The 144,179-nt window shown below is 42.7% G+C and overlaps 1 protein-coding gene across 1 annotated transcript; it reads left to right on the top strand.

Annotated features, from left to right (window-relative positions):
• Window positions 1-34,624: 34,624 nt before the first annotated feature.
• cacna1ia (calcium voltage-gated channel subunit alpha1 Ia) lies at window positions 34,625-138,704 on the top strand. The gene is made up of 36 exons (XM_041957499.1): window positions 34,625-34,872; window positions 69,695-69,806; window positions 75,180-75,313; window positions 80,581-80,678; window positions 84,488-84,647; window positions 89,911-90,259; window positions 90,911-91,003; window positions 94,256-94,580; window positions 94,902-95,290; window positions 98,970-99,121; window positions 99,785-99,970; window positions 101,501-101,618; window positions 101,730-101,885; window positions 102,244-102,334; window positions 103,345-103,499; window positions 103,943-104,683; window positions 105,327-105,427; window positions 106,388-106,511; window positions 106,718-106,786; window positions 108,056-108,234; window positions 108,704-108,830; window positions 109,223-109,348; window positions 110,004-110,093; window positions 110,277-110,469; window positions 111,160-111,311; window positions 113,079-113,188; window positions 115,771-115,904; window positions 116,364-116,434; window positions 120,908-120,986; window positions 121,855-121,976; window positions 123,219-123,674; window positions 127,597-127,746; window positions 132,501-132,638; window positions 135,716-135,932; window positions 137,412-137,647; window positions 137,973-138,704. Exons 1-36 carry the CDS (start codon window positions 34,625-34,627, stop codon window positions 138,702-138,704), a joined length of 7,113 nt encoding a protein of 2,370 aa, XP_041813433.1.
• Window positions 138,705-144,179: the final 5,475 nt, after the last annotated feature.

Genomic DNA, 144,179 nt, shown 5'->3' with positions numbered 1-144,179 from the left:
TCCCATATGCACATTAAATCTCACGGTAATCATTTCTCCTGGTCATGACAGCCATTGAAAGATCCCCTCCTGAATATGAGTCAACGTGATTCTTCAGCAGTCTGACTTAGAAAAAAGTCATCGTTCCGCAGCCCAGTACAGAAACAGAAATACTAAAAAGGCTATGTTAGATACCCAGTGAAACCGTGACTGCTGAAGCTTTATATTAACATCAGACAAACTTTGGAATATATTTCTGCACAGAACCAGGACTGGGGATTTTGTCTCCCTTCTTTTGCATGTTAAGAAGGAATCTTTTCAATCTTTTGCTCTGTATGAGCATGAGGAGTCGTCTCAATGTACACAGGCAGACCGGTGTCAGTCTCAGGTTGTCAAACCAATCCACGGCAATATTAGACACTTGAAGCAAACCAGGTGGTGTAGTATAAAGAGCAACAAAGTCCACGTATGGAGGAGGCGGTATGGAGTTCTCACCCAAGAGACCACTGTCCATATCCTGTTTGAAACCAAAGATCAGCGTCAACTTATTTAAGAAGAAGTAGAAGTAGAAGTTGCACTAGAGAATTAGTTATGGTAGCTAAAACTTAGTAAAATGCACCTGTTTCACAACGCTAACCGAGTGTTAGAAAGGCTTTCTGGCAAAATGGTTCTCATACATACACTAAAGGGTACCTTGTGTGTATGTATGAGACGCCGGATGGGTGTGACATGATGTTGGTATTTGATGACCCTTGGTATCACAAAAAGTTGACGGACTGTAAAATTTTTCCTGATGCAAATTTGCATGTTCGTACTCAGCCAATCAGAGTGCTTCTATTCAGTCCTCTTGGGCCTGCCCATATAAAGAGCGCACAGATGCCCTTTTCCTTATCCAACAACATAAGCAAAGCTTGGTTTCATCAGGAGAAATATTTACTATATGTGCTATATCACCGCGTTCATGCTCTCTATTTGATAACTGCCTCACTCCAGCTTTCAGAACAGGTGGAGAGAGCATGACTGATAGTGGCTCCTGTCATATCTGGTGAAGAAAAAGTGAGCGTCGCTGTTCAATATGAAGATTTTGGAATCTTAGAATCTGTTTAAAATAACAGTATGTGACATATATTCATCTACATGAGCCAAATGCGAGGGACAATCAGCAGGCAAAGCAGTGATGAGATAAAAACGTTGTGTGTCTGTGTCTGCACGCATATTCGTGGCCGTGTTTCCTGTTACACCTGGAGCCAGAAGAAAACAATGTGTACATGTCAGCATCTGTTCTCCGCTCCGTATCGCTTGTTTACGTGTAGCCGGACCTCCATTTTTGTGTGAGCGCGTGCATGCAGTGTGCCACACGCATCTCATGCATCACATTCAATCCAGGTGCTTTCATTCAGTGTGCTCAGGTGCAACAATGGTTACAAACCCACATACACACACATCTGCAGCTAATCTCTGTTGACAAGCAGCGGTCCCCCCATCATACAACATCCCAATTATAGATGATTGTATGCCACACAGCGTGTGAGGGTGTGGATCTATGGTAACCAGGAGTGTGTGTATTTAGAATGATGTTTTTGTCATGTCGGGGATTATTGTGCCGTCCTCTGAATTCTCATGACAGGTGATTGTTGCAGGTTAAGCTGCAGTTGACTCTGTAAGTAGCATGTTCCGTCGGATCAGCAAGTGAAGGTTTAAGTTATTCAGATGAATTCAGAATTGAGATTTCCCCATGTCATCTTATATTACTGTGCAAGCAAATCTCAGAATATTTAATGCTTGAGGAAAACATAGCAGTGTGCCATAATTGTCAGCAGCTGTACTAGCTTAACACAAAGACTGGAAACAGGGAAAGAGCTTACATACAACCCCTCAATGAACCTGCAAGATGTCGGTTTTATGCTTTGTTTGTTGTCCGGATTAAACAAACTAGATAGAACATGTTAATTAGTGAGAATAAAAGAGCTGATATGTGGCCTTTGCTACCTTTGGGCAGGCCCAACTAAGCTAGGCTAACTGGGAGTAGCTCCATATTTACCATACGAGCATAAAACTGGTATCAATCTCCTCATCTAAACTCTTGGAAAGAACAGCCAATAAGCTTATATTCCAAAATATCTTGAAGTTTTGTAAGACTTTGATATATTGTGACAGACATAATGGAATTTCCTGCCCAGAAATGACTTGAATATCACGTTGAGTTTAACGTGCAGAATTTCGTTGAGCTGTACTTCACAATTCTTTCCAACAAAGGAGTTTACAGAGTCCAGGTCCCTTCAAAAACTTGGATTTAAGGGGAAAGGAGTGTCTATCGGAGATAGTGTGCTGTCCTCTCATTGGTGGATATGGACCACAATGTTCCCAGAAGGAACCTCAGTGTGTTCTGTTGTCCCAAAAACATCCAGCCTCAAACCTGCTCTCCACATTACTGACACAAAAATTCACACTTAACCCCACTCCTCCTTTTTATTTGCATCTAAGCTCCCTTTTATCTTAATATTCGTGCTTTAAATCTCCAACATGTAAATCTCACCATCCTGGCATATAACAAACTGTCAAGTATTTAAAATGCCCATAAATTAATTAAATATAAAGTAGATGATGATATGTGATTTGTCCTGGCATAAGATTACATACATATGCTCTTGTTGTCTACAGCACCTTATCCCTTATATTTCTCTACAGAGTCCTGTCTCTTTTATCACTAAACTGTCTCACTCTCTGTCTCACACACACACAGATGCACACACACATGCACACCCACTGTAGCCGTTCGTTCTTGCTCTCTCTGACACACACAGACACACATGTGGTCCCTTGGTGGCGTGCCTCTTCCACAGCTGTTTTGTCACCTGTCAGGCCCGACACCAGTAAGGAAGGCCATCTCAGGCCCGCTCGACCGTCACTAAGTCATTTTGACGGACACCGCATCCCGCCGTTCAGCCCTGCTCTGCTCGCTGCTCAGTGATGTGAACAAACGGCGCGCCCCCCTCCACCCCCCCGCCACAAAGAATTGTGACCTTTTCGAGTCAGAGTGGCACCTTCTTAGCATTATTGTCTAATGATGTTCTGCATGGTTGGTTGCATGAGTAATGATTCATTTAGCACTTGTGAGGGATACGTAGAGTAATGTTGTAGTAGAATATTTTGGCTTTTAAATTCTTATTATCCAGCAGTTGATAATAACTTATCAACTTATAATATCAAAAATAATTTTGAAATGACTCGCCTGTTACTTGAAAAGAAATTATTCATACAAAATGATTGACAGCAAAAACAGTCGTAAATTACTGTCATTTTTGCAGGTCAGTGAATGACTTGCTTCTTGCTCACTAAGGCAGTAGCTCTTAAAACCTGGATCCTTTAAAGCTGCAAGTTAGGATTCTTTCTGAAAGTAGAATATGCAACACTATAGAGTCCTCGCACATAACCGACATTTTGTTGTTCAATTATCAAGCAACGTCTGGGTTCCATCTGTAAATTGCAAATCCAGGTTTAGCTCTTATAACCAACAACAAAAGCGGATGGGGTTGGGGCTCCCAGCACTGCTTTTGCTCACTGCGATGCCTCAAACCAATTAAATCAGTGGAATCAACCTATGTTGTAAGAGAGAAAGAAAACAGCCACCAGGACTGACGCCAAGCAGTTTTGTAGAGCGTGTTAAAACTGCAGCGGTTTCGAGTAAGCAGTTTGGAGACCCAGGGACACATTTGACTGCAGTCAGGGAGACATTTGACTGGATGATACTCGTTATCTCTGGAAAACAGCTCTCTGTTTCTACCTCCCTACATTGCAGGCTCAAGAATCGAATACAGCAACAGATCCAAGAGGCGGAAACCTGGCGAAGCTATGAGATGGCATCTTGGTTTCAGAGGTGTTTAAAAGTATTAAAGAAGTTGTGCAATTGTCAGCAGTATTACGGCGGAGTGAAGATATTTCACAGGTTTTTTTTTTTTATCTAAAACCAAAAATATGTTATTCTGCCAAAAAAAAAAAAAAAAAGCAGACAAGCCCATTTCGTATCCTAACCAAGCCATATAAATTCTAACTGTAGAAAGAAATGTTTTGATGTAAACTTAAACCACACACCGACAAATCCGTGGCTGTCTGCAGGCCGGCAGTTCTACTTCTTTACCACTCACAGCACAAATCTTACGATGGTGCATGGTTTCAGATCAGATACTGATCAATCAGTGATTTAATTGATGAATACCAAAATTTGCAGTGAAATTAGCATTGGACATGAGAATTAGATTTGATTATACACACACACATACACATGTCCTCCGTTCTTGCTATTTCTCTAGCGTTATCTCTGTGTGTGGCCATGCACTACTCATGTCGTGGGTACATAAATCTGTTGAGACTGTTTACACACATTGTGGGGACTCGTCTTACTTGTGGGGACTCAATGCAAGACCCCATTAAATTTTAGGGTAAAGACATGCCGTGTTAAGGTTAGGGTCAGGGCTAGGGTAAGGGTTAGGCAAGTAGTGGTTACGGTTATGGTTTGGGTAAGTCTCCAGGAAATGAATGTAAGTCTATGTAATGTCCCCAAAAGGGATGGAGACCCAACGTGTGTGTTTGTGTGTGTGTGTGTGTGTGTGTGTGCAGATGAGAAAGACATCTAAGAGAAGGGGAGTATAAAGTAAACTTGCTTTTGGCTGGAAGCCTGTTACACTCGCTCACTCCACAGTGCTCCCCTCCTCTTCGCTCTCACTCCTCGGCAGCCGTTTGACTCACTCCTCTCTGCTCTCCTGTCATCTGTCTACTTCATCATTTTATCTGGACAGTCACATATTAGAAGAGGTGAGAGCCACATTTTGCTTTCCTCCTTTACATGATCACTGGGAACGCCCTCAAGGTCATCCCCCTTTGCCTTTGTGATTAGAAACAGTAGTACGATCATACTGGACGTTTTCATCAGCAGCATCCTCATCATCACCACAAACACGTTTTCATCCTCTCAGCCGCCGCTGTCATCAGATTCAGCGGCAGCATTGCTGCCATCATCATCGCTGTGATTATCATTACCATCATTATGAAATAAATCTAATCATAACCATCTCATCGCCTGCGCTTACCTCTCTGGATACGAGGCAGACGCAAAAGCTCAGCAATGCAAAATCATGATTCTCATTTGTCTCTCTGCTTGTTTGTCAACATCAAACCAGCCTTAGGGACTTCAATGTGCTTTTATTGGCCCGTCAGAACACAGTATAACCAACCCTTGTTCATGTTTTATATCATATATCATGTGGGCATTTTCTCTCCTTCTCCTTTGCAAACCCCTCTCCTTTCCAAATTGTGGCCACTTTCTGCATCATGGTGGCAGAGGACACACGCACACACACACACAAAAATGAGAGCTGCAGGGCTGTAAATGTCAGCCCTCACTCTGTCTATTTGTTGATCAATTTGATTGATTGTGGACTCTGTGTGTGTGTGTTGGGGGGGACGTGCTTTGTGTCCATATGTGTGAATTACAGCTGCCACAAATTGTCAAAGAAACCCAGGTGCGCAGACATATACCTGTTCAACAGTAGTGACTAATTTTAGTGTTTCAGAGTCATGCCCATCTATCCGTCACTTCATCCACTAGGTGCTCGTGTTGTATATTGGCTGTATTCAAGTTTCATTTTCCATTTTTCATTGCTTCACTCCTCTGAGTGTATCAATGTGGGTGCCCCCAGCCACCAATCACAGCGCAAGTATTTGGTGATTAACAGCTCACATAAACAGTTTGTCGGGAGGTAACGTCATCCTCCTCGTGACATTTGAATCCTGCTCCTTCTTCCCAAGTGTCACTGGCATGTTACAATACATTAGCCGAGGATCATAACGACATGAAGCAGGAGTCATGGATCATGAGTAATTGCTGCGGTCATACTGCATGACATAGAACATCAGCTGGAGGACATTGATGGAGTTTGGAAGGGAGAAGCCTGGAGGGCCGGGCGTGCATGTGTGTGCGCTGACGTTTTGAGGCCATAGAAAAAAGGACGTGACATTGGATTAGATATGTGACAGTGCAGACTAAAGACATGCTGAATCACTGGAGAAAGTTAAGTGATAAAATGTCCTCAGAGATGTTTTTTTTCTTCAGAGAGAAGGAGTAGCCTGCGTCTGGGGGATTGCTAATACTTCGCTCAGGGCTTCAGCAATTTTATCCCATCTAGAAAGAGAGAACACCTCATCATACCTGGCATCACCAACAGTTTTTTCAGCTGACTTTCACAAAGTTACACTAAGTTATAATGAGTTATAAATGAGATACCTCCACTGGTAACCTCCCCTTGAACCTCTTTTTCTTATTTTATTTTCAATGTAACTGCTGCTGTCTATGGAAAAAACTTCACATTTGTATGAAGTTGTTCTTGCATAATATACTCAATCAAATGATTCACTATCTGAATACTTTGCTGAATGATGTTTTTGAAAGGAGAGAAAATTTCTCCTCACCTTCGCCCTTGTACGGATGACCTTTGGAGTTTTCACCTCCGGCAGTGCTATGGAGCTGTTTATTTACGATCAGGTTCCCGTCTCTGGTCTCATGCAGGTGCACGAGGACACAACCCTGCCAATGGTTTCATACTGTTCCACTGATGTACAGGAGGCGTTAATGTGCAGAGAAACGCAGCAATACACCGACAAAGGCAGATATGGTCCCCAGACAATATCAAACAATTGCTCAATCTATATAAAAGGGATCTTTTCAGAATGTGGAGTAGGTTGTCGCACCAGGAAGTCCGCACGCGGCTGCAATGATGTATGTTCTTATTCAGTAGAGTGTTAAATGTCTTAAGAGTGCTGTGCTGGGCTGAAAATGCATCTCTGCGTGTTTCGTGGGTATGTGCTTCCATTTAATTTACAACACATTTCAATTGCCAATTGTTTGTAGAGAAAGAGCCTTTGAAACAGTGTTTTTTCATCCAGCCTCAGGTAAAGGCACAATATGACATCACACAGCTTGTGTGTGTGTGTGTGTGTGTGTGTGTGTGTGTGTGTGTGTGTGTGTGTGTGTGCGTGCGTGCTTTGTTTTTGGCTCTCCTCCCTCCTCCTATCACTCAGTCTCTCGCTCTCTACCCGTCTGATCTCTCTCCCTCTCTAATGCCCGCTGTGTATTCTAAGGACCGGAGCGTGGGCTGACAGACATATGGAGCTATAGCGGTTGTTGATGGTGATGACGCCGCAGTTCCTTTGAGCACCACCCCATCATCCTGATTCATAACCCCTGGCCACTCATAACACAACCACTCGAGCCTTAATAGCGAATTCCCAAACATACACACAGGCATAAAATGAAATATACAGGTATACAGGCAGACGCCATCATACACATGTTATACACCAGGGTTCTGGCTAAATGTAATGCAAATTTTAATCAAATTTACAGAAAACCAGCAAATGAAAATTAATGCTGTTGATTTGAACACATTGAGATAAACAGCTGGCGCCACTAATTCTCCAGTCAGGTGCCATTAAAGCAGTGCAGAAGACGAGGGTACAATGAGAGAAGAGCTCCAGTAAAACCTAAAGCGGTGGTAAATATGACAGGAATGCGGTTTGGTGTCTGTTTGTTTTATGCATTAATTTGAGGAAGTTGTGGTCTCCTCATCGCTCCAAGCACATGCGATGTTTTCGTCTGCCTTATTTTTTTTTGTCTGTTCAGCAAAGCACAGGCTTCAGTGGACGTTTAAGTTTTACACTTTCTATCAATACACAAACTTTCCCACCTCAGCCAAGTGTAAAAAACTTATTGACGCTGTACAAGTTTTTTGAATTTTCTGTGTTTTTTGGCACAAATGACAGAATTAGCTCCATCACACACTAAACACATGATGAAGCTAATTGCAACACTTCAATATACAATCACATTGATTCAGGAATGTTGAAAATACACAAGCATGCATCATCTCTTTCACACACGCACATGCACATGCACACACCCTCCTTCAACACACACACACACACACACACACTCAGTCCATGCAAGATGTGCTGACACACTGAAGGCACTCTGTCCTTTTTCCCCCCAAGGATTCTGGTAATTAGATTCCTACAGGCCAAGTCTCTCAATTTCACTGCATTTAATTGGAAAAACACACACACACACACACACACACACACACACACACACACACGCACGGCAGGCTCCACAGGTCCATGCTTGTTGATCACAAGCCGGGACTGTGCCGCTCTAATAATTAATTTCTATGCTGGCCCCCCTCACACGCCTCATTTACCAATCAATCCCTTCTTTGTTTTATGAATTCTATTAATTCTGCTCTGCCAGGACGAGAAGGAGGGAAAGACGGAAGGCGCGAGTAGGGATGCATTCCCGTCGCATGGCAGAGTTGAGCTGCATTTTAAGCGTTCGTGGATGGGTGGGCCGCGTGGAGGCGAGCGTGTCGAAAATGTCTGCATGTAAGTGCACACCCTGAGGTATGAGGGCAGACACGTAGGGGGAATAAAAGACGAGTACATCAAAATCCATATGCTGTTCTCTGAAAAGCATGACGCTGATTGACACTGACATATCAGCCCTGGGCTTTCTTCAGGGTTAAAAGCTCTGGTTCACCTGAATCCAGAGAGGCGTTTTGGTGAAATTACAGTAGTTGATGTGTTGAATACATGGAGTGTGATAGAGGCTGGAGTGAGCGGTCATGGCAGCAGTGGACTTCACCCATGATCCTGGTCTAAACTCAGCTCCTGCAGCGTTTTAAAACGCTGTTTCATATTTTTGACTTCAGTGTTCCTCTGCTGCCGGTGACTCAAAGTTGAAGGTTGCAGCCAGGCAGTAACTGAAGAAATAGTTTGACATTTTGGAAATTTGGAGGATTAATAACCCTTGTGTCTGTACTGTAAGTATGAAGCAGCTGGTTAGCTTATAGTGGCTTAGCACAAAGACTGGAAACAGGGCAAAACTGTCTCTATCCAAAAGTAACAAAAATCTGCTTACCAGCACCTAACTAACATGTTATATCTTGTTTGTTTTACCCATATAAATACTGGGGTGGATGATGACAATAAACCATTTAACAGGGGTCATATGTCAGCCCATTCCTTATCTGAGACCAGTTGACAGGCAACCCTCAAAGAGGGTTACAGGTCCCAGCCAAGAAATGGTCACAAGAAACCACAAGTTTGTAACATTTTTTGACCGATGAAACAAACAGAATGTAACAAGATAATTGGTGAGGTTCTGAAGTGCTGGTGGGTGGATTTTGTTACCTTTACACAGAGCCGGGCTAGCTGTTTCCTACTGTTTGCTGTCTCTATGCTATGCTAAGCTAGCTGGCTCCCACTTTATATTTACTGTACAGACTTCAGCGTGCTATCAACCTTCTCATTTAACTCCTGGCAAGAAAGTGAATCAGCTCATTTCCGAAAATGACGGAACTATTGCTTTAAGTTCAGGATTTTCGACGGATTTTGATTTTCCGGGGCTTTCTCTTTTCTGTCATGATATGAGTTAAGTAAAGATGAATGTTTAAAAGCGTTGGCTCACTTTGGAACTGCCAACCACAGCATCAATAGTCCTAGGTATGACTGTTTAAAGCAAGTCTGTGGATTATCCTGAGCAGCTGCGACTTTGAATATCTCAAAGTCATCTGTGTGGCGAGATACCATTCAGTGTAAGTGAGAAAATACATGTGGGTTTTTTTTTTTAACTTGGGTGGAGTGATCCTTTAAGGTTATGTGTGATATCTTGAAGAAGGAGAGAGAGAGAGAGAGAGCAAACTACCGCCGACACCTTGCTTGGCGGCAGCATCTGTAGAGGGTACACTCCACTGGGACTATGACCAAAGACCATCTGTCACTCTCCTGCATGCACACACACACACACACACACACACTGACAGAAGAAAGGGCAGGACCACCTACAAAAATACAGAGGATAAATAGATAGGTAGGTAGGTAGGTAGGCAGGTCTACTGACAGTACAATGAGAGACTAGTTGCTCATTAAGTGCCACAGGTTCCAATGCAGTGCTCTAGAGACAGCCTCATGTAATATTTCTAAATTATTCTTATTATTAAGAACTGGAGCAAGCAATTAAGGAAGACAGTTTAATCTGTTGTGGATGCAGACACAAGCAGTTAAGTAGACCATGAAAGCTCTCTATTTTTGACGACACCTCTCATCCCTGGAGAGGTGGCTAGCATCCTGGGGCACTCTCAGTGCTGCCTACACACACACACATACTCACACACACATACTCACACATGTAGTTGTGCACCCAGCGGCGACAGGCTATACGGTTGTTTGACGACATACAAACACACTAGGGATATGTTTATGTGAAGGTGCTTTAAGAACACATAGGCATTGCGAGTGCAACGTATTTGTCCCTCTCCATCCCCCACAGGCCACTGAAATTCTGCTATTTACCAAACATGTCATTTTGTGTTTAGCAATGAGCCACCTGAACTTTGTGGATAATGGAGGATGGCATTTTATTTATTTTTTCAAAGCAGGACTCTTGAGTTGGCAGGAGCGAAAGGCAATCAAGATGTTGTTTTTATTAATTTAAAGGTCTCAAAACAAAAGAGCTTTTGCTGGAGTTAGAACAGAATAAGGACTGCAAATGTAACACAAACACACGGGAAATACCTCGCTCGCACTGAAATACACACAGGGACACACGCGCTTTCTTACATAAGCCACACACCCTTACAGCCATGATTCTGTGCCAGGCAACGGTGGCTGACATGTGTCAAATGTTTCCTAATGACCCAGTATTTTAGGTTTTGAAACAAACACATCAGTGGCAGTCAAGTCAACTTAATCTGTCTCATTTACCTAGTGAGGTAAACATAAGTAACGTCACCTCATGCTCACATTCAGGGGGTCTCAGGCAGCAGTGAGGCTTGACTGGAGACAAATGTGTGCGTGTGCGTGTGTGTGGGTACATATGTTGATGAAGAGGGTTTAATGTGTTTCGACAGGAGCCGTATTCTGAAAAAGCCAAAGGTCATTCTCTAGTGCAGTGAGACGTCACATCAAACTTCTGGTTTTATCTACAAACCTCTGATATGTAACTGAATGCCAACAGGCACAGTCCTCTAAAAACCTAAAGCAAGTCCTGTTACTTATTCAGTCGACATCTTCTTTAGCCTTACGCTCAACCTGCAAGTGTGTGTGTCTGTGTGTGTGTGTGTGTGTGTGTGTGCATCTGGAGACCTTCTGAGTAATGAGATGGAGCAGAGAAACATTAGTATTTTTAGTCCCGTTAGCTTCACAGAGAAAAGGGTGTTCTGTGAATGGTAAGTTCTTTCCCGCTCCGCCTTTTAGTCTGCGCCGCTTATTAAGGAGAACTGCGGAGGAGGGGGGAGGAATGACAGGAAGAGAGGGGGGAAACTTCAGAAGGGGAGGAAAAAGACGAGAGGCGAGGAAGAGAGCTAGGATCCTGAAACACACACACACACAGGCTGAGAAAAGGGCGAACAAGGGGAGTGAAAATGAGTCAAACCTGAAGTGTACTGTTGCTGGAAGTTTTTCTGTAGGGAGTGATTTATAATTCCGCGCAGGCCTCACCTGATCGATGCAGCACTGCTGCAAAACCAGATGGTGGTGCTGTGCTTTCAGTTGAATACAATATCTATTGTCTATCTTATGTAATTCACCTTAGGCCAACGATGAGGCTACATTTGCGGTGTTCCCTCCAGTCTTTTCTCTCTCATCCTACAGTACGACTTCATTTCAACCCTCCCGTGACCGCCTGGTGTACAGTTTGGCCTTGTCTCATTCATCAACCAGCCATTGCAGTCATTGTCCGTGTAGTTTAGCTAGCAGGCACCAACAACTACCACCTCCAGCTGCATCTTCCACCAGATGAATTAAAGCCGCTATGTGTAGAATTTCAAAGTTTTCAACTTTGGTGTCCCAGGTTGTAATGCCCATTCAATACTTTTTTTGGCCACTTGAGGGCAGCAGAAACAAGTCGTAAACACAACGCTGACTATTATCCCCTTTTAAGCTGATACGACTGTAAAGCTTAATGGAGTTCAGAGGGAACTGCAGAATCAGCTGAAAAAATTGGGGTATTGCCATCACAAGCAAATTTGACATTAGACATAGCTGATTTATTGCAAGAGAAATGTTGATTATAGCAGCTTTAATATTAATAAATTTTTCAAAACTCTTGAAATTATTTTGCAGCTATTTTATTGGTGGCTGCTCTAGTAAATCATAGTTTAGTTTAAAAAAAAAAGAGCGAGATTTATATGTTCACTTCCTAAAGAACTCAGGGGCATCTGCATTTTAACCACAATGAGTGAGTCAGGCAGTTCGTATTTGACATGCTGGCATTCAAACTGCTCAGAAAAATCTGCCAGAAAAAAAGTGGCTCAAGAAAGAGTTTCTATTTTTGAGAGGGTGATGCTGCATCAACAACAGGCTAACAGGTAAAGTGAGGAGAGGAAAATAACTGGGTAAAAAGAGGCCTGAGAGAGTGAAGGAGACAGCAGAAAAGTGTGGTACAGGGTGCTGCAGCGGAGAGGTGCAGCAGGAGGTGACTCCAACTTTAACTAAATACTAGTGAGAAAGAGAAGCATAGAGACAGAGGAAGGTGATATCAGCTGAATCATTATACCCACCTCTCTTCTGAATTAGATGGCTGGCGTCATTAATGTCATCACTTTGCTGCTTATTGAAAAGTAAACCTACCAGGACGCAAAAAGCTATCACACTGAGACAAAGGCGAGAGGAGAAGAGATGAGGAAGATTGTGAAGCAGAGGGAGAGATCAGAAATGACAGACAGAGTGAGAGGTTGAGATGCAGACGGGGGAGAGAATGAGGGCTGTATTGAAATGAGGGGAGACCTTTGAAGATCAGCAGGTGAATCATTCCTTTGATAATCGCGTCGGCCTTTCATTGTAGGACTCGGCAATGGTGTTTGTGTGTGTGATTGTGTGTGCGTTTGTGCACTGTGTGCTCGCGAGTGTCCTTCACCCTGTGCAGTCTGGGATGCATTAAAACCATGTGTTGCCATGATATGAACACAAACCAAAGACTTTTAGAAATAACTGATCATACAATAACGGCCCGTCCTCACCAGAAAAACGGCCGTACAGTCAGGCAGGTTATTATGACCAATATTTACATTTATTCTTGGGTGGCGACCTCTGGTGACTGTAGTAATTATAACGGGGGCGAATGAGGAAGACGTGCAGACCAAGGTCCAATACACCCATCACTGTTAGTCTCCAACATTCATATAAGTCATTTCGGAGTCATTGCAATCAACGTTTTGATGTATAACAAGTAAAATGCTTGCAGACAAGACCTCTATATATTTTCGTGACCAGTACTTCTGCAAATTAAGTGTTTTCATGCAATAGCGACATGACATTTCAACCATCTGTCAGATGTCAGTGTTTACTGTGTTGTGTACACATTCGTAGTCCAGTCATACGTCTTTCTTTGCATGGACTGCTGCCACCATGATGTTTCATATGTCAAAGAGCAGCATGACATATAGGAGCTTAATGTGCGCCTTTAGGAAACTTCAAAGCGTATTTCAGCCCTGCTCTTTGTGGATGATTTGACACAGTCACACTGGATTATGTGTAAGGGTGTGTGCATTTTGAGAATTTCTTTGACATGTTTTTATATAAATCCTGTCCTGCGTGTGTTTGCATGGGGTCCGCGTGAATGGTCCAACACCTACAGTAATCAATCAGCCGAGCAGGCCATGCACCCATCACTGGCAGCTTGGTTGACAGGAGTCGATAGCCTGGGGTTACAAATGTAGGCTCCCGGCCGCCAGCATATCGACACGTCAAAACTCTGCAGAAACTTTTGCATGCGTAGATTTTAAAATATGGAGTATTTTCATTTCCATACATATATTTTTACATATTTTTATTTTTTTTCCTCTTGGGAGGTCAGCAGATTAAGAGAATTCATAACCAAAGCCTCACAACAGCTGTGCATTTCTTCTGTATCAGGCAGTCCATACTGTAGTGGTCACTGACACGCAGGACAATGAGGTCACATTTGCAGCATGCGTACTTAGTCCACTTAGCTACCATGGGCTCTTTGACAAATAGGTTCCATGATGAATTTGGTCTTCTGGGAGATTTCAATATTATGTAAAATTAAACTGCATACATTTAATTTGACATTTATGTAATTGTCATTGCTCAACAGTTTTCTGTGCCAAGTCTGGGGTAATTGAATTTTGGATTCTGTTTTGCCTACAGCGATCCATGGATTACTTACAGGGCATTCAGAGCACACGCCCACGTGCCCTAGACTAGTACAGCCCCTCAGTGCTTGGTGAGACAATATGGCGATTAATAATACATGACATACAGTATGTATGTATGATCATTTTGGTTGCCATGCTAGCATCCCGAGGACTACTTTTACTGCTTTCTTTGCTTCATCACTTTGAGGCAGCTCCATGTTCTCAATATTGATATTTCTATTGATCTTTTCCATCCAGACGCACATATCTGCAAAGTGTTGAAGCTGCCTTCAGTCATTTTTACTGTTGGCATAATTTATAACTCGTTTGGCTGAAGGAACTACTTCATGTTGTCCAAGGCTGAACGGGTTGAAAGACAGAGAACGTGCTGTGATGTGTAACCCCTCCCCTGCCTGTTTGTGTTTGTCTTTCAAAACTGTTATGAATTAAATTCACTGGTAAGTTCAACACCTTGCAAGAAAAAGTATTGTGCAGCTTGAATGCCGTTGTTGGAGTCTCAACTACATGTTAGGGATACTCTAAATGTGTAGTTCATACTACTAATTCTATGCTAGGTTGTTGTTTTATACTTAAATAGTAAAGTCTTATATAATACACCCCATAATACTAGCTTCAACATGTGTGCGTGTGTGTGTTCATGTGTGTGTGTTCAAGCGTTCATTCAGTCCTAATCGTCAGGAATGTCAAGTGCTGTCTTATCGGTTTATTAAATAATCAGATCTAATCAGCAGATCTATGTGTGTTGGATAGTGTTTGTGTACCTGTGTGAATGTGTGCCCTGAATCTCGACTAGCTTCCGTCTTCAAGCTGAAGTGCAGCTAATCACTTCACTGCTTCCCAGTGGACAGGCCTAATGCATTTAACCACTCCTCAGGGAGCTGATGCCTGACAGCGTAGAACGGCCTCTCTGCCTGCTGTCACAGTATCTCTGCCTTTCTCTCTTCCTTTTCTTTCTTTCTTTCTTTCAATTATTCTCCCAACAGTCTTTTAAAACTTTTCTTCTGTCTGTTTCTTGATTTCTATAAACTCTCCGTTCTGGTTGACTGTCTTCCTTTATTTGTTCCTGTCACCCGCTCTTCTTCTCTCTGTTCTCTGTTTCAGCAGCAAATCTGATAACTTTACCTAAAAAGTTATTAAAGTGAAAAAACAAAGCTTGAACATGTAAAATAATAAAAAAAAACAGTCCAGAAAAGTGAAATAATTGATGCATAATTTTTTTAAAATTATCTACCAATAATTTGCATATGCATTTTTTTCACATATTTGTTTATTGTAAGATACTCAAGAGTCTTAAGCTCACAGGAGTCCTTAAATGAATTGCTTTTGATTTAATACATCAAAGAAAATCCCACTTTGATTCAAACAAATACCACAGTTTTTATCTACTTTAACCAACAACAGTGTCTGTCTTAATTCCTTTCATTCTCAGCCCTTCCTCTGTTCCTTCTGTTTGTTGGAGCAAAACATATATTTTCATTACCACTACACTTTATGTTTCACGATGGTCTGCTCCTCTGTGTTTTGCACAGCGCTGTCGTTTGGCCAATTGGACAGCGATGAGCTGGAATAATTGTGTAGGCCCAAAATGTTCAGCTCGTCCGCACTGCAGAAACACTTTCTGACTTTGAGTCCTTCTATTTGAATATCTACAGCAGCCTTTCTGCTGCTGAGGTTATGCAATGCGCGCGCGCACACACACACACACACACACACACACACACACACATAAGGATGATTCATCTAAATGAACACCTAAGCATGAAACAGTGTCACTTACATCGAGGCTTGTGGCTTAGTAAAAGTTAGATGGTATTATAAGTATTCAGAGGGAATAACTTCCTGGATTTTTGCTGTGCAGTTTCACGTGTTAGGCGTTGCTTTGTGAATTAACAATAGGCCGGTACTGGATGACTAACAACTTAGGAATGCAACATACTGCACCATTACTTTTGTCCCCATGCTCTTTTATTAATGGCTCGATCTTAAAACAATGCTAAGCACACGAAATACACAAACTCTCTATCTCACTGCATCATCTGCAGTGTGAAAACATGTGATTCACTTGAGCAAAAATCAAAGTGTAAATATTAAGATGAAATTTTACTGCAGGGATAACCAAGCCCTCTTTTATATCCCCATTCACTTTATGGATACGTCAATGCCTGTTTTCACTGGACTCCATCAGAGACAGAGCAGTTAGCCAGGATTCATACGTTCTGAGCCTCTGTGCAAGAGTCAGTGACATAAACCTTACTGAACAGGCATCTCTCAGTAACTGTGTTTCAGGCCTCAAGCATCACTTCCTAGTCCTTGAAGCTGTGTGCCATCCGTCCTTCTCCGGAGCTTTCCCAATCCCCTGTCTCTTATATCTAGAGTATTCTTTCACTCCATGATGTGGCACGCTGCCTTTGATCCTCCTCCCTCGTGAGACGCTGGGATCCCTCATCTCCATCTCTGCTCAGCTTCTCCCTGTTTCTCTCACTCTCTCCTCCACCTCACTTTGACCTTCACTCTCCTCCTGGAAGGCTACAGCTTCCTGCTACCTACCCCTGCAAGACGCTGAAAGGGAAAACAACACTGTGGATTTACGAGGATTAGCATTTTAGCTGATTTATCTGCTTTAGGTAATTGGCAAGGCAATTTAACTTTTGTCTGCGGGAAGCGATGGAGATGTTTTGTTCCACATTATCAAAGCTGTGTGGCGAGATAGAGCCATCCTGGACACAAGGCTAATTATATTCAGGTATAAACAAATACCTGCATGGGCAGCTTGTTGTTGACGCAACATTCCTTCTAAGACCCTCATTCAAGCAGTTTCAATACAGCCTTCCTAAACTAAAGCTATCTGCTAGGTAGCTTTTCAGCCCACTATGCTATCTGACATGCTGCTTGTGTTTGTGGACATTTTGAAGTTCGGTTAGTCATTGGGTCAGTTTTGTGTTCTTGTACAGCTCTCTTGCAGAGCTGGATGATTAGAGTTCATCATCATGACAGCTTTAATTTGAGGTCTGCAGAACGAGTTTCTGGCTTTTTGATTTCCCCGTTACCTGTCTTAGATAAAAACTGAGTGCAGCTCATAAAAAACCACTTTGGTTTGTGAGTCATAGGAGAAATCATTTCTAACACGACATCACTCAGACAGTGTAAAGATTAAGACCTTATGAATCAATGATTGTTGAAGGTGTTCATCGTGATTAATTGGGCAATATTCTAGCAATGACCGCGATTGTCCATTTTCAAGAGAGGAACTGAGGCTGACACCTTCTAAGAGCTGATTCCAGGAAATTCTATAGGTTCTTAATTGAAAGACAACATTTGGCAGAGAAAGATGAAGAAGAGCTTTAATGAGACAAGATGCAGAGAGAGGGAAGAAGTCAAATGAAGTGAGAAGTAGAGACTGCTAAGAGCTTAGAGACAGGGACACAAAAACATAAGAGACATGTACAGTAATCATTTGATAGATGGAGAGAGAGAGATCAAATGTAAATAATTTACTGCATGTAAATAAGAGTAATGTAGGGTGGGCGTCTGTTGGCAGACGGGAGCATTAAAGTCAATTTGTCGCCGACAGGACCACCCTGCTCTTCCATGCCACCTGCGTGACACATTAGCACCCGTAGACCCCACCACCAAGGGCAGATATCCACCTCACGTCAACTCAAATTAAAAACCAGCCAAGCAAAGCCAGAATCTTTTCCCACTGGCAAAGGAAGCATTTAGGTAGAAGATCGATTTCAGAATTTTGCCAAATGTACTAAATGGGTTAGGTTTTTTGAGCTTGAGTCCTCTTGAGTAATCATACTGTGCTAATTAATGTCCTTCAGAAAGCTGACTTTTCAAAGTAAAGTATTTCTTGGTCATGAAGTGGGTCAAGCCATAAAATAAATAGAATACAATTGTATACAATTGGCTTGCCCTCTGTCACTGTCAGGAGGCTTACAGTTGGATTAATTGGTGCAGGGTTATTGTTGTTGATTTGATAATAAAAGAATTCTTTAGCATCCCCTGGAATAACTGTTTTGAGAGCGACAGAGAAGGCAAAACAGTGGAGTGAGGGAGACAATTAAAGCTGCTATCCCCTCGGCAGAACTCTACTACACTACACTTACCTACCCATGTTCAAATATTTGTTTTCCTACTCTAGAGGATCATAATACAGATTTAATGAAGTAAATTTCAAAGTATGCAGGATCCTCCTGTTAAAGAGTTAAACCTGTTGGAGCCCTTTGTGAATTATGATAAGTCTCATTTGTAGGGTTTTACAAAAGGATGGCATTAAGCATCACGGCCGATGACTCCCATTATTCCATGTGGGGAAAAAGATGCACAAAAGTTACATGCTGGATTGTTGCCAAAACTAGAACAGTTGTTTTACTGGGCTGTGTGTTTTCACCTTCCACGCATTACATGGCAACAAAACTGTAGCAGCAGTAGTGTACAGACAAACTAGGAGAGGGAGGAATAACAGTAATAGAGTGCAGTGGCAAAGCAGGCACTAAAAAGCAAAAAAACAGGTTTCTATGTTTTTAATTAATGAAATCAATAAATGATGCACATTTTACTGCAATGCAGGCAACCAAGTTCCTAAATGCATGCTGTGGTGGTCATTAAGCCCCAGAAGCAAGTAGGAATAGAAGGTGCTTGGAGAGATAGACAGCAAATGTGATTGATGCAATTAAAAAATAACACATTACACTTATTTAAATCAATGCACTGCTCAAGCAGATTTAGTTTAAGTTAGTTTAATTAGTTTAGTTCCAGTGTAGACCCACTGTGACATCATCTATTGGTTTGTGAATTGCTGTTTTGAAGCCTTGAGTTTGACATTATGACCATCACCACCCTCTCTTTTTGGAGCCAGTATTGACCATATTTGGACATATTTGGCCTCTTGATTGGATCCGACTGAGAACCGAGGACAAGTGGCTTGTCAAACACAAGGTAGCAACATCCTACAGCATACCCTGCTTTATCATCTATTTTACTCTAAATGGGACCATTATTTACAGAATGAATATTATGCTGCATTGAAGAAGACTTGAAGCTTGTGATTGAGACCATAAACTCGTTAGGAAATCAATCAAAGGAGAAGTAGGGTCATTTTCTCATAACCTTCTATACAATCAGACCTGTTTGCAACCACAGCTGGTCATTAGAGAGAATGCAGGTATTTCTACATCTGTTTCAACTTTCAGACACGGATGCTTCATCTGCTATTTACGCAGTCAGTGGTTTGTGTGTGTGAGTGTGCATGTATAGACGTGCGTGGAAGGCGCTGAAGTGGTCTGTTGATGTGCTCAAGTATCATCATGTGCATGTTTGTACACACTGACCATGTGCGAGTGTGCCACAGCCATTTCCCTCTGCTCGCTCGCCTGCTACAGCAGCTGACGACACGCAGAGCAGCTAAAGCCATTATTTTAGCCAAAGCGAGAGAACAAAATAGCAACAGAAGCATGGAGAGAGGGGAGAAGCAGTGGCTAAAAACCAAAAGTTTCATTCTTCCTGTTACATTGTCAGCTGCTCTGTCTCTCTCTCTCCCCACCTCTTTTCCTTCTCCCTCTCTCTACCACGCCATCCCTCCTCCCTCTGGAGAGCATTCAGGTTAAAGGCCACCTAGTTGTTTCTGTAGCATCCCATTATTCCTTTTTGACTCTTGTGTGTTGGTTGGGCCTTCAAGGCTTTGTTTACTTGGTATTTATGTGCTGTTGCTTTACCTCGATGTGCACACCAACAGCATCACACACGGAAGTCCTTGGACTGTTGTCGTCTTAAAGAAAGTGAAGGTTGAAGCCTTTGGTTCGTTAGCTGGTGTGTTTGTTTGACCAATGCCAGGAGGAATTCTTCACGCATTTACATGCCTTAATCCATCTCTCTGCATGTGTGCAACATACGCGTATGCAATGTCAGTGCGAGAGGGGCGTAAAAAATATACACCTGACATGAAATAGGATGCTTTTGTGTGTCTCACAGTTTCATGATTTGCGGGGCCATTTTGGGAAATTAACCCCTCAAAACGTGACGTGTTGTCTGGCTGCACATGTTTTGCATTCCGTCAGCTCAGGTTTAAGGGGACGTCTTTTCCTCGCAGAAAATATACCATAGCAGGAGCAAAAATGTGAAGTCACACACACACGCAGCACACACGCAGACAAAACACATGCTGGGACCGTCTTATCTCTCCCTTGCTTGTCTCTGGAGAGGAGGCCACCACTTGACACTTCATGGCCATTTTATGCTCCGCTCAGTTTGGCTCCCTTCTCGAATCTTCCTCTTCTCTCTCTTTCTCTCACTGTCTCTGGAGGGTTTCCACTCACAATGCAAAAACAACGGGGCAAACAAGAAGTTTACCGCATTTTAATGAAAGCTTGTCCCTCTCTTGTCCATTTTTCTTTCTCCATTTGATCCCCCATCTTTGTTTCATTTTCATCCATTTCACAGTTTTTGTCTCTTTTTGATCCCTTCTTTATATTCATGGTTCTCCTGTAGCCATTCTGCTTTTCCTCTGCTCTTCATATCTCCTCTCCTCTCCTCTCCTCTCCTGTCCTCTCCTGCCCACTCTTCACCTTCACCATCCTCCCTGTCTCCTCCAGCTTCCTCCTTTCATCCATTCCCCCTCTTACGCCTCTCCCTTGACATGTGAGTATGCACTCAAGTAGCGTCACAATCCTTTATCTTTACGAGTGGCCTTCCCTTTGTGTGTGTGTGAGTGTGTGTGTGTGAGAGTTTGTATATGTGTGTGCGTGGACGGTGGTGGCGTTGCAGGCGGGCCGCAAATGCTCCAAGAGCCATATTCAAATCTCATTTCACACTGCTGAGGGTGAAAAGACCTGACACAGCACTCTGTGAGAAAAGGAGGAGAGGAGGAGAAAGAGCGGGCGAGGATGGGAGGAGTAGTGAAGGGAGGGATGTGAGAGATGGGAAGGAAATGATGGTAAAGACAGCACTGAAAGTGGAGGAGGAGAGCGAGGGACACGACGTGGGAGAGGAAGAGAGTAATGGCTGTTGGCATTAAGCTACCTACAGTATGGCAAAAGGAGCAGAGAAGGGAGAGCGAGGCAGGAAGCAAAGAATGAATAGCACACAGCCAGCTCTAAAAAGGGAAGAAGGGGCGAGGGAGCATAATATCATCAGAGCAGGGAAGGAAGGCAAGTTTTGACGGCGTCCTCATTGTCAGCAGACGTTGTATTTTTCTTGCAATCGCTTTCCTATTTCCAAAATTACACCTCTCTACCCTACTCCCTCCGCTTTTCTCCAGGTGAATCTCTCTCCCCCCTCCTTCTCCTCCACTTTCCACAACCCACCTCCCTTCCCTCTTGCACAATGTGCATGTTTATGCAAATGAGGTAATTAGGAAGCCGCTTGGCTTCCTCCGAGCTCGAAGGTTTTCGGAAGAGGTGTGAAGAGAGAAAAGAGAGGCGAAGTGGATGGATAAGGATTTTTGGTGTTTGTTTGAAAGCGCGCCCGTGAGTGTGTATGTGTGTGCGTCAGCATTGCACATCCATATATTATCACATATTCCCTTTAAAGTACTCTATTTTTCTTCACGTGTGTGCGAGTGCAGTTTTACATGCTTCCATATATTTCTATCACCGGTACTCCTTCCCTTTTTTGCATGAGACGCAGCCTTTAAATGTCCTAAAACAATTCAGCACCCTCTGTTTTTCTCTTTTCCCTTTTCCTGCCTTGTCTGTCTGTTTTCTTCCTCATCCTCCTCCTCCTCCTCCTCCTCTTCCTCCTCCTCTCTCACATCTCCGCTCATCTCCTACCTTCTTTCTGTCTCCCTTGCTTACAGCTTTTCCTCTCGCTGTGTTGTCTTTCTCTGTTTCTGTCTCTTCTGTGCTGCTCGCCCTAGTTGCCTCTCCCCCACATATTTCGCCTGGCCCTCCAACTTATTCTCTTCTTCTTTCATCCGCATTTTTTCCTGCAATATTCGATCATGGCTCCCCTTCTTTTCTGACCTCTCACAACCCTCTCTTGTCTTTCTATTTCTCTTTCTATTTGCCTGATACAATCTTGCCCCCCCTCTCCATCTGTTGTCTTTACCCTTCCTTTTCCATCTCTTGCTTACAGTGTAATGTGTTGTGTGATGTCTATGATAGCCTGAGCATCAAAAGTTAGCCTTTGTGCTTTTCTCTCTGTCTGCTCTTCTTGCTTTTATCGCAGCTGTCTCCATCTCTTGCTTCAGATTTGGCTGGATTTGCTCTGTGTGGAGTGCACACACAAACACTTGAATGCAAGCATAAACACACTGTAATTTCCAGCGGTAGAGCAGGAAACGTGCATAATGAGGCCTCACATGCATACGCATGGACATGCACTCACATACATGAGCTGTCAAGGCGGCTCTCATTTCTCTGCTTTCCTCCTCAGGCTTGATATCAAGTCTTTGTCTGCTCTCTCTCTCTTCTCACGGCGCTCTCTCTTTGTCTCATGCTCTCTCTCTCTCTCTCTCTCTCTCTCTCACACACACACACACATACCGACACAAAGTTCTACACAAACACACGCCTGCACACACGCACGTCACCTCACGCCATTTCTCCCCGAGTTTTCAAACTTTGGATGGCAGTTTCCTGTCAGGGCATGAAAGCAACGGGAAAGAGATTTCTAAAAGGAGAGGAAGAGACGGCGGAGAGACAGGGGGAGAAGAGATAAGGAGTGCTGACAGATGTTCAACTCAACGCTTTTTCGCCCCACAGAGGAGAAAAAGAGGAATGGATCTGTCGCTACTTCTCCTCCTCCTCCATCACTTCCTCTTCCCTCTACTCTCTGTTCCTCTCCTCCCCTTCTTGTTTTCACTTGTAAAGCCCATGATAAACAGAATTGACTTCATTCCTTTGATCTTAAGGCCATGACGCTTTTGGGCAAATTTAAATAGAATCCAACAAAACGGAGGAGAATAGAACAGAAAAGGTTTGCAGCCCCTCGCAGACGGGGATTCAAACAGCTACATCGTTGACAAGTACGTCTAAATTCAACCTAATGTGAGGGAGGCTGAAGGCTTCACACTTCACAGCTCTGTCTCCTAGACATTACCTTCATATATAACTAATTTGAAACAGCAAGTACGTTCTGAGGGAAACATAAGGCCGACTGAATTCTATTAACATAATGGGGAAATGTTGTTAATTAGCAAATATGTTGATACTGAACGCATCAGTAAAATCTTCACTCATAACATATTTCATTTTTCTTCCATCAAAATAAGCAAGCTTGCAATGCACTACAGCACTATACAACTATTTTATGGTTATGTGTGGCACTGGCAGCGATTGGTTATGGTTAGGGAGATATCAGGAATTGATGTAGGAAAAGTCTGCAGGAGCTTATTTAACCAAAATCACAATCTGCGCTTAATGTTAAACAAAGTGATTTTGTTGCCCGAACCCCACCACAGTCTGGACACGAATCTGGATTCTGGTCCTGCACTTTCTCTAAGCCTCAATCCCAAAAAAGTTGAGACAATGTGTAAAACAGAAATAAAAAGAGAATCCAGTCATTTGACAATTTGAAAACAGGTGTTTGTGGAGCATTCCACAGCTTTCCCAGTCGTTTGTTGCTCCTGTCCCAACTTGTCTGCACTGTTTTCCATAAGAAGGATCAGCAAATCGCCACATTGTGTTTCTGTTTTATACAACATCCCATCTTTTTCGGAACTGTGGTTGTACGGCGACGCCAGTGCAGTCCATGAATGTAGTGTTTGAACATTGTCTCTGCGCATAATCTAGGCAGTGATTTCATTTGTTACCACAACATAATTATGAAAACAATCTAGTAATATACAAACGTAATTTCGAGGAGACAGGGTTGCACTTAAACTAAATCACAAAGCCTCCTGAATGCAGTCACACAGCCTCTCTTGTGTTTTAAATTAGGAAGATAATAGTGCTTCTAGCCAATTAAGGAACACCTGTGACAATGATAGCACCCACTGTCCTCATTACTGTTACTTACTAGCTACCTAGTCTGAGTGTGTGCACGTGCATGTGTGTGTGTGTGTGTGTGTGTCTGTGAAGTACAGGAGAGGCGATGAACAGCACAAAATCTGATGGAAGGCAGGATCTCTCGCTCGTCTCTCTCTCTCACACACACACACACACACACACAAACGGCACACACATTATATGAACACCTGCAGCTGTACAGCAGTCTGCCTCTAATGTGAATTGATGGTTCTCAGTCCCTCTGCCACTGTCAGTGTCTTCAGCAAAGAGCAGACAACTGCTTGATCTGGTTTGGAGCTGAAATCACACACTCACCAAAGCTGACAGGCTGCAGTGGATGCACTCGTGCGTCAGCCTGTAAGATTGACCGTTTGTTTTATTTGGCACGCCTACAAGTATGAGCTCCCTCTGCCTCCCAGACGGGCAGTCTGAGAGAAATGTATGTCATTTATCAGGGTGAAAGAATGACAGCTAGAGCTCTAATAGTAAATCATTGGCAGCATTATTGGACCTCCCCTTCCTCGCCAATATGGATTTGTGTCGGGAAGCTGCGGGAGCCTGTTATAAATCAGTCAATAACACACAGGAGTGTGTGCGCAGAAATTTCCGCAAAGCATGGGCCCACAAACCCCCTCCCCGCATCCACTTACACTGATACATGTACACAGGCACACCAACACATCACAGATGATCATAAATGTGCTGATAACCAGACTCTGACAGGAGCTGAGTTTTTCTCGTGTGGATCACCAGCGGTGTCACTTCTGCTTCCTGTCCTCTGTACTCCACTTAGTATGAATCATGCTACAGACAGGAAGAGAGAAAAAAAAAACACATATCATTGCAAGCCTTGTTTTTAGGTCGATAACAATGTTTTGAAATGTGGACCTGAGCCACCAAATTAGTGATCATAATTAGAGTGGGGTTGTGGATCGTGTAGAATCCAAACCAGGAAGCAAATAAATAAATTAATTAATTAAGAGCTTATGTGTCCTTTGGCAGCTTATTTTGTGAACATGGAATGAATTGGGAAAAAAAAAAACAGATGAATCTCAACACACTGCTCTGTTATTGATACAGTCGGTAGCCAACAATAGCAGAGCTAGCATGAGGGGAGAGAGAGGAGCGAGCCAACGGAGAGCAACATCCAATATGGGCCGCTGCAGCCGACAAGGAGAGAAACTACGAGGTGAAATCATTGAAATAACCACTTTGAAAAGTCAAAATGCCCACTGAGGTTCATGAGTGTACTTTTTCTCCAAATTGAACAAAAGCTAAAGCTTCACTGAAATAGATTACAAGACAAAAGCTAATTGAAATACGTTGGGAAAAAGCTAAAAGTTGATTATTATAATGGGCGCATCAAAAGTGAGATCAGCAGCATTGTTGTATAGCTTGTCCCAAGTCTTTTCTTAATAGAGATATGTTTGCGGTCTCTAGTCAACGTCTAGCCTCTGTCCTCTGCACAGTGAGCCGTGATCCAATTTGTGTCCCCCGGTCTCCACTCGCTTCTCTTCAGCTCATTTCCCAGTCTGCCACCCAATGAATCCATATCGAACCCCAGCATGACCTGAACTCTAAACACTGTTAGCACGACGGTAATGCTAAAAGTTTTACAATGCAAAGCATTGTATTAGCATTAGCAAGAGCATGTCACGGTGTTGATAAGGGTTTACACAACAGTTCAGTCATGCTGACTGAAACACTCAAAGATGTGCTCGACATCCATCCAAACTGTACATGCTCGAGGATAGTGTCGGCCGCTTGGCAAAAGTTAATGCTGTTAAAACAGATTAGGCTGATGGGGCCACTGTTTTAGTGTAATTGACTGGCAGCCACTCTCTAAAGATGATTTCTGACACGGAGCTCAGTATCATGTTCATCGTGGAAAGAGAGAGACAGAGTGGCTGAGAAAGAGGCAGAGCAGGAGGCGAACTGCAGGGACAAATGGAGAGAAAATGAGAGCGAGGGAAAGGGGGCAGGAGAGGCGATAAGAAGATGCGATAAAGTAGAGGGAGAGGATGGGCAGGACTCGAGACAGATTTAGAAACTTTAAATGGAAATTGGGAATTTAAAATTCCAAAAGGAAAGACGAAAGATTAAAGAACAATCAAATCTTTTATCCAATCTTTAGACCAAAAAGTTGTGAAGAGCAAAAACTCTACCTTGTGACAAAGAGCTGTCATTTCCACACAAAACTTTTAAAACAGTCAATTTACTTTTGACTGAAGGGACGTTTACGCACAGTTGACACATGGAAGCATGAGGGCATGGTGCAGTGCATTCTCACGGTATAAGGGGATGAAGACTTCAACTCTTTCTCTTGCTAAATGTTTGACTTTTGCATTGGCTTCTGTGCCAGGAGCAGCTGAAAAAGCTTTTATGCGGAGTGGAGTCATTTGGTGATGTTGGTTATGAGCTCAAAACGGCTGATAGCTGCATTGAGTTTGGTGTTGATTCTCGGTGCTAACAGCACAGAGGCTCAACACCCAACCATGACTCATTTGATTCAGTTCTTGTATAAAAGTATGACTTAAAGCATCGTATTTCAAGAGCTTCATGGTGACAATAGAGGTTTATTATATTTCATATAGTCATAGATTATAATAACTTTTGTTGAAATCAAAAATGTGACAAGCAATGATTTCAGCGTGGACTGATGATGTGTTATTTTCACAGAGCATATGTCTGTTAGGGGTAAATCTGCCCACTCGGCTGGTCCGTGATCCATAACAAATGTGTGGGCCAATCTGGCCATTCTGCCGAGTCAGGATAATACTGCTGGAAGCAGGAGATGGGACTGACACCCATATGTCACCTACCAAATGAAATACCATTAAGTGTCTTCTGGCTGTGGCTGCAGGTTAACAACCCATCTCACTGCAGTGGTTGTGGATATTTTCACCCATCTCAGGATAGAAATTTAAACTACCAAGCACAGAACACTGAATTTGACAAATGAAAAACATGCCACCTTTTGAACACAAGTGAAATCCGTTATGAAAAGCAAGTTTCAAAGGACTTTACAGAGACAGATCAATAAAGAAGAAACAGATCATCAAGTTTGCTGCAAATTTGACCTAATTTTTTTGGAGCATAAGGTTTGGCAGAGGAGAGGCACAGATCACTTGGTTTATAGTGAGTGACTTTTCCAGACGTTTCCCTCATTTTTCTTCCACCAAGGGCCAGTGAAGAGCAGCATGATTTCTAAGAGGATTCTGGCGGGCTCAGTTTCGCTCATTTGAGTCTGTAGATTTCAAACAAAACACAGCAGAACTCCAAAATTAAAAAAAAAATAAATTAATTAAAAACATACTTTCATCTTTAGTTTGTCTCCATTTCAGTTATATTTTAATAATCAGTGTCTCATTTGTTGCACAAATTCTCTAGCAAATAGATTGTGAGCTCTGATGTCTGTGATGTGGATGCTGCTCGTCACGCTCCGACTGTAGCCGAAATCGGACAGACCACAAAGCTTTTACATGACTGAGGCCCGTGCATGCTGCCCTGTGACAGCCTGTCACAGATAGAGTTGATGCGGCATGTTCCCCGCCTCGTTTACTTTCTCGGGAGAAATATTCTAGGTGCCCTGCGCCAGCAGCGAAGGCTGAGCCAGACAGTTCAGCTGATTTAGTTTTGCTTTTTTTTCCCCCTTCCTCTTTAGACCTCTTAAGGGTTATTCTAAGTAAAGCATGCGGGTCATTATCATGAAGTGCTGTGAAGCCAAGCTGGTGTACAAGAAGAAGTGACACAACTGAACTGAAAAGACAACAATGATGCAGAATAAATAATGAACAATGAACTTCAACTGCAAGGCGGCGATTATTTTTGAGCTGCCACGTAAAGTTTATCAAAACCCATTTAAAACGTGCAATAAAAGCGTTCCATCACGCTCCAAAGTCCATTCATGCTGACGTATTTAAATATTACAGTGGCACTAAACTAGACATATTAAGGTTTATTTGGCAAGGTAAAGTTGCAGATTGGGAATTGTGTTCTTCTCCGTCGTGCGAGAGTCCCATTTATCACATTTTAGAAAGCGATTTTATAGCGCTGTCAGAAAGCCAGCCATCTTATTCAGAGTTGGCTGCCCTGTCAGTGGCTGGTTTATAAACACATTACGCTCTCTCGTTGAATGTATTGATAGTCTCAGTAACAAAGTAATGTGTTGTTTTGATCACTCAGCATTAGGTGTCAAAACCGGTTTGTCTCAGGTCACTGGATGAAGCATTGCCTGACACAGCTGACGCGACAGGGAGTGTGTGTCGCAAGGGTGTGTGTGTGTGTGTGTGTCGTGTTTGTGCATGGGGTGTGTAGCCTGAGTTGTGTTCTCAAGGGATCCTTGCCCTGATGTGATTCTAATAGCATTAGCCACTGTCTGGATGGTGCAGTGGTGCATTATGTTTCTTCTGACACACACGCACGCACACAGACATACACACACCCACACCTGGGACAGTACCAACCATCAGGGATCTGCCCCGTGTTTTTCTCATATGCCCGATGTTCCTGCTCATTTCTCATCCCAATCACACACGGCCGTGCGCGCACACGTGTGACTGTTCTCCAGTGATAATATTGTGTTTCCGTCACTGTGTTTTGACACAGCGAGGGAAGGAATTTAAGAAACGTTAGGAGCGGGTGCTGCGTTAAGTTGGTGTGACAGTCACATCCCTGGCTGTCTGTGAGTGCTGTGCTGGGCTCAGCATTGTCCTAAATCACCTGACACACAGAGGCACACACACACACATACACACACATGCACATTCGTACAGTACACATCATGCACACTTCCAACTGAGCTGCATTTTTGCAGAAGAAAAAGAGAGAAAACTCATCTCCTTCTGCAACTTTCCACATCAATCTATCTAACTTCTATAACTTGTAATGCAACATTACAGGGAGGTGTGTTTCAATAACTTCTTTTTTGCTGGAGAAACTGAGCATTATGTACTGCAATATGTCAAATACAGTAAGCATATCACTTCTTTCCCAGAAGTCCAGATTTTTCTAGCTGTAAATTTCTAAAGCTGATCCCAATTAGGGCATTTAAACATGTAGTGAAGGGTTTGGTGTCAAATCAAATCAGAGCTTGTAATTGCTTCCTTAGCTACATCCCCTTTCTTCTGTCTGTCTTCTTAGGCATATGATCCTGTGAGTTAGTCTCTATGTTTTGCTTTTGTGCTTTTAATGGTTGCATGTATGTTGCTTGAAACATTGCGGTGCTGCTATCTTGAGCAGGGCTCCCTTGAAGAAAAGATTTTGAGAACTCAACAGGACTCACCTGGATAACTAAAGGTTTAACTATCAAAATAAAAAGCTGCACAACTGGCCTTAGTCATGCACAGAACACAACGGGATGTGAATTTTTACTTGTTTATTGGTTACCTTGTTATATGAAATTATGCAATTATTGTGCCTTTAGTGTCTCAAAAATACAAACAACAGGCTTATTCTCCAAAGTAGCCAATGAAACTGGCAAAAACAGGAGAATTATCCTGACAACAGGATAATGTGTGTCAGTTAATAAAGCAGACATCGTGTTATTAGGTCATACAACATACCACACAGCCTTTTAGCCTTCTCTGCCTTCACAGCAGATATTTTGAAAAGCCATAGCAGGATAGCAGTAGGTGTCCTATAGATGAGATGTATGCACACGCAGTGGATACAGCAAAAAACAAAGCAGAATCAACATGACATTTTGTGCCTTGAACTGCACAAAAATAACAGAAAATGTCCAGTGTGTGAGGTGTGTAACCTCCCTTTATGCTCAACATTCCAGTTTTAAGGTAAAGACCGCTCACATTTGTGCAGAGTGTTTACGGCAGATAAATAAGTTATGCAATCATTTGTAAGACTCTGTGATCAATACTTTGGTGATCAGTTTGAATCAGTTTGACGTGTGTGTAAAGTTTCAGTGTGTGACCTGGTTCCAGCCGATGGAAGAGCCAGACCGATCTGGTAGCTGTGGCTGGAAAATGCATTGCACCGTTCCATTTAAAAACGTACAGGGGAAAAGACTCTTTTCATGATCCTGAGTGTGATAAATAATACTTATTAAATCCTGCCTATTGTCTAGCGTATATTTCGAGGAAGCAGCAGGATTTTCATACCTGCCTGTATTACAAATATAATATCCAGAATGATGGAGGTTCTGTGCTTTTCATTTTTGCAGCAGGCAAAAAGCAGAAATTTCATAAATGCTAACGTTATCTTATTTATGCTAATGTTGAGGCCTTCTGTGTTTTTGCTGCAGTCTAATAGCTGCTGTTTCTTTCAGGGTTCTGTGTCACTAGCGAGGAAGAACAAACATACGGATCAAAGTGTGGCATATGGTCAAAAACAAAAACACAAAAAGAAATTTAGCAAATAAAGAGTGCCACATTCACATTTACCTATTTACACTAATTTTACTGGTTTCCAACAAGCTGCTTTTTTTCCAAAGACTGATGAAGTCCATATCATGACATTGAGGCAGTGAGTTTTTTGCCTGCCTGCTGATCGTGCATCCTCACTTGTAAACACGAAGCCCGTATAGGAAGCCATTACAGCGTGTCAGTGAGCCAGCATGCACGGTAAAAGGAGCTAAATGGAATTCAGCCATTGTTCATTTTGTTATTCACACCTGTGCTTTAGCTGCTGCGACGTGTCATATTTCCTCTGTGGAAAAAGTACCAAGTACCAATATGTTCACATTATTCCACCTGCTCAGCCAGTGACATTTAAATACAGCTAGGTGAAAGAATGGCACAGATGCACTACAGTGGAACATGTAGTCATGCACAAAGAGTTTAGCTTTACGGGACCACGCACACAAAACATTCCTCTTTGTGTGGAACACTTGTAATGTACTTTACATTACATTATTATGGAGGATATACCGAACATGCATGGCTCGCAGGCATTCATGACTGATTTTAGAACACTGGAGGCTCACATCATTTCTGGTCTTAAGCCTCCAATTCCTTATGTTGAGCCTTCACTTTTGAGCTCTTTCAGTGACTCACTGAGAATTTTAGTCATTACTTGTGTCCCTTGGGTATTATACATCAGATTTTTGATCTCAGTGTAAACACCCAGCGAAGACTGAAGATGCAGCTTTTCGCAGCTTTTTTATATTCAAATTGGCAGTGTGAAATGACTGAGATGAAGAATGTGTTGCCAAAACCCCTCATGGATCCACAGTATGTTTTCGCTGTTGTTTTCCATCCAGCCTCTTCCTGTGTCTGTCTGAGACTGTCGCAGTGAGTGTGTGTGGGAGGGGGAAAGCAAGTTTTTCCATGGCTCATCACAGCCTTCAGCTCATAGTGCAGCTAAATGGGTGACTGTATATCCGCTACCCCAATTAAGGGTGTTAATGTGTGAGAGTGTGTAAGTTGAGAAAGTGAGAATTTTGTGTGTGTGTGTATCAGCGCTAACACAGCGGCGAGGGCCTCGTCCGCACTCTCTCTCTCTCTCTCTCTCTCTTTGTCAGTTTCTCTGTGTCACACACATGCATCCGTCAATCGTCATCATTATACGTGATAAACACGTTGAGAGGAAGCTTTCCCATCATGCAGGAATACTGTGAAAGGAGAGTCGGAGTAAAGGAGCAACGAATATAACGGTGCACAAAAGTTAGATGAAATAATTTTAACACTCAAACAAATTTGCGAGTAATGCCATTTTTTCTCTTCCTTTACCACAGATGTGTACGTATACACACACACACACACAAATAACACACTCCGTCCAACCACTGCTGCAAAGCTGTCTCCTGCTTAATTGTAGTCGCCGGTAATAGCTGCAGGGTCTCTCTAAGAAGCTTTGTCATGGGAAATAAAACACAGCAGAGTAAGAATAAACTTCCTGCCTCCACAGGAAGCAACTGTTGCCATGGTAAAGCTAATTTAAAAAGCCTCTTTCGGAGGGGCAAAACAATAGGCTGGTTTGAGAGACAGTATGCATTTGAACTGGGATCATAAATGGGTACATGGGCATATTAACGGATGATAATTAGGCAGAGAGAGAGAGCATCAACAGATCGGTTTTGTCGCTGAGCGTGATTTTCCCCTCTCTAATGTTTTTGATGTCTCCACCTGCTTTTAACAACTTGTCAGGGGATTATCTCTGGAGCTGTGAGAGATACCGACTGCCAAGTCACCACTGTCCTATTTTCTTAGCTTGTAATGAATAGCCTTTAATATCATTATCTTATAAAAACAAAGTCTGCTCTCCCACTGCCAATTAATCCCACTGTAGGATTTAGTGTAAACAAACGCATTTACTTATGCACACACACAAAGGAATCCACACCTACGCACGCATGTTTGTACTTATCTGTTTGTGTTCGCAGCACAGACAGCCATATGCAAATATCATATTAGTGATACTAAATATGAGCGTCCACACACATGATCATGCAGCTTAAAATAATCATGCAGCTGTCTCGAACATCGTCCTAATCTTACTTCTGTGCATTAGTGAAGCAAGCAAGTGCTGCCATACAATAATATCTTATCCGTGACTGTGCGTGTGTGTGCGTGTGTGTGTGAGTGTGTGCAGAATTGTGCATACCATATGTCCAGCTATGCACATGTCCTGCCTTTGCTTGGCTCCTTGCCTCTTGCTGGCTGCCTCTTTTGGCTGCCAGTTAAGAGCAAGAGGACGACCAACAGTCCAATATGTTATGATGCATTCACTTAGGCTCCGACTGCTAATGGTTGACTTGTTAGCTGGCCACCGGTTGGATGCACGTGAAGGCCGGCTGAGCCAAAAGAACAAAGTTTCTGTCATTCTGTCTTTCTTTGCTCCTTTTTTTCTTCTTAAATGATTTATCCGTTTGCCTCCATCTTTAATGTGGACTTCCTTGCCAATAATTACTTGTGCCAATATTTGGCTTTTTTATTTATTTATTTTTTTTTACATGAGCTGGTGCATTGGTCAAATTAAATGTAATGTGTTCTCTGTTCACTGTCTGTCCATAAATTATCCATGATAAGAGTTTCCATTGTTTGGTAATTACCATTGATCTCTCTTGTCATAATGTCCAGTAAACAAAAATGTCCAGTATGCTGTGAAAATATTCGGGCTCAACAGGCTGTTTTCCCCTGCTGATTCTTTAATTCTTGCCCCTCTCCCGATATGTTCACATCAGACTCTATGAATTAAGGGCTTATTTCGATTTGGTGATTCAGTGGAAAAATGAACCAGGAAGGTTTTCATGATTTTTAGTTTGTTTCTGTGGAGTTTTCAACAAACAGTTTTCTGATGATAAAAGTACTGTTTCTGTAAATGGAGTCTTGGGGCTTTGGTGAGAGCAGCGCACTCTTTATCAAAAAGGTCTGTCTCTGTAGGGATCCTTTCCATAATGCTGTCCGGCAAAAAACAAGCACTTTTAGTGGATGTACATCGACGATGTGCAAACGTCTGGAGGGATTACACTGCAGCCCATTTTGTGGAGGCGCTTTCACTCGACACTGGACCAATTTCAAAAATTGTTGTCCCCATTAGTCGCTTAGACACAAAAACATGGGAAAATAGGGTCCATGAACACAGAAAATATTTGACAGAATTTCTCCCATTTGTCCCTAACATTGAAATCTTCCAGGACACGTGGGCAGGCAGTAGTTGTTTTTTTTTTTTTTTTTATTAACCTGGATGCATAAAAACACACTAAACCTTTTGAGAGATGTTTTTTAGTCAATAGAAATAATAATCGAGACAATAATACTATAGAATCCCTAAAACTGAATGCCTGGCTGAAAATGAAAAGTTTGACTGAGACCTTCCTGAGTCACGCTCAGAAGCTTCGAATATTCGCTGTTGATTACTACTGAAGTTCATGACAGCCGTATTGTGCACGTGTGTCCGTGCATGTGTGTACGTGGCTGCATTCTCAGATAAAAGTGACTCCATTCATGAGCTAAGTGGTTGGAGATGGAAAGCCATTTCCTCTCCCACAACACTGTGATGGGGCTAAATGAATCGTCAATGAATGTGCAATGACTGTTGACATTGATTTACTCTCCGCTGTAGTACCCCTCTGTGTTTGTTTGATTGTAAGAGGTGATTGTTATCAGTAAGCAGTGCTTTCTGTTATGCACACAAGTGAGTTTACGATAAGAGCATTCGCTTTCGTGGGGCAAAGAGACAGCAAGAGACTAATGGGCCTTCGGGGTTGGAAAACAACACGCTTTAAATATCTGTGAGTTGTGAGGTGATGTTTTGACATAGAGGTGATTTTATGGAATATGGGAGCGGCTGCACAGCCAAAAGCCCGCTTGTCCAATCAAACTTTCATGAAACAAACACATTAAATTAATATTTATTTGCTGCAGTGCAAATACTGCATGTTAATGAAATCAAAGCAAGCGTTCTTTAATCTAAAGTCTCTGTAATGACTTGTAATGCGTCAAACAATGTGATAATCACTTCATTCCCCCTAATCCCAGTGTCAACTCACATTGTCTTTCAGACTGCGGCTGGGTCGCCATGACGAGCGAGGAGTGTCCTGTGCCGCTGGGGAGCATTTCCTCAGCAGGGCCAGGGCAGAGTGAGGAGTACGGTTCGGCGCACGCTGATGACATCATCGAGGAAGTGGGTCCAGGTGATGATGACAGTATCGGCAGTGACCTGAGCACCCTCGTGGTGCCCTTCCCGGAGCTGGCGCCTGTGGTCTTCTTCTGCCTTAAGCAGACCACCTGTCCTCGCAACTGGTGCATCCGTATGGTCTCCAGCCCATATCCTTTCACTCACGGGCGGAAGTGGCCCCCTTAACCTTTAAGATAACCTTTACTTTATCACTTAACCTTCATCTTTCTTTCACCCGAACTGTCAGTCATCATCATCATCTCCAAGTGCATGTTCAGTTTTAAAGATGAAGCTGTCCTCAGGAAATGCACTTTGTATGGCATCTGTTTAACATCTGCTCTCGCCATTTTAACCTAATCTGTTCATTGGCACACCTTTCATGCAGCGTTCGGTCCCTCGCGCTCCTCCACCCTTTCATCTCCTCATCTCCCTCCTCCTTTCTGTATCCAGTCCCTCTTTTTTTCCAGGCTTTTTTTCTGCTTCTGCGTCACCCACGTTTCCAGTCACAGTTTCTCTTTTTTTTTGTGACATTTTCTGTCTTTTGTCTGTTTTGGGGTCCTTTGATGCATTTTCATCCATCTTGACTCTGACCATCCTCCCATCCACCCTCACTCCTTTATCTTGTGGATTTGTTGCCCCAGTACAGCAGACATCCCAGAATCTCCTCAAAGTAAGTGTGTTTGACATCCTTATACAACTACAACTGCAGTAATCAGCATTGCACTGCTTGGACAATGGAATGTGTACGTTGTGTGTGGGCTTGTTTGTGCTTGCGTGTGTGTGTGTGTGTGTGTGTGTGTGTGTGTGTGTGTGTGTGTGTGTGCATGTCTGTGTGTGGTTTTACTTTGCGGCCAAAACAAGCAGCTGTCTGTTTGCTGACTACACTGACAGTGACAGTGGGACTAAGGATGATCCTTTCACATTAGGGACAGACAGGACCACAGTGGGCTGGCTGCCGCAGTGCTGCAGGAGTGAGTTTGTGTGTGTGTGTGTGTGTGTGCGTGTGTGTGTATCACAAGTGCAATATGACTATGGTCCTTTTTACTCCCACTAGTCGGAGTGCTTGGCTCTGAGGATTGCGATGGCAGTACAATGTTTGCCTGGTCAGTCGATCAGTTCCGACCTCTCTGACGTCTTACAGTAACGGCGTACTGTGTAAGGCAGGCATGTCCAAACTATTCCATAAAGGGCCGTGTGGCTGCAGGTTTTCGTTCCAACCAAGGAGGAGCTCACCAGGCTGGAATCAATTAATCAGCTGATCTCAGTGTTTAGCTGATAACAAAGGGATCCCTTGATGTTGATTGGTTGGCCTGGTGCGCTCCTCCTTGGTTGGAACGAAAACCTGCAGCCACACGGCCCTTTATGGAATAGTTTGGACATGCCTGGTGTAAGGAAAAGCAGAGCCTTTAGGAGCAACTAGACTCTTGAGATTTTTGGCAATTTCCACTCACTCATTGTGCATTTCTGAATGTTTTTTCTTTCTTTAGATATTTTCAAACAGTGTGGAGCAAATACTGTATCAATTGCGTGCAAGGCTAGGCCAAAGTTGCCCAAGTAACAGCCTGTTTGCTTCTTTTTGTCTCCTGAAGTTGTGAAAATGATGAGCGATGACTGGAAACTAGTGGGATGCCCTGCTCAGCTTGTCTTGTTTTCATCAGGTCGTGCCATATTGCCTCGTACTATGCTGTCACATGAACTGGTCCTAGCTAGCCCCTTACCAATCCAGTAAAAATGAGCCTACCCATACCCAAAGTAAACTGATAGCTGTTCTTGAACCTTTTGGAGTACATGCATGTATTTGGTCTCTTTTGAAAGGCAACACTCTTATCCCCAGCAAGCACTTACTCACTGTAAGTGCTACTGGCATTGTGTAATGGAAGTTTGAACATACTGAAGTAGAAGGATTTTTTTTCCCACCTGACCATATCTGGGACTCATTAGCTGGAAAACACAATGGGACCACAGCATGAAGCCTTACTGAAGTCCAAGTTCAATAAAAACTGATAACAATACCACAGAAACTGAATACTTCCATGTTTTCTCTAATGGTTTACTTAGCTGCTCTCCCAAAAAATATCTGTCTATCTAAATATCTACACTTATATTCATGAAATCAAACTTTTGGCCATCTAATTCATATTTAAGATATTTATACCTATATTTTGGCTACACATGTTTTTGTTGAGGCTATTCACTATTTATCACTTCAAATTCTGTGTAATATCGTTATTGTATGAGCTGTAAATAATCGACTGAAGTGGCAAATCGATGAGAATTTCATTGGCTATTTGAAACGTCAGTCATCTGCAAAATCAGCTGTGATGGGTTGATCTTTACGTGAAAAAAGAGAAGGGAGCCCCTTCTGTTCATGTCAGACTGTAACTGGCAACTCTGGTTGCTAGGCGCCATGTGGCAGATCATGATTGGTCAAGTGAGGTGTTATTTGAAACCTGAGACTATTGTCTGCTGTTGCCGTTTACTGTGCCTCCTGTTGTGATTGTATCTTGAAGTGATTTGCATCAATCAACTAATCGCAGAAGTCTTTGGCTTTCTACCACTCCTTAAACTGCAATGAGTGCCTATGTAGAAAGATTTAGGAATGTTTTTATGAGATGCTAAATGTATGCATTCACATACATTGCATTTTCACTTGGCCTGCATTACACTTTTTTAATGTTCACTCTTCGCTTTGGTTTAGTTCAATTTGTTCTTACCTTTTAATGTCTGTCCTAGGTGAGAGTTATGAACTGGTCAAGGTTTTCAGCACCAGATACCAGACCTAGACAGATCCCAGTGAAACATGAAAAGAAACGAGGGGGAATGAATGAAGAAGGTCAGATATAGGCTGTGTGAAATGAATCGATTTTGAGCAGAAATATAGACACAAAGACAAATTATTTTCGACAGAAAACTAGTGAAGTATTGTGGCAAAAGCCCCTGAAATGCCATGTAAGTTATGAGTTTGACTTATATTGGAGTGAGGAGAGACTGTATTATCAATGGGTGGCCAGAAAATCTGGAAGACAGAGGTTGAGTGTAGACAGTCTGACAGACAAAACTGGACAGCAAGACTTTCTGTTTGCCTTTCAGACTCCATCTTTGATGTTTGGAGGAAAAGAGGTTTCAGAAGGATTATACACTGCTTTCTAATGGCTCAGCTCCGCTACTATCAGTTGGCCCCCAGGCCACAGGGTACAAACATGGCGCCGCATACACACACACACACACACACAGCACAAATACACTCCAAATCTTATTTCACATCGCCTGAGATTCCATTGCAGCTCACTGGATGCTGGACACCCGTGGTGGCAGAAAGTGTCACACAGAGAGACACACCTGTGTGTGTGTGTGAGAGAGAGAGAGTGAAGGTGTAAGAACAAAATAAGTGAGTGTGAGAAAGGTGAAAAAGATTTTGTGTGTGTGTGTGTGTGTGTGTGTGTGTGCCCTTGTGTGTGTGGGATGGCAGTATATTCACAGGCTCTGTGCCTTTACTTGTGGACGACCAGGAGGATGTGTGTTTGCGTCTACTGTGTATGTGAGAGACTTAAACCGGAGCAGGAGTTTGGTGTCTGATGTTTGGTGCACAGGAACAAGCATTTGTACCCGTTTGTGAGTGTGTGTATTGATCGCACTGAAGTAGACAGTGCTGTATATATAGATATGTTGGATAGCTAATGTACTGTCCAAGTATGAGCACAGTACATTTTTGGAAACTCTGATGATGAAACAGCACGCTAGCATGCCGCAGCGCTGTGATGACGAGTTAAGCCTCATTTAACTTTGCCATTAAATCGTGTTTTGCTTGTGCTCAGCGCAGTGTATCTGAAGTGAATTTTGTCAAGGTGTGTGTGTGTGTGTGTGTGTGTGTGTAGGGGGCAGAAAGTGGTTGTTTCACCATCTCTTTGCAGATCAATAATCCTGTTCACCACACAGAAGCATGTGAGAGGCATTCAGTGACACGCACACACACACACACACACACACAACGATGCGCTCCCACGCTTGCCTGCAGCAGAGCACCTGGAGCACCTCTCTATATTGCACCCCACACGCTTCTTCTCCCTCTCCCTATTGTTCTTGCTCTGCAGAGTGCACACTCACACTCTATATGTTCCATACAACGTTCCTTCTCTCTCATTGTTTTCAAACCCATTTTAATAATCTCGCCTCATTCTTGTTTTTCAAGTATGTTGATACTGATCTCTGATATGAGGTCATATTTCATTTCACGACTATCCTCTTACAACTAAGTTTAGTTAATTGCCTTTGTTTATCTGTGTCGCTCCTCTCTCCTTCTGCTCATTTTCTTCCTCCGAGTCACTGATTTGCCTCCTCCTCTCCCACCCTTACACACATTTCGCTTTGCCTCCCTGCTCACTTTTTGTTACAGTCAGATATCGTGTTGACACAGAGATACACATGTACCTAACTATGGCAGTATGTGTGCCCTACAGTCATGCCAGACACTTCTGAAGTGTTAAGTCTGCCCTGCAGGTTCATTTTCCTGTTTCCTAACTGTATATTTATTTGGGCATTTTCTCTCACTTTAAATGGAAGGTCTGCTCTCTGCTCTGCTTTATAGTGACTTACAGAGATGCTGTCGCAGCTGTTATTGCACCCCTGTCAAGACTGATAGTGGATCAGATGTGCGCCACAGTACAGTCCCACTCACCTTTGATGGATCCATTATAGGGCACTGAAGGAACTATATGCACACACTGACAGACTGACAGCCATACATAAGTACAATTACTTGAGGAATTTTCTGCTACTTTAAACTTCTGCTGTGCTACATTTCAGAGAACAGTTTTACAGGTCATGGCTCTCACCTGGTTGAATGGAAAAACTATAATTCTGCGTGCACAGATTGCAGCATTGTGTGTGGTGAAGGTTATCTTTCATTAATGCTTTATCCTGCAGATCAAGATGAGAACATGTCAGGTAACTCATACTCCATTATGCATCAGATCAGAGCGCGATTAACCACATTCAGAGAAACCTGACCTGTCAGCAGTTACTTGTACTAAAAGCAGTTTTTCAATTACTTATCAAGTGTCACGTGCAGAATTGCTTGAAAGTACAATATCGTCTGTGAAGTTCAATGTGATGTCCATTTCGGCCTGCAGCTTCGGAGTATTTTAGTTTTATCATACCATATATGCATATGAAAGATCAATAATCTGTCCTTTTGAAATTATTTCCATTGTACTGTATTGCTGTCTGTTGAACATTGTGTTTTGTTTAGGACTTCCTCTGCTGTTGTGCTTTCTCTACACTGCTTGCACACAGACTCCTAAATTGTAGTTATAATTGGAAAGTGCACACGTGTATAGAGGCATCTTTAAGCTGCATTTTCAAAGTGGAAATGCAGGGTAATTACTTGCTGTATACAGCATTTCCGAGAGGAAATGTGCTGGCATGTGTATATGAGTTGTTTAGACGAAGAGCATTGACTGATGTATGGCTCTGGGCGCCATCCTTTGTCTTTCCCCATCTAAACATCATTACAGTTGCATGCATTCGCTACATTTTCTGACTCCTTCTTCTTCATTTCTTTTTTCTCTCCCTGAAATGAGCTTTTGTCCTGCCACTCTCACATGTTTCGCACCTCTCTCCTCAACCCCTCCGCCTTTGTCAATTATGTGCTCTTGGTTTCTCCTTTTTTTTTTTGTTTTTGACTTTTCCCCCCTCTCCTTTTTCCACTGAAGAGCTTGATGCCAGTATCTATCCTTCTCTTCGCATTATCTCACCCTCTCCCCTTGTCCTCTGATTGGCTCCGTTGGTGTTCAAGCAGAGTGACCGGCCTCTGTGGCCCATGATCCTCTCTGGCCCTGACAGCTTGTTATCTCCATGGTGACGGATGGCTGAGGCGTTGCCGTGCCTTGCACTTAACTACTGCTGAGGATAGAGCACACACCTGGGACACATCACCTACTCTCTCTCACCTTCTCACTCTCTCTGTCTACGTTTTTTTTCTTATTTATTTTTTCAACTTTTGCTTTCCGTCCTCCTGTTTTCTGTGGTTTTGGATGGAAAAGTTGCTGTGGGGCTACATGGTAGATTGATGTCTTCTTCTTTCGTGATGACACTTGCTGTGAGGTGTGCCACTTGATGGATATGTGTGTGTGTGTGTACATGTTGAATGCTAGTTCCACTTGTTTTTTTGACAGACGTTTAATTAAAGAACATCAAAAGTCTGCCTTTAATTCACAGCGACACTGTCTTTCTCTCATCCTATGCTTGTTCTCCTGTCTGTTTTCTGTTTCTTCTGTTTTTGCTTTCTATTTTGTTTTCGCTCACAAATTAAATCATTCCCTCTATGCATCAGCTCCCCCTTCTTGCAGATGTTGCCTCTCTTCAAATTTACATCTATGCCTTCATCTTTTGCCATTATGTGAGTGCTACACTTATTTTAATGAGACTCTGCAAGTATGAACTGTTGTCCTTTTACCCTGTGGAAAGTCTCCTTTTAAAAAGAGGGGCAAACATTAATGAGACAAACCTGTTGAGGATAAATGAGACTTATTAGAATGCCAAGGCTTATGCCTCCAAAATGAATTGCTAAATCAAATTTTAAATTTAATGCTAGTACCAATACTCATTCCAATGATGCCCACCCTCACGCACTCACGCCTTCTTTCCTCCCTCATTTGGTCCTTCCCCTCCTCCCTCTCTCTTCTCCCTCAGGTCTAGTCCAGACTCCATTAGTGCTGTGAGAGAGGAAGAAGAGATGAGAGGGGAACAGTGGAGAAGAGATGAAGGGCTCAAAGTGACTCTAATGACTACTGTAGTACCAAGCCTCAGTGCATAGACACTCTGTGTGACCTCTTTCACATGCATTACTCTTTCATAGTAGTTAGATTGCACTGAACATGTGCTTTTTATACTATGGCAGCTTGAAGTTCACAGTTTGTAAATGTTGAAAGATAAAGGGGAATACTAAAACAGTATGAGTAATGCTGCATTATGTTACTCATCTCATTTTGTTTACTCATTCTCTTGTATTGTAAAGGACGCTGGAGTTTCACAGGGAAAATGCAATCATTTTCTGAGAATGGAAATCATGCTCTTTAAAACCTTTCAAGGCTGGCACGAGCGAAAATGTCCCTCCTCAGAAGATTTTTCGCATAACTAATATGATGTCATGTGAATTCACCACAAGCCGCGTTTCACTGTGCAGCAGCTCCAAGTCGACTTCTTCTACACTGACATGCAGTGTGTTTGTGAACAGTCTCACAACCTTCACTGTAGCAGCAAATCAGGGTGTATGATTATTTACATGTGCTAAATGCGTCGGCCAGTGTCTGTGTGCATATGTGCTCAATGGCCACATACTATGTGCATGCATCAATCCATGTATACAAACGTGCGTCAGTGTGTGCACGCGCTATCATGATCCACCGCTGTTGGATTATGGATTATGTAGACACTGTTCTTGAATTGCAGCCATAATTGGGTTATGGATTAGTTCAATGTCACATTCTTAGAAGAGAATTGCATTCAGATGGCTGACCGACATTATCCACCTACTGCATTGGTATTTTGTATATGCTATATGCTGCTCTCTGTATTGCAGCAATACTTCAGACCACAGCGCCTATTTGTCTGAATTCAGTAACAGCAGGGCAGATTGCTTTTGGATAAACCGCACAGATAAATGTCAAAGGTGCACAAACAGAAAAAGCACATGCACATGCTCACACACACAAATACAAACTGTCATGCAGCATACAGACAAGTACGCTTCTTTTCTCTCTTTTTGTTTTCCGCCTGCCATCACCACATTCTTGCTGCCTTATTTTTTAACTTATAAAAGAATCATGTCTTCCTTTTTATGTCAGCTCAACTCAAATGTATTGCTTTACACAAACTGGGACTCTTGAGAGAATTTAATAAGTCATTTAATGGCTCCATCACCACTAACTGCAGGGTACATTTTATCCAAGTGAGTGCTTTGTAGTTTGCTATTTCTCATCTATTATCCACAAAGTGCTGTATAAATTGTATGAGTCATTCTGCACTGCAGTGAGTCTGTTCTTTGCTTCCGACCTCCCAAAAACTCCCCTGAACAGATGTGAAATTTCCAAATACAGTTTTCCTAAAAAAATATGGGCACATGATTGAAGAACGTTAGAGTGAACACAATAAAGAGCCTGAAATGAGGTGATGATGACTGACTAGCTGCCTGTCAAGTTAGAAACAGACCTTTGCCAGTCTTCAGTCAAGAATTGGACTCTTCAGTGAAGGCAAAATTATGTTTTAAATAGTCATCTACGATGAGTTATTTAACTCTATGCTCTTTTTGAGCAGCTGTCCAGATGAAACATCTGCAACAAGCCTGGATTTGCAGCTGGGCATCCTGTGATTGGTTTTTATTTATGTCCGACAGTCAGATTTCAGATTTCATGCATTTGTGCATCCATTCAGGCTCCAGCACCATCTGATCCAAGATATAGTTATGTCTAAGCTATAGTAATTCAGGGTGCAGTAAGAAGCACAGCTCAAGCCCTTCAGCAGCCAGAGAGCTGGAGCCTGTGCCCGGTTCACTCCTTCAGTGGCTGTAATAACTGTTTATTTAGAGGGTCTGCATTAAAAGATAGAGTGGCTGTATTTTCACCATTTTGTCCATTTGCCACGCTCTAAACATTAATGTTAATATGTTGAGTGGCTACTGCAGTTGGGGGTCCAAAGAAATTATTAATAAGGCTCAGGAGGACTTTTTAAAATAAATGAAATAAGATTCAAATTAAACATGCATTAAGATTCAGCCGCCCTCCCCACCCAAACAATTTCATACTGTTCCTAATAAATAGTTAATGAAGTTACTGCTGCTGTACCATGTGCCTAAAAGTACTTATTCTTGATGTGAAGACACTGGTATTGTTGCTGCTGCTGCTGTGTGATGGCTATGGTATTTAACAATTAATAATAAACAGATTATTAAGTGACATGTGAACATGAAGCTCTGCCAAGTGAAAGAGGCTGAACATACGCGAAGGTTTTTCTTGTAATTTTGGAGGTCTGTCTGCAGATTTGCTTCCACTTTGCTTGTACTTTTCAAAAAAAGACCTTTCATCTTCACTATAAGCAATCACCCCAACACCTTACCCTGTTGCACGGCAACTCCGTAGCACTGGCACAACATGAGCGTCTAACAAGAGCAGGAATATGAGGTGTATGTGCACATGTGCAAGTGCGTGTACTATGTACAGACATGCAGAATAAACTGTGCTGAAGGCTGAATCGCAAAGACTGTTAACAAACTTAACATTCAGGAAAGTTAATCCAAAGATGTTCTGGTTGAAACGATGCTAGAATTTATTAATTGCAATATGGAAATAAGTATGATGAGATGCCAGTGCTCAGCCTGGAGTAAAAGATCGTTCACATCTGGCAATAAAATATGTAACAGGCACTCTGGCTTGTATTTTGCTTCTTTCGCTCCTTCAGAACAGAAGGGCAACTCTCCGTGGCACCATCCTTGAAATGGAGGGATTGGAACAAAAGCAACAAAAGCTTACATGTTATTACTTTGAATATGAATTCTATGGTTATTACCAGAGGCAGCTGTAAAGACAGCTACAGATAAGCAAAGCAATAATTATTCTACTCCAAATATTCTTGTCTTGCAGGAAGCTAAACTGCCAGCAGACAGAATTACTAATAAATCAAATGTGACAGCTCACAGTCTGCCCTTACTTTGTAGAATAATAATTTAGTCTTTTCAGAATACGTTCAGCCATGTTTAGCCTGTGGCTAACACTGTATAAACAATGAACAGCAAACTCTACTGCATGCTTAAACACGTCAGTCCATCGTAAGTGTTACTCAGTGTATATATTTTTTTTAATTACAAACAGGTAATTAAACATTAACATCAACATTCAGTCGAAAAAGAGATATTCAGGATTTAGGGAGCAAAATCACAGCTTCTAACCAAATGAATCACAACATTCGAACAAGTCATGATACTTTTGAAAGTGCATGGGTAACTTTTACAGACTGAGGTGATTGAGGTTGTGTCAAAGAACATAATGTTTCATAAAGGAGAACAAACAGCTGCTATGAACCATGGCATCGCTTCTAGTCAAATTTTGGAGGTTTGTAGGAAGCGTGAGGATAGTGGGAGTCGCTGAGGGATGTTTATGAATATTCTGCTTTTTGATTGATCATCAGTATGTTTGAGCAGGAACCATTTGCCCACTTGCTGTGCAGGCTTTGAGGTCTGCCCTTCAGTAATGATTACTTATGAGCACATTAGCAGACCAAGAAGACTCATTACAATATCAAGGACACCAGCAGATCACACGCCCTTTCAGTGCCTTTGAGCAGAGTATCTGTCTTTGTGTCCTGGCTATATGTGGTATGAGCGTCATGTTACCAATTCATGGGTCACAATTATGCCGAGTTCAGATGAGTCCCCCACAAACGGATGATTACATGTTGGAGGAAAGTCGTGGAAACCTTGCAGCACCTCTCAAGCAGTCAAACAGGAGTGTCAACGGGGTTTCCTTCACTAGAGCTTCAGGAGATCCTGGACTTCACTGCATCGGTGCACACAAAACTCCAGCATGCGGTTTGCATGATGTAATTCACCTTGCCCGGGCTGTCATGTGCGGTGGCGCTCTCATTGCGCTTCACAGAAGATGAATGACACACAGCTACCCACAAAACCACAATGGTCTATGGCGTCAGACTGCCATTCAACACCTCTCTGATGAAGAGAGTAGGAAGCTTACGGTCAAGCCAGTGTTCACCTGAAAGAGATCAGAGTGAGTTTCACAGGGCTGACAGTTGGAGGAATTTAATTTCTTTAAGCCGCTCTGATATAAGAATGTGGCATCATTTCAAGACTGCATTATAGTTGGAGAAAAGTCGATGGTGAGCATGCAAGTGAAAGAGAAACCCCTCACGTCGATCTATAATGACAAGATAAAGAAGCATAATGGACATTTCTCTTGATGTTCAACTTCTTCCCTTTCGAGTTGATGCTCTTGTAGTTCATTTGATTCAGAATCAAGAAAAGAGGCACCAAGACCTCGATACGCTGGAGAATTCAAATGAAGTTCTGCAATATTCATTTTCAGGCAATCTGTGGATCCAGTCTGCCTGTTTCCAGCACTTCATATGTACACTGACCCAACTGTAAATGACAAGATATCAGAGTTGGCCTGTTGAGCAGAGCAGATGCATGCAAATGTACTGCAAACACGTGACACTGAAAATGAAGGAAATGCTTATGAAATGAGCAGGGAAGGATAAAAGAATATGGGGGGGGGGGGCAAGGGAAGGGGCGAGATGGAGCTGGTGGATGGGAGGGGGTAATTATTGTGCAGTTACACAGAGGGCGACGAGTTAGTGAGAGGCACAAAAGCAGGACACTGAGTGAAGGACAAGCATGTAACTTCACTCAGAAAGACAGATAAAACAGAAAGGGGAAAGATGGAGACGAAAAAGAAGGATGATAGCCCTTGGAGAGGGAGAAGGGGAAAGAAGAGAGAGATTGCCACTTGGCACTTTTCTTGAAAAGGCAGAGCGTGAGAAGGAGGAAAAGAGAGAGGAAGAGAAAGGGAGATAGTTAGCACAGTGGCAGAGTGAACTTTTGCACAGTGCCTGTCAGCGCAGAGGACGGCAGAGGACGGGTGGTGTGAGTGTGTGTGTGTCATGTGTATATGTGTGTATCCTTGCCTCCTCTTGACAGTGAGGAGGAACATGAAGTCTCTAATTGCTCTGGCGACTGCAACTTCAGACCTCTTCCACAGTGAAAGGGAGAGAGACAGGGAGTGGGAGGGAGGGCAGAGTAACACTGAGATCAGGACAAAAAAAGACGAAAGGTCTTAGTAACAGGGAGAGGAGACTAAATGAAGTTATAAATGAACCACATGCAGAAATCTTCAAATAGGCAAATGGCGACACACCAAATATGGTACCAAATCCAAAAAATGCAAGCACTAGTGAGAAAATATGCCTTAATGACATTTTATAGCTTGTGCATCGAATATTAACAGTGTGAGAACTGTTTGGGGACATAAGGTTAAAATATCTCAATAATCTGCTTAGTCTGTCTAAATTACATAAGATCTGCTAAATGATTATATATCACCAATATATATTTAAAAAGATGGCTTCAAAAGGACATCAGGTGAAATATGTTTGAGTCCATGTTGCTTTAATGTTGCATCAGTAAAAAAGTGTGCAATTTATGCCATAGTGTGGGACACTAACCCACTGAATATAACAAATATACAACAAAGCTTTCAGGCATGCTATCTAAAGCGGCTATAATCAATATTTATATGATAACAATATATCAAATGACAGTCATATGTTTTTCTGAGTTTTGGTGCACTCTCATAGCATAATTTTTTGATAGATCAGTTAGCTGTTTTCAGCAAAAGAAACTCTAAAAAAGGAGTTGGTAGAGACCAAAAACAGAGCTAAGAGAGAGGGAATTATGGACTTACATTAACCGGGTGGCCAGAAACAGGACTCAAACAATAATAATGTTGTGCTGTAGTTGCTGCTGATGTGTAAGTAAGCAACAGTTTGCAAAGAAGATCATCTTAATAGATGATGGCAGGTCAATTTTGTTTTCAAAGCTTGTCTTGGCTGCCCCTGATTGGTAGAAACAGTTAAAGCTGATATGTAAATATCTGTTTTGCTAGTGTCCAAAGCTTCAAAAATATTAACTTTATTAGTAATCACCTTTGCAGTAATGCAGCAGTGGTGAAAAATGTCTGCTTAACTCTGCAAATGTGGCAAAAATATACAGCAAAACAGCATTTTTGAATGATTAAAAAATCCTTCTTTTTGTGCACTGAAGTCATGAGAGGTGTGTTTCATGGAAAAAGCAGGTGGATGTAATATTTTGAACAGTGAATTCAGATTCGTTTCATGTCTTGGAGATTTATCTGCACACCTTGACCTGTTGGAAAGATGATAAAATCTGCGATACACTCTCAACACTGACCCCTGCCATCTCGCTGACTTCTGTCCAGTGACCCTTACTCCCGCCTGGGTGTATTATTGTATTGCTACGTCAGCACTGGAAGGGGAAGAGGGAGGCGATGGATGGAAGGGGAAGGGGGTGACAGGGAGATGGAGAGGAAAAGAAACAAAGGGAACGGAGCTTTCGATAGAGGGAGTATCAAAGAGAGAAAAGAGATGTAGCGAGAGAGAGGTGAGGCAGAGAGAAGAAAACGCTAGTGACCTCTAGGGACCTGCTGAAATGGCCCTGCTTTGTCACTGTCTCACACACGCATGCACACACACACACACACACACAGCTCTCTCGCTTTTCTCCCTCTCATATATAGACATAATCCTTGCTGTCAGATATATGTTACACATATATGGATCATACTGAACCTAAATGCTTCTCCAGTGTTTTTCCACTGGCTGTGGTCTGTGTGTGTGCGTGTGTGTGTTGATGTGTGGGTGGCATCTGTCAGGGCGGATGCTAAAACCCTTCCTCTGGCTAATGATAAAAGCTCAGCCCTCTGTGTGAGTATGTGCGTGTGTGACCACCCAGATGTTTGGACATTAGTTGACTGCTGGTATCTGCAGCTCAAATTAGCCTTGGGGCTTAGGTCATTAAAGAACAGCTTTCAACTTACTTACACACACACACACACAAGCTGACTCCCCAAGTAGCTGAGTTGGTAGGTTTCTTCTAAAACTCTGTAGACTGTCATGTAACTGAATCAGCGCCTGACTCACTGACATACTGCAATAAGCTCAAGTGATATCAGCTCAGAGAGAGACAAAGTGTTCATTGGGGAGGGAGGAGAGGGGTAGAAAAGAGTGAAACAAAGGACAGGATGGGAGGTGGTGCAGGGGAATAACAAATAAGGAGACGCAGGTAAATTGTGCCTCAAGGGGTGAGGGAAAGACTAAAGACATTTTCAAATGCTTGCCATGTAAAATGGTTGTTGGGCAATGCGAAGCGTGTGAAATAGTTCGGGAAGCCAGAAGCAGAGCGTGTCTCAGTCTCTACACCATGGATTCCTGCAGCCAGGGCATCTCTTTAGGGAAAGTTGCTGGGCATGGTGTGAATCTCTGCACGTGCTACGCTCTCTTGGTGAAAATCCTCTTCGCCGGTGGCTCTGTGTGTGTGGGAACAGGCACATGGCATTTTACACCCTCCCCAGGCCAGCAGAGGAGTTGGCAGCGACCATGACACCAATGAGGAGCTGTGAACTAGTAACTTGGGAAGAAAAATGAGGAAAGCAAAAAAAAAAAAAAAAGGGGGGGGGGATAGATGTGCAACTAAAACCAAAACAAAAGGAACACTGCCACTCCACACCCTCTTCTCCTTTTTTTTCTTTACGCAGGCAGGCTTCATACATGAGGCCAGCCACGCCGATCCAACCTTAGCCTCTAATTCGACCCTATATTGTGCTGAAAAAAGTAAAAATATGCTTTTCTCACCCACCCACAGTTTGGTTCAGTGGGCTGACCCCTTGCCCTCACTTTTCCTTTAGCGAAATAGCTGACATGTCACCTCTTGTTCCTCTTGTTATTGCAACCTCCTGTACTAAAGACCACTGATAACCCCAATTACGGTTCCTATTGTGCCCAGCCATGTGTGGTTGAGTGTGCTTATGTGTGCTGTGCATGTGAGAATATGCACAACTTACAACTCTCCTAAAATACTTTTTAAGCAATCACATGCGCATTTTCTTTGTCCTTTAACTAAGACCACATGCATTATGATCTGAACCTACGCGCGTAGGAATAAGATCATTCATCAGAAGTCACCAAACAACCTGCTGTCTTCAAGTAATAACCAGCATGCTGTTTCTCTCAATAATGAGACTTGACAGCACAATTCTGTACAATTTAGTCTCTTGGCATGGGAGGGAGAGAGAGATAGAGAGAGAGAGAGAGCGTGTCCTTTTGGCCCATCCTTTTGGCCATTTTCCCAGTCAAACGAGTGCGAGAGGGAGGGCAAAGGCAGCCAGGGCCCCCAGAGAGCCAAGCGCTGTTTAAATGATGTTATCACAATACATTTGTTTCCACTCCATCTGTTTCACTTACACATTCTCTCACTCCTGCTCCTCGTCCCTCGGTCTCCCTCATTATTTTTTTCCCCCTGCTTGTCACCGTTAGCGTTGAGCTGACTGTTTAATGTCATGTGGATATGTGACCACACGTGTGCTCCCTTTTTAGCGTCCGTGTGTGTGTAGTTGCAGGTGTGGCACGAACATGAGGGACTCCATGACCCTTCATCTTCTCACCAACACCCACCACAAGGACACATGCACATGGCCCCACATCATGTAGCGCTTCAGTAAGTTATTGATCAGAGCGTGCCTGCAGTAGTATAGGGACGAGTATGGTCCCAAGGCCAGGACCAGTGTCTGAATGCCTCTTAAATTGGTTTATAGACCAGATAGATGTAATTCACAGATTCTGGTGGTTTGTACGGATATATGCATGATCTTTATATGGGATTGCCTTCATAATCTTACCTTGGTGTATGGCTGCTGTGTTTGGTGTGCGTACCCTAGGGTGTAATATCCGCTTGAGCTTCATTCATTCACTAAAAGGCCACTAAAATGTGTTCTCTTACTGCCTAACTGCCAAAATCCAGATGGTAGAAGATCCTTCTTGCTCCTCAAGAGTTTTGCCTCTCAGACAAGACACAAGTTGTCTCAACAGGGCTGGAAAAAAAATTCCTCTGAGAATAGTTGATAGTGTAAACGTGTAAATGAGTTCAATCAATAGCATTGATGTAATTCTTTAAAGCCCACCAATAGCTCTCTAAATCGAACATAATAGAGTATGAATCAAGTCCAAAATAACCTAAACACTAAACACAGAGGATTCAGTGGATGGAAGTATTTCTTACTATGACATTAATAGAAGACAGACTTGCTGCTGATGTGTGAGTGACTCCTACAAATGTGCTGAATTTGCTTCCTTGCCACATGTGATTAAGAGGGACCCCATCTTTCTCTTTCTCTGTCTCTCTCTCGCTCTCGCTCTCCGTCTCTTCATCGCTTGCCCAGCTTTGTCACTCTTCCTCTCATGCGTTCCCTCTCCCTGTGCTTCTTTGAGTTACAGTAACTTCAGCCATCTGTAAGGCAAAGTCAGGCAGATGGAAGAGGGTGTAGAAGATAAAGAGACAAAGTGAGAGTGTCAGCGTAGCAGACATTACTCACAGAGCCGTCGGCGAGTCAGTGAGCAGATACCATGGTAAACTGGGACAACAGTGGTATTGAATGGGTGTAACTTGCTGTATTTCCACTGGTACCAGTCATGCCATGTTTGGAAATATGACTGAATTTTTTGTCAAATTATTAACTGGGCATATACATGGCACTCAGTAGCGCATCCGTTTTACATAATAGTGAGTGAGAGAGAGCATCACATCTGCAGTGTGTGTTTAGTGGTTCTGCACGAGGGAATTAGCAACATACTGGGCAGAGTGGTTAAATTATATGTGAACCAACGATTGCAAGTTATTTTGTCGTTTGCGTAACGTTGTTGTTTATCTGATTTTTAAAATAACATGCTTCTAGGAACACAACTGTTGCAGCTCCTCACTCCTTCTGTGTGCGCGTGTGAAAGCATGTATGAATGTGTGCATTCATGCCGTCGAGCCTGTGCGTGCGTGCTCTGTGGTCCTTGTGTGCTTGCACGGACCTGAGCTTGCCAACCTGTGGAGATGTGATCCCACAGGGTGCACTCACTGCCAGTGCTTATTAATATCAATGGAACCAGTTGAGCTGCAATGACTGACCTTGGTTATGTTTTAACTAGCCAGTGCTGCCTTTTGTGCAGCTTTGCTATTTTTCGTTTTATTTCAGAACTGATTTGTAATGGCAGTCATGTGACAACCACCTATGAAATTCTAACTTCAGTGTCTATGTGATATTGTAGCTGATTTTAATTCTTTAAGCCGTACAGGACTGTGTTTCTAGCCTTGACCCTGCACCAGATAATTTATCATGAGACCAGAAAACATTTACATTTGCATTTTGCATTGTGACTGAAACATTTATAGATACTGAGACACACACAGCTTGTCTCCTACTGTCCCCTCACAAACTCTGACATTGCCTCAAGGGAGGATTTAACCTTATAGCAGAGCCAGAGAGGGATGAAACTGCCTGAGAGAAGAGGAGAGAAAAAGATAGATAAAGCAGTGCCATGACTGAAATTTCCACTATTTAAACAAATGGAATTATGAGAGAAGGGAAGAAAGTTCTTTTGTTTCTTCATCCTCATTTTTGTGTCACGCCGTTGTGAGTTCCAATGGCTCTTTTGCCGTTGTTGCCACTTTTGAAGATTGAACATGAATTTAAAGAGGAACCCTGTTATTTTCATTGAAATGGTTTGCAAAGGGTGCACACATCTTTGCACATATGTCTGTCACTGCTTACAATTCCTCTGGTTTTCCTGTCATTCTCAAATCAGACAGGTCAATAATGACATCAGTGGAATAATTATTGCACATGTATTGTTTTATTGGGCACCATAGCTGTTTAATATGCTTGATTTTAATGATTAATAGGCCTATTGCTAGTTTTCTTAGGCATTTTTCAACATTGCTAAGCTTTACAATGTGACAGCTGCATACTCACACTTGGGAGCTGCTCGGTACAGACACACTCTTGTACCGATAACTACTGAACAGCACCACTGGTGCCTTTGAGGTTTACATATCCTGTACAAGGGCACCTTGATGGCTGAGAGACAGGAGAGCATCTTGCATCCACCTTCCCTGCCTAGTGTTCCCTACCTGCGCCGAGACTCGCTCACACACTGCTGATGTGGAAATGCACTGTTTAAAGTTTAGTGTTAATGTTTGATAGGTAAACCCACTGTCCTGCCTTCTTTTTTTTTAAATCATTTTGTTTTGGTTAGCATTCTGGCAGGGAGACTTGGCAGCTGTGCGCACATTGTGCCCTTCACAAGTAGGCTGATTATCCGGCACATTAAAATGAGGGAAGAGCTGTTTGACTCTTATAACGGTGGTAATGAAAATGAGAATAAGGCTTGGAAGCAGAACAAATGATAGTTTTGAGAGTTGGGAGTGGTATACAGTAGCATTGCTAAGCTAAGCTAATGAATAATACATGGAAAAAACAACAGTCTGACATATTTTTTTGGCTCTTCAGGAAAACGTTGTTATGTGGCCCCAAGGAAAAAAAAACAGAGCAACAGATCTGGACTCTATTACTATAGAGTGTGTTGTCATGCAGTGCATTATGGTTTAACCGATCATGCCAGCAGCCTCTAGCAGCATGGCTTGTCATTCTGCTTCATGCGTTTCTTCAATGCCATTTCTGGCCTAACCAAACATGTGTAAGTAGAAGTGTAATGGGGATATAGGGACAAATTACAAGCTTCCTGTTGCTGCTATGTATATATGTGGGTGCGTGTAGAGGTGTGTGTGTGTGCATGTGGTTAGATGTGAGTTACTGCAAAAATAAAGGAGGAGATGTTGGAGACAGGTGTGTGTTTGAATCAAAGTGTAATTGTGTGCACTGTGTGGAGTAGTTTAATGGAGGTCTGGGTATGTCTGTGCAGGCAAGGGTGTGAATGTGTGTGTGTGTGTGTGTGTGTGTGTGTGTGTGTGTGTGTGTCAGGTAGTAATTAATAAAGACAGGAACATTGGCTCTCCTGCTGTGCTGACATGCCTACAAGAGACTTGCCACCCGTCCAAACGCTTGCACACACTGGAGATAAAGACAAACTTATTCCAATCAGCTGCACCAGGGCTAAAACTTTCTCAGCCAGTTAAAAAGTCAACTCAGACTTAATTCAGCCAGCCAAGCTTGCTCTTAATTTCAGTGTCCTAATTTTGTACAAGCTTCACCTGAAGGTAGCGATACAGAAAGGGTGCTATGCATTATTGAGTCCCTTCTTTGACTTCATTTCAGTCTAGAAGCACATGTGGATTAATATTGTAGTAGTCTGATAAGGACAGAAAATGAAGGGCTGGAGTAGACAGTGAGAGAATGGGGTGTGTAGATTCAGCACCTTGGTTAAGTACTTTATTCACCTTCTGAACCCTTCACAAAAAAGTTCTAAACAAAGTTGAAGACAAATACCAAAGCCAAGTCAGGGCAAAACCACTTAGTGGGATGTGAACTTGCTGGGTTCAGCACACCCTGCAAACTAACCACTGGACCTGCTGTGTGAGTTCCATACTCACTGCAACAGAAGCAATCAAAATTTTCCAAAGTGAACCAACTGAGAAAAATGTAATAGAAAATTGTGGTACTGAAGTAATGAAACTTCACATTAAAGGGCTTTCTTAAACATAACACTTGTAGTTATACATTTTTTTTATGGATTTTAGGTCTCCGTAGAATACTTAGAGGATAGTAAAGAATTTCATTCAGTGAAAGGCCTAATTTGATAAGATGAAAGATGTCAATGGACAACCAAGTGCTTTCCTGCAGTACACCGTATGTTTGTGTGTCTCACAGATAAAACTGAACATGTGCATGAGTGTTTTATAACCTGGATTCTAAAACAGTTGGGCACTGTGTAAAACATAAATAAAACAGATTATGATCATTTGCTGATCCTTTTTGACTTCTACTCAATTGGAAACAGTAAAAATGAGCATCCTGGAAAGACTCAGTCATTCACAAGCAAGGATGGAGCAAGCTTCACCACTTTGTGAACACATGAACGCATCATTAAACCGTTGTTGGTAAACGCAGTAATTTGGAAATGAATGCATTTTGTGTTTATTTAGGTTTAATGCAGCTTCCCAGCTTTTTTAGCATCGAAGTTGTAACTTTCATAAGTCCTTCTCTCAGTCTTAAACCAAATAAATGATAAAAACCAACCAAAAAAAAAAAAAAAAAAAAAAAAAAACATGTAGGATTTTTATTCCCCCATCAACCAGACAGAAATCCTTTACATACAGATTGCAGCACAGAGGACAGGGTCACAAAGTCACCACTCCCATAACTTCAAAAAAAGAGAGAGAGGAATGGTGAAAAGAAAAGCAAGGTCAAAGGAGGATGTGCGTGCGAGTGTGTGTTTTCTTCTGTCAGTCTCATTTTAGTGTTTAATGTTCAATTTGAATTTGGCAAGAACATTTTAGAATGGCTGTAGTCACTTTTAATAATACTGATAATGATAAAGCACGGTCACTTTTAAACTGAGAAACTGATGTGCAACATAGAACTTGAGCACACTCTGAAGCACAGGGGTGACTGGCGGCGTTTCTCATTAGAACATGTATAAGAACGCAATAATAATAGCTCTATTATGCAGCTTGAAATTGGAAGTGAAGTTTATGTTATATTTTGTGTGGATTTGGGCATTTTAGTCCACACTCAACGAGCTAAGAAGGGGTTCAGTCTGTCCGTCATGTTGCTGTCAGTCACCCTGTATCCCTGAGCCAGAGTGCCTTCTGGCTTATACTTGGGGAGGTGGAACTGACTGCTTTGGTGATTTGGGGCTGGTAGACAGACTGTTGCGAGAGCAGGAGCTGAGTTGGAGCTGTCACAGCAGCTGTACTGGGCCTGGGGTAAAATTTAGGCCACAATAGCACTTTTTTTCCTTTGGTATCTGCTCGGGATCACAGTAGCCTCTGGTGACTTAGAATAAAGCATTTGTGGTAACAATTAATTAAAATAGCTGGAGGTAAATGCATTTTTCCCAGTCGTCTTCTCATCTTGCAGTAGCGTACATGCATGTGTGTATTTAGCAATAAGGAAACAAAGTCATTGTCAAAACTTTAGTTTTAGCCATATTGGAGGCATAGCTCTAGTCCACCACTTTGGTGGAGACCATAATGTCTCACAATTATTGGATAGATTTGCAGATATCTATTTTGCCCAGAGGCTGAATCCTAATTGCTTTGGTGATCCTCTGACCTTTCCTCCAGCGCCACCAGCAGGTCAAAATCTTCACTTACACTGTGAAATATCTCACTTCTACAGCACAGACAGGCCCAACATTTAACACAAACATTCACGGTTCCCAGATAATGAACTCTAATAACTTTGGTGCCCCTCTTACTTTTGTTCTAGTTCCACCATGAGGCTTAACACTTTTCCAAATGTTAGCATGCTTACATGCTAAACAGAGACAGTGAACATGATCTGAGCATTATACGCTGCTTAACATCAGCCTGCTAGCATGCTGAAGCTAAATTATTCACGTTTGCCTCTGGCATGTGGCCTTAATTGGGCATGTTTCCACACATCTTTCTCGTCCCAGTAGGAACTGCATCAGGTTGTCAAACAGAATGAATTCCCTCCATCATGCTCTGACACTTCTGCATTACTTCATGACAATCAGGAAACTCTGCAGAACACAAACTGAGCTTATGTCTGTTGGTGGATGCAGCAGCTGCCTGTTAAACTCAGCACATTCAAAGAAATCTTTAATCCTGTCTCTTAGAAATTACATTACTTTTTTTTCTCATATGAACATGATAGTCACATTTGTTGTCCTTAACTTGTGTGTCCATTTCTGTGAGAGCAATGAAAAACCAGCATGTCTCCTTGTGTCTGGACTTGGCCAACAAAGCTGATTCTCATTCTGATGCTACTAATTCTACTAATTTGTTTGCCCAATTACATTGGGGTAAGAAATGTAAGCACTTCCTTTTTTTTTTCGTCCTCGGGTGAATGAAGCGTTACATTTTTGAACCACCCGAGTGGATGTTGTATTGTGGACACAACTTGATTGCAGTTCGCACATAAAAACTCACTTGAGAACCACTGTGCAAGTCTTAAGTCAAGGCCCAAATCACACTCTGTAATGGAAAAGCTATGTACATTCCACTATCAAGACATTAAGAGAGGCTGTTTAGGTCTGTTTCAGCACTATCAGCATACAATACAGAATGACTAACAGTAAACAGAGAGAGGGAGAAACCTTCACCTTTCTGCAGGGAAATTAGCATCACAAATGGCTGGATCACAACCTATCGCTAATTCTTTTTGTTCTTAGTGTCTCTCTCTCCCTATGTTTCTCTCACTCACATTCACGCCCACTCTGTGTCTCCTCATTCATCTACCGTGCTGCTCTCGGCTTGTTTGTTCCCCTTTCATGAAGCACCTGTGAAACTAGAGTGATCCGCTCGCCATGCCTGCAATTAGAGGTGTGTATTCCGGGAGCCTAACCAATCACGAGGAAATTGATCGCCAGAAAGAAAAGACACACAGAATAAGTGAAGAGGATATCCGGAAGTTCAGGCCATACCCATGTGGTATACCCATGAGCAGGCAATCCAGCTAGAGTACAAATGAGAGAGATCTTTCAGACTGTGTGCCATGCTGACTGGCAGGTGTATATACACAATCACAATTAACATTAAATTATGAAGAACAGAGCAAAACCTCAGATCACTGTGGAATTCTCCCATAATCACTGCCAAAGTCAAGCCCCTCTCTCATTTCCTTCTCTTTCTAAGCCCTCAGTCCTTCTTCTCCCTGTGTTTGTAACAAGGGATCATGTCAGCCCATTAGACCCCTGTTGAAATATGGATGAAGAGATGAGAGGGATGAGGGCTTACAGTTCCCTTCTCAACCAGATCCTCTTCATCCCCATCTCCTCCTTCTGATCTCCGTTATCCTCACTCTTTTCCGTCCGCTCAGAGAGAGTGATGAGTGTTGTTTGTCTACCAGTCAGAGTAAAGCCTGAAAGTCAATACAGTTCACGTATCACACACGTTCTTCCAAGGAATTATTTAACTCATCTGACAATGTGCTGACTCTGCATCTGCGTTTTTCATTGTGTACCATCAGCGTCTCAACAACGAAATATAGTCTTTTCTTTCACCAGATGTTTAATCAAATTAAACAGAATAGGCTAACACGGAGTATTATTCTGGTTGGTGTTATTCAATTACAGTTCTGGTTCTGGTTCGCCTGGTTCATCTCAAGTAAAAATGCCCATTTGCATTTTCTGAAAGAACACAGACCGGCAAATCTTTCAGAACTGACAACACGTATTATGAGCCCATATGGACGTATTTCGGCGCTGACTTCTGCCGCATTCTGTGCCCCCTCAGAAGCTCTGTAAACTACAAACTCCCCCAGAAGACTTCGAACAAGTCAGATTCACCCAGTGTTTGGGTGAAGTGATTTGGATTGTGCTGCTCTTTTTCTCTTTCTGCCTTTGTTGTCGTGAAATGGACAAGTAAGTAATGAAAGGGGCTGAGGAGCAGGTTGAAATAGACAGTTTCAAAGAAAAGATTATATGTTACAGAGATGGCAAATATGTATGTGATCTTCAGGATGGCAGGTTTGCCGGTTTTAAAAGTGTGATTAATGTTTGGGCTCTGTAGCCCACAGATCAACATTTGACTGGTCACTGGGCATTTGAGTGTGGACTGTCTGTTTATATTAGTGTCTGTTCTATCATTCTGTTTTCTGTCTTTTATCCCATCACAGCCACCTAAAGTACAATATGAGCCATTGTGAGGAACAGGAAGGACATGGAACAGACATATACAGCAGCCCTGAACCTGAAGGCTCTCCATGAATGAAATAGTCTACCCTCAAGAACTCAAGGTTTTGTACATCTGAGTGTTTCTCATCACAAGTAAATATGTAATTTCCAATATCCAGAAAGGCTCACTGGACTAGCTTCAGATCCAAAGGTAGCCTGGCTGGTCCAAGTCCAGTAGCACTTAATTTAGCTCTTGTGGATATAATATGATCTGGATGACTGAGAATCTTTGTAGGTTTGTAATTTCCAAGTTTACGACCAGGAAGTTTCATAGACACTGTCGAATAGTGTGCGAGGTTGTGAGTTATTTCACCCCAAATGTAGCTTTTTCGTTCGTCTAGTTTATTGTGATATATTTACCAGTGACTGATGACCACCTGAAATCGACATTTGCAGCCATACAGTATTTCCTGACTTCACACATATGGCATACAGAGGATACACTACTTGTATCCTCCAAATTCGGCCAAAAGCAGGAGGGACAAGCCTGGGACTGATGCATTTGCTGTAGAAATGCAGAATAAGGACGATCCAGCACCTGAACTGGGACACAGGCTTCAAGTTCATCTGTCAACTCCTTCTGTGTCGAAGGTTTTCCACACACTGAGACCAAAGGAAAGGAGCAGTGGGAAGGGTACATACTCGGCTGTAACAGGACTGTCCATCCATTTCATAGCAACAATTTGTGACGCTGATTCGCCCAGTGGAAACCCTCTTCCTGTTTGTCTTTGCTCTGAGTGCTCACGGTGCGAAGGCAAACAGGTGCCTCTGATCTCAAGATACCAGAGAGGAGCTGACAATGTCCGCTGCTCCTCTGACAGTCACTTGCTGTCGTAGTGGCTGTAAGGAGGTGGGAAGTCGGTGGAGAGATCGCGGAGCAGATGGTATCGCCATGTGTGTCCAGTCGAGTTGCTATGAACGACTAAAGGGGTTCAAATAGCTCTTGCATTTGGAGGCACACATGATTGTCCGTGGTGCTTCTTGATGAGCACCAAGCATGTAACAGTTGACAGATAGACTGGTTGTTTTGTTTTTTTGTTTTTTTTTTGGCAAATGCAAGGTTTTTTAGTTGTGACAAGAGATAGAATACATTATAAACAGAGAGAAAGACAGATGGCTGGAGGGAGGTTGAGAGCTGGTGAGGATGGTCGCTTGTCACATCAGAGTCTGACTAGTCCCTGCAGATGTCAGCAGCATAGCCCTGTCATCGTATCTCTTTTTCTTCCCCTCTCTCTCTGTCCTCCTGTTTCCAATACTCTGACCCTGTGTCGAATTCAAACTAATGGCTTGTGAGTACACTGCAGCACCACTAACCCACCAAACTCTCTAGTCTTTATCTATTTCCCTGCTCTTGCTACCTTTATCTTTTTTTCCCTATGCACGCCTCTTTCAAATTCCTTCGCTCACTTCTTTTACCAACATCCATTTTCACCCCTGACTCGCCTCTATACACTCACTTTATATTGGTCTCCCTCTGTCTGTCTTTCACTTTCCTTCTCTCCATCTCACTGAGTCATGCCATTCTATCTTTCTCTCTCTCTCTCTTTCTCTCTCTCTACCTCTCACACACACCAGCACAGAAAGTATTGGCTTATATTTCCCATGGCGTCTGCAATACATTCAGCTTCAGTAGCGGCAGCGATGTACTGGAGCAAGGCACCTGCTGTGCTGAGCTGATATGAGGAGAAAGACAGATACACAGTCACACAAATGCAGGCACACACGCACCACGAGCTTTCAAATGCTCCGGTATGGTTGGAAAATGTAACCATGCCCTGTCTGTAAATGCAGCCACTGCGCATAACCAGAAACTTGTACACAATTACAATATGTTTTACTTTTGCCCACATGGAGAAGTGGCTCTACAAGCAGCACACAAAAAACACATACAGGCTCACAGACATGAATATTGACACACACGGTTTGTGTTGTCTCGGTGGCTGAAGGCAACCCGTCTGCTCCCGTTGCCTTGGTTACAAGCCATAGGCTTGTCTTGAGAGGTGCTCCAGGTCTTTGCTTGCCAGGTCAAGCTGTGCGGTTGGCGCTATATGTGTCCGTCTGTCTCTCTCTCTTTCGGTCTGAGCCGTATGTGTGTGTCTCTGTGTGCATCTGTGTGTTCGTGCATGCGTGGGGCTGCTGTATGTGTGTGCGCAGGTGTGAGTGTGCATGAGTGTGCGTGTGTCTCGCTGCAGCAGAGCGCACGACACATGATGTGACACTTTCACCAGCGCTAAACGAATCATGAGAGCAATTATGAAATTCGATCGCTGTTTCTTGGATTCTGTAATGACACCACTCCTTTACGAAATTGTTGCATAATTGCTTATTGTTCTGCAAAAAATGGCAGACAAAGTGTTTATTATTTGTGTTGGGCCAGGAATACCACTAGTGCTCATACACATTTGAACTGAGGCCTAAAGTCAGTGCCATTAAAATACCCAGTATTTACTGCTGTCAGTCCAGCAGTCCAACACCCGGCCCTCAATGAGACAGTCCTATGCTTATCAGTGAAGCATGCCTTCACTGATTTCACAGAAACAGATAAGAAACCTCCTCATTCGTTTCTGCTGACCGCTAAGCTATAATGCCAGATTAAACCTGACTGTGTACTCCTCTTGTATATCTAAATTGACTAAAAACACAGCCCACATGTCTCCATATTGCTGAGCTTATGCTGACATTGCATAATGTGCAAATTTTCCTTCAGCTGCATGCTTACAGATCAGCCAGTAATGCTTACATTTATCTTTTGGGAATATATACTCAAAACTAATCTTCCATGTCCTTGTGTGTGAGGGAAAGCGAAAATTAAATTAAAGAAAAAATTGATTGGGCTGATTCAATTTCTCAACTTTTATCTTGTTTTGAAGACAAGAGTGATTTAATAAAGAGCATTCTTAAGTTGATAACGGTAAAATTGAATAGAAAAACAGATTTGATTAAACTCTTGCTGTTCATCACTACTCTGCAGTTAATTCATTCATTTCCTATCATTCATTGATACACAATTCACAATTACAGTTGACACCCATCACTTTATTCAGTGAGCTTGCTGTACTTTAGCTCTCTTGTTATGAACTGGCTATTGGAGAACAGCACAGCCACTGACTGTCAAGCCCTCCTTTCAGTTTCAACAGCAACATGGCAGAGAGGAGTGATCAGAGGGACCTAACCGATTATATCCACCAAAAACCTTGCAAAGAAACCCTTCCTTGTCCATCCACAATGATTACTATCACACAGGCTTATTCAAACCGCTGAAAATGAGAGATACAACAAATGACGCAGGGTTATGACGCTTGAAGGATGGCTGAAAGTAGAGAGCTTTGGAGTAGTAAAGTGAAATTGAGCCGTTTTTGTTTTTGTTTTTTTTTAGCAAAATCTTTCTTTAGCAAGCCAATTAATCCTGTAATGCTATCACCTTTATTTTTGTGAACTTCAGAGCAAATCCACTAATGCAATCATACATTAATACACCTCTTTTTTATGTTCTGCATCATTTTTATGTAGCCATCTGTCTTCTCTTTGTCCCTTCTCATCGCTTTTGGCAACATCACTGAGGAAATAATACAGTGTAGAAATGTCCTTACACAGTTTTAGTACACACTCAGCATTGATCACATTAGATCATCACCTTGACTTTACGTTTTGTACTTCATGCTGTACCAGAGTGTGTGTTTCCTTGAATGAGGAAACTTTGTGCTGTGCACTCTGTGCTGAGCCCTGTTTAACCGCACTACAAGATACTCAGGGTACAAAGCAAGTGTCTTTGTAGCCTACTAATTTTTCAAGGTGCTGGAAGGCATATCTATGGTCCTTGGACATTTGGGACCCAATTCTATTCACTACATGACACACACTTTTCAGAAAGCTGTTATATTTTGAGGAAGGTCTTATCTTAAAGACTGCCAACATTGTTATCGAGCAAAGACGGCTTTTTAGTGCGGGGGGAATATGCAAAAATATAATTCCTCAAATTTCAAATAGTGTTTTGAATGGGAGGGGCCGAAAGTATGTAAGCAAACTTTTCTGGGGCTGACAAAGTGAAAGTTACATTTGCTGAGACAAGCACAGCAGCACAAACAGAACATATACAGCAGTTCGCTTGAGGCTTTTAAGATGGTGGTTTACTTATTATTCTAGGTGCTCTGCTGTGCGTATGCTTCTTTGGCTGGAGAGCTTTTGGCCCACTTGTAGGCAGACGGAAGGGCTTTCTTGGGAACATTAAGTACTCTCCAGCATATCCTTCTGTCATCATTAAAGGTTAAATGTGGGTGTTCACACAGATGTTATAGATAGTGAGGGGTATGGACCACCAGTTTCTTGTTTCTCAGCTGTATTTCAGCTAATGACTGGTTAAGTGTGTATTTGAAGATATAGATCAAGCAGGAATCAGCAGCAAATATTGAATTGCACATATGAGAGAGTTGTGGCACACTGTGGAAGGATGGACAGAGAAGAGTTGTGGACCAATAGGGAAGAAGAAATGAGGCCAAGCAGCTAAATGGTCAGACAGAGAAAACCAGCCTGCGAACCACCCAGACAGGCGCACAGATAGACTCATTGATCAACTTTTCCGCAAGATACTGGGAAATAAAATGGGATAAAAAGAGGAATGAGGGCAGAATGAGGTAGGTGGGGAGATCCCTGGCAGTGTGCCTCAGTACTTCATCATGGAGAGGGACGCAGAGAGAAGAGAGTGGCAGGGAGAGAGGCAAGGGCGCAATACAGCAGCTACAGAGTCAAAACAAACGTGACTGTCTGATGCCAAGGACAGTGGGCAGACGCACTCTTTATCAGCTTGAACACTGGTTGACCTGGAGATCACTCCACACTGACGTATTCTTCCTCCAGCAGCTGGGACCCTCCTCACCCTGTAGCTGTCGTAGTGACATGCGCCACAACTATGGATTCTTTTTAAGACAGTGGATTTGAAAACACACCCAACTAGATGGGACAGTGGCTGTCACAAAAAAAAAAAAAAAAAACATGATGGAGAAGGGTGTGTGTGTGTTTGTGTGTGTGACTGTTTTTGTGCATGTTTTATTAGGAACAGGAATACTGAAAGTATTGGATTTCTAAAGCTACACATAGGTGTGTGTGTTCGTGCATGTGTGTGTGTGTGTGTGTGTGTGTTTGCACGCGTGTGTGTATCAGTGAGTGACCTATCATGCTGTGTTCTCATTGGGAGAAGAGACAGGCACAGGCTTCACTGCCACAGTGAGAAGCAGAATGTCATTTTGATTCAGGCTGAATGAGACTGATCCTGAGGGTTTTCACAGGAACACACACACACACACGTACACACACACACACACACACACACACACGTACACACACACACACACACACACACACACATACACATAGACACACACATGCGCATGCCGCCACTGAGGAGGGGAGCTCTGTCGAAAAGCCTCATTGTAAATTACAGAGATCTCATTCAGACATGAGTCATCCTGTTCTTAACAAGCACACACACACACACACGCACACACACACGAACACACAGCTGTTGATTTGGTGCATCCATTTAATAGAGTCATTGCTACATTTTCCATGGATTATATAAATGCCCACACTGAATCACACGTGCCCACCCTGCACACACACAAACCCATTATTTTTACTATTTTACAGCAATGAAAAGAATCATACAGAAATAGAATTTGGGTCTTAAATTATTTACAGGGACAGGAAGCCAACTTATTATGCAGCCAACTTCTGAAGGTCTTTTTCCTGCTCAGACTGAGTGGAGCAGCCTTCATGACATGCACTGTATTATAAACAGTGGACAGAGCGACCATGACGTCACCCGTTGGTTTGTGGACGACTGTTTTAAAGCCCCAAGCTTGGCATTCTGGCTGCCGCCATCCTTTTTTTCGGGGAGGATACACATTGCACACTACGCCTCTATCCTGATTAAATCTGACTGAGAACTCGAGGACAGGCTGTGGTCAATCACAAGGTGGCTATGTCCCTGCTTTATCATCTCTTTTACTCTCAACAGGACCTATATTTTACAAAAAAAACATCATGATGTATTGAAGAAGACTCGAAAGTAGCGATTGAGGCCATAAACTTGCTGGGGAAATGTTCACTGAGGTAATAAATCAAGTAAGAGTGGAGTAATTTCTCATATTCTTACATACAATCAGACTTATTTTTGTAACCAGTGGAGTCACCCCCTTCTGAAAGAATGCAGCTCTAAAGCACTTCCACATTGGCTTCACTTTTTGGACCTGGGAGCCCCTCCCCTGATACTGTGTATTCACATGATAGGAAGAAAAAAATGTAACAAAGCTGAGACCAAATGACACCCAAAGTCCACACCTGATAACTTGTTAGCAGTCTGCATTTAAAAGAACTTTTAAATTCAGTTCAACTCACCCTTTCCGAGAATCATTGTCTGTTGAACTGCAACCAACAATGCCTGTATTTCTCATTTAACTATCATCATTTCATGCTGATTTATATGTGTTTTATTGTTTTTTGTTATACAGTAGTCCAAGAACAAGATTGAAGACACACAAAAAATATATGCTCATAATAATTGTTTTTATTTTCTATATATTTCGCAGTACAAAGGCACAGTGAATGTTGTGGATATGGACATTCCCTGCATCCATTCAAATAATGACATCTGTAGTTGCTGAAATCCTTTTTGCATGTAGGCACAAAGACTTCATGTTGTGCAAAGCGTGTTTTGTTCACATGGGACCTTGCAGTATTTCAAGTTGTAGTCATGTCACATATCAGACTACTACAGCTGGTCCTAAAAATATAAATCTGCCATGCCAACCTGACACATGATGTAGGCCCATCTTTGTCAGGAGTCTGCACATAAAAGGAGGGGAGACCAGGTAAAAGGCAAAAGGTTAAACCTTCAGCATGTGATGGTTAATCTCATCTTTAAGACATTCTAAAATGTTTAGATGCTGCAGTCAGCAAGGAAGGAAGAATTTCCAATGGGACAAAATAAATAAGAAATGCACTCAGGTAATAAATTGGTTTTACACATGCACCAGGGCCCTCCATTTGAACATTCTGATAATTAGAATAATTAGTTTTTCTGAAGATGTTTTCCTACTTAAGGTGTGGAAAATAGGGTCAAACAGTGGCTTCAGTGCTCCACCTTTTTTTCTACTTGAATGCATCACTAAAGCAGACAGAGAGACAAAGACAGAATCAGAGACACAAAGAGAGGATCCTGAATTGTTTTGTCAAAAAGACAGACAGAAAGCTTGATAAAGTTGGAAAGCCCCGAATAGGAAAAAAAAAAGGATGAAAGAGGGGCGCAAGTGTATGACGGAATCTGTATTGACACAGAGGGACAGGCATAAAAATAGGTAGAGACATGAAGAAGAAGAAGAGGGAAGAGATGAGAGGAGGTTAAAGATGGAGAGGAGGCCCTGTCCGCATCCTAAGAGGATTAGACATACAGGAGTGAAAAGAGAAGACACGATGCTGAAGAGACAGAAAGACAGAGACAGACAAATGCAAGCTGAACCTGCTCAGTCACACGTTCACAGTCTCTGGGCGGATGCTTGAGCATTCTACATTCCACAAGTAATAGCTTTAAAAGAACAATCAAATTAAATGCTGCAGCTCAATAACAGCGTGCCTCCTTTCCTTTCTCCTCAAAGCATCCATGGTGTCAGGCTCAGTTAGTGCCCTCCCGACATGATTAGGGAGTGACATGACCAGGCATCAGCCATTGCTCTGGAATCAGCTGGGTGTGAGTCAGCCGCCTGCTGCTTCATTTCCCTGGGGAGGGAAAGGTCCGGGGTCAGTATGACAAAGAAACTGAACTCAAACCAGCGCTGAGTCACTTCACATGTCATCGCAGAGGCTGCTGATACTGTTGGCTTTGATGGGTTGAAGGTGAGGAGTCCACAGGGGTGTGAGGGGTGGTGTTTTGCATGTAATGAATGAGTGTGAAGGAGGCTGCACATTTTCTCCCAGGCTTCTCTGCAAAGGCTTGTATTCTTAAACTCTGAGCTATGAAAGATGGGCGAGAAAGTTCAAAACGGGCACAGGGCACCGGCATTCCTTCTGTCTTTTGTCCCCTGTCTTGTGTTTGCATATAGCTTAGTCCCAAACAAGTCTTCTCCCATGCTTTTTGTATATCTGTGTTTATTTATTTTCTCAGGCAGTCTGTCTTGCTCCTCTTTCCTCTGCAAGTTCATACCATGCTTCTGTTCTTGGCTCTCGCTTTGCTAGCACAGGACCTCAGGGCAGGTTCTTTAGTTGTGCTATGGGAGTGCTACGCGCACACATACACGTTCATTTATACACACGCACACCTGATTGATTTTTCATTGCCTGTCGAGGTATAATACGTCCCAAAGTGTTTGCGTTTGTTTTCGCTGGGAGGGCAAAATTGTCCGTCTTTGCTCTGTCACACCTGGGAATGAATGAAAAGCTGAGAAAAGGGAGAGATGGAAGGGAAAGGGGGCAGAGGCGACAGCTGGGAAAATTGAAACGATATCGAGGGAGAGGAGCTGTAGAAAGGAAAAGAAGGAACACTGTAACCCAAAGGGAGTCAGACCAGGGGTTGGTGGTTAGATGAGGAAGCTAGGAAAGAAAAGGCACAGAGACTTCATCATAATATTTCTTTCCACACATTGTTCTGATATTATTTCTTTCCATTTCACTGTGTTACCCCCAGAGAGCAGTGCTAAAAAGATAGCAGAGACAGTGGAGAGGAGCTAGCAGGATGGAGAGACTGAGGAGCGCGTGTGTGTGTGTGTGTGTGTGTGTGTGTGTGTGTGTGTGTGTGTGTGTGTGTGTGTGTGTGTGTGTGTGTGTGCAGAGGAGAGAGACATGTTGTGACAATGAATAACAAAGACGTCGCACACATAATTCCCTGGACAAAAGGAAATGTGTTGCACGAAGCATCTACGGTAGAAATTTTCTTAAAAGTGCACTTAACATTTCTTTTAAAGATCCTTGAGCTTCAGATCACTTTATTTTTCATTTTTCATTTTTATCTTTTGTTCTTAGATATTCCGTTGAATTAGAAATGAAGTGTGCCCCAGTGCACGGCAGGTTCAGTGAGAGGTTACCCGTTGACATAAGATGAAACACAACTGATCGCTGGCTCTCTCTTCAGTGTTTTTATTCAAGTGTGCACAAAGTTGCACATTTTCTCCAGAATTTTTTTACAGATTTCTGTTTTAAAAGGGAAACAGATAAAATATTCAGAAAAATGTGTTAGCACACTCCACTTAATCACCAGTGACACAATGTATTTTTTCATTCAGAAGATCATAGATAATGTGGACTGGTTTAGCGCGAGGGTATGGAGCAGATGTGTTTATGCAGATCAGGGATGCAGTGTGCAATTTTGCTACTTGTTTTATCATAAAGTCATGCTTTTCATGGCCAGACCACCTCTTATCACAAATGTTAAATGAGCAATATTTAGACACCAATGTTTGTGGCAGAGGTGTTCAAACATTAAAATCACAACCCTTGCACTGTATGTTGGTTGGCTGGCTTTTGCCTTTCTCACTTTGGTATAAATCTTCAATAAATACAGCTTTTGGTAGAATTAATGTAGAGTTTGTATTGAGTTGGATTAATGAATATAAATCATTTCACCCACAGTTACTTGTAAAGTTTGTTAATGCCTTCCCGTTGTGTTAATTTAACATTTGTGACAATTGTCATGTGTGCAGCTCAAGCCTGCGCTGCATGCAGCTGTGTTGCATGCCACACGGAGACACATTTCCCACATCAAACTACGAGTGAGCGTAAGTTCTGTAAGTGCAAAGTTCATAGAACAAAAGACTTAAAGCTTAAAGCTCATTGTATGAATACAGAAAGCAAGACAAAAACGTCTTAAGAGGATGGAGTATAGAACTAAAAGAACATAAGCTGTCAGCTTAAGATACCAAAGAAGTGAAAAGCTGTGAAATACTTTTGAACTGTATGACACACACAGTTCATAATATGAATTTAATATGGGATTTTCCTTTTTTTATTCACGTTTGCATAGCATCAAAATGACATAACTATTACCTTCCATGCAGCTGTGAATGAGGGTGGTGGAGCAGGGTGACAAGGTGAGAAAGAGGAGGTCAGAAGCAAGTTAGCCAGGTTGGAAATGTTAGCCAGTGTTAAATATGCTTGGAAAACAATAGTTTAAGCAAAATAATACATTTTATTTGCACTGGAACTGTTTTTAAATAGTGAATGACATTAAAAGAAAAAAAAAATCTGTGCCCATACTGCTGTGTCATTCACCATTTTAAATAAATACCACAAAAGGTGTCCTGTGCTTTGGCAGACGATAGTATTTATTCTGGCGGGTCTGATTTCATGACTCATGCTTGCCATGTTGCAAAAAATAGCTTGCCTGGAAAAATACTTCTCATCTTCATTTTCATTGATGAATCGCTCACTGGCAGCGTGGCGGCTCCGCGACCTCTTAGCTTGCGTGATGTGTTGCGTACATGCCGTGAATGAGTCAGTTCTGCATAAACTGAAATATGTGATGTGAATCTGTCTGTTTGTTCATACTTAGGTGAACAGAAGAAGAGGTGGCAAGCCAAACATTCTTCAGATGTTGAAAATAGTCCTGTATTGTATAATGCTGTATTTTCAAGAGTCTCAGATTTTATATGGGTGTGGGTGTGGGTTCTTTATTTAAATGTGTGGCAATATATAGATATATTTCTCCAAATATATCATTCAAAATTGTTGTAGAACAAGAGCCTGTGAGACAAAACTGAGAAATGGTGGAAAATAAAATAATGTATAACGTGAAAAGAATGGCATCGTACTTGAAAATGGCCATCAATCTTACGTTGTTTATAAAATGAACCCAAGACTTGTATTTTAATGATAATAGCTAAATACAAATTAACAATATTACTGACTGGATCCTCTCTGACCATCAGGACATACAGCCTTAACCACACTTTCATTTGAAACATCGGCTGTGTTGGTTTATCCACGTTTCAGTTTTCTTCAGTCTCTGCTGGGACACGGGCGACTGTATGCTGCTAACACAGAGACAGCCCACCACCCACTCGCTTTAAGTGGCACTTAAAACAAACGCACCCCATGCGCTGAAGCAGGCTGAAGCCGTCATGGGACAGAGGGGAGGATAGATTAGATTAGTTGGATTTTTAAACCAGGCTCGTAATATTTGCAGATACCTGTTGAATGAGGGGATGAGGAGAGAGGAGTGACTGAGACATGCAGGAGTGCAGCTGATGTAGGGACATCTCTAAACTTAGAATAAGGTAATTTAAGGCATAATCTAAGTTTGTTTTCTCACACTGTTTAAGGGTCATTTACAGCAGTAAAGCAAGTCTAGCAAACTTAATCCATATCATATATATTGTGTTTGACTTGAGACACGTATGTCCATCTGTCCATCCGTTGCTAGACAGGTCCATGTCCCACTCCTTCCTTTATCACCACAGCCCAGCCTGAAGCTTATACAATGTATGTGTGCGGCTGTAAATTTTTCTCCTCAGCTGCTATGCTCCTTAACCCCAGTCCTGTTAATACGTGGTTCGAGAGGATTAGCATCATGGTGATCCTGCTCAACTGTGTGACACTGGGCATGTACCAGCCCTGTGAGAACATCGACTGCACCTCGGACCGCTGCCAGATACTGCAGGTAAGGTAGACCCCTGTGTGTGTGTGTGTGTGTGGTGTGTGTGTAAGAACAGCATGTCAGTGCACTGATGAAGAGATGGAACAAAACAATCAATTATATGACATGAACTCAGAGCAACTCACCACTCTTCTTGCCACTATTCCTCAAGCTGTGATGCAGCCAACAGTGCAGCTAGAATACTTCCCTCCTGGAAGGTTTATGTTTCCTCACACGCTCTGAACGGGGAATTGGGACTTCATTTGTTTTAATATAGTCTTGTGGAGCCGCATGTGATTTTCTCACTTCGTGATGAGAATACACTTGTGGAGACGAGTGCCGGCAGTTGAAATTGCTGTTGATGACCACAAATGCCACAGCCAACAAAGTTTGATCCAGAGGCTGGTACCATTTCGTAGTTCCCGTACCACAGTTGTCCCCAGAAATGTACCGCTGTGCTGCAAATATGGGATGAATTTTAACGTGGTTACTCTGCTCTTATCAAGGTTTGCATACACCAGAAAACAGTGCAATTACTGCTCTAGATGACTTGCCCTGAACTAAAATCTTTGCCTTGCTTTTCATCGCTTGTGGACTTGCTGACCCTCTAACAGGTCATCATTGACAAAAAGAGTAAGAGGTTGAGTTTTATGTTGATTATGATAAGTTGATAAGTTAAAGGACTATTTAATTGTATTTGCTCATGCTAATGTTCTGCTTTTGTTCCTGTTTGTATGCCGCGTAGGGCTAATGTGGGTTATGTGTCGCTAGTATAATTTGCCATCTGGCTGAAGACTCAGTATGTGCCTCTGGTATTGTATTTGCTTTTCATCGAAGGAAATTTGGAAGACTAAATTTCAGGTGTGACAAGGATGACCTAATTCTGCCTCGCATGCTTTTTTAATTTATTTATTTATTTATTGCTTTTAATCTCCATTGACTTTGAAAATCTGTCTCCAGTAACCTGCGCTGAGGTGTCTGCTGTTGTTTGCCACGCTGACCGATTGCACTGCCATATCTCACTTGCCTACAGCACATTAGGGTGGATTATCATATCAAATAAAGCCACCCAGACCAAACTGTAATAGGTTTATTTATGTCGTTGGATTTTCTCTTCATTGTGCAGAGATTTCAAATAAACATTCATTGCAGTTTTAAAACTGCAATGAATCTTCCTGCTTCTCCAGCTCTCTTCCTCCTCCCACCTCTCCGTCCAATACCATCTTTACTCCTCCCTGTGTTCCCATTCCCCCATCCTACACTCTTCCCTCTCTCTCCCTTCCTCCATCCTTTGTCTCTCTAACAAGCACATTGTCTCCCCAGGTAGTGTGAGGGGTCCTGTTCTGGTGGTTGCTAATGGTAACAGGAAGGATTTTGCTGACAGAGCTGAGATTGTTAAAGTGGCCCTCACATGCTTCTCTGGCCCCACTGTGACATGCAGTGTCCCCCACCTCACTTGCAACAGCCACAAACAACGTACAGAACACCATGGGATCTGTTCAGATATGTTTATGTGTTCACAGTGTGGATGGGGCACTTGGGGAGATGTTGATACACCTTGATCAGGAATAGTTTGACTTTTTGGTAAATACCCCTTTTCGCTTACTTCTCACAAGCTAGATGAGCGAGAGATACTCCTCTCATACTTGCTAGCTATATCACCCTGTTTCCAGTCTTTGTACTATGCTAAGCTAACTGGCAATAGCTTAGTATTTGCCTCTTGCCTTCGCATTTAACTCAGACAGAAATCAAATAACTGTATCTCCCAAAATGTTGAATTATTCTTTTAATTAGCCGGAGAATGTATATGACACTGGACTATAACTGCTAATTGAGTTTTTAAATGAGCCCAATCAATATGTATGTCAGTCAAAATAATTACTGCACTTGAAAGCTGCTAAAATTAAATGGCTCATCAGGAAGAAGTTGTCCCCCTGAAAACAACTGGGTTTGTTGTTTATCCCGAGTCACTGAGAGACTGTTTCTTGGAAAACAAATTGCGACTGATGTTTTCTGCAAGTGTTTTTCGCTGCTTTGAGGAGCACAAAGAAGATTCACAGTCAAACATATTAATACCTCAGCACACAGAAGCAGAACTATCTGCACGGCCAGTCACCACTAGCACAAGTGTAATTTGGGTGGTCTGACTGTTCAAGAAATACTGAAGCCTGACATCTTGTGAACAGCTACTCATAATCACAGTATGGCTTTAATTTCATCTGAATGAAAGAGACATGACGTGGGCATGCAAATTAAAAAAAAGTTCGATATTAATAATGGTTTGGGATTTTTTTTTAATGAGTATTTCCAGTTAAAGCCAAGAGGTTAGCAAGTTTAAAGCCAGAAGCTTCCACTGAGGATGAAAACTGGACTCAGTGTTGACTCTGGCCCAATTTAAGTCATGTCTGTATTTGCATAGTCATCTCACCAAAATGCAAAGTTGTTATTCTACCTGAAATGGATTTGGATGGGCTCATTATACCGTCAAAGCAGCACCTGCTCAACCTTTTTAATGGAGCTTCAAATGTTCAGAAAACACTGAGACACTTTGTAGAATGACTGTGTCACCTCCTGTCCCATTTGTCAGTGGGTGCGAAATGAACATTTGTCCTCATTGTGCCTTTGGATTTATACACTGATTGCTCCTGTCATTTACTCATTCCACAAGTAGAGTAAGACACACATGCATATTTTATTTTAAATGGTCCACCATCACCATCCTGATGACCTACTTAAGCACGTCCGCTCCTCCTGCCAAATAAACAGCACGACGACAGCATACGAAGTAGCTTCCACACCGGCTCCTATTTCAAATCATGAAAAGGCCCGTCACAAGACAGCCTCAGCCTCTTTACAATCATGTGAACGATAAAACCCGATAGGCTGACTGAAGAGGAAGCTGGCAGTAGTGACAAATAACTGCGATGAATTCATTCCCCTTTCACTCAGAGCGGCGCGCGACAGGGATCCAACTGGTGCAGCCAATGTCGGATTACATGTGAAGCGTGCAGGCTGCATTATTTATCAAAACATCATTTAAACAGCATGTGAGACTGATCTTCTCATCTTTCCCATTGCATGCTGCCAGCTCTGTGTGCTGACTGTGCATGTGTGTGTGTGTGTGTGTGTGTGTGTGTGTGTGTGTATGTCTGCCAGTGAATGAGCAGAGGAACACACATGTTGGCTTCAGATGCATTAAAAGGCACATATGTATCATGCACACACACACATACATATATAAACATATACACAAAAATTTGCTTGCACAAGTGCAAAAAAGCATAGATTTATACACTTACAGTCTTGTCCACCCACAAGCGTGCTCATGTTCACACACCCACAAGTGCACAAATTTAGATAGCTGTTCATCCCATCTCTTGACTCTTGCTATTTCTGACTCAGACAAAACAACATCCCCTGGCACAGGCAGTGCTGCAACATGAATAAATCCCCGAACTTTCACACGCCATTTATCTCATTCAACAGCAACAAACACCATCTTGCAATTGTTCATCAATGCTGAGAGTGAGAAAGCAAGTCTCTCTCCCCCCAACTGGAGCATATTACTCCTGGTTGTCCAAATGCGCCACATATCAGTGTTTTCTAAACTGCTGCAGGTTATTGTTGAGGCTCTAGTTTGTCATTTAACTTCTGCCTGAAACTCTAAAAAGGCAATAACTTTGTGGAAAATTGTTTCCCTATTGCAGCATGTGTATTGGTTTGTGCCATTGGATTTGCTGAGGGCACAAACTCCATTCTCGGGCCATACTAACTGTACTTCAGAAGCCTGGAGCAACATTTAGCTGGAAAGTTCTTGTGCTCTTTGAAAATCTGTATGTTTTCAGCATTTTAAAGCCTTCTTTATATTTATCCATGCTCGCTGTCAAATTGCTTTAAACAGGGTTGCTTCAAACTGTCAGATTAAATTTGTCTTGTAATTTTTGTTGCCCTAGACTCTAACCAGCTTAAGCTGTTAGCGTATCTGCAGATGTTTGAAGGTGAACATTCGTGTGTTTTGGGCCAAACTCTTTATTTCGTATTTGGTCAGCAAAGCAAACATTTCAAGTAGAACTTTTCTTAAAAGTTTGGTATAATGTAGTTCGCTTTTCAGCACAGTTTGGGGATGGATGGCAGGTTTGGGACAAACAAGCTTGAAACCTAAAATCCAAATCCTGTTTAAACTAAGACAGCAAATAGTGACATTCTGTATTATTTATGTTTTGCACAGCGTCCCACCTTTTTGGAACAAGGCTTGTACATCTAATGACTTTTTAGTGAGCAGCCATGCAGACTCATTGCATATTTGAATTTCCAGGCTGGAATTCTCTGTGTCAAGAGGTAGCAGGCAGCTTGAGTTATATGTAGCAGGAATATGTAACAAGGCAGCAAACACAGTCACACAGCCTAGGGCAAAGCACTGAGAAAGAGTTTTGTTCTGAAAATACAATAGGAGGTTTAGCTAGTGATCTGAACATAATAATGCAAGCAGGACATGGCAGAGATATGAGCTCATCTGTCTCGTTCTGTCTCTCCATTTATCTCTCACTGTCTCCTCTCTCCTCGTCTTTGTCTTCTGTGAGGTTTGACCTGGATCTTCCTCACTTTCTCTTTCCTGTTCGCGTCTTAGTCCTCTTGTGATTCAAGTATTGCAGCGTGGGCTTGTGCACGTTGGGCACCATATGTTTTGCGTGGTATATTAGTCCAGACACATGTTCTCAGTGCGCACATGCGCACATTTAGATCTTTTCCACCATTGAAATCACAATTAAAACAGTGAACTGGGCTCAGGCCATTGCCACCAATGCTTTCATAGTCACTGCTAGAGAGCAGAGCCAAAGAGCACATGGGCCTTGAACATCACATATTCTGTCAGCGCACTGTTCATAATTTGCGGTTTTTAAAGCAACATTTTGATGGAAAAACTTGCCACACGCACAAAGATAGATTTGCCTTTGAAAGGTGGAAAATAGAAGGTCATGAGTTGTTTTGACATGTTTGATTGTATAGTGGTCAAAACAGCAAAAAAAAAAAAAAATTTTTTTGAGAGGCTTGAGAGGTTTGCAGATGGCACATGTACCCTACATGTGCCATTTTGTTTTTAAGCTTTTCATTTAGTGTGGTGGCGTCAAACTAAATCATATTTTTCTTTCCCTGAGTGTCTGCTGCTCACAGCTAGGGGGATACTCTTAAAAAACCATCCTGACAGTTTGTCCTCATCAGAAAAGTGCTCCTCATTCACTGAATGAGAATACAAATGTAGAGGAAACTTCAGTTTCAGCTTGAGCATATTTATTTCTGGAACACACCAGACGAAACAGCCGGTCTGTTTCAAGCAAAATGCACCAAATGCATCTTTTTCCTCACTGTCCTCCATCTTGTCCGTCTGTCCTCTTGTAGGCCTTCGATGCGTTCATCTACATCTTCTTTGCGTTGGAGATGGTGGTAAAGATGGTTGCTCTTGGGATCTTTGGCCGTCGCTGTTACCTGGGAGACACCTGGAACAGGCTGGACTTCTTCATCGTCATGGCGGGGTAAGCAACAACATGTTAGTGTGAATTCTACTTGTGATACAGTTTGTATATCATGTTGTTTGGGGAAAAGTGATAGTGAAAGTGATTTGTTCTTGAAGTCAAGACATAATAGAGTGTAAAAGAACTCAACATTTTAAGAAATATAGAAGATAGGAATGTCATTAATCCTCACGAATTAATAAGTTCACTTGTACTTAAAATCTGATTTTAATAATATAGTAGCCATAGTAAGGGTTTAGCAAGTATGGAACTTGGTTATCATGGCTGCCCTCATCCCTCTGTTGGCCATGTTTGAGATTAAATCAAGTGCTCTTGCTATTTTGTGTGGGTATTTTTAGCGGGTGAGAAAGTTGTTATGTAAAGATTTGGACCATTTGGATTTGACCTTTGCCTGCTTTCAGTCTAATTCTGATTCATTTTGTTCGTGGTAAGCATGCAACACAGATCAGCCACAGGATTGTTTGATAATTGATGTCTCACGTCACATTTATATGACATAATAAGCTAAACCAGACAGATCTTACTGACATCCTAATCATGGCAGGCATACACTTCAGTGGGAGCTAACGACAAAGCGGCCGTATGGATGTTGTTCATTGGGAACAAAGGAGGAAGTAGCGTCACATTGACAGAAAACAACATGTTTAACTATACAGTAAGGAACTGCTTACAGTGTAGGATCAGAAAAGGCTCTGATCCTGAATCAGTGATCTTGTAGGCACTGATAAACGATGATGTCCTGTCGATTGTGGGTTCGCTTGCATGTGTCATACTGGAGGGAAATGACAAGCGATGTACTCTGACATTTAATTTGCTCCACAACTTGTTTCCCTGCTCCGATTGCAGCAGATTGTCACTCCAGCCTTGACTGACTCTTACAGTGACTACTCCTGCATGGGTTTTCTAAGATCTTTATTAAAATCAGAGAGATTAGTAAAGCCGCCAGGTGCTGTTAAATGCTGCATGATTTTCAGTCACTTCAGACATTTTCACATTTACTTTTTGCAACTCTGTGTAGAAGTGATGATGCAGTGTGACGGGTCACCAAAACTGTCTAATGAATGAGCAACCTGTCAGTCCATGTGACTTCATGTTTACAACCTCTGGTTGTTTGTGATATGTCGGTGGGAACACTAAACAGACCAGAAGGCTGAAGCCGAGGGAAACAAACTGCAGATGTGAACAAATCCTTCATGCACGAATTCACATGGCAGCAAAGATCATACAAGACCAGTATTTATTATTACATAATTTTTATACAGTAAACATTGTTAAAATAATTCTGAATCTCACCAAAATGATATTTTTCCACAATAAATCTTTTAATCCGAGTGACAATCGTCGCAGTCAAACTTTTAACAGTGCAGATGCAAACTGAGGAAGAATATTCTTCATCAAACAAAGCCATAGAGACATTTTACCAGTAGAGTCATTGTACAGCAACTCTGTAGCAGCAGAAGGGGCATGTTGGGAGTGTCCTCTGAGAATGAAACTGTAAGGCAACCGTCTCTGGTGCACTGCCACACACACTACAGTACAAGAGAGACCGGGCGTGCCGCAGTATGCTACAGGGTATTCACGAGGATAAAGGTGAAAATGTGCAGTCATTTTTAGAATCCTTACACACCGATAAACACCAAGGTACTTGAATCCAGGGAGTAGATGGCACAAATGAGATTAAATCAGCTTTAACCGGACGTAAAGAGGGTTCGGAAGTCAGAGAGGAAGAAGGAATGAAATATGGAAACTAGGAATTCAAATCCGAGGTGAAACATTCATGACACCTGCAACACAAGAACATGCAAATCCATTGTCATCTTGGGTAAGTTGTTACATTAGATTGGCTTGTTCTTACAAAGTATCCATCACACACACTGTTACCACAGGACACACATACACGCAGGCTAGATGAATGCATGTGCACAAAACAAATGCAAACACACCTGCTCAAACACCTGCTATGAAGGAAGCGAGAGGCTCAGACACAGGGGATAAAGCAAGTGAGTGTGCGTGTGCATGTGTGCGCATGTGTGTGTGTGTGTGTGTGTGTGTGTGTGTGTGTGTTTGAATAAGAGCGAGATGGATTGGAAGAGTGGCTGGTATAATAGCAGACAAAGAAAGGCAGAGCAACAGACTTACCAAGGTAGGTGGAGGGGCATCCATCTTCATTTAAAGCTCCCCGGTGGATGCTCATAGTTTGTGTGTGTGTGTGGGGGGGCACAGAATTACACACAGAGATTACAGTGTCTGCCAGTTCGTGCCTTTTGAGTTCATTTCATCTGTGTACGCGTGTGTCTGTACATGCATTTGTGTGAACGCCTTGGTCTTCGGTGTCCTCTTGGCAGCATCCATTAGATTAGCGCGCAGGCTAATTGCACAGGGCAGTGCCAAACTTGCCAGGCCAAATCACAGCCGACAGTCTGCTATGAGCTCCATGTTTGTTACCCGCGGGGCACCACCTCGCTCTCTCACCCTCCTCCTTCCCCTGTCTCTCTCTCTCTCTCTTCCTTTCTTTTTTCACATGCTTGGATGAACATCCTCCCTTGTCGTCCCAGAGTAGGACCCCACACAGACCAGGCTCTTGTCCACACAGGCGCTAAAGGGGGCTTCATGCTTCTGCTCCTATATACTGTATATTTTATTTTGGCTTAATCCACTGCACTGTGACTTATTTTTCATTCTGGTATCTGCAGCAATAACAGAAATGTGGCAGCATGTCTCCTTGTGTGCGTCCGCTGAGATTCCTGATCCAGGGACGAAACATGACCCTTTTTCACAAGACGTCAGTTTTGCTTTCCATATTTATTCTAATGTATGCCTTAGATGGGCTGAAAACATTTACCAGGGCAAAGAAATTACAAAAAAAAAGCCTAACACTGAAAAGACTGACTGATGTTTGTATTAATGAGGCTGTACCTTGACTCAAACTGCTGGACACACGCCTGGTGCATCTTTTCAGATTCATCTGCAAAGAAGCAATGACCTGATTGTGTTTTGTGGACCTGCCCTTGTAGCCTTCAGTAGTTTAGCTCTAATGCATAAACAGGACAAGTTGGCGCTGCAGCTGCAGTTGACGATTTTCATTACTTTCCTCCGATTCCTTTTTCACTGTCAAAAGTGAGGATGTTGTTTTTTATCCAAATGATGCAGAAAGGCTCCTTTCTTGACACAGACTTCGATGGTAACTTTGATGAAGGCATGTTGTTAATTTGACAGTTAAGTCACAACAGATTTGTCTAGATTCGGGACTCAGTCACTTTCCTTGTCTCGTGTTAACTCACCAGGTCTAACCTGGGTTCCCCCTGAAGCTCTGCATTTCATATCGATATAAACATGCACACACACACACACACACACACACACGCATACACACACATTAGTCACATAAAAGCATAAATGAGATGAAGGCATCATGTGCAAAAAAGGAATGTGAAAAATAGAGAACAATCATAAAAAGAACGCTTCCGGCAGTCCACTAATTACCCTCCCAAACACAGCGGCCTGATTGATGTGTACAGGAAGAGACACTTCTATAGAGCACACACATGCTCGCGCACACACGCACACACACACACCTACAAAGACACACGTGTTTAAAGACTCACACACATACAGGCACATCTGTGATCTTCTGTTCTCTCGCTCACTTTATTTGCTGCTCTTTCCTCCAGATGCAATTTGATCCCCAACAAAAGAATACAAGTGCTTATCCGTCAATTGTCAATGCTTTTGTGGGTATCATCTGTCTAATAGCTTATTACTCACCCTTTAACCTTATCAAGCAACATAAAATACCCGAGTTTTTGTGCCCTTGAGCTCACTAAGGGGATGGTATGTATGTATTGTTTCAAAACTCCCTTTTGACATTTTAGCCTTCTGTTCAGTCTCTCAGCAGCCCACATCAGATCGTTAGAGCATCCACAGATACTACAGTGTTTGAGGCAGTTTGTAATAACACCACTATTCCCAGCTGGAAAAGCCTGGTCCCAGAACAACTGTTATGCTCCTTGCTGTGCTGTAACGTTTTCATCAAGCTGCTCTTTGGCATTTTGACTACACCGGGTGAAGAAAACTGGTCTGCTGTGTACGTCTGCATCACTGCAAAGATGCAGTCCTTCACATGTGAGGCTCACCAGCTTTAGAACAAAAACAATTGGACTGTTGCCTCAAGTCTGAAAGGAAGAAGGATAAAAAGAAAAAGTGTGATCTAGCTCCCTCGCATGTCTCTGCATATCTGGTTTTAGACATTTCACTACTATATGAATAAATTCTCAGTTATTAAAGCAACGGCTTGTCAGCTGCACTTCAGTTCAAACCCTTGTTACAACCAGTAATCCTACTCAAGTGTGAGCTGGGGTGTTACTCTGCTGGTGACTGCGCTGTGGTGAAGGGCAAATGGAAAAAGCTTGCCTGTGGGATTAATAAAGTATCACATTATTGTAAATGACATGTTCGTAAGTCTATCTATGTGAGAGACAGTGAGCTTGGCTTGTTTTGTCAAAGCCAGTGGATGTGCTTTGGGCATTATTAGCTCATGCTGCTGCTGCTGCAGCTAGTGTGCTGTCCCAACACTGTTGTAGCCCCGGGCTCATCGGCTCTGCACACAGACATGCTTAACTCCTATTACACAATGTACACAATTTGCACACATATATACATGCACGCACAGGCATGTCTGCTCTCGTTCGAAACACGTATACTGTAAAACTGATTCACCCACTTGAACTATCTCCGCGTTGATGGTCATGTGGTGTTTGGTACATTCATACATACACATGGCAAAGCGTGTCCATTCTCCTGTGAAAGTGGTTTGGGTTTGGGGGCACAAACAGCTTAGCCGTGCTGTGGAAATGACTTGCTAACAGATGCCAGGCTCTGACTGAGCCACAACATCCTGCAGGCAACACTTAGAATAGAATGAATCCCTCTTTTCCCACTCTCTCTTTCTCTTCCTCACCTCCCTTTCATGTTATTCTCCCCTTTTGGTGCTTTGTCACTTTATCCCCCCACCACTTTCTCTGGAGTGGTGCAATGCTCTTTGCATTACATTCCCCATACTGTTGAGGCTCACACAGCTTTGGGAGGGGACAGGTGAGACAATATCAAACGGTTAGAATCATGAGCAGGGATCTGTGGTCCAGCTGGAGGCACGGCGATCCTTTTTTGTCATATTTTGAGCCAGTAGCACACCCAGGTGACTACAGAAAGGATAAATTCTGTTTCACGCTTTGTTTTTTAATTTCTTCTCTCTGTGTCTGTTTATCCAGGATGGTAGAGTACTCGCTGGACCTGCAGAACATCAACCTGTCGGCCATTCGCACGGTGCGGGTCCTTCGGCCCCTCAAAGCCATCAACAGAGTGCCAAGTGAGAACATTTAAAGTTTTTATGCGTGTGTGTATTAGTTTGTGCAAAAGCGTGTGAATTTGCTTATGCAAAAGTGCGTGAAGTGTGTGTAGGCTAAGCGTGCTTTCACGTGACTGTGTGGTTTCAGCGTGTTTGTGCTTGTAGTTTCTCTTTGTGCTTATTGGTGTCTGTCAGTCCACATAAAGCACAAATGCATCTGCATGAAAATTCATGTACATGTATTACATCTCTGGCTTTTTTGTGCACTCGCATCCCACCTGCTCCCCGCGGGGATCATTAAACATTCATCTTTTGCTCAATCAGACGGCCCGCTCAGGCCCTGAGTCACAACTTTATCAGATTTACAAACCAGCCATTAATGCTGCTTCACTGATCAGTCCGTGACCATAAGTCTGTTCCTCTCATCCAAGCCTCAGTTCTTGGCCAAACTTTTTAACTCTTATTGATTATTTTGTCCTGCTGCTCGAACAGGCAGCTCTTAATCATTGTAAGCACCAATTAGCCTGCCCGAGCTGGGTTCAGACTGGTCTCATCATCGCTTAGTTCCAGCACTTTAGCAGTTAGCTGAGCATTAGCAGCTAATGCTAATTGTGGGTAATGGAGTTTCAGATAAGTCATCAAAAATCTTTTTATTGTTTGTTTTGTTGATAACTGTTGTCATTTTTCTGTTGCCTTATGTGATGATAAAAACAGGCAAAGCAATTCTAGACTTTTTCAGAGTGAATGAACAGAGCACTTTGTTAATCAAGTGGGCCAGAATTTTCCCTCCCTGCAGAAAATCTTGGCTAAACAAAGTATATAAACTTAAGTAAAGTAACTTTTCCTCAGTATCTTCAAGTCACTGAGAGAGACTTTAGATCACTTTTAAATAATCATGACACAAGTCCACAGCAGATGGAGCTGATTTCATGAAAGTATCTGCCCCAAAGTTTGGACCTTGGGGACAGATGCTGTAGATACTGTAGGAAAAAAAACCTTTCACTGAACAGAAAGTTATACATGTGAGGGAGAGAAATGAGCAGATAGAGTGGTGTGTTATCTCTATAAGCTCACATGTGCTTCTCTATCTCCTTTTTCAACTAATTATTTAACCTTTTAAGTTAATATATGAATCCACTTTTCTTCTCTCCTGCTTTCATCAGACCTCTGAGAAAGACACATGCACACAAACAAAAAATCTAAAATCATAACTTTTCCTCTGCTGAGTAAATTCTTACCAATTTCTGCTCACCACATAAATGTCCAATCATGGCAGAATCTTCGAAATAAAATATGGATGCTAACTGCATTATGCTTCAAGTGGCTTGATTAGAAGATATTGTGTGCAGTAGAGTGCGCACAGTGTTTCAGGGACAAGTGTGCAGATTGTAAACAAATCTGCTTTTCTGGAGATGATTAAGTGTCATAGCATGAATCTCCAGATACAAGAGTTTAGTGGCATATGCATAGATGATGCAGCAGATGCATGTACACACTGTACATGTGTGGGTGTGTGAGTTATAGATGTGTGTGCATGAGCCTAACTCTTAGTTTCTGTTGTTCATATTCATTCATACTGTAGCTCTCTCTCACACTGTGTGTGTGTGTGTGTGTGTGTGTGTGTGTGTGTGTGTGTGTGTGTGTGTGTGGTGTGTGCATACTGTTGATGTTTATGTCGTTATCAGTAGAGCTGCATTACTGTGTGGTAGCCTGGTTTTGTCCCCAATCCCTGACCCCTTTGGAGGTGAGGAAGCATGGGGATAAAGCTGTTTGTTCCTTGTTTTGTTGGATCCTTGCTTTGCCCACAGATACTCAGGGAGCATGAGCACACCCTGACCCCTCACACACCTCAACTTGTAACCCTCCAACAAAACGGCAGATAATAGTCCGGTGCTGTGTGTGTGCATGTGTGTACTGTTGTGTTAGGCTGCTTTTTTGATGAAATTGGTGTGAGATAGAGGGAGTGCTAGACAGAACGCTTGTGGAAAAGACAACAAACACTATGGAAAGTAGTGTTAAGGGAAGAGAAAAGAAAAAAGAAGCGAGTGGAAGAGAAGAGAAGAGAACTCCCTGGTCTTAAGTGAATAGCACAGGCAGATAGTTGTAAATGTGCCTCCATTGTGGCGCAAGGGGAAGCATTCATCTTTATCTGGGAACAGCAGGAGCTGGCAAACCTGTACAGTCACCAGGAGGGGAAAGAGATGGAGGCAGGTAGAGAGAAGGAGGAAAAAAAGCTTAGAAAATACTGATTACATACTGATTCTTTTCTCTTTGGTTACGCTTGTTTGCTTTCCTTTCCTTTAATGTTTGTGCATTGTTTGCATGTGTCTTTTTCTCATTCGTTCTTTTCTGCTCTCTTATTTTGGCACTCCCTATTTTTCGGCGCACCCTCAGGCCTCGTCTTATTCTCCTTCTCCCTCTCTCCCCCTCCATCCGTCTCTCCCTCTCTTCACCCAATTAGGCCTAATGGAACAGTGGCCTAATGACAAGGACCCTGGGGAACAAACACATTTAGACTCGCCTCTAGCCGCCACCAGAGACACATACACACCAGCAACGCTTCTGCTCTCCATTTAATACCAGTTGATGAGACAAATTAGCCACAGGAGGGAGAAAAATTAGCCAGAGGAGAAAGACGTGTGCTCACCTCAAGAATTCTTTCTTTTGCCTTCTTCAGATGAAATTCTCAAAAATTTCAGCTTCAATTTTTTATTGCTTTCTAAATCCAAATTCGACAAATTAGCATCACGTCATTCTGTTATTCACAGTTTGTGTCTCTACAGACAGCTTGACCAAAGTCAGGATTGAACTTCACCGCAATAGAATACATTATTACACAAGCGCATACTGTATTACACTTTGACCATGCCTTACCTTGGCTGAAAACACTAAAAGAACAGCATGTGAACTATTCAAGATCAAATAATTCTACACATGCAGATGCACACTGTATGTTGAGTTGATAAATGAACTTCTAAACGTGAGCACACACATAATCACTAATCTAAACTCTATTTCTATCTCAAACACTAAACGATTCACTGCTAGCTCTCGTGTTTAAATGGTTTTGTGTTTGTGAGTAATGCATGAACCACAGGCGTTTGCAGTCTTGTAAATATTCTCTACATGTGTGTACATCATCGTTGCTCTCTCTCTCTTTCTATCCCCCTCTCCTTCTGTATCTCTTTCTCAGCTGCTCTCCTGTCATTCAGTCTGTTGGAGGTGTAGATGCACTGGTGTGTTTATGACACATTAACCTACTGTTGAGTTGTTATTCACAAAACGCAGTATGCCACTGAAAAACACATTCACGCACACGTCACATTAGTGGAGACGTACACACATATCACACTCATGATAACACCCAAACACACACACCTCTCTCAGGTGTCAGTACGGGGTTGCTGTGATCTCATCAGTAGGTGTCACGTCTCACTGTCTTCTAAGTCTAATCAGCTGTCATCATCACTGTAGGATCGGTGAGGTCAGCATTATTTGACAGGGGACACGCTCGCCTTTCTGCAATTAGCTTTTCATCTAATCATGAATGAGACCTTGCGTACACTTATTATACAGTCAGTAGCTGTGCTTTCGAGTCAGTTTGCCGTCATAAGCAGAAACAGCTGTTGTGGATGTCTAACACAAATGCCCACAAATGTAGGGCATGCTTTTAAAAAACTCTGTCCTCTAGAAATTGCATTCGATTATGCTAAATTGCAACAGTAAATACATTTTCGGGGTAATGTAATACCACCTGGTTTTGCACTTTTTATCAACAAAATGAGGAAATGCTTCTAATAAATATACCGTATCTGCACTGTAACACACAGGTATGCGTATCCTGGTGAACCTGCTGCTAGACACTCTACCCATGCTGGGCAACGTGCTGCTGCTCTGCTTCTTCGTCTTCTTCATCTTCGGCATCATCGGCGTGCAGCTGTGGGCGGGGCTCCTGAGGAACCGCTGCTACCTTGAGGAGAACTTCACCCTGTGAGTTAAACACCGTCGATCAGCGCGTACAGTGTGTGTGTGTACCATGTGTTTGAAAGTGATGATGGGGGAGGGGCTGTCATCAAATTTCACCAGTTTGCTTCCCATTGTTTTCCCTTTCATTGTGGCATACTGTTGAAAAAAGCCAGACAGTAATAAATCTATTATAATACTGCACTGTAAAATGTACAGCTTTTGCAGTTTGTATAATGGCTCAAAATCTTGTCAAACCAGTAGTTTCCTCTTTCACAGTTCATACAAGATTAAACATGTACTGCATGTTTTGAATATTTTACTTTCATGCTACATTAGCATAACTCCATCTCCCAGCATTTCTACATGTTCCTCTTACCATCTCTTTCAAGGTTCAAAGCGAACGCTAACAGTACAGTTCTTCCCAGTTTGCAGCTCAGAACGTGATTAGATTCCAGCTGCATGCCTCCATATTCATGACGCTGCGTGACAGCATCACCTACTGTGTCGGTGTGTGAGTGACATTCAGCAGTGTTTCACGGCATCCTCTCAGTTTCATTTTTTATCCCGACATCGACTCGCTGCAAAGACAAACGCCCCTGATGTGTGTGTTCTAATATGTATATAAGCCACTTGGACTACTCTGTGCTTCTGTGTACTGTCTCTGTTATGCTGACACAGCGTATACTAATGACAGATCTTATAGCCAGATGAAAGGAGACACGTGTCCGCCAGCTAACAAAGCTCTGCCTGCTTTGTCCTCACCTTAAAGTTGAGAGGCGACATTTACCGCCACAACCTCAGGAGGTTGCTTTAACCAGTGTGTCTGACATTTATCTTCACTGGGCTCAAGGGTGACATAGTGAATACCAGGACCAACCGAGGGCTTCACTTTGGTTTTCCTACACGGATTAAAGAAAAAAGATAAAACCTTGATCTTTAACTACAACGTTTTAGTCCAGCTGTAGTGAACATTTTTCCTCCAGGAGAACGGTCAGTGATCCCTCATTGAACTGAGTGCTGAATGTTGCTTATTATTTAATCAAAGTATCATTTTTGCCTCTTATTTTAAAGCATTGTGCTAACATATTATGCAGGTTTGTCAGGGGGCTTGTGTGCTTAATTAGAAAGGCCGCCATGAGTTAACGCTTGAGGACTGTTATGCCTGGTAAAGGGCTGGCATTAGCTCTCTGAGAGGTTACGATAGAGTGGGCTAAGTGTTGCAGTCAAGTGCATTCATGTTTCTGGTTGACACCCTCCCTCTTTTGATCTCTACCTTTCTCTCCATGCCTTATTGTTGCCTCTGCGCCTTATTCTTCTTTTTTTTTCCAAGTGTCCAATTAGCTTGTCTATTTCCCTTCTCAGTATCTTTAACTATACATGACCCCTTTCCATTACATCTAATCCTTATTTATGTCTGCAAGTTGCAAAAATAATAAATGCTTGGGCGATTTGTTGTGGAGACACATTTATTAATCTAAGCTGCCCTGTTACAAAACATATCTTGCACTAATGCCTTCAGAGAGCAGGTCAGCGGTACATCAGAAGAAGGAGAGTTTGTCCCTTGCACTTCCATAGCGAGATCATGCATGTTGGTGTCCGTTCCTCCTCTTTACTCTTCTTTACTGTACTGTATCTATTTTTGTATGGTTTGTCTTCCTTTCTGCCTCTCCATCCCAACTGTCCCACAGTCTCACTTAATGCGATTGCTGGAAAGTGTCTCTTCTCTCTGCTACTCCGTAGCCTTGATCCTTCCCTCCATCTTGCTCTTCACTGGCAGGTGTGTTCTCAGTGTGATGCCAGGTTTTGCTGTGCCATGCTGTGTGATGCCAAGTCACCAGCAGGGGGGCAACAGCCTTCATTCATGCTCCGCTACTCTGACAGGGACCCTCTTTCCATCTTTTACTTTCTTTTTCTCTTTCTGTCTCTAAGTCTTTATCCCTTCCTCCACTTTAGCGCCATTAGTAAATCACCAATTTGAATGCCACTGACAGCCTTTCTCAGCAGTCTTTCTTTTAAGCTTATCTCTGTTGCCAGGCCTCCATTAGATTGCATAAACTCTACTCTGCTGTAAGTCAGTGTAAGTTCAATGTGTCTCAGTACACACCTGCAAACTTTGCTGTGCCAGGTGCTCTCAGCAGGAAGTGGCATAGCCCTGATATGGTCACTATGTTACTAACCCTAACCCTATGTCCTTCCAGTATCTGTCCTTCTATTGACCGGGACAGACAGGGAAGGATCAGGCGAAAAGGAAAGGAGGAGATGAGTGGAGATGTGAGAGGGGTGGGGACAATCTGAAAGAGAGAAGAGAGAAAAATAAACAGGAGGGAAAAGAGGAAAAATGAGAGCAAATGAGAGAAAGACAGGAAAAAGAAGAGAGAAACAAAGACAAAAGATAAATGCAAAAGAATGAAGAATGGATGGAGTTCAAGCAAAAATGCATTGTAAGGCAAGTTGTAAGCTATATGCTTAAAGTATATCAGGGTAGGCGACAGAATGCAACTGTGTGCAGATGTGTGCATTACATACGATTTGGTTTCAGCCAGCTGATACTTCTCTCTCCATGCAGGAAAAAAAAAAACAGTATGTAGAGAGAAATGTGCAGGGACAAAAAGGGAGAAAAAGGCTAATTGAGAGACAGCAAAAGGAGGGCTGAAGTGACAGACAGAAACCGTGCAATGAGTAAATACTGTAGGGCGAGTGACCCTGAATGTGTGTGTTCAGTAATGGGCCTGCTGATGGAGAGGGTCTATTTTTGTCTTCCCCAGACCCAGACCTTGGTATGAGCATTCACACCCCGACCTCGTTTACTCCACAGTCATGTCACACACCACACCTAATAGGTCTCATTGATTGGCTCGCCAGTGTTCAGAATTTTCTCATTGTTTTCCCTAAATTTTGTATTAGCTTGGTGTCATTTGTGTTCTCTTATCACTATTTCTCTTCAACTTCAGCAGCAGTTTTCAGTTGCCTTCCATTAGCATTAAGATGCCCTTATTGTTTTTCAAGGAAGGCTTTACTTTTTTCTTCCTCTGTTAATTGGTTTTTGTAATAAAATGTATATTCATACTCATTATAGCCTCATCAGCACATAACTAACAGTGGCAGCCAGCTCTCCATTTAAATAAGTCCATAGATGAAGATGAGCCCAAGTTCCCAGGTGGACATGAAGTGAAAGACAGAGTCATTAGTGTGCTTACATTAAAACTAAGAGGTATGAGAGACATCTGAGGAAATGATGAGCTGCTGTAGATGGTGGCAATCACTTAGATTGAGAACTTAGAGATGTTTGTGTCACTCGCAGGGTGTGAATGGGTTCATTGACAGTATACACATGTTTGTAACAGGTGTTAGTGATTGATAACGTAATCTGTTTTCCTGCTGTTTTCACTCCAAGGCGCGCACACACACAAACACAACCTCACATACACTTTCACCTTGACTGTTTAAATGACAATCTGTTGTCTGTTGCTAAGCACACTCATCTCCTATAATCGACTCATCAATTAATTAGCTAGCTTACCATGTTCATTTTGTTTTGCCTGTATCTTAAATTATACAGAGCATCCCAGAAAGATTCAGAAACATGAAGAGAGAATGGCCTGATTTCTCTCAGAACAGAACCAAGTCTGGCATGTACCAATACATATTGTTCAGAGCTCACCATACACTTGTAAACACATTGCATCTCAGAACCATTACATGCTTGCAACTGAAGTATTTATTTATTTTACTGTATTGGTGGAGCATTTAACATCCTGTTGTAAAGCACAGGAAGTATTTGCTCGAACAGCTGTAGAATACTGCAGTTCTTTATGTCTTGTTTGTGTCGGTTTAAATAAATGCTAAACCGTGCAAACAAATCTCATGAAGCATTCAAGGTTTTTTGGAACAGTGTCACCAGGGCTCTTTTGGGTGTTCACAATGGATGCATTGGTGTCAACCCAACCAGGACAAAACAAAACAAAAATAAAAGACAGAGCTCGTGCTGCTGTATGATTCAGGGACCCCGATAGAAGATGACAAAACCAACTACAAAATAGCAGAAAATGCAAAATTTATTCTAATACTGGTTCTGTTACATTTGTATAAGCAGGGTACAGAGAAGCAAGAGGTAGGACCCAATTGCAGCAAGAACATGGTGCAGTTAATGTTGTAGGCAGGGGTGCAATGTTCAGACTAGCAGCCTGGAGGCCTGCAGGGTGGAGGCTAGTAGGTAGCTGACTAGGAAACAGGCTGAAGAGTTTCCTATACTTTGTATATACGGCAAATGTTGCAGCAATAGCCTACATGAGGCACTGAGGGGTATAAATGACCTCACCAGGTTAACTTGCTTGGTCTATGTTTGGCCTGTTCACACTGTCACACTGGTGCAAGCAGGGTACACAGAAACAAGAGGAAGGACCAAAATGCAGACTAGGGAAGCAGAGCTGGTGCAGTGTAAATGATTTATTACCAAAAGGCAAGGAACAAAAGGCTTACAGTATGGTGAGAAAGGCGAGGGTCAAAACCAGAGAAAGCAGTCCAAACAAATCCAACAGGGAGCAGGCAAGAGCCAGGAAAAACAAAGCAAAGGTAGGTAAGGCTAAGACGACTGGCAAAGAGCACGGGAAAAACTGAAACTGAAACTAATCATCAACCACAAAGGCGGGAGAAACACAAAGACAGGAAACAAGCAAAGAAATAAATATTTCAAAATAAAACAGGAAACATATGGCAAGCAAACCCCGGGACTGTGACAGAAATCACTGACTAACACAGTTTGATAGAGTAGTTTACAAACTCAACAACAAAGCAGCAAAGACTGCTGTTAGATATTTGGTGGTCTATTTAGAGTCCACCTACTTTTCTTCTCCAAACTGATAAATAAAGGACCATTTGTAATTGAATGTGACGTCTTAGGTGCTGCTTGATTTCGCCTCAAGCCACTCATTTTGTCATGTCCTGACCAAGGCTTGACCCCACCCTTGTTTAGCACACCTGTCAGCACTCCTTTGGTTTGCTGCAGTAGCTTTAGGCGATGTTTGCCAGTTCACTGCTGGGTCAGGTTTTTCTCTCGCGTACACATATCTGTTACAGATCCATACTGATCCATTTATTAGTCTAGTGAGGTCAGCCACTTCTGGATCTCCTCTTTTTAGTGTCTGTGTTTTGTTTTTTTTTTGGATTGGAGCAAAAATGCTTAATAATACAGTAAAAGAATGACAAGATGTGAAAAAGACTGTATTATCTGTACTAAATTCTATTCCATTGCCAAGTAACTTAGCTCCTTATCATGTCCCCAACCCAGCTCCTCAGGTATGACCCTGCCTCCTCCCTACTACCAGCCAGAGGAGGATGACGAGCGCCCATTTATCTGCTCCCTGGCATCTGACAATGGCATCATGTCGTGTTCGGATGTGCCGGCGAGGCGCGAGGGAGGACGCACATGCTGCCTGGACAAGGAGGACGCGCTCCACAGACAGGCTCTGGGCCTGAGCCCTGAGCCACTCGCCAATGGTAGTGGTGCTGGTGAAGCAATGGGTCTGTGCATCAACTGGAACCAGTATTACACTCGATGTCACACAGGAAATAGTAACCCTCACAAAGGTGCCATCAACTTTGACAACATTGTCTACGCCTGGATCGTAATTTTTCAGGTATGTCCCATATGGGCTACTGAGGTAAAGGTGAGGTTGGACTGTACATTGCTGATCTTTCGATAAGTTAAATCTAAACACATGTCTTTTTTTAGGTGCATTCTAGTCCAAGTCAAAGGAAGTCCCCATCAATATGTGAAACAACAGTAACAGCTTCTGTGCTAGCAACCCAGACATTAAAAATAGCAAGTTTTGACGAAAAATTGGAACGTGCAGTAAGGCGGGCCTGCTCATGTCACGTAGTTGACGTACGTCTTTACTGTTTTATGTGTCGTTGGAAATTTAGCCATTTTAATGCCCCCCCCAGAACTTTTTGCAAGGTCATCATCGCTGCATTCTGGGCTTAGCACCGCCCAAGGCGATTGTGATTGGATTAAAGGAATAAACAAGTTCTCATACCAGAATGATAAACCAGATCTTTTGCTGAGTGTGGAGATGGTGGAGGTCTGGTTATGGGATACTAGGTGCATTTTAAAGTGATTATTTATAAGTGTTAGCTCTGTTATATAATTAAGATCGAATGAATTCAGAACAACCAATGGATTTAGATGTGATATGAACAATGCTGCACTAGTAGGTAGTTTTTTGCAATTATATTCTGCTGGGTGAGCTTATTGTAGATGTTGTTTCTTAACACTCTTTCCTCCATAGGTGATCACTCTGGAGGGCTGGGTGGAGATAATGTATTACGTAATGGATGCCCATTCCTTCTACAACTTCATCTACTTCATTTTGCTCATCATTGTAAGTAACAGCAGCACTACATTTATCAGTTTTTGATACTCTACACCCCTATCACTTGACACATCCAGTGAACAATCTGTTATGAAGATTAAAAATGTAATAAACAAATAATGAAGTGTAACTGTAGTTAAACACTCTGGAGATAAAAATCTCTTTGTAACTTTGTCTCATAACATTACCAATATATGTGGACATCTGCACTCTCCATCAATAAATTGAAAGAGGATATTTCTTGAGCAGCTGATTGAAGTGCTAATAGACTGGTGGAAATCAATAGCAGCATAAAAGACTGTCTACAATCAATGGCTGAGGGAGGGAGGGAAGGAGGCGGACATTACATAAATTCAGCTTTGGTGGTGAGTAGGAAACAAGGGAGAGAAGAGGTGAAAGGAGAGCTGAAATAGACGAGAAAGTGCATGTCAAAAAGTAAAGAGATGAAACAGTTTGAAGAATGCAAACACACCAGTCAGTCATGAGCACACGATACAGTCCCTGCTCTATGCTGTAATGACAAGGAACCAACCTTAAGCACAGTGCCCACATCTTCCTCACAACAGTGACCTTATTAGGCTGAGGTGATTAGGTGCATCCTGACTGCAGCTGTAAATTTCTTCCCCTTTTTGGCACTTCTGACCTCAGGTTTCTTTTTCCAATGTAAACACCTTTTAGCAGCCAAAGATAGTTGACAGGTGTCACATTGTGATCACCTTTGCTGCTACACTGATCACAATCATGTCATGTGGATCGTGCAGCCCCATCGTACAGTAATGTCCAGCACAGGACACATAAAACTGAACTAAACTGCTGATTATATTGTTATACTGATCTGAAGTCAAATTTCATGCTCCAGCAGAACTGCTGCAATTGGGCTCATGTGAACTGACAAGCTCATTTGCTTTAAAATTCAGTGTACGCAGCCCAAATGGCTTTCACAACACCTACCTACCATGCAAATACATTGCTCCCTCTGTGGGACGTGATTGATTGACGCAAATGCGCTTGCCCCTTTGAGCTCCCTTGCAAGGCTTCAGCTTGTTTAGCAACATGTAGTCAAGGGTCCAGAGGGATGCCTTGGACGTGTTGCTGACACTCTGAGAAGTTTTCAGTCAGGCACTTCTGAGGGCCCCAAAGGTGTTGTTTGCACAGTTAGGGTCACCTTAACTTTCTTAGTCTTTCATTTTGTAGTCCTCTCCTTTCGTGCCCTTTCCCTTATTCTCTTTGACTTATCTAATTCTTTCTGTGTGTGTGTTGTGTCATTATGAAGTTGCAGTACCCTCTGCTTTAAAGCTTGTTAGCTGATCCTGTGAGTGTGTGTTCTCAGATACTAATCTCAGAGACAAAGAGAAGTTTGACCTTCACAGTGTTGTACAGAGTCTTGTCTCTATCTGCTTAATGCTTGATATACTTTCAAGTGTGCGACCAAATTGTCTACAGTATATTGGTGTCACACTGAAGAGTGTGAGTAAATGCATTAAAGTGTCTTAAAGCTAAGTGCTAGGGCAGCTGTTAGGTGGTTTTGTGTATCTGTGCATGTGTGTGTTTCAGAGAAAAAACTACATACACATAAAAGTATGTGACAGCTGCTGTATGGAAGTATATAGAATCACGCAATCAATTGTGTGCTAAGCCTGCCATCTTAATTTGTGTGCTTGAGTGTGTGATCACACATGCTTTTGTCTGTTTGAATGTTAATGCTAGTGTGTGTGTGCGCGCGTGTGCGTGCGTGCATGTGTGTGTGTCTGTGTGTCTGTGTGTGTGTGTGTGTTTGCATGCACGCATGCATAATGCAGTGATGATCTCAATGCGTGATATTGGGCTGCCCTCCCTGATTATGCACAAAGCTGTCTACTGATCAGAATCACAGAATAGACACACACACAGATGCAAGCCTGGAGGGAAATCAAAGCCCCACACACCTGCAGACCTGCTTTGACCCACAGGCCACAGATGGGTATCTCTCCTCCCTCTCTCCACACAGACACACACACACACACCTCCCTTCTATGTTTCCTCTCTCTTTCTCTCTATGTGAATATCTGTGGAGTCTCTTCTTTTTCGTTCCTCCCAGCTTCTCCAGTCTCTCCTTCACCTTCCCCTGCATCTTTGATCACTGGGGATGAAAGTTTATAGGTACAAGGTCGTTAAGTTTGGATTTTCTGGACTTTATCCTTGCATTTTTCATGGAGTGTTCCTGCTCCAAATGTTTTGGCCTTGTAGGTGTATATTGGTGTCTGTGTGTGTTCGCAATGTGTCTGAGAATTTTGTCCAAGGACAAAAAAGGAAACATGTTCAAATTTGTAATGAACAAACCCGGAGCCTGCTGCAAACTGCTATATCCATCCAGCAGTCTGTTTTTTGAGTTGTTCAGAATCAGCTTATATTGATCTAATCATTGTTCCATAACCAGCTAGGAGTAGTCCAATAAAAGTCATTTCAGCAGTCCTGTAGTGATTCCCATTACCGCCAGTAAAAGCGTCAGCCAACATGCACCATTCACATCTTCTCTCTGCAACTATCCCTCCAACCCTCACTTTGACTCATGCTAAATAAAATGGAAGCTCTGTGCGAAAAAGGATAAAAAATTCATGTACTTGGTAAAGAAATGTTCATGAGAAGTGTTGTGGAGCATGAACATGAAAAAAGTAAAGCTATTTAGTTGGAGTACAGGCGGGGGGCTAAGTTAAGTCGAGTCAGACTCAGGGAATAAAAGGATGAGAGAGAAAGATAGCCAGACGCTGAACTGTGCTTTGGGCATGTGTTGGCGCTGTCTGTCTGGTCCAATCAGCCTCCGTTTGGTAGGAAGCCAGCCCTCAGAGACCTTTAGCATGTGTGCTAACATTTCTACAGGGGGATTGGCACACATTATTTGAACCAGCAAGTGTGTGAGCTTGATGTAAAAACAAGTCTGTATTTACCATAGGAAATTAACAATTCTTCACATATTTCATGTTTCTTAAATGAGCAACATCTGCTTTGGCCTTAGGCTGGTTATTTAAATGAAGCACTGCACTGGTTCTTATTGTTTTAGTTCGGGTTGCTTTTCGGTTACAGTTGTTAAATTTCCATTTCTGCATTTACTCTTCACCTGCTTTCTTTTCTACAGAACAATAAATTGTTGGTTTGGATATCAGCTCATGTTCCCCGCAGTTATTTTCCGTGCTTTGCTTTATCTCATGTACTGTAATGTCTTAATTCACCAAACAAATTCCACACATGGTCTAACTTTCTGTTTGTTGTTCCACATCCATCCAGATTGGTTCATTCTTTATGATCAACCTGTGCCTGGTGGTTATCGCCACCCAGTTCTCGGAGACCAAGCAGCGGGAACACCAGCTGATGCAGGAGCAAAGGGCACAGTGCTTGTCCTCCTCCACCCTGGCCAGCATGGCTGAGCCGGGAGACTGCTACGAGGAGATCTTCCAGCTGGTCTGCCACGTCCTCCGCAAGGCTAAGAGGAGATCGGCAGCTCTCTACTACACACTGAGGGGCAAGCCCCCGCCACCTGGCGGAGGCAGAGGCAACAGGCGTGGTGGAGGGAACGTGAACGGAGAGCGCCATCATTCCAGGCATCAAAGATGTGAGTGGGAGGCCTCAGCCTGACATTTGACATGAATTTGTTTTATTTATGTAGCATTTGACACTTGATATGAAACATGGACTGGCCAGTAACCAGGCTTCACTACATTTAGCTGCATTTTAATGGATGTGATTTTCGGCTGATGAACCATTTATTTTCAACAAAATCAAGCTTATGCTAAATACATTTTTGAAACTTATGCAACAATTGCAAACACTTGCAATCCCGTACATTTTGCATTGCAAAAAAACATCTGAATCTGAAATTAAAGTTCACCCATAGTCTCATATTCTTTCTTTTCCCATCTCTTCATCCGTCTAGCATCCCACTGCCCACACCAGGGCAAGCAAGACCATGGCTCTCAGCCACTAGCCAACTCCATCAGTCTGGCTGTCCCTCAGAATCCTGAGGACTGCCCTATATGTTCATTATCACTGAAAGAGGGGGTGAGGGCGGTGGGAGACTCCGCCACCGGGGAGGAAGATGAGGAGGATGCCGTGAAAGAGACAGGCAAGGAGGAGAATCATCTAGATGAGAGGGAAGATGGAGAGAAGAAGAGGAAGAGGACATGCTTTGGACAATGTAATGACGCTTGGACTGATATGCGAAGGAAGCTTTGGGGCATTGTGGAGAGCAAGTACTTCAGCAGGGGCATTATGATCGCTATTCTCATCAACACCATCAGTATGGGCATCGAGCATCACAACCAGGTAAGATGGTATAGTCAGTGGTGTCACATAAACATTGTTACTGACACTGTTCATGCAGTGACAGTGTGCCATTTTAACCAACCAAACTGAACAGAAGCATTTATTTTGAAACGGCCCTCGTTTTTGTTCTTAAATAGTCTTTTTGTTTTTTATGTTTAATCATGTAAGAGTAAGATGCCTCCACGTTTTCACTCCTACTGTCTTCATTTTGCTTGAAGAAACTCAGTGTTGAAAAGTATTTTTTTTTTTTTTTACCACTTTTTGTTTCAGGTCTTTATTGGGAACCAGGTTTTATTTTATATTTAGATTGCCTCATTTCTTTGTGATCCGATTCCAAAAACCTGGTATTCACTGAAAAAGATGTTTTAGAAACTGGTAAATGCAATGGTCCTTGCCAACATGTTCTCATTTCAACTCGTCACATACGGATACTTGGTGAAGACCCCTTGAGAAATGAGGGGGTAAAGGGGTACGGACCAAGCGTCTGTATATCAAGTGTTGGGAGTGTGCATGTGTTGTCCTTGCCATCATTGTTGGAATATGCATCGCCTTCAGTCCTTTAGACTGACATACTATAGTGTCAATAGAGTGCGTTGGTGTAATAATTTCTCGCTCCAGTCTCACTCCCACAAATCACCCCAGCCGCAGCAGATAAACCACCTATCACTGCTGATGGAGCATTGCTGCGAGAAATGTCATAATAGCAGATGACATTCGGAGGGATAAGTGTGGGAGTGGAGCATCGCTGCCATGCAGTTTCCTGACAGAGGTGTAAACATTTAGCCTAGCGGTAGACAAAACCGAGCTGGCTTTTAACATTGGCCAGGCTCCTCAGAGGCAGACGAGGCAGGTGTCTGAGAGTGGGAGACGCCTGCCAAGAGCGCACATGCACGCACGCACGCACACACACACGCACATAATACAGTGTGTCCAGTGTGTGCATGCACATAAGCAAATATCTTTTCAGATTTTTTGCACACGCACCAGCAGGAACACATGCAAACATATAATCACAAGCTGTTACATAAAACAACTTTTTTCCTCATCTCTCTCTCTCAACACATGCCATTCTGTTTTATCTCTTTACTTTCTTGTCTTTTTTTGTCTTACTCCCTCACTTATTAATTTCACTTCTACCTCTCTCCCCTAATTTTCTCCATAAATCCCTCTGTGCACCCTTTGCACATTCCTTCCCCCACGTGCTCCTTTGTTCCTTGCTGTCTCCCTTCCTTCCGTCCTTCCCGCCTTACCCCAAGTGTCTCATCTACTCTCTGACTCTCTTTTACCTCTCTCAGTTTCACCCTCTGTTTACCCACTTCTCTCTCTCTCTCTCCTTTCTCTCTCTCGCTTTCTCTCTCTGTCATCCACCCACTCACTCTTTGACAGCGTACAGAGTAGCTGCTTTCTCTCTTCTCTGAAGACTCTAAAAATAAACGAGGGTTGTGGGGGGAAGGAAGAGAAGGAGACGAGTGAGAGGGGAAGAACGAGGCAGACGCTGGTTACACAGCAGTTTTCAGCTCAATTCCCTGTATGATTCGGCGTGTGCGAGCGAGTGTGCGTGCGCGTCAAGGTATGCATGTATGCAGAAACACACGTAGACATTTGCATGCACACACTCACAGACGCTTTGTCTGTCTTGTCTCTTGAGTCTTTCTCCCTCCACAGTTTCCACAGACTGACACAGAAGCAGCGATACAAGTGCGTCTTTTTCCTCTGCAGTAGAAAAGTCTCACCTCGTGCAGTTTTGTTCTAAAACAGGAACTCTGAAACTGATGTGCCTCTCTCCAAAAAAGGATAAACCACTGGGCTGCCTTGCTTGCACAACACCATGCTTAAGGGAAATGTTCACACCGAGTGCATTCTTTCAAAGAAAATACATGTTTATTGCTCTGAATATGCATTTTCTTGCAATTTTAGATTGCCATCTTTGACTATAAAATATCATTATTTTCAGATTTATGCTGGCTTTTTATTCACTAATTCATCGAATGATGCTGCACGTTAGGAAAAGATGAGCTGCATATTTGCATTCGCATTACGTGTGCTGGTGTGTGGACATATCTGTGTGGAAAAGAAATTGGCACGCTAAAATTCAGGCTTGGAAGCTGCAGCTCATTCATTCATATTCAAGACAGCATTCACACGCTGACTGAGGCCACATTTCAAGAGAGACGCAGGGAGAGGATGTTTGTATTGGAGGAAACGTTATTCAGGAGATGGAAAATTAGGGGCCAGGTCAAGAGTAATGTGGGAGAGCACAGGTACAAGGAAACATGGTTAGGGAATGAAAGGTAATGGATCAAGAGGAAGGAAAGTAAAGAGGGTGGCGAAAGCAAGGAGAGGGAGGAATGATGGTATTTTGTCTGCGTTAAACTGTGGTGTCAAGGGCCGTGACGGTTCTGTCAATAGCAATAAATCTCATATCCTGTGTTTGTACTTATGACTAGCGATTGAGGTCTGGACATAGGTCAAGGTTAGAGCTAACTGCTAAGGGGTGAAACGTGTTTGTGTCAGTGCATCCTTGCACATTTATCCCAGACTAAAACATTGTAGTCAAAACTGGGCTCATTTCCTTTCCTCCCATCCCTTTTATCATTCTTTCTCACCCCTAATCGAATTTTTTCTTCCTCCTCTCCTCCATCATGTCATCGTCTATTCCTAAACAATCCATCTGCTCGCTCCTCTTTTTTTGCCTCCGCTTCAGTCGAGTTCTTCCTCTACCGTTCTCACTCCTCTGATCGACAGGAGGATATCGATTGGGAAGAGATGTGTCCGCCTGATAATGAGAGTCAGAAAGAGAAACAAAAAGGGATGGAGAACTAGGGGGATGGAGATAGATTGGGAGAAAAAAAAAGCGGATTAGGGGTGGGGGGGTGAGGCTGAGGGTGCTTTTCTCTGACATGGTTTGCTAACTTTGGCATGGCTAGCTGGCTATTTCTCTGCTGGCTTTGAATCTGAAATTCACAGGGGGTATCACAGAAAGCATCTGATCCACATCGCGCGTAACACACATTCACTCACACACAAAGTACACTTGCACTGCGAGTCTGCTTGTACACACACACATACAAATGGAAATAAACCTGGGATTGAGTGACGGGCGTGCGTGCGCGCGGTTCGTGTATGTATGTGCCCCTTTGCCAGATTGCATGCTCTCCTATTCATCCACTGTTTGACACCATGCGCCTCACAGACAATACACACTCTCCATTCCCTTTCTCTTTTTCCTCTGTATTATCGCTGATGTGAGTTTTCATTTACAATTTCTCGTCTGTGCTAAAAAACACAATTTGTTTCCCTGTTTCTCAGTCTCTTGCCTATCCAAGATGAGGTGTATGAGTTAATTTTGTTTGCCAGGTAAGAGGGAATTCTCTGACAGTTTGAGTGACAGCCTTTTCAACACGGGCGGAGAAATGTGATGCGTACACAATTGTTTTCCTCCCAGTGGCTCCCGCATCTTTTGTTGCAGCAGCAGTGATTGCAAAGCAGCGGTTCAGTATCAACGATGTTTTTATCTCTTTGTCTGTACCTGCCTGCTCTGTTTTTGATTGGGAAGGCTTGTAACTCAAACCCTTTTATCTTTTGCCTACCACTCTGTCTATACCCACTTCCACGTCTTAGATTTCATTATGTATTTCTATTTCTGTCACCCCTCCAACCCCTACCTGCCTCCGCCCAGCCCGACGAGCTGACCAATGTCCTGGAGATCTGCAATATTGTCTTCACCAGCATGTTCACCCTGGAAATGATCCTAAAGCTGACTGCTTTTGGCTTCTTTGAGTACCTGAGGAACCCCTATAACATCTTTGACGGCATCATTGTCATCATCAGGTCTGTCACAAGTTGAAATTTAATTATGAATTAGGAAATTTTAATTAAATTTAATAAATGAGATCTAATAGTTGCAAGCTCTGTCCCAAAACCAGAGAATCCAGAGGCTGAGATCTGCAGCTTCAAACTGCTCCTCACTGGAAAAATAATGAGAGCTTTTGTCCAAACATATAATGATTGTCCAAATACTATACATCTAATTATGTTTCAAGCTGTTCCTTCATCTCCAGAAAACAGCCGAATCTACTGTTTCAATGAGCTTTTCCATCTTTTTTGGTGCACTCCCTATGGAGCTTTGCATTTAACCGCTCTGCTTATTTTATGTGACAAATGTTTCATATAGGAGCAGCCCGGGGATGAAATATGTAAAATGCAGCAATACTCCTTATCACACTAGACCTATAGTATGTGTTTTTGTTTAGTATAAAGGACTGAAGTAACCTCTTATCTGATCTGCTCTTAGCTAATGTTTCCCTCCTGTCTATTGACTTCTATTTATATTTACATTTTTCCTCTCCCCACATTCCTCACAACAATATGTATTTTTTTTCCTCTATCAATTTCCACTTTTTTATTTTAATTCCTCCACATCTTCCAACTTCTCACTGTATCTCTGTCTCTCTCTGTTAAACACACATCCACCCAATGCAACTCACACCCCAGTGTGTGCGAGATCATCGGCCAGGCAGACGGCGGGCTGTCAGTGCTGAGGACCTTCAGGCTGCTGAGGGTCATTAAGCTGGTGAGGTTCATGCCTGCGCTGAGGCGGCAGCTGGTGGTGCTGATGAAGACTATGGACAACGTGGCCACTTTCTGTATGCTGCTCATGCTCTTCATCTTCATCTTCAGGTAACAGAGGGCCACGGGGGCGCGTATTTATGTGGACTATGGCTTGGAGAAAAGAAATTAGTGAGACACAGAGAGGGCGAGATTGTGGTGTATATGTGTGTATATACACACAGTGTATCTACTGCATGTATACATGTGTGCAGCACTGTGCCTGTTAGTTGTTGCCATTCCAAATGTTTGAATACAAAAGTTAAAGCTGTGATAGAAAATCAGCAGATTAAGCCGAAATATATTATTTGAGGCCAGTGCAGACAGCGTTAGCCAAAGGCCTGAACACTTTCTGTGCAAAGTAATAGGATTAGCTTCCCCATGTTTTTTTCCCAAACTGTGTCTTAGTTGTGTCCAGGCTTTTCTCTTTGACCTGCCTCCTTTTGCAGCATTACTTCTTCCATGAAAGTTTAGGGTATCTTCACTTGTTGGTCTGTCTATCAGCAGTACATTTGACATTCAACTTTCCACTTTCCACTAAATTGGACAGATAGGCCTTAGGCCAAAGAACTGGAGGTATTAAACTGACAGAGACTGATCTCAAATTCCAACAGCATATTGATAAATTGGTTTAGTTTAAAGTTGGCATGAATATCTTTAGTTTTAGTCTAAAAATTGGTTGTAGTACATCATTAGCAATGCTTTGCTGTGACTTCAGTAAAGACTCAATCATTCCACTTTGTCAATGGTAAAATTTAAAGAAATGGAGTTGGAGTTGTCCCAATTGTTTTTAGAATTATTCTCTACACTACATCTATTAAAAATATAAGACAGCGTTTACAATGTACCTAAATGAATATTGTGATGCAGAAGCTGAAAACTGTAATTTACAGTAACACAATCATTCAGCCTGATCTGTCCTCTTGTTAACCTCCCCGAGCATAAAAGAGCACACTCACACAAACACACACTACTCTGTTTTCTCTCCTATTCCACTTCTGTGGGCGATAACTGAAAATGAAAATGGTATGAACAGAATTATGGTTATTTGAATAATTTATCATAATTGTTGCAAGTGCAATCATTTTCACATGATAGATATGAGTTCCACAGCAGTGTAATGCAATCAGCTCAGTCCTGCTTGTCCCTTTGTGTGCATGTGCGTTTGTGACTTCACATGCGTGTGTGTGCGTACCTGTCAACCAGTTTCTTTACCTCTGCAGCACAGCAATCAAGCGTAAGTGTGCCAAGACAGATGGCATTAGAGCTTTTAGCCGGCTAATGCTAGCCTGACTGAGTGGCACTTGGCCTGTGCGTCCAGCAACTGTAGCTTTTAGTGAGCAGTTAATGTACAAAACCACTCAGCCAAGACATCAACTTTTAAAACCTCTCCACAAATTGCTCTACAGTAACCAGCGATGAATGAGAATATGAACGGCATTGTCTGGGGGTCACGACAACTAACCGATGGGGGCAGGTGGGAGGAAAGAGAGTGACAGACAAACAAACAGAGCTTTGAATGAGACAGATACAGTGACATACTCTTATTCTGTGACAGCATGTGGGGCTGATTTATTGGAGAAACCCCTTCCTGTGTTGCAGTATCCTGGGGATGCATATCTTTGGGTGTAAATTCAGTCTGAAGACAGAGGCAGGAGACACGGTGCCCGACAGGAAGAACTTTGACTCACTGCTCTGGGCCATAGTCACTGTCTTCCAGGTAAAAGTATAATAACCATAAAGTATAATAATAATTTAAAGACACACATTTGCATCACTTTTGCTTCACAACCTACGTGCTGTTGAGCATGTGTGTGTATATTTTCTGTAGATTCTCACTCAGGAGGACTGGAACATGGTGTTGTACAATGGCATGGCATCCACCTCGCCCTGTGCTGCTCTCTACTTCGTAGCTCTTATGACTTTTGGAAACTACGTGCTCTTCAACTTACTGGTTGCCATCTTGGTCGAGGGTTTCCAAGCTGAGGTAAGACATCTTGGTTTGCATAATCTGACACAATCAGACATATGTTGAGTTCTTCAACTCTTGTGGGTTGGAATAAGTTACAGCTGAACTTCAGATATTTGTGCTTTAGAGCTAGATTTGATAATTAATTGCCCCTTACAGTAGATAGGTGGTTAATACGGAGACAGCAAAGAATGGAAGGTTCTTATTAAAAATAGCTTGTGATTACTCATTATTTCTATACCTTTTACTCTTTCTCCCACTCTCTGCTACTTCCTTCCTTCATCTTCTCTCTTGTCTCCTTTTCCTTCCCGTCCCTCTCTTTTGTGTCCTTCTGTGTCTCTCTTTCTCTCTTGCCCGTTCATTTTCTCCGATACAGGGCGACGCAAACCGCTCTTACTCGGATGATGACAGGTCATCCTGTAATTTCGAGGAGAACGATAAGCTGAAAGACTCTCTGCATCTCTCAGGTATTAAAATGCATCAAGGGGCTTTAGAGCATTCTTTGTTTAATGTAGATTGATTTTCTTCTCACCTCTGAAATTAAATGACCATTTCACCCCTAAATGTGGGGTGCTGCATGGAAACTGTTAAGGTAACCACGCCTCTGAGATCGTTTAACATAAAATTTTCACCTCACTTCTTCAAACAAATAGTCTAGCCTTCTTTTTCAAATTAAAACAGAATTACACACTCACATTGCTGATTACTCCTCACTGACATAAGGTGCACCTATGATCATACACTAACCAGTCCTCTAGTCATTCAGTACACCAGAAGACTCACATCAGTTGTTTGCCTGTGCCTCTGGCATCAGATACGTCGCTGATTTCCACAACAAACAGTGCTAAGCATCTTTTTCCAGTCTGAAATGTAAGCTGCACAAACTTTAAATAATGCATGCCTGATGCCACTTCTCCGTCTACTCCTCTCCCCTTTTCTCCCTGTAGGCATAACAAAAGTGAACTCACCAAGAACCAACCAAAGCATCGTGCAACAGAGTAGCATTTAGCGCCACATTAGGGAGGCCTCTGATGATGTCTGATCACAGTTCTCCTGAGCCTAAATGTGCCTTTTAAATGTCAGCTTACCTGAAAAAAACACGTTTGGAATGTTAATGGCTCCTTGAGACCTATTCCACCAAAAGATATGTTTGAGAATGGACAAACCACTGGCAGATATTCCTCTCTTTCACCATTATGAGCTCCTCTCCAGCTCCACTAAGGTGATTTAGTGTAAATTAAACACTCCTCTGCCTCTCCAAGCAGGCCATAACATCATTTTATTACATTTATGTTGTAAAGTGATGCAGGGTACCAAGTTCAATTTGCATGGCAGCAAAGGGAAGAAGCAGCAGAAGGAGGAAAATGCTGTCTGTCTTCCTTTGACTGTTTTCTCCATCTTATCCATCTTCTCCCTTCCTCTATCATCACTTGTTCCTTTCCTCCGTGTTCTTCTCTTCGCTTCCTCTTTCCTCCAGACCCAAAGATCTGTACACTAACCCCTAATGGGCACCTGGACCTGTCCCCACTGCCCCCTGGTCTGTTTCCAGGAGAGAGGTTGACCTTTGCTCTTGGCTCCAGGAAGAACAGCGTTATTTCTCTTGGCAGAGCAAACCTGGAGCAGAGAGCTGTGGTAAGTGGAACAGACTGTGAAGAGAGAAGCTGGACAAAAAAAAAAAAAAAAAAAAACACATGTAACTGCTGTTTGTTAGTTCTTTGCTGATCAGCCATGTTTTGATATGACTGAAACAATGTGAAAGTTAAACTACAGGTCATTTCTCTGAAAGGAGGTTTTTACATTTCCTTTCTAATATGCAGGACTCTAATTTGTACGACTATTAGGTTAGCTAATTTAATTTGATTGAATTTAATTAGCTATGGCACTTGCGCTGCTCTCACAGAGGTATTTCTAAGTGTTATTCATGTAATGATTAGCATATGATTACATCGCTGTTTTCTTCATTTTTCCATTATTATGAGATGTGTGTAGTCATTGGATCAGTCCTGTTTAGTTTTGTCAATAATCAGGTTAGTGTGGCTCAGGAGATGGAGCAGACCTCTCTGTCTCTTTCTCAGTATCCAGGTCGAGGTTACCACAACTGGGGCCGCCCGTTGCCTCCCCATCCTGAGGCCTTGTGGGCCCGTCGTTCCAGCTGGAATAGCCTGGGCGGATGCCGCCCCTGCTCCTCCTCGTCTCCCTCTGCCAGTCCAGCCTTCAACCCCACCTCTGCAAGACCCTTCTATGGCTATGGCCTGGGGGGTCTTGGCGGAGTGGTTGGAGGAAGCCTCCGTATCCGAGGTCCCCGTGCCTCTTCATCCCCTCACCGCCACCTCCACCATGTCCACCCAGACGAGGAGGAGTCTCTTCTCTCTCCTCCCGCTGCTGCTCCACAATCTCTCCACCTTCCCCATCCTGTGCTCCCGGGCCACTTTGTACCGAGGAGGGACCGCAGAGCTCTATCGCTAGAGTTGCCCCACCTGCTGCAGGTTCCAGGACCCCCGCACCCTCCACTGCCATCACGCCACCCACTGCCCCCCATGACGCTCCATGCTCACCAGAGGAAGAAGAGCTGCTCTGGGGGGATGGTCATCAGTGGAGGTGGTGGCGGTGGGCTCGACAGTCTGGGTGGCTTAGGAGGGGTACACCAAGACTGTAATGGGAAGACTCCTCTATCTCAGCTTCTCCAGCCCCCTCCTAGACACCCAACTGAGCCGGCTGGAGGGGCAAACCCCCAGAGCCAGCTGATGGCTGAAGTCTTCCCCCAGGTTAACACACGCAGCAAGGACCGAGAGGACCTGGATGATGACACTGACTATGTAAGTTACGGTTAAGTGTGTGTGGGAGGGGGCGAATTAAATGGTAATAGCATTAGCACAAGCCTCGTGAGTAAGTGAAGTAAGCTTATGCAATCATACGTCTTTCCTACGATACAAAGTCCATTTCCACAGGTGCAGATAAGCTTAAGACGGTATGTAACAGCATCTTAAAAGAACAAAGAAACCCAATCTAACCTTGTGATTCTCAATAACCGAACCATTAGCTCTTGTGTTGAAGTACAAGATTTTACACAGACAATAATCTCCTGCTCTCTTGTGTGGGATTTTCAAGTACTTTGTATAAAGCCTGCACTCCCTATCACCTGGGCCTCATGGGAGTCCCATTGTTTTCATTGTAAACAAGTCTGTGTACGAGAGAAACAAGGTTAATTAGAAAGGACTATTTAGACAGCGGGGGAGAGAGCTATACAGATGGTAATGTTGGAAGATGCTTCGAGCTGTTGCTATAGAAGTGTTTCACTTTCGTTAATAATTTAAATAGAGAGTCAAAACAGGCGGTTTCTCGTTGCAATTCTGTGTGTCTTTTTGTGTTTACTGCATGATTATGTTGTGTATGGTGTATGGGCTATGCTTGTGTGTGTGTGGTGTCCATCATGCGTGTCGTGGGTGTTCTTTGCTGCAGAGCTTGTGCTTCCGCATCCAGAAGATGCTAGAAGTGTACAGACCAGACTGGTGCGAGACCAGAGAGGACTGGTCCGTCTTCCTGTTCTCCCCACAGAACAAGTGAGTCACCTTTACGCCTCGCTGCGTTTTTTTTTTTTTTCTTCTTCCCTTTTAATCAAACGTTTTTTTGTCCAGGGCATTTAGTCATGGAGTGATTGCATCAAAAGTGTGTTGACTCAAAATGTGGGCTGTTTTGTCGCCAAAGTCTAAACAGCTTCTCATACAAACATTATCGGCTGGCCACAGGACGTAGCTCAAAACAATACCAAGGATGGGTGGGCAGACTCTGTTCCCCCACCTCATCAATAGGAAGGACAGGTTGCCGAGCTTCCTCAGAGAAGGACTACATTAGAGTATTGATCGCCACCTTCCAAATAACAAAGGGATATTTTCTACCCTCTCCCCTCCTGTTAGGGAGCCAGAAGCAGGCCTCAGGGGGTAAATGTAATACCATAGGCAATTCATTAAATTCTGCATTAACTTGTACTGATGTTGTGTTACAATCTGCAGAGGAAGGGTTTGAATAGACGCGGCTGATTTTTTTTTTTTTTTTTTTTTTAATAAAAGGCATTTAAATGTCTCCATTATATTTCCAAAATACTTTAGAATAAATACAGCCTCTCTTATTCAATCTGTTTCTTTTCATCCGTTCCAATAAACACTGCAGCAAAGATATTTAATTGCTTTTTGGCAGTACACAGTGTCACATGCTAAGTTTTGAAATACATATTCAGTATTTATATGTCCCATCTCTTTCTGTCTTTCTCTCTCTCTTCTGTTTCTCTCTTATCTCTGTATTCGGGTCTCCCTGCAGAGCACTGTACTCAGGAGTCTTGTGCTTCTGAGTGTGTTGTTAATGTAATTTGTTTTGAATTAGGAGTGATGTAAACAAGGGCTGAATGAGGCTATTTACCCACCCAAGATGTGAGGGAGCCTCCGTGCACTGTCAGGGAACTTGGCTCGCATTCTGATTGGATGGAAGGGTTTTATAATATATATGCTGTTCTCCTCCCACTCCAGATTCAGACAGATGTGCCAGTCCATCATAGCCCATAAGCTGTTTGACTATGTGGTGTTGGCCTTCATCTTCTCCAACTGCATCACAGTAGCTCTGGAGAGGCCCAAGATACTACAAGGCAGCTTGGTAAATTCACCTGAAGCGTGTGTCTGTGTGCATGAGTGTGTGGAAGCGAGCAGCTTTTGTGTGTGGTGGCTTTTTGGATTAGCCGAGGATGAATTCAATTCTATTATCTCAAAGGTGCGGTAAGTAAGGTTTTACTACCCCTAATTGCCCCATCTCCTCTCTCTAACTGTCAACCCCTCTCTCCCTCCGCCTGTTTGTCTGTCCAGGAAAGAGTCTTCCTCACCATCTCCAACTACATCTTTACTGCCATCTTTGTGGGCGAGATGACACTCAAGGTAACATTTTACAACCTGTCTCTCTATTACTTCCAATGAGTCCTGAGTGTAGCGTGTGCAGGCACTACACAGAGACATCTTTTATGTCCGTCTCCTCCTGTGTCTCCCTGTCTCTCTGGCAGAATTGACTTCGCCTCAGTGCTCCCACAGCCCAACCCCCTTCCCTACCCTTCTTTTCTTGGCTTCCCATGTTCCTTTGGAGAATAGAGCAATTAAGCAATGTCATTAATTAGTGGCTAGTCTTCTCTTATGGATGTGGTCCATCTCCAGCACTCCCCCACACTCTCTCCTTCCTCCTGTCCTCTCCAATGTTGACTGCTTCTTTTTTAAGTTGTTTAACCTTTCCACTTCCTTCCTCCCTCTCCTTTTTTTCGGACTCGGCCTTTCCCCACCCCTCCTTTCTTTTATTTTCTCTCCCCCTCTCCTCTCTGTATTCTCCGCGAAAGGCTTTGGCACAAGTGGTCCATCAATTATGCACTCCCACAATCAATTATTAACCAATCACGGCCCGTCAAGGAGCCACAGACTTGTCAGCCCCCTGGCCGAGCCGAACATGTCTCCCTCCGTGTTTCTGTCTGTCTGAGACTTGTGTGGCTCTGTAATGTGTGTTGATGTGTGTTTGTTTGTGTAGCATTAATCTCTCTGTAGGACTCCACCGCTGTGTTTAGTGCTGTCTACAAGAGGCAGCCACATAAAAAGCACAGCAAGGCTGAAGAATTGGTCAGCAAGTTGCAGAACTTTTTAGTGTTATTTTATAAGGCGGCTCCAGACCCAATGTAGCCCTCTCCAAAAAAGTACTTCTAATGATTGTACTGTAGTTATATGACTAAGCAATGCCATTTCCTGGACTATTTCTAAAGATAAAGTATTAGATTATACTTTAACATAATCATAATTCTGGAGTCTATACATACTTGGACATTTTGTACATTCAGTTTACTTTCTGGCCTTGCGGTCAGTTTACATTTTGGCATTTAGATCCTAAGATGTTTGCCAAGAACTGATCTTTCAACATCTTGATATGTTTGCACACTAACCTCCAAAGTCCCTCTGAAGCTTTACTGGATACTTGGCAAACAGCTTCAAATGTCAGTTGCAGATTTTTGCCCAAGCAGGCATGATGCTCCCACTGCTGCTCAGCAAAACGCCAAATACAGCTGTTGCAATTTCCTTACAACATCCACCCTCACCTCTGTAAGGCCTTTGTTTGGCCAGTGTAGTCAATGCTCCAATGTCCTGCTTCACCTCCTCTGTTTCTCTCATCTTCAGGTGGTTTCCATGGGTCTGTATGTGGGCGAACAGGCTTATCTGCGGAGCAGCTGGAACATTCTAGATGGCTTTCTGGTTTTTGTGTCTTTGATTGACATTGTCGTGTCCATGGCGGGTGGGGCCAAGATCCTGGGGGTGCTTAGAGTACTCAGGCTGCTCAGAACACTGCGTCCCCTCAGGTATGGCCCAGCAGTTTCTATTCAAGTGTTTCTCTTTTGTAATCATTTGCATCTGCTGATTATCATGTTATGTATGGAAGCCTTGTTCTTGGTTCTTTAAAAAAAGATGACCGAGGAGCAGTGCTGCGTTCCCCAACAGATCAACCTAGTTAACAATTTCAAAAGCAGACAGAAAATGTAACCATGATTAATCAATTATATTCTCTTCAGTAAGTACTTTTTCTGCCATGAATGACAGTCTTTGAGCTAATCTGTGCAATTTTAAAGACGTTAAAATGAAACAATAACATACATCACTCCCAGCATCTGAGATGTTGCCCATATAAATATAATGATATAAAGACAGTGAATAACCACTGTAGGAAATGCATATTAAATCAAATATACTTCTTCTTCTACATTTTACGCCCTCTGCATCCTTTTCATTTCACTTGTTCTTATTTTTCTCTTACCCCTGTCCTGTCTTCAGGGTGATTAGCAGAGCTCCAGGTCTGAAGCTGGTGGTGGAGACCCTCATCACCTCCCTCAAACCCATTGGCAACATTGTTCTCATCTGTTGTGCGTTCTTCATCATCTTTGGCATACTTGGGGTACAGGTAGGAAGAAGGGAACTGCTGTTTTAATAATACACCCTTCATGCATTCATTATTTAATCAAGCATATCATATGCATGGAAATTGTTGTAAATAACCCAGCATATTTGTGCATTACTGTGATTTTGTTAAAAAATGGAATACTCTCCCTCACCTTCCCTCTCAATAGCTTTGAAGCACACTTGCATTTCTCTCTTAAGTAAACTCTCATTGTCCTCCTACTTCTTTCATCACTGCACAACATGTTCTTGTGGTGTGATCTTTGACCAGCTCATTATTTCACTCACGAGCAGCCTTTCATCTCATCGGAGGGGCTTATGAGGGCTTTTTTCTCTGATTTATGTAAGTAGTCAGGCGGCATCAAAAGCTCTGTCTCATTGTTCTTCTACTGACAGCTGTTTAAAGGCAAGTTCTTCTACTGCTTCGGCCCTGATGTCAAAAACATCACCAACAAGTCAGACTGTCTGCAAGCCAACTACAAGTGGGTCCACCATAAGTACAACTTTGACAACCTGGGACAGGTTAGTGTAACATGTGTGTTATGACATTTTATATCCAAAAGGTCAAAGATAAACTTCACTGTAGCATCATAAAGTTCTGCAAAACACTTTTCTGTCCAGTATTCAACAGAGGGAGAACGGGAGAAGGGGGGGAAGGAGATTGTGACTCGAGATGATTGAGATTGAGATGTTTCACATTTGGTCAGATATTGAATTGGTGACGCTAATCTTGGGTCTCCATCTTGAAATTGTGCCGATTGTAGAGATCTTCTGTGCTGCTTCTGTGCCACGACAAGCTCATTGGTTCTGCTGGTACTGAGCTTCAGGTGATTGTCCTTGCACCATGTGATGAAGCTCTCTATCAGTCCTCTGTGCTCCTCTGGAAAAACAGTCTCTTAGTGACAGCAGGTTTCTACATGGAAATTATTCACTGGAATGATACATGTCAATATAGTGATAACTATGTAACATCTCACCAAAATATGTACTTAATACCTTTAATTAAATGTTTTGTTTTTGTCTTTGTTGCATTTATTATCTGAGTCTGGACAGACATGCAAACTGCTACTTGGCTGGTTGACCGAGGCAAACAACTGTGAGGCGGTAATTCTAGTTTAGCAATAAAATGAGCAAAATAAACAGTTTTCCTTTCTGTTCTCTGCCCACTTTTATCCAGGCTCTGATGTCCCTGTTTGTACTCGCCTCCAAGGACGGCTGGGTCAACATCATGTATCACGGCCTGGATGCTGTGGGTGTGGACCAGCAGGTACCGACACATAAGCTGTGCAACGATTTTTCATAAGAAAATAACTAGTAGCACAATCTTCTATCTGGCTAAATCTTTTTTCTCCTTCCCCCTCATCTCTGTTTTGTTTCTCACCTCCTTCTGTTGCATCACATCATTTTATATCAAATCACATCACAAACAAACGCACCACTTCAACCCCAGCCGGTGACCAACAACAACCCATGGATGCTGCTGTATTTCATCTCCTTCCTCCTCATTGTCAGCTTCTTTGTCCTCAACATGTTTGTTGGCGTGGTGGTGGAGAACTTCCACAAGTGCCGCCAGCACCAGGAGGTGGAGGAGGCAAAAAGACGCGAGGAGAAGCGTCAGCGGCGAATGGAAAAGAAGAGGAGAAGTAAGAGAAAGGGGGATGACAGGAGAGGGATAGCAAAGAGGGCAGAGAAGGAGCATGGAATAGGCCAAAAGCTGGAAGAGAAATACAGAAAGCTAGGTACATGAACAGTTGGAGACAGGAATAGGGTGATATGAGGATACAAAGCAAGGATGCAGTCAGAAGGAAGTAACAGGAAGAGATTTATAGGGTGAAAGTGGGTATGATCAGATGAAAAAACATTACAAACACTTCTACAATACAAAACAAGCAGATATAATTATACACAACATTAAAGGCTTAATAGCTCACTCCACCCATATCGTTACTATGACACATTATAAGAATCACTTTCTGTTAGCATATAGAGCTCTGATCAGCACTGTTGAAAAACTGTGCTGTAGAAAGATGAAAATAGAGACAGGCAGGTAATAATAAAGTGTCATAATTGCTCCTGTGCACTGCAATGTGAGATTGTTTTTTTTTTCTGTTGATAGTGATTGTAGCTTGATCAGAGCTTCAGTGTGGAGCGGGTCCTCACTGCATGAAAAAATATGGTCTGTTGTGTGTTTCAAGCAGCAACAGGAGCAGTTTGCTTGGATTTGGTTTAAGTTTAAGTTCTGTTCTAGTAGCTCGAAGGTTTGCATGGTCACTGTACACCATGATGAATGTTTTCTATCTTTATTTATCACTGATATATTTCTCTACCAACAGAAGCCCAAAAGCTGCCCTACTATGCCAGCTATGGCAAAGTACGCCTGATGATCCACACACTGTGCACAAACCACTACCTGGACCTCATCATCACCTTCATCATCTGTATCAACGTCATCACCATGTCCTTAGAGCACTACAATCAACCTCATGTAAGGAAGAACAAGTTTACCTGTGTGTGCAAACAAGTGTGTTTGATGGTTGTATGGGAGTGCGAGAACAAACTGGTGGGTCATGTCAAGCTGGGCATACACTGCACTAATTTAGAGATGTAGAAGTTGTCTATGATGTAAAGCCAAAGCTCAAGATTTACTGCTCACACTAATCGTCAAGCCACGACCTGAGTGCTCAGTCTGTTCGTGTAAAATCGAAAATAAAACAGCCCATCTGCCTCTGTGGTCCATTCTTGCTATTGACAAGGGTCAATAAAGATTAGTTTGAAAGCTCCAAGAACGGTACAAGTTTTCTTGCTAGTTTAGCTTGAAGCGTGCACACACACTAGTCAGCAGCACCAACAAACTAACAAGCTTGCCTGCTAAATCAGAACAAAAAACATCACCTTGCAGTTGAAGATCAGCAGCTAATTCCTGCCAAAGTTTCTCTCAATTCAAATCAGTTGTGACAACATTCCAACCAAAATTTTCAACATGTCAGAAATTCATCAGAGCGCTCCTCGACTGGTTGGGAGCAGTTGATCAGGCAGTGATTGTTCCTCGCTCTCCTTGTACACTTCAGGTAAACCATGGCCAACAAAGCTGAAATGAAAAAAGATGAAATCCAACTCTGAAATGAGTCATGCGGCTTAAATAAATGGTTCAGAAATGGGCTCAAATTGTACACTGTATGCCCAGCTTAAGATGTTTGTGAAGGGCAAGGGGGGACAGGTCCAGTTGTGTTTTTGTGTTTGTGGATGCATATTATGTGATAAATGCATTCTTGCATTTATGTAAGTAATTAGAGATTTTTGCAACTTAGCTCTGGCCTCCTTTAAAGCGCCTCTTCCAGAAAATACAGACAGACTCCTGCAAGCTCCATCTCAGTAAGAAGCGCCTCTGCTGGGTTTTCATGCAGAGTATTAGTGTCTGTCAAACCTTTGTGGCTGTTTTCCTGCGCCTGACTACAACTCTTACATAAAGCCTTCCCTCCCCTAAACAGCAGCCATCTTTAAAAGACACACTGAAATCACTGACTGGTCAACCACCATGAACCTGCATCCAGGCTCTGTAGCGTGTGTTGTGAGTAGCTGTAGTCCACACAAAGGAGCTGTGATTGCACTGCTGATTTGATGTGGGCTGCTGTCAGAGCGGTGTTAGCTGTACACTACATGTATCTGTCCATTCATGTGTGATGAATGGAGGTTCAGAGGGCTGATAGCGGGTTTTTTTGTGAAGGAGAGAAAAGTGATTATCCTTGAGATAAGATGCCCATTTGACCTTTAAAATGGAGCAAGCTTTCTCAAACTGACCGAGCATCAGATAAATATCACAGGTCTTGCCTGTATTTGTCAGCTGTTGGCTCTGACATTTGGCAGCCTCCCACTTCTTCGATGCTACAGCTTTATTTATGAAAGGAGACAACAGCCAATGAAAATAATCTCCAGTCTCACAGTCTGCGGTAACATGAATGTTTAAGACAACTAAAACATGCTTGCCTCTGGAATATTTGAATACTCTGCAAATACTTTCTGCGTAAATATGTGTGTTTGGTAGGGGACATAATGTGGCTATGTGTGTGTATGTGTGTATGAATCGGAGATGCTCTGTTTGTGCCTCTGGCATGCTTGATTTTACTGTACAAACAGTGGCAATGATTCCAGTTCTACAGTTTCTCCCTGCTGATACTGCACCCTACCCCAATGCACATGCACACACATACACACACATACACACACACTCCCATTTTTTAACCTGTCCTTCCAGTCACTGGACCTCGCCCTGAAGTACTGCAACTATTTCTTCACCTCCACTTTTGTGGTCGAATCAGTACTCAAGCTCATCGCCTTCGGCTTCCGCCGCTTCTTCAAAGACAGGTACGTTGTGTGTTTATACCCTGTTCGTTGGCAGTGTGATTGCGCACGAGAGTGTATCCCATTCCGCCTGAATTCAAGTGTATCCGTCTGCTTATTTGTATGTTTACGCACATGTGTAATTCTAATACATTGTACAAGACAGCTTGGTGTCATTGCAAACCTCATCCATCCACTGTGGGATTTGTGCTGCTGTCCAGAGGTAGACTGTACCGTGCCTGCATGGGGATTGTCAGTCAGCTTTCCTTATGGTCGCTTTAGTGTGTAGCCTGACAACACAAGGGCCCTTTGGATTAAACGTTAGAGATTTAACGTCACCGAAAATGACAATATCACCTTATGCTTGTGTCCGTTCAGCTCAGTCACTTATCACATGTATGACGTGAAAATTAAACGTAAAGCAGCTATCAGGGCTCTAGGCACATGTCCTAATCTGCTGAAATAATGTATAATATAAATAGTGCCACAATAAACAGTTATTTAGTTCAAAGAGTAATGGCTGTACAAATCCGCCTTTTGCTTTGATCATTATAAATGGAATAGAGAATAACAGCTTTGATGATATAGAGGATTATGAAATATGTTGAAATATGAGCTGGCTGGGAGGCGTTCTGTTATTAAGTTGACTAAACCGTACTGTGGCGCAAATACGGATTTACTGACAATTATCACACACAACAGTTCTGTGAAAGACAACATAATGACGCATCTTCATTATCACAGTAAGGAGGAGGAACTTACCCTTTTAGCAGTTACCTTCCGTTCATTATTTTGTTTCATTCCTTATGGAGTTATCCCATAATGTAAATACAAAGTATAATACATTTTCAAGTAATAAAGCTTTTTGAATATATATGGCAGTTTTTCATTGTAATCATTTATTGGGTGACATAATATAGGTCTGGTTGTAAAAAGAAACAGTGAAACTACAGCATCATTCTGCTTAACAAAACCAAAGTGTTTATTAGCTCTCTGCATGTGATACTAATGCGCTTTCCATTTCTGTAATTCACTGTACTCACCTTTGTTTGACCTCTATGGGAAACACACCTCAGTACCAGCCTGTTCACTCCCACATCCATTCACTCAGAGCCCAGACTAATTGATTTGTCACTCACCCAAATGTGCACACTGTCGAGACGGATGTCTTATTCTTTTCAGCGATATGTGGTGACTAATTAAAGGCAGAAACAGATTTGGGAGCTTATATTACACTGATGGTAGTTTAATGTCATTGACCTATTTTAGTTAGTGAGGAGAGAGAGAGAGGATAAGGAGAAGCGGTTCAGAGCAAGAGAGATGAGGTGGCAGAGGGAGAGAGAGATGGCGAAGAGACAGATAACATATAGGCGGGGAAGCTGGGCTCATCAAAGACAAAAAAGGAGGAGGGCAAATGAGTGATGAAATGAGAAAGAGATGGGCGGATATATATGGAGAATGTATCACACTGTTTCCAGCTGGCAGTTTGTCTCTTTTTATGTAGTGTCAGCAACAGCCGTGAGCAGTCACTGTGCATAGTGTGATTTATAGGCTGGGGTGACTTCCAGGCCAGCTTCAGAACTGGGTCAGTGGAGTAGCAGGTAGTGTAACACACAAACACACTGCCCCGTGGGCCGCCAGGTACTGTAAGTCTGCAGGTATGTGTGTGTGTCTATGTGTACTTGTGTCAGGCCAAAAAGTTCCGAGGCTGACAGTGAAGGAGATATGAAAGTCCAACGCACATTAACGTCAACCTTTAGATAAGTAACAGGTGCGTTTTTACCAGCCAAGCTAGATTCTTTCTGAGACTTTGATGTGTGAAGTAATTAAGGAACAGTTGTTTTTGCAAATATGAGCAAAAGCAGCTGCCTCTCTCAGCCCTGAAGGGCTGCATGGCTGCAACCATAGAGGATGGCGCACCTTCTTTTGCCAAGGTGGGTAAGACCGCAACAAAAATGTGAAAAAAGAAGTGGACCCACAGTCAGCAGCCACTCATAGCAGAGGGAAACGTGATTGTGTGCATGATAACGAGTCACGGCGCCTGTTGATGCACTACTGTCACTGGCATTTTAAATGACAGTTTGGAAAGCTTTGTGACTGAGCAATTGGCAGTGGCAAATGTGTGGGTGTGATTTATCATTTTCCATATAAATGTTCACAATTTTTAGCCCACCTTGATAATTTTAACAAAAGATGTGTATTTGTTGACCATCTTCCGAAAAGCCTGAAGATGAATGCGGACTGCGATACCTCCTTTACATGAGGCAATAAAGGTAAAATTGTTGCCCTTAAGTCAGACTTCTGAATGTGAATATGGTGGCTTCAAACTCTTTGATTCCTACCATATTGATCTGATTCAGCAACATCTGTTTCCCATCTGTCCTTAAGCTGTAAGAAGCATTTTGCTGCATGGATGGATTTATTAAAGGCTTTTGGGTATGAGGCACTCTAGGGTCACTGGTAGAACAGTGTAGACCTCAATGTAGAGTAATGTGTGAAATGCCAACAAACTTTCCAGTGTGTGCTTTGTGTTCGCCCTCCCTTTGTGTTGCAATGCCCTTTGTACACCTTTCTCTATCACATGAGCGTGTGTGTGCTCGTGCTAGGTGGAACCAGTTGGACCTGGCCATTGTGCTCCTGTCAGTGATGGGCATCACCCTGGAGGAGATTGAGATCAGTGCTGCCCTGCCCATCAACCCCACGATCATCAGGATCATGAGAGTACTGAGGATAGCTCGAGGTACACATACCACATGCGTGTGAAATGCACGCACACACACCCACACATACACTCTCTCACTCTCTCACAAGTCCTATCCCAGCCACACTTCCTGTAAATCCTTTCAGTGAAGAAGAGTATGACTTGTTCTTGCTGGCGTGTTAAAATGTAACTGTTGAAACTCTAAACAACTTTTACAGGTCAGTTCGTTGTAGCATAGCAGCTAATGTCTATAGGGCTGTTTTTGTGTGCGCATGCATGCATGTGTGTGTGTGTTCGTGTGTGTGTTACATGGTCTGTAAATTAAGAACTGACCTTTCCACGGTTTGATGTTTCCCATTTAGTCTGTAATTGAACCTGAGGGATTTCCCCCTAAATGCCCACACTTAAAATCTCTCTCTCTCCCTCTCTCTCTCTGTCACACACACTCACACACACACACACACACACACACACACACACACACACACACACACAAAGTGCTGAAGCTGCTGAAGATGGCGACAGGAATGAGAGCCCTGTTGGATACTGTGGTCCAAGCCCTGCCTCAGGTACGCACACACTGTCTCCCCCTCTTTTTTTTCCCTCACAGACACACACTCCACACTCCCAGAGAGAGAGTTGGCCAGTTTCAGTCAATAGCCAGGGCAGTACAAGCCCCCACCCCACCCCCCATCCTCTCCCTCTGTTGGCCTGTAGGCAGCTCTAATAGATGACTCATAGACCGGTAGACTGGCACACACACGTGTGCACATACACACATATACTACTACACATTCTTTTGTTTTTAACTTTCAGCACCATGGAGAGTACCCAGACTCCGACTGTGACCACAGTGTGCTTGAAACAGTGGGAGCTTCTTAAACCAGTCTGTAGTTCATTTGGCGGTGAAATGTCCACAGAGTCAGACAGTTTCTAGGCCCTCCCAGTGTCACAATCATTCCAGTGCAATGAAAGTTGAATTCCCTCGTTAAAAACTCCCAGAATGCATCTTTGCTTTCTAATCTTACTGACTTAAAGTAGTGCATGTTTGCATTGCATGTAGGATAATGGACAATGGAACAAATGTAAAGTCTTGTTTTATATATATATATATACAATATTTAAGTTATATTTAAATGTCGTCATGTCATTTTCATGTTCGGCCTCAGAATCATGTCTTCGTCAGTGTCCCAATGTTTATTAATCAGTAACCTGAAGCTCTATTCGCTGTGTTCACTGATGTCTTTCTGAGAGCATTAGTTTGAGCTTTAACATCCTTTACCTGTGAAAACAAAGCAATAGTTTGATATTTCTTGGAATCATGTTTATTTGCTTTTTTGCCAAGCATTATCTTGCTGTGTATATGTATGTGGAGCCGATTAGCTTAGCTTAGCAGGAAGACTGGAAAGAGGCGGAACCAGCTAGCCTGGCTCTGTCCACAGGAAACAAAATCTGCCAACTGAAACCTCGTAAACTCACTAATTAACACTTTATATCTTGTTGCTTTAGCCTAACCTTAAACCTTTCTATTAAAACGAAGCTAAGCTAACTGGCTTCTCGCTCCAGCTCCATATTTGCCGCACAGATGTGAGAGAGGTGTCAATCTTTTCATCTAAGCCCTGGCAAGAAAGTGAGCAGGTGTATATCCCAATATGTCCAACTGCCCCTTAAAAGATAAGCAGTTGTCTTTGCAGGTTTGGTCTGATGACTCTTTTATAGCCTCACTTATGGACATGCAGGCACACGGTCGCACACGCATACACAATCTGACCCATTTACCAACAAACGTAAGATAAAGCAAACAGAGGGAAACAGGTGGTGTGGTGAAAGGAGGGCAGGCGGAGGTGAGGGAGAACAGATTCCTTGTCTTTCTTTTCTATTGATCCCCCTCTCATTAACACTGAGCCCTTTGCTCTATCCCAAGGGCACCAGGGGAGGTAATTAAAACTAGGGCTAATTAAACAATTCCAGGAGGTCTTTCTCTGTGTGTATGGGTGTGTATGCATATTGAAGTACTGACAGAGCGAGAGTGAAAGCGTTACACCTGGTGAGAGATTAACCTGGGGTAATATTCCTCTATATTTCACTGTGAAAATGAAATGGCAAGCTGCCAGCGTTTCTTCATTACATCGCATAGGATATTGAGGACAGTATTGACATTTCAACAAAGGCTTCACGATACAGCGAACAAAGGAACAGTCAATTTCAGTCCTATTGGTATAAGAAGGCAAGGAATATGAAAAATGCCATCAGGGCTCACGGGGACAGATGTCTGCTAGAATAATATTTTATGAGATTAATCATAATGTGAGGCACTGTATATATTTAATAGGCCATGACAAGACATGGGGATGTAATGAGGGATCCCTTCACTTACACTAAACGGGTGAGTAAGCTTAATAGGTCACTGACATGTTAAGAGAAAGGCACTTTTATGGTATGTCTTTACAAAGACGCAGTAAGACAAAGACATTTTAACCACAAGCATCCTCCATTATCCTCTCCTCCCCAACCGATGCAGAATGGCTCCAACACAACGTTCGCTAACACTAATAGCCTATATCATGCTGGCACTAAAGTCAAGCTTGTTTTGTCTCTACTCTGGGAGTGGCTGACGAACCTTCAGAGCAGCCTTAGGGAGATGTGGACACCACACAGTCTGCAATGTCCCCTGTGAAACTGTTTGTATTTTTCTTAAATAATTGATACAATGTTGGTTTCCATCCTTCTTTTTAGATTAAATCATTAAAACAATAAGAGAGAACAAAATCTTCGGACATTTGTGCAAACAAATGGAAAAGCTCATGTTTATTTTCATCCAGTAGAAGTGATTGTTATATACAGTACATCTGCATAAAGTGCACTACTAAGTTTCTCCTGGTAAAACTTGCTCAAAAGTGCATTTGTCCTTATCCCACATAGACACAGGCCATTATGAAGCACATTTTGTTAAGTACACTAGACAGGATAGCACTAACTAGTCACATGTTGATTTATTACAGCGCTCTAAATGAATGGTTGTATGGCAATTATTTCCACTGTGTTCAGTCCAAAGGGACTCATTTGACTGTTCTGCATGCAATGGGGCATATTTGTCTACGTCAAAAGAAAACTTTAATAATTTCAGAATGTGGATGCTGCTAAACGATTCTATTGTGTTATATGCATACAGATATTTCTATTCTTTTTTTTACCACCTTCTGCAGCTCTTTCATTAAGGAATTGTCTACACACATACAAATATTTTTTTAAACAGATTTTTTCACTTGTGTTTAAAAAAATAAAGTATCCCCACACGACCCTGGTTACACACACAAGAACACAAAAATGCCTAAGCGAGCACTGAGGACCAGTAGGTGGCAATAAAGACTACATCAATGAATACCAAGAGAAGCCTGCGTTTTACATTTAATTCAATTTAATTCAATTTTATTTATATAGCGCCAAATCGCAACCAAATTTGTCTCAAGACACTATACATATAGAGCAGGTACAGACCAAACTCTTTGCCTTTAGAGACCCAACAATTCCCTCATGAGCAAGCACTTGGCGACATGTCCGTAAGAATACACTGGATTTTGGAAAAATATATGTAGACAAGACCTCGGTGTAGATTCGACCTGCTAACTGGATGAATCATATCAGGCCACTCATGCTGAAGGCTTTGGCAGCATTAAAATGTAAATAATGGTATATTCATACAGGGAGTTCGCTGATTTCCCACCATCAGTTGTCATTGTGGTGAATTTCAAAGTGGAGGAGAGGAGAAGGCATACAAACGCAGATATTCAAACCTCCAGTATAAGAGAGGTGATTCTAATGAAAGCAGTTTTTCATCTGCTAGAAATGGCATTGCTCTGAAATCTCATTGTAGTTCAGTTAATGTAACCCAAATCCAATGACAATCATCTGACTTGGCTCCTATTTCCCGAGAGCTTTCCCTCCAAACCAGGCAGTTATCAAAACACTCATTTTCATTATGATTTTTCTTCAACAGCTAGGCGTCGCTATAGCCCTGCCAGACTCTGCCTCGAACAGGGAACAGCCCCAAGAAAGCCAATATATTTTCTGTTAATAAACTTTGTTTACATTGTAGCCTGTGTGTAATCTCTTTTGAATAAACTTTGTCATTGTCATAATGTTAATGCATTATTCCCAGACCAAACTCAAAGTAAATGGCAAATTTCCAGTATCTTTCCCCTCAAAAACAGGTGGCGTGAACTAAACCTGTCCTTAGAACACATGGAGGATAATTACAGTAACTATTTGTCTTTACATTGTCTCCTTCCCAGTGGAGCAGTGTTGTTAGCAGAGTGTTAAAGGCAGTGAATAGGAGACTTGGTTTTGTATCCCTGTAATGGGATTAGATTTTGCCCTAAGTGTTTACCGTGCAACATCATCATCGCCATTAAGTTGTAGTAACAGAAGGCTGTTTCGTGGTGGAACCAAGCCAAATCCCAAACCCCCAGCACAAAAATTCACAACAGCATCAGGGGTTTAGTTGCATCAGAGTCTCAGAGGAAGTTGTGCCATGGTCTGCAGAAGTAAGCAGGGTATGGGAGCAGTATGCTAGAAACAAGTTGGAGTCCTAAGTGACATTTTTAATGCACACCCCTTGTATTTGGTTTCCTGCTAATTTATCCAGTGTTGGTGTTTAACAATAGGAACTATTTCTGCAAATGTTTTAACCTGAAATGATGAAAAGATATATGGATCATTTAAAAATCATATGACTAGTAATTTAAAATAATGTTGAATTACATTCAAGCAAGTCTATAGCTGATTTATCGCAGGTCACATAAGCAGTGGCTGTCTTTGTGTTGTTAGACTTCATTTTGTATTGGTTAAAGATGATATGACAAATTAGCCTAGCACACCTAGCCTGAGCAAAAAACCTAGCCAGAATGCTGTTTTGGTTGTATTGAGTTGGTGCAGATGTTAGAATGTTGTCAGATGGTTTGTAGCATGTGCATGGTAAGATGTTCTCCTGTCTGTCTGTGTGCGTGTGTGCATATGTCTGTACGTGTGTGTGTGTGTTGCAGGTGGGTAACCTGGGCCTGCTCTTCATGCTGCTGTTTTTCATCTACGCCGCCTTAGGAGTAGAGCTTTTTGGAGAACTTGGTAAGTGCACCGGTCGCGTTGCCACAAAGGGTTGTGTCATACAAAACCTTGTTGTTGCTCTGCATCTGCACTGATGCAATGTTGAGTAAATTATAAAGCTGTATTTTTCTTAACTAAAAAGCTTTAAAGAGAATCCATATATTAATTCCATGATCTTTGGTAATTTAGTGGCACTGGCACCAGCAGCAGCAAAGATAAGATCAAATTGAGGACACATTCAGGATACATTGATTATTTATTGTCAAAAAACATACAAACAAGAGGACTTGTATTAACTTTAGTATAAAAATCTCCTTATTTCTTCTCCATCCTTTATTCCTTTTCATCAGTTCCCCCTCCTGCAGTCAGACAGCCATTGGGGAATCAACCCACTCTCCAGTATTCTGCTACATAAGTCCTGTCCTAAAATATCCACATTGAAGTTGGAAGATATATCTTCCAAGCTGTCACATTTCTCTTATGTGCTGCAGCTGCAGCCAGTGGCAACATTGCTTCCTATTGGAGCTTGGCAGGAGAAGGGATTAGTGGCAAATGCAAGTGTCTTTTTCTTGAGGCCATTCCAGAGATTATCTTGGGATGTAAGCTCAAAGACAAATAGAGTGTTTGGTCACAGTGCTGATGATTTGATAACTGTGTCTTGGCTTGTTTGGACAGTCGTCCAGGCAACGCAACGACAGAAATGTTGCGTGCTCCGGCAGCTTTTTTGGGGAGTGATGACATGCACGGTGTGGATTCACAAATCTCCTCATCTTTTATCCCTGCTCCCTTCCTGTCCCGTCTCCTCTTCCTCTTTATCCCCTCACTTCTCCCTTACCTGTGACCCGGCATCTTCTCTTCCCCCATCCACCCACCTTACTCTCATCCTCAGTTTGCAATGCAGACTACCCATGTGAGGGAATGAGTCGTCACGCTACCTTTGAGAACTTTGGCATGGCCTTCCTTACCTTGTTTCAAGTCTCCACGGGCGACAACTGGAATGGCATCATGAAGGTACAAAGCTGCATTTAAAAAAATAGCGAACAAAGCCTTACCTTACTGGTTCATACAACATATACAAACGTCATGCAAATTACTCAGTTTTAAAAAGGTAGAAAACAGAAGTAGAGAACGAGAGAAAACAGTGAAGAGATGAGAGAGCGAGAGGAACTGCTCCTCTATTCCTCTCATCCATCCTATCTTCCACTCTAGTGATGCTTACTGATGAAAAGGAAATGTGCTTGCTCAGCACCGGGGGGCTCAGATTTCCTTACTGATGGGCAGGGGAGTGACTGTGCCTCATTGCACACACACACACACAAAACACCAATTTCCCCTCCACACACATCTACTACCACCAGCGGCTATGACCGCTCCTCCGCACACCGAGGCTGTGAGGGGAGTAGAGATTATGCTGGAGTGTGTCGGGCGTGGACCATTAAACACACAGAGGATACAGGCAGCGTGGATGGTAGCAAGCCATGAAAGCAGATCAGCGGGCCACAGATGCTACCTCTCAGAGTAAATCTCTGTCATTTTAGCTGTCAAATTACTACCTTGGCTATGAGAGACCTGCTTTGGTATAGTAAGAAGCAGGTGAGGCAGAATGCTAATTAGTCATGCAGTGACGATAGGGAAAGAGGAAATAATGAGGGAGAGGAAGGCAGGTAAGAGGGCAGCGGGGAGAAAAGGAGGCGCCAGCGAACTGTAATAAGGGAGAGGATGACAGGGTGGGAAGGGGGTTTAAAGAACTGACCAGTTATAATGCTCTCTCCCCTCTAGAGGCAAAATTACAGCAAGAATGAAAAAACGGGGAGGTGGAGCAGCACGAGCGATAGTGAGAGCAAACCCAAGAACAAAATATGTAAAGAAGTAAGATGGAAGGGCAGTGAAGGCAGAGGGAGATGTTGTCTGAAGGAGCACAGTGTGTAAATGTCATGCCAAATTAGACAGAAAAGACCAGCTTCAGCTCAGAGGGCTAAAATTGTTATGTGTGGTCACAGCCTGGGTGAGATATGTGTACTTCCTCCAGAAAACACTTGTCACTTTGGTTCTGCTCTGACTAAACTCCACACTATGCGCATGTTAACCGGAGTGGAAAACCATGAGAATAATGCTCGAGAACAAGATAAAAGGCCTACTGTTGTTTTGAATTGAAGCAAAACAATTAAGTGTATGATTATACAGGTTGTTATGACTACAAAGAGCCCTGTTAACCTGACCTTTTTTCCTCATCTACTTCCTTTATGACACCAGGACACATTGCGGGAGTGCCCACCAGACCACGGCACCGATGTGGACTACGCCTGCAATCCAAGCCTTCAGTTTATCTCGCCCATGTACTTTGTCTCCTTCGTGCTCACCGCCCAGTTCGTGCTCATCAATGTGGTGGTGGCCGTGCTGATGAAGCACCTGGACGACTCCAACAAGGAGGCCCAAGAGGAGGCGGAGATGGATGCAGAAATTGAGCTGGAGCTGGCCCAGGGCACCCTCTGTTGCATGGGCGCCCCCACCTGTGGGGGTGCAAAGATGGACAAGGGACTGGTCACTGCTGGATCAGGGCCTGGAGGCACAGCAGGGGGAAAGGAGAGAGGAGGTTCCAGAGGAGAGAAGGGAGAAGGAGTGAGGAAGATGCGGCATGCAGCAGCCACGGCGCACCCGGGGGCGTACAATCCCCGTGACTCCAGCCGGACCCTGTACTCACCAGCACAAGTGAGTTTGTATATTTCTGTGTGTATGTGTGTGAGAGAGAGAGTATTATTTTGTTTGTTTTCTGATAGTGTGAAAGGCCTATTTTGTATGTGTGGCATTTGTTTGTGTGTGGGTGGGGGTGGGGTTGGGTGTTTGTGTCTTCAAGGATCTGCAGGATCAGGATCTAGCATATCAAAGCTTTTTTTTATTATGTCTCCATTTCAGCTATACAAAAAAAAATGATCCTCAATGATTTAGAGCCATTTATTGGCCTTTTTTTTTTGTTTGTTTTTTTTATAATATCCAGGTGAGACTCAGCTGTAGCTCAGCTGTGGTCCTTTAAAACAGTGCAACCATTGCATAATGCAGTGTGTCAGCCTCAGCAGTGACTAGCAGTTTCAGCTAAAATGCCAGTAAGGTATTGAAGGTGCTTTGGGCTGAAAAATGAATAAATGGATGTTTGCCTTGTAACCCCTTTAGCTTCATTTTCCACATGAATGATTTTGTGTGCAATGGGCATAAAGAGAAGTTGCCCGAATACTATCAAAACCTTCCCACACTCTTCTCTCTAAGAACATTACACAAAACAATACTGCATACATTACATACATTATCAGAACTTAGGGAAAGCGTGACGCAGTCTATGTATTTCTTAATGCATAGTGATTCAGCTTTCAAATATATAGAAACATATTAAAATCTCAAACGTTTGCTTTAATAACTTTAATGTAGGCCTAATGTGCTCTACGCAGCTGCATTATGCTGGAGAATATGAATTTTGGATCAGACACAGTCTCAGCAGATACTGGATAATCAACAATTCAGATCAGTATCTGGGGCAAACATCCCTACTTTTAAGTATTCTTTTCTGTTTCTCTGGCTGCCTGTCAGTTTGCTTCTCTTCACACAGTATCAATGCATTAGTCCATGCAGAGAAAATTACACATTCAATTCAGAAGCTTGAAGAATACAAAAGAGGTAAACAATATGGCAGTAATTTCTGCGTAGTGGTAGAATGGTGCTGACATGGGGGTAGAGAATCATTTCTCTCTCCCATTTGTTTATTTGACTGACAGCCACATTGCGTGATTACACTTAATCATTTTACCACTCTCTTTGTACAGTTCACTTCTACTTTTGTTCTGTGTCTTTTACAGAATCTGTGAGAGGGAGGGGAGGGCAGGGAGGTTAAACATTCACACAAAGAGAGGGAACAAAAAGACAAGTCAGATATAAGGAGAGGAAGAGAGAGGCACTAAGCTTTGCCTTAATGGCAACATTGCACAAGTGCATTTAGTGTAAGAAACCAATTAATATACATTAGAGAAACATTTGCTGGAATTAAAGCCATTTTCCAGAATTAAACCAAACTACTAAAGTGATGTTAGGCTGATGATAGTCAAAGCTTGGCCATATATTTTACCTTTGGAAAGTGTGTTTTTGTCTTGCTTCACTGGAGTCATAACAACCCACGCTGTCAGCAAGGAGAGATGAGCAATTTTAATCGCTTTCTCAATTAGGCTTCTTTCGTTTACACTTTATTAACCTTTCAGTACTCACAGGAGACTGCGTGAGTTTGCAGACGTACGTGCGCAGGTTACATTTTTGAAATGATAACGCCTCTGCCGACATCTGTGTGTGAGAGTAGATGGTCTCTCATTTCTACTCACAGTCCGACACGCTTCCATTATGAAATCGCTAATGATAGTCTGAGATATCCACGCAGAAACACACATGAAGATGACTCATCGGCTGCCATGAAGTGTCTCACCTTTGTGGAGCTAAAGTTGGCTGCATGGAGCCATTTTTAGCTCAGTGTTGGCTGACAGAGGAACTTAATGCAGACCAGGGAAAACGCACTGGCAGCATCCTCCCCCTCTCTCTCTATCTCCATCACCCCCTCTCTCATTCTCTGTCTCTCAAGTGATGCAATGAGGGATCTGGGCAGACCGATGCAATTTATTCAGTGCACAAGTCCTGGGGTTGTAGTGTGTGTGTGTGAGTGTGTGTGTGTGTGTGAGTGTGCAATTGAAAGAGGCTCATGTGAGGAAGTGTTCAAACCCAAACATTGTGACAGCTAGTGCTGTGGTCCTTTAAATGTTGTGAATCTCCACATATTGTCATAATATTACCAGCAGCTTCTGCAACAAAGCAAATAACCTTCGGTGCACTGTGTCTATAAACAGTAATATGGGTTTCATGATGTCAGATCACTTAAGTCATCCATAAAATGCATGTTTGTACACTCAAAGAGAGTTTGGATCGGATCAGATGAGAACTGATGATATAGAGCTGGAGAAAGATTGCAGCTATACAGTAACAAGTGTAATCTATAATGTGTCATAATATACAGTGAAAATTTCATTTCTGGCTCTATGGTGAAACACTAGTTATATATTACACAGGGACTAGAGGGGACACTGTAGGAAGTTGACACACATGGAGGGAGAGAAAGTAAGGGAATACGAGAGGAGAGATAATAGCTGAGCCAGTGACAGTCAGATAGACACAGTAATTAATTTCAGCTCTCCCCTCTCTCTCTCTCTCAACTTCCATTCCCTGTAGACGAGCCCTATTGTTGTCCACTAATACAGTTATTAATGGAGGCCAGCACATAGGCCACCACAGTCAATCAAACATTGTTTTTTTTTGGTTTTTTATCAAGCTCTCCAGCTACACAGAATGGACTACCTTAGGACTGTCTGTGAGAGAGAGGAGAAAGACAAAGTGTGCATTTTTTATACACATGAATGTATAGAAATAGCTGGATATGGCAGAGTTAGCCTTGCAGCCAGATTGCACTAAAATGTGGCTGCAACACTGTTTCATAAACCAGCATGGTTTAGGTATATTTATATGGCTGGGAGTACAGTAACCTGTCTCTTGAATTCTTGGCCCCCTCATTTTCAGAACATGAGCCATGAGTGATTGTAATATAACAGTATGAGTCAGAAATGTGTGTTTGCATAACAGGTCTAAGTATAGTCCTATAAGCGGTGTTGTAGAAATGTGTTATGAAAATAGGCTTGTGTGGGGATTGAAGAGGAGTGACCTTGTTTCGCAGTATCTTTCTGGATGTATCTGCTGATGTAATACAGTTATTTTGGCTGTTATGAATGTGCTACAGGCACAATGCATCCAATTCATTGTGAAATACAGTGCCCTGCCAAGAAACACAGAAATCATTTTTAAAGTAGTTTCCCTTTTCTGTCAGTAGTTTTCCTTTCTCTGCCAGATTGGTTTACCCAAAAACCAATCTGGCAGATGAGATTCAAGCAAGGAGGGATCATTTAAGTCGAAGAGAAAGCCCTGACTGATTCAGTCTAAATTGCTTTAAATCTAATAATACCCAGAGCACAAAGCAAATGCTTAAATCTTAAATTGTTTCAACAAGGTATTGAACAGCCTAATTGAGGTGATATATCAAATGTAATTGCACCGCTCTCAGTGCTCAAGGCTTTGATAGTAAAATTATGTGTTACTTGGCTAATGAGGGTTTGGAGTCATATTATTGAGGATCCTTTCTCCAAAAGAGAGCAGTGTTTAGCCCTAAAGGCCGACAAAGTATGAGAGAGGGATTTGTTCTGGTTTATTTGTACATGATCTCTGACACAGAGAAGTGTTTGAGATGCTTTTTTTTAGTTTTGTGGAGGAACTTTAGAAATTAAGGCCGAGTAGTGTGAAATCTATATGTGTGGGGGTGGATATGCACATATGTGACTGTCTGTATTTGTGTTTGAGTACATAAGACAATATAAAAGCTTATCTTCGTGTGCACACAGGCATTTTTTTATAACCCTTACTATGGTGTATGCATTTCCCTGCGTGTTCTTTGTCCTCGCATGTCCGCATGTGCACATGTTTGCGCCTGCGTGCAATACTGGTCTGCCGGCCTGCGTCCCGTGTGTATGTGTCCGTGTGTGTACGTGTGTATGTGTTCCAGGAGAGCCAGTGGCTGGACAGCGTATCTCTCCTGATCAAGGATACACTGGAGGGAGAGATGCTGATGATCGACAACCTCTCCGGTTCTGTCTTCCACCACTACTCCTCTCCTCCACCCATCTGCAAAGACTGCAAGGGCCACCCACAAGAGGTACCACCCTGAACACACATGAATACGCAGACGCATGCAATACACACACACACACACACACACACACACACACACACACAGATGCCCGCACGCACACGCAATGAGGGCAATAACCCTCGATGTTAAATTCATCCTTGTGGTTTAAATTTACAAGAGAAACAACCACAGGCATCAATTTTTTAAAAGATTTGGCTGACACGACTATCCACAGCACCTAACAGCACCTTGGATAGATGCATGCATTTTTAACATGAACGTTGTTAGTGACAAGCTCTACCAGCTGAGCTTTACAGGACCAACCTGGAGGCCCATATTCATCAAACATGTCAGAGTACTCTCAGAAGAGGAAATCTACTCATAAAGAAACTACCTCTGTGTCGCCAATTTACCCACCATGTCACTTGAGTTGGCCACTTTTATGAGCCCTTTAGCAATGTTACTTAAACAAATGGCATGACGTTTTTGTGCAAACATGTTACTTTCCCTGGAGGAGGGTCGCGGGTGAATCTGCAGTCCTGGTTGCTCGCTGCTGCTGCAGTTCTTCGGCTTGACAGCCACATTCAGTGAGTGAGGGAGAGCAGCACGTTCAGTCGACCACACAGCAGCCAGACTGAAACATAAACTGACTGCAGAGTATCCACAGTCTATTTGAAAATGCCATTAGTTATAAAAATGTTTTAAGTTATAATTCAGCAAAACCAGCCTTACCAGGTCTTGTAAACACATCAGGTTATGGCAGCAGCAGCTCTCGTCAGTCCTGGCATAGATAGGATCATCTTACTTTATAAAACGCTTTTATTCTGTGCCTGAAAGTAGGACTAAATATGGATCATTCTGATAAGCTTGGGCCTGTTAGGACTGATTCCTGGCTCTGAGATTCTTGGTAAATATGGCCCCAGGTATTTGGACGCAAATAAACTTGAGGGACAATTTGAAATAATCGGCACTGGATGCAAGACCCAAATAGTTGCAAAGGTGGACAGAGGAGACTGCAAAACATCCTCCATCCATACATATGTATACACATGTGGTTTATCTATATCACAAAAACTTGCTAAATCAAACTTATTTGCAAAAACAGTGAATAGTAAAACTCTGTAGTCCTAAAATATACACACACACTAACATATACAAGACACACATTCGTACAAATACACACTCATATAGTATGATGTCTGGGACCAGATCACATGCATGCACATTCGCAGCAGTGACACACACAAAGGAATATGCATTTGCACGTACTTTCATGGGCATACACACACGCACATGGGCTTCATTCATCAGACAAAGCAGCTTGAATGGAAAGTGTTGTTGAAGTTTGTGCTTTATAAAGCCTGTCAGCGACTGTATATGGTATTGTGTTACAGTCTGACAGGGGATTTCTGGCCTTAATTAAATACAATATCAGTACAAGATGATATTAACTTTTCCATATGTGCAGAAATGTGGATTAATGAGGCCCACTGCATGCATACACACAAGCAGCCATTGCTGACATGCATGCATGCACGCACAGTTCTCTCCTTTACTTGTGCTGGCATTCTTTGGGTACTTTGTACATGGGAGATCCGGCAAAAAACGCACTCTCACAAACATACTGTCCTGTGCCAGTGTTGTCCATCACAATGGCAAAGTGCAGCGGGTCAGCTCAGAAGAAGCAATAACTGGGCTCTACACCTTCCCACCTGTCAGTCCTGCTTTCTGCCTGTCTGCAGATGCTGTCAAACCATCAATCATATCTCCCTCTTTTACATCCTTCTTCTATCTTCCTCTTTCTTTCCCACACACACAGTATCTATCTTTGATTTACTGTATCCGATCCTGTACTGTTCTCCTTCAGTTTCCCATGTTCTATAACCATCAGACTTGCATATTGCTTGTTTGTTTTTGTGTGAGAGAGCGTGTGGGTGTGTGCCATTTTCAGACAGATGACTTTTTCGCTGCTGAGGGTTCTGTACAATGTTGCTGTGTTTAAGGGGACAGGAAGGCACAGCAGGACTCCTGGGTGCAGTGTGTGTGACAGCGGAAATATTCATCAAGTAAGGACTTGAGATCAGCCGCAGCTTGAGACTGACTACAGTTGAGTCTGCAGAGAACAGCTCAATGGTGCAGTGAGGGCTTTTGCCATTTATTCAGTTGCTAGCATAAAGAAGCGCTTCTCAAGCGTGCATGAGCGTTCCACAACATCGTTTCTCCAACATGGTTTTTGGAAGGGCACAATTTTGAAAGGCGGCATCGGAGTGCCTGAGGCTATTTTAAAAGTATAGTTTTGGAAGCTACCTGAGTAGACAGAGGCTAACCACAGCAAAGCTACGCTCATGCATGCTATTGCTTGATATTTTCTCTGTTTGTTTGTTTGTTTGTTTTAGGGGTTTTTTTCAGGTGACAGCATGGTACACCTTTTCTGGCATGGGGGCAGTATAAGTATGTATATAAGTAAAAAAGTGATGTTGATCTATGGTCATTGGTCCTGTAGTAAAATGGCATTTTGGCAAAACAGATCCATCATGATACTGCATGATGGACTCCGTTGCATGGTGATACATTGTCATATTTCGACAAATAAGTCATTCCAAGAGGTGTGAGAGCAGAAATCCCAGAGTCCCAGATTTAGTCAGTGCTGTGCAGGTGTTTGTGTGTTGTGCTCGCGCATTTGATGCTGAAGTAAAAACTCTTGCTTTGATGCAACTATGACACAAACATTGAAATACTATCACAAATCAGTCACTGCATCTACGTGGAGGATTTCAACCTTTTTCACTCCTAGTGGTAGTGTGAGAAAACCTGCGGTTGACAGCAGGTGAGCCTGTTTTAGCACCTGTGTGTTGTGGAAAATTATCTTGTGACTACTGATGCACTTGTTTTCTATGTTTAGCATAAATCATATTGCATACGCTTACCATATCCTGGCTAGCATGAGTCATGCGATATGGCCTTGAGATATTAGTCATGTTTATTTTCTTGCTCACTCACACAGTCTTCCCCTCCCATTGCCTCCAAGCAGCAGTGAATAAAGCAATGCCTTGCCTCACCGCTTTCACGGTGCGGTGGACACTTTCATTTGGCTCTCTATCTTGCTAGTGAAACCTTTAATATATCTGCAGTTACCGTGGAAGCAACGGTGTAGCAGCAACTTTCTGTATCCATTGTGCCTTTTTTTTTTATTATTGTCCCTGAAGGCACAGCCAGGACTACAGGAAGAGAGAGGGTGTAGTTTCCATTACCTGCCGATAAATGTACAAACCGATGACTTGCAGGGACCTTTTCAAAGCTTTTTACAGCCCAACTATAAGACACAGGGCAAGTCAGCTGATATGATACTGTCACATGGTAGCATTAGTGAGGGCCGATATAAGGAGATAAAACAGAAAAACTACAAAGTGTTCCTTTCAATTAATGAGTTGCATTGCTGTGCTTCTGCCTACCCTCATCCCACCCTCTCTCTCTTTCTCTCTCTCTCTCCTTGGGGGCTTGGGCAATGGTAATTTACTGCTACATATCACCCATGAATCTTCCTCTATGAACCTCTTTGTCTCTCTCACCTACGGGCATGTGTTAATATATTGCTAACAGGCCTCACTCCATTGGATTTCACTTGGCCCTTTTTAAGTACCCTTTTTAATGCTTCTCTCTGGCTATTTATTGCTCCTTCTCTTTAAAGAAACACTGCTTAAGCTCATCATAGCATCCCCAGAACCCTGAAATTCCACTCCAGCTCACTGTTTGCAGTATGTTTTGAAATTGTGAACAAAAAAGGTGCTGCAAGGGGAGGAACAGAGAAGAATGTCAGCCGAGAAGCTTGAGCTCACAGGAGGCTCACGCGGTGATAATTTAAAACCAATTCAGTAGCCAAATGGGCTGAGTTACCTGCAGCCCTGATGAAGCAAACTTAGCTGGAGCCATTGTTGGAACAAATGAGAAAGAGAGGTAGTAACATTTGGGATAATTGTCGTCGCTTCCCAATTATTCCGTGTTTGGTAATGTTGTCTCTTCAGGATTGTTATACGGGTCTGAGAGACAAGCACTGTGAGACAGCGTTACCATACACACACTGCAACATCTTAATGCACACTTGCGTTTGAAAACATACTCAGTTAGCTGTAGGGGCAGAATTATGAGGTTCTGGTGCCACTACGAAACCATTCTTGATGGGAGAAAAAGAAAAAGCATCTCTTCGCTCCCGCTTACATGCAGATACTGCAGGTTCACACACATACAGGAAAACTACTGTGTGCGCACTGCTTCGATAGCTGCCTCCCGCCTCTCCTTCAGCCTCTATCGCCACATTTTTTTGGGAAGTATTATGTTTAATTGATTATGACAAAGCAATGTTATTACTTCTTGAAATCTCTCACCCTGCTCTCTTTACAGATAGGTTCCACGGCATTTTGGACTTTGCACTTTGAATTGTCAACATCTGGTGAAGCGTATCGAAACTTGGCGGAGGTTTTATCTATCTTGTCTGTGCAGCTCATATTGGCCTCTGAGATATCTTGTATAAACAAAGGAATCATGAGAGACATCCTCAAAACGTTGTTGCTGATCTTTTAGAAATGTAATATCTATGTGCACGAAGATGTAAGATTCTGAAGTCATGGTTGCTATGAACACTAGAATAAATGACGCATTACTTTGAGTGCTGATGAGACCGTGCTCTGTTAATTCATGCCAGGAAGTCTGAATCATGTGCTGTGCTTATTCCCTGTCCCTTCCTATTTTGAGACATGAGTAACAGAGGTGCGTTTTTGCAGCAGATCAGGATGGCAGAGATTGAGCAGGCATCGCTGAAGTCAGAGCAACTGTCAGACAAGTCCTCATCCCCGGCCCTGCCAGATGACCTCAGCCTGGACGAACATACTGCCTACCAGCTGCTGGTGCGAGAGGGCAAGGTGGGTATGAACTAGTGCTGGTTTTCGATTAAAGAGTTCTGATACCAGTACCAACACCAGGACCCTTAAAGTGATAACAATACTAGTACAATACAATGATCAATCTTCATTTGTTTCAGTAAAATCCAAGATAAGTTTTAACACAGAAAAAAACGAGTAATTTAGCCTAGTTACCATTTATCTTACCTGAAGACATGGACAGTAAGGGTGTGTCACAGTTGCAGTTGCAGCAGTTTTCTTCATGCTTGATGTTTCTCGTATTCTGGGTTTTCCTTGAAATAATCCTTCCGCGTGTTATGCACTTATTTTTATCCGATGGTGTGTGATGTAGTCATACTGTGAAATGTTCTTGTGGCATCTCAGAATACTGAACTGCCAACTCCATCAAATATACTGTGCTTGACTTCACCACACCACAGACTGTATGGGTTGTAGGTGCCGTGGTTGTGGGCTAATAACACATCGCATTAAATCAATTTGCTGCAATCAAAATCTTTTTTTTTTTTTTTTTTCATTTTTTTTTCCTAGATCTGGGTACATAATGGGTTGACTTCTTATTTCAGTCAATACCCAACCCTAGCAAGAGCAGAGAGAGGTGAGAAGGGGAGATTAAGAACTTCTGAAAAAAGATTTTGTTTTAAAATACTATAAATGTGAAAAAAAATAATATAATGTGAAATATAGATTCATTTTTTGTAATTTAAGTTTTATGTTCTTTATTTGTCATTTGTACAGCAAACTGTACAGTTGTTAGCAACAAAATTCCTGTACTTCTTTTGGGGATAGTACAGATTTGAATGACAGTTTGTCTGCCCTGATTTACAAATTAAAGCCATGTTTATACAGATTATACTGGTGAAGGAAGTTGGATCTGAGCTTTGATCAGTTGTAATAACATGCAGTTTCCACAGATGTTCTTGTATTGGCTTTACCCAGAAGTCTGTCTTTACATTGCTCAGATAAAAACCCTGATAAAATGATGATCATCCCAATCATAGCAAGAATATAGTGAATAGCTAAGTAACAGCAAAACCTACTCAGAGTGTTGTGCATGGCAGAGAGAGGGAGAGGGCATCTGCTTCAGTGTTAGTACCAGGATCATTTGGCTGGGATGTATGCCCGCTTGTCATCTTTACACAAGCTTTAAATCCAAAGCAGATCCAGATTCATGCCGCTTCAACCTTTTTTTAGCCTTAGAGAAAGAAACAGTTGCAGTGACCACTACAATACCAATTGCACAATGGATTCACAGTGATTAACATCAAATATGCCCGCTACTTTGTACTTGATAGTCACAGTATACTGGTGCTATACTCACCCAAGAGACCAAGCACAGACAATGGCAGAGGCTCACTGATGATGTTTTATAGTAATTCCAGAAAGCACAAAACAAATGACCATTCTACAATCTTTTTCATGGCTATGATGTAGGCTCTCTAGTGAATTACAGATATAAACCATAGGCTCCAAAGCCCCCCCTTATCTCTTTCTCTCTGTGTATCAGTGGTAACTATCTTGTCTTTGAAGAATCCACAGCCTCTATCCACCACAGACCTTCTCATGAATAAAACTACATTCTCCCTAGTTGCTACTGGATGGCTCTCATGCCTCCCTCTCTTGCAGCGACTCTCCCCCTTTCGACTTTATCTCTCCTGCTTCTCCTTTCTCAGCGTTACCCCTCTGGTAATTGTGCACCTTCTCTGCACCTGTCTCTAGCCCCTCTATCGCCATCCCTTATCATCCATCCTTCCTAGACATACTCCTCTGTAATGGGGTAATGCTCCTTGGTTCTGGATAGCCAGATAAGCCTGCAACCGGCAAGCGTAGCTGTGAACCACAGCTCATTAGAGGAGGGGAAAAGAATGAGAAAGAGGGAAAGACAGAAGGTGAGAAAGGACCTAAGGTTAGGGATTTTATGTGCCAGGCATTGTTTGGTAAAAATAATGCATAAGTGTGTGTGTGTGTGTGTGTGTGTGTGTGTGTGTGTGTGTGTGTGTGTGTGTGTGAGTATTTGTGTGTGCATGTTTCTGATTTAGGGTACTTTTTGGGACATATTTCAGACGAAAGAGCAGTTATCGGGCACAGCTTGAGCAACAGGGGACTAAAGATGTGTCCCCAATTTGGAAAAAGATGAGTTATGGTAGGGAGGTAGAGGTTAGAATCAGAGTTAGGGTTAGAGTTTAGGGTTAGGGTTGGGGTAAGCCTCCAGGAAATGAATGCAAGTCTATGTAATGTACACAAAAATGACCTTAGTAAACATGTGTGTCTGTCTGTGTGTTAGTGCGTGCATGTGTGTGAGGGTGGCATCTGTACCAAGGCTGTTTGAGGTGTGTATGGGTGTGGATGGCTGCCTGTTATAAAGAGGGCCGTTCAGGGGCTACGACTGAATGAGTCAGAGGTACAATGCACTCATGGAAGCACAAAAGTGTACTGTTCCCACACACACACGAGCACAAACACGCATAAATGGTTCTGCAGTCCCTACATGACCGTAATTAAAACGGACGAGGTAAGGGCTTACAAAGCTGAACTCCTGCCTTAATCTGCCTCCTGCTTCCCACTTCCAGCTGTTGCAGCCATCACACACGCAAATTTGTAGCCAAACATTTATTGTTACAATATATAATATTAACATGACAATAACAGGCTCTTGCTGCTCATAATCAGTTCTCACCCCTTCACTCGCACTTAAATCAAAAGCCTGAGGGATGATGTGAATCTGAGGCCATGTTTGATATCTGCAGGATGCCGGAGGGGCTGCTTTTTTCTGCACTCATTTTCTATCAGGCTGGGTCCAGGAATTGTCACTTCACAGAATATAATGCTAATCCTCAACATACATTGTCCCTTGGCAAAAGAAATAAGAGGTTAAGGCTAAGTTTAAACTCTTTTAATGATTATAGGCTTTCCAGCACACAAGTCCCAGCACATAATTTATCTATTTTTTATATTGAACCATGTCTAGTTTATCCTCTTTCTCAAATTAACTTTCTACACACTTACTTGATTAATCTATCCCGCAGATTTTTATTGGAAAAGACTTTCTCTCCAATGTCAGATTATCTGTTCTCTTCCAGGGAAGGTGCAGCAGTGACTCCCGCAGCTCTGAGGAGGCTGGAGGTGGAGGGAGTCATGTAGCAGGCCACTGCACTCAGACTGTGGTGCAGAGCCAGGTGCAGGGGTTGGGCCAGCCCTGCCTGGCCCTCAGCACTGGCGCTGAGATAGAGACTGCGCTACAGGAGATGGAGATGCAAACACACCAACCACATATGTGCTCCCCTCACTGTAGCCCTGGTGAGTAAATCCAGATAAAATATGTTTTCCCTACTACCAGGCTATTTTTCAAAGGAAGGCATTAACAATTAATTTCTGAAAATGTGCATTTCTACCAGCAAACAAATTAAATCCTGATTTCATTTTTGCTGTTTCTTGCAGCTTGTGTTATAGATTAAATATAGTGGTGGTTAAAACTGACAGTAGCGTGTATCATCTGAAAGACAAGAAAAAACATGCTATTATTAAACAAGAGCAACAACTTCCAAAGAAAACATACTTTAATTCTACTCACAAAAAGGGGATTTACAGGAGAGAATATAGTCCCAGAAACCCTTCAACAATGAGGAGCGCATACAAGGGGCACTTGAACATCTGCAACAAATTGCTAAAAATGATTTGCATCACATCTGTGTAGATGTGCAGCTGGAGCCAGGTATTACAATGCATTTTTTAAAATTACATTGATTAAGCTTGTGTCAACCCAAATCGCATACTCAGGGTCGAATTCACAAAGAATGGATTGTGGCTGTTGATAGCACCATGCAACTATCTGCCCCGTCTCAAGGTCCGATTCACAAAAGATATTGCGCTAATGATGTTACAGCGCAAACACGCCAAGGCTTTTGCAGCTGAGTGGAATTTGCCCTTGTCTTGTGTCTGATTGCAATCCAAATCCATGTGGCAAAGTATAACACACACACTGAAATGACAGCTGACAGTCATGCTGATAGAGATTGTGGCAAAAGAGTAAATCAGCTAATATGAGGAAGCAGGAGAAAAGGGAGTAAGGGAGGGAGAGAGAGAGAGAGAGAGAGAGAGAGAGAATGGAGAAGGAACATAAAGATGATTTTCCTGATTGAACTTATGCTAAGCTCATAAGAGTGAACAATTATTTTATTGACACGTGCACAGTAAGGATGATAAATGTGAAAAGTCTTGGCCGATTAGACCCCATCGTGACTTCAGTTACCACCATCTCTCTGAACACGCTAATAATTTTCACTCTAACTGCGTGTGGCTATTAGCGCTGCATAGTGTTTGTGAATTGGACTTTTTTGCAATGAGGCTCATTTGCATAGAAAGAGGCCAATTTCGCACCAAATGTATGCATATTAACCAATTTAAATACATGCAAATAGCACCAGAGCACCGAGATGTTATTTGCTTGGAACCGCAGTTAGGGGTGCATTCCACCCTTTGCGGGTGCTTTGAGAATTACAGCTCGTCTTTTTTGTGCAGGTTTAGCAAAGGCAAAGAGCTACACAACATTTTGTGAATTCCCTCGTCAGTATATATACAGTAGTGTACACATTAGCTATTGCTAATGCTTCAGGTAAAAAAATAAACGTATACATACTCCTCCACTGTTGCGAGATCTATATACATCATTCAAATTAAACAAATCATTCTCATGCAAAGGACACTCATTGGAAAAGTGGAAACAATACATACATTGACCCTATCATAGAAATGGACTGAGTGTATTCCCTCCTCAAGGTGCCGTTTCCAGCAGCAGCAACAAGGGAAGCAACACAGAGGGAGAAGGAGGGGCCAGTGGGATTTCTCCTCTCCTCCATCTGCCTGCAGACTTCTTCCACCCTGCAGGAGCAGCCATCCCAGCTCCTCCCCGCAGTAGGAGCCTACGGTTGTCGAGGGGCCTAAGGCTGACCTCCCCGGCGTCCTGGGCTTCGCTACGCTCCCCAGGAGCCCATAGCAAGATGCTCTGCACACAGGTAGGAAGAGAGGCACAAAACACAGTCTGATGACACTAAAAGTGGATAGTGAAGTGAAGTCATCACATTGATGTTAACGGTTACGCGAAAAAAGAAGATTCATTTTTGTGCTTATTGGAATGACAAATGGTATCAAGTTTGGTCTCTGACAACAATGATGATGAAATTATTATCATGAAAACTGGTTTGTAATCAGGATTTAAGACAGATTAATAACAGATACTACATCATGTAGCATGTTACATTCTCAATGAAACAAAGAGTTGGATTCATGTGCTCAACTTTTTCTTCTCCACTCCCCTTTGTTCCTTCCTCCTGTCTTTAGTACCCATCCCACAGTGACTCATCCCTTGCTACAGGCAGCTCTGAAGGCAGCCTCCAGACCACCCTGGAAGAAGGACTGAGCTTCAGCATCTCTCCACCACAGAACTTGGAGTTGCCTTTGCCGACTGCGCCCTTACCGCTAGTGTGCCCACTCCAGCTGCCTGAAGACAGCACGGCCATTTCCTCCCCTGTCCAGACCCTGAGACCAAGGCCAAGCCCCTCATCAGCCCTCACCCTGCAGGCCACCAGGGGCCACCAGCGGAGCCAGAGCAGTGGCCGAGGTAGCACCAGCCCGGGCTACACCCGTGACGACTCGATCGACCCGTCAGACGAAGACCTGGGCATAGGCATTGGATCGTCAATTGGTGGTTGTGGCTCCAGCCAAGCGGGCAACAGTGAACACTTGTCAGAGACATTAAGCAGCTTGTCGCTGACATCACTGCTATCGCCCAGCTCCCTGGTATACCCGGGAGGAGCAGTGAAGAAGTGCAACAGCACAGGCAGCCTGGAACAAGGGGGGATGCTGCTGTCGTCCCGGGGTAGGGAGGGCCGCAGGGAGATTCTGGGCCTGGAACTTATGGACCCCCAAGGCTTCTTGGCCAACCCCTGGACAGGGGTATTAGTTGATACAAGAAGAGGAGAAGGAAGAGGGGACATGGGAGATGGCGAGCAAGGATTTAAAGGGAAGAGCTCGAGCCAGACAACAGTAGGGCCTTGTCGAAAAAACAGATGAAACCTACTGTTTACTCTTTCTTTGTCTCTCCATTCCTTGGATCTAAACCCATTGCTGTCCCTCTCAGTCTCTCTGCTCCCATCAGTGAGAGGGAGGCTTGAAGACACATGATGTCCTGTATTCCAAAACCAAACCCTCATCTTGCCCCCTCGACCCCTTTCTATACATTTGTGACAAGCCCATGTCCTATTTCGTGCTACCTTGGGGAGTGGTCTTGGTTGTAGCCTGCTGTTGAGAAGTCGCCTGCAGAGGAGAAAGGAGAAAGGGCTAAGGTCCTTATACCCTCTTAGGGGATGTACCGTTAGAGGAGGCCATGGAAGGGTTCTGCTCACACTGGAAGACCAGGAAGTCCATTCATATCAGGGAGTCAACGGACATTGTTTTGATTTTCTAATGTCTCTGAGGCAGTACAGCAAGTAAGAGGGAGGAAGCTCAGAGATGTTGGAGCACATCAAGGCGGAAGGAAGGCTGGGAAAGGAGAAGGCAGGTCATTTGTTTGGCTGGGCAAGCAGAAAGCGGATCTAATGTCCATCTGTTCTGGCAGACGGAAACAACAGGTCCTACTCTCTCTGGCACAGGACCTTCTGCTGAGTTGAGAGTAAAATTCAAGGTGGAGGAGAGTTCAAGAGGGTGTGCTCATTCTGTGTACTTGTGTGTGAGAGCACTGCCTCAGGTATCCAAGGCATGAATTAAATTATTCTCAACACTTCACCATACCTCTGTGTTTCTGAAACAGGAGATAGGTATTGACTGATCAAAGCTTTGTGCCTCTGTCAACTAAGCATTGAGTGGCAGCGGAAAATGAAAAGAAATTGACAGATTGCAGAGGTATAACTGTGCATGGAGTGATTCGTGAAATTGGTTATTTTTCTTTCTATCTCCAGCATCTCGCACTCACTCAAAAACGAAGGAATGAGAATGAAAGAGAGCTAGGCTAGATGGAGCTTTACAAACCCAATCAGAAGAGACAATAATGCGTGCCTGGGGCAGCCTTGTGTGCACCACGAAAATGGTTCACAGCAACTCGATAAAGTAAGACTTAAAGCACACTCCTTTTGACACCACTTCCTCTCACCATGCATAGGGATATGAGCTGGATGGACAAACCCACAAGAGTTGCGAGGGACCTTGACTGCATGATGGAATTGCATTTAACCAAGATTTTTATCTATATACAGAGGTGTATGATGTCAATGTTGGGTGATGACGGTGTGATTTCTATTCCACTATTTTTGTAGAAAAGAGAATAGGCACGTGTAAGTGTTGCCGTAACTTTGTCCCCATTTAATTTAACCCATACGATCTCTTTGACTTGTTGTCTAGGACTTTTTGTCTGCCAGTGGCTTCCAGTTTTATAACATTTTTTAAGGTGTGGACAGTGTATAAAACAACGAAGCAAAAAATTTCAAACAAACTGTGCGCTGAAGTGCTTGTTCCCTCCAGCACATTTCTCTTTGGGAACACTGGTTCCCTGCGGATTTTTTTTTTTTTTTTCTCAAATGTGGAGTCCCAGGGGACAACCAGAGATGGGAACAGCCATACTCACTCAGCACATGAGGATCGTTCTAGCTCATAGACATTCCTGGCTGCGCACAGGGAACTTTGTTTGCTTTTAGCCTCCTATGCTAAAAACCATGAATAGCGTAAACCATCTCTACGAAAGCTTTAATTTGAAAGTTACACCACAACATATCGATTATGGACACATTAGTGTTCTTTAAGCATGGTTCTGGGATTGCAATACAGTATGCTTATTCTTGAAATGACACCCTGATGCACTCATCTTCTCTTCCCCATCTCTTCACACATACAGTATGTTGTAGCAACCCTTCACACACCATTGTTTGATATCAAAAGCTGACACTGTAACAATGAACAAAACTTTGCATCTTTTAATGCAAATTTATTTTGGCTTCTGCCACTTGATTAATTACTCAATCTAAAAAGGAGACGCTCATCTTTAAGCCTGTTTTCTAGAGGTAGACTGTTGTATCCCTAGTGTTTTGATCATTGCCTTGCTTTTTTTAATTTCCCAAAAAGAATGAGGTGATGTGAGAAAATCGGAGGGTTTGACCTTTTTTATCATGCAAAATCACTTTGATGACTATGTTTTATCACATGGTGTTGGGTATTAATGAGTGATAGCAAAGACAGTTGTGTGTGTCTCTGTGCGTGTGTGTGTGTGAGTGAGTGCTTCTGTGTGTGTGTGTGTGTTTATGACTTCAGGTGAAGTGATTGCCTTTTCCTGAAGTGTCCTGTTTGTCAGTGAGGATACCTGAGATTAAAGGTTGAAGAGAGAAAACGCGAAGCAACCAAGGGCTGTTTTAGCTTCAAAGATATATCCTCCTATCTTTCTGAGACAAATCCTTGTGTCAATGAATATGGCATCAAAGGTTAAAGCCTGACTACGCAGCAATAAATGTTCTATGTGTATGCCCTGAGTAAATGATGTCGATGTGATTTTTATCTCCTCAGAATACAACAGTATTCATTACTGTCTGTTTTTGCTTTTACTTGTCTTAACTTACAACCAATCAGATAGCACCTCTGCCCTCTCAGATCAATCAGTAGAGAGATGGGCTGCAATTGGACGACATGAACAAATGAGGTTATTGAACTCAGGTCGGGGGGTAAAAACCACTGGTAAAATTTTAAAGATAGCTGTAAAGGTGTGCTCAGACTGAACTCGGAGCAAATTTTCACCTTGCTTTATTCGCACAAATTTGACTGTGTTTACACGCTGCAAAGAGCTGCAACTACCTAACAACTGTGTGTGTGAGCAGAGTGTGCCTTTGTACAGTGTGTGTGCGCTACAGCTGTGTCTCAGACCGGTTTTTAAACTTACCAGGATCTCAAATTGTTCCTCCAGACTCTTTTTTCCGTCTTCTTCTTGTCTCTGTACGTTCATGAAGCGGAGAACAATAGCTGCGGATAAGTGCACGTTTTTCGCTAAAGTTACAACATTTTCAACTTGTGCGGACATGTTTTTGCTCCAATTCACACTGCCTTGAGCCAACCTGCGTCCGCCTCTACATCGAATCTGTATGCAATCACGCCGCCTCTAAAATTTGCTTTGCGTTCAGTCTGAACACACCTTAAGAGTGTACAATTCACATTTGTACATATCTTTGTATTTTGATCTGCATGTGTGCATTGCTGCCAGTGACCATGATTATATCATTAGTATGCATTTCATAAACTTGTATAAAGTTAAAGGGAATGCCCCAGTGTTTTTTGACTGCTGCTATGAAACCACAAAAAAAATATCAGTCCCAGCCACAAAAAACAAACATTTTTCTTCCAACACATTGTTCACATGATACTAAAGTTACACAAGATTTACTATTTTGGGTAAGTAAAGGCTTTTAATTAAATCTTCATCTTTATACCTGTTATTTATGTTTATATTTACAAGTATGTGATATGAGAGGACAGGAAAAGAGGTTGAGTCAGGACAGTCTAGAGCAGCGATAAGAAGCTGGTGACAGGACGGGGACACAAAAGCAGGAAGTGTACAGAGTTGTCGTGGACAGCTGGACAGAGTAAAGCTAACAAACAGTGTGAGGTAGTGAGATGCTGTGGGAGCAGCAGACTTCTCCAGACAGCTTGTCATCGGCAGCCTTGCCCGGCGGAGCTGCCAGCGCGAGAGAGCACATTAAGCATGCACGCTGAACTCCGAGGTGTTGTTTACCTCGCACCCCCAACCAGCCAGCCCTCCACCTCATCTAACCTCTCAAAACCAGCTCTCCCTGCAGGCCCCTGTCCTTCAAATGTCACTGCAGGAGGATGGAGGTGTGTGTGGTGAGCGGTAAGTGTGCATGGGTCTTTGAGACTGTGAGTGTGCTTGTGTGAGTGCGTATGTTGATGCGAGCGCAAGCAGGAATGTGTGAGTGGATATGTCATTGCTTGAGTTATCTGCAAGGTCTTTAAAAGAAGCGTCCTGTCATTTGAAATTTTGGGGTATTAACTCTGCTTTGCCTCCCATCACCTGAAGAGAACAACTGACCTCTTGCAGCATAAACTCCAAAGGTCAGTATCCAATAAGTCTGCTGGGGTTTAATTTGATTGATTTCCTTCAATGGTAACATACAAACTTCCCTAAGACATCAAGGCCCCTCAGGCACAATAGACTTTTTACTCACTTTAAGTAAAACTTAGAGACCCACTGGTTTTGTCACAGCTATAACTTTTATAGTGCTTCTGTTCAGCATGATAAAGGTTGCAGTTTTACAAGTGCAAGGCGAGATTTCAGGCTGTTGAGGGTCCCATATATTTATACATGTGAAAACAAATGCATCAATCAAGGGGTTATTTTTGAGGCGAGGATGAACTACAGTGCAAACCCACTGTGGTTCATCTTCGCCTCAAAAGGCTTCTTTTCAAAGAAGGAAAAAAAAATCTGATGATGATCGTCTGGACAAACTGATGAGCCAGCAGTGATGGGAAATTCTATGCAGAAGTGTTGCTGAGAGGTTTTGCTTCATGTTGAAGGGTTGGAAAATGAAGATAAATGAATGTTCTAATGTACTTTTATGGTTCTATTTTAATCGTTTTATTGTAGTTGAAAGAATGAGCCTGTTAACATTTCGCCTTGAAGCAACAGCTGCCCCTCACTCTTAGTGCTTGCCTTCCCTTATTTAATCACATAAGTCGGCAAAACCCTTAGCCACACCTGAGTCTCTCCTGGCACGCACGCACATACATCAAGGCCGTGTATGGAAACCAGCTCCTGTCAGCCGTCAAGGCTAACTGCCCAGGGAGTTGTCCAGACCCATCGATTGTATCGCGGACTCCAGGGAGAGAGCCGGATAAAGGCAGGTTGTGAAGGTGGCACAACAAAAGGATGAATGACGCGCCACTGAAATGAGCTGACTGCATTAGATCAGAGAAAATGGCTGTCAATCTTCTCATGATATTTCAACACTCTGAAATCTAAACTACTTCTAAGGATTTTTTTTTTCTTATTTGAGTAGGTACAGTATCCACACTACTCCCTAGCTGCACTCATTCAAATGAGAAGCTCCTAATTTGCATATCAGTGCTAGTGGGCACACAGACATAAATGCACCTAAGTAGACATGTACATACACCCACCCAGGCACACTTCTTCTCTCCATCTTCTCCTCCACACACACAAACTAGAGAGATCCATTCCCTTGTAACCCCCAAAGTGAATCTGCAAGGGAGTGTGCTTGTCTGAGGATCAGTGCTAATGGCTGAAGCTTATCCCTTCACAAACTACGTTCCACCTCCCTCTCTCGTCTCCCTGTTTCTTCTGCTTTACCTCTGCAACATAAAGCCATTAGCAGAAAATAGAGAAGCTGTGACAGCTGAAACCGTGAGATTGGGAGCAATGCTGACACTGCTAGTTTCAGCCATGCTGAGCTTTCATCACAGGGCATGATTGACTGCTTTTCTCAACACCTGCCCGCTGTTTTGTAAGATAATAGCGAAAAATAATACAGTAGTGATGTT

This window comes from Chelmon rostratus, chromosome 17, assembly GCF_017976325.1.
Source record: "Chelmon rostratus isolate fCheRos1 chromosome 17, fCheRos1.pri, whole genome shotgun sequence".
Lineage (NCBI taxonomy): Eukaryota > Metazoa > Chordata > Actinopteri > Chaetodontiformes > Chaetodontidae > Chelmon > Chelmon rostratus.
Note: the sequence above shows the minus strand (reverse complement) of the source record. Positions and strands in the feature narration are given on the sequence as shown.

Excerpts from the sequence above, each read along its gene's own strand:
- cacna1ia (XM_041957499.1), top strand. The coding sequence starts at position 34,625 with ATGACGAGCGAGGAGTGTCCTGTGCCGCTGGGGAGCATTTCCTCAGCA. Across the intron at positions 106,512-106,717 it reads AGATACTACAAGGCAGCTTG|GAAAGAGTCTTCCTCACCAT; the intron begins GTAAATTCACCT and ends TTGTCTGTCCAG. Across the intron at positions 121,977-123,218 it reads ACTGGAATGGCATCATGAAG|GACACATTGCGGGAGTGCCC; the intron begins GTACAAAGCTGC and ends TTATGACACCAG.